This window comes from Syzygium oleosum, unplaced genomic scaffold (genome assembly GCF_021117445.2).
Source record: "Syzygium oleosum isolate NSW1041296 unplaced genomic scaffold, Sole_v2.1 Sole_v2.05, whole genome shotgun sequence".
Taxonomy (NCBI): domain Eukaryota; kingdom Viridiplantae; phylum Streptophyta; class Magnoliopsida; order Myrtales; family Myrtaceae; genus Syzygium; species Syzygium oleosum.
In genome coordinates this window covers 13,500,385-13,630,350 of record NW_026607489.1, presented here as the reverse complement: position 1 = coordinate 13,630,350, position 129,966 = coordinate 13,500,385, and the positions used below count along the sequence as shown (strand labels likewise).

At 42.3% G+C, this 129,966-nt stretch overlaps 12 protein-coding genes, 1 long non-coding RNA gene and 1 pseudogene across 22 annotated transcripts; 9 read left to right on the top strand and 5 right to left on the bottom strand.

The window, feature by feature from the left end:
- Positions 1-10,321: 10,321 nt before the first annotated feature.
- On the top strand, positions 10,322-12,259 carry LOC115667039 (gibberellin 2-beta-dioxygenase 1-like). Its single transcript, XM_030588673.2, has 3 exons — positions 10,322-10,814; positions 10,925-11,273; positions 11,773-12,259. The coding sequence occupies exons 1-3, from the start codon at positions 10,450-10,452 to the stop codon at positions 12,019-12,021; spliced, it is 963 nt and encodes a 320-aa protein (XP_030444533.1). The 5' UTR covers positions 10,322-10,449; the 3' UTR covers positions 12,022-12,259.
- Positions 12,260-15,648: 3,389 nt separating this feature from the next.
- Positions 15,649-19,493, top strand: LOC115668530 (uncharacterized). Its single transcript, XM_030589977.2, has 8 exons — positions 15,649-15,983; positions 16,351-16,500; positions 16,594-16,728; positions 16,879-16,944; positions 17,236-17,289; positions 17,418-17,531; positions 18,504-18,588; positions 18,969-19,493. The coding sequence occupies exons 1-8, from the start codon at positions 15,786-15,788 to the stop codon at positions 19,181-19,183; spliced, it is 1,017 nt and encodes a 338-aa protein (XP_030445837.1). The 5' UTR covers positions 15,649-15,785; the 3' UTR covers positions 19,184-19,493.
- Positions 19,494-20,044: 551 nt separating this feature from the next.
- LOC115668500 (interactor of constitutive active ROPs 4-like) lies at positions 20,045-24,030 on the bottom strand (annotated as a pseudogene).
- Positions 24,031-28,286: 4,256 nt separating this feature from the next.
- On the bottom strand, positions 28,287-33,433 carry LOC115668491 (E3 ubiquitin-protein ligase DA2L-like). Its single transcript, XM_030589936.2, has 9 exons — positions 32,938-33,433; positions 32,203-32,770; positions 31,851-31,902; positions 31,726-31,771; positions 31,520-31,601; positions 31,285-31,429; positions 31,095-31,197; positions 30,198-30,264; positions 28,287-29,113 (listed from the first exon to the last, which is right to left on the bottom strand). The coding sequence occupies exons 2-9, from the start codon at positions 32,392-32,394 to the stop codon at positions 28,523-28,525; spliced, it is 1,278 nt and encodes a 425-aa protein (XP_030445796.1). The 5' UTR covers positions 32,395-32,770; positions 32,938-33,433; the 3' UTR covers positions 28,287-28,522.
- A 10,833-nt stretch (positions 33,434-44,266) lies between these two features.
- On the top strand, positions 44,267-45,955 carry LOC115663331 (agamous-like MADS-box protein AGL62). The gene has a single exon (XM_030585341.2). The coding sequence runs from the start codon at positions 45,111-45,113 to the stop codon at positions 45,792-45,794; it is 684 nt and encodes a 227-aa protein (XP_030441201.1). The 5' UTR covers positions 44,267-45,110; the 3' UTR covers positions 45,795-45,955.
- A 475-nt stretch (positions 45,956-46,430) lies between these two features.
- LOC115663332 (polyadenylate-binding protein-interacting protein 9-like) lies at positions 46,431-52,204 on the bottom strand. 2 transcript variants are annotated; one of them, XM_030585342.2, is made up of 10 exons: positions 51,395-52,204; positions 50,292-50,402; positions 50,139-50,183; positions 49,083-49,155; positions 48,870-48,982; positions 48,583-48,642; positions 48,353-48,400; positions 48,172-48,240; positions 46,842-46,903; positions 46,431-46,753 (listed from the first exon to the last, which is right to left on the bottom strand). In XM_030585342.2, exons 1-10 carry the CDS (start codon positions 51,689-51,691, stop codon positions 46,696-46,698), a joined length of 936 nt encoding a protein of 311 aa, XP_030441202.1. In that variant the 5' UTR covers positions 51,692-52,204; the 3' UTR covers positions 46,431-46,695. The 2 variants fall into 2 exon arrangements, with proteins under 2 accessions (XP_030441202.1, XP_030441203.1); XM_030585343.2 differs by lacking the exons at positions 46,431-46,753; positions 46,842-46,903 and adding an exon at positions 46,956-46,992.
- Positions 52,205-76,401: 24,197 nt separating this feature from the next.
- Positions 76,402-78,811, top strand: LOC115661466 (9-cis-epoxycarotenoid dioxygenase NCED1, chloroplastic-like). Its single transcript, XM_030583743.2, has one exon. It carries the CDS (start codon positions 76,563-76,565, stop codon positions 78,408-78,410), a length of 1,848 nt encoding a protein of 615 aa, XP_030439603.1. The 5' UTR covers positions 76,402-76,562; the 3' UTR covers positions 78,411-78,811.
- Positions 78,812-89,352: 10,541 nt separating this feature from the next.
- On the top strand, positions 89,353-90,983 carry LOC115661465 (uncharacterized). Its single transcript, XR_004003091.2, has 2 exons — positions 89,353-89,712; positions 90,581-90,983. It is a non-coding gene; the product is annotated as an uncharacterized LOC115661465 (long non-coding RNA).
- Positions 90,984-92,268: 1,285 nt separating this feature from the next.
- LOC115661463 (probable sugar phosphate/phosphate translocator At3g14410) lies at positions 92,269-96,833 on the top strand. 3 transcript variants are annotated; one of them, XR_008816612.1, is made up of 9 exons: positions 92,269-92,532; positions 93,176-93,283; positions 93,394-93,428; positions 94,102-94,214; positions 94,368-94,629; positions 94,736-95,004; positions 95,467-95,639; positions 95,949-96,075; positions 96,466-96,833. XR_008816612.1 is itself a non-coding variant. In XM_030583740.2 (8 exons), the coding sequence occupies exons 1-7, from the start codon at positions 92,434-92,436 to the stop codon at positions 95,610-95,612; spliced, it is 1,017 nt and encodes a 338-aa protein (XP_030439600.1). In that variant the 5' UTR covers positions 92,269-92,433; the 3' UTR covers positions 95,613-95,639; positions 96,466-96,833. The 3 variants fall into 3 exon arrangements, 2 of the variants coding, with proteins under 2 accessions (XP_030439600.1, XP_056167534.1); XM_030583740.2 differs by lacking the exon at positions 95,949-96,075 and having other exon boundaries at positions 95,482-95,639; XM_056311559.1 differs by lacking the exon at positions 95,949-96,075.
- Positions 96,834-97,196: 363 nt separating this feature from the next.
- Positions 97,197-98,496, top strand: LOC115661464 (probable glutathione S-transferase). The gene is made up of 2 exons (XM_056311560.1): positions 97,197-97,836; positions 97,935-98,496. Exons 1-2 carry the CDS (start codon positions 97,522-97,524, stop codon positions 98,277-98,279), a joined length of 660 nt encoding a protein of 219 aa, XP_056167535.1. The 5' UTR covers positions 97,197-97,521; the 3' UTR covers positions 98,280-98,496.
- Positions 98,497-101,603: 3,107 nt separating this feature from the next.
- Positions 101,604-105,938, top strand: LOC115661461 (leucine-rich repeat receptor-like serine/threonine-protein kinase At1g17230). Its single transcript, XM_030583737.2, has 2 exons — positions 101,604-104,784; positions 105,394-105,938. Exons 1-2 carry the CDS (start codon positions 101,853-101,855, stop codon positions 105,780-105,782), a joined length of 3,321 nt encoding a protein of 1,106 aa, XP_030439597.1. The 5' UTR covers positions 101,604-101,852; the 3' UTR covers positions 105,783-105,938.
- Positions 105,939-106,586: 648 nt separating this feature from the next.
- On the bottom strand, positions 106,587-108,397 carry LOC115661462 (serine/threonine-protein kinase WAG1-like). Its single transcript, XM_030583739.2, has one exon. The coding sequence runs from the start codon at positions 108,321-108,323 to the stop codon at positions 106,809-106,811; it is 1,515 nt and encodes a 504-aa protein (XP_030439599.1). The 5' UTR covers positions 108,324-108,397; the 3' UTR covers positions 106,587-106,808.
- An 11,095-nt stretch (positions 108,398-119,492) lies between these two features.
- On the top strand, positions 119,493-123,899 carry LOC115661468 (endoplasmic reticulum oxidoreductin-1-like). Its single transcript, XM_056311860.1, has 10 exons — positions 119,493-119,776; positions 120,199-120,333; positions 120,926-121,184; positions 121,572-121,682; positions 121,905-122,023; positions 122,422-122,526; positions 122,630-122,832; positions 123,070-123,193; positions 123,277-123,470; positions 123,572-123,899. Exons 1-10 carry the CDS (start codon positions 119,594-119,596, stop codon positions 123,579-123,581), a joined length of 1,443 nt encoding a protein of 480 aa, XP_056167835.1. The 5' UTR covers positions 119,493-119,593; the 3' UTR covers positions 123,582-123,899.
- Positions 123,900-124,028: 129 nt separating this feature from the next.
- Positions 124,029-129,339, bottom strand: LOC115661467 (kinesin-like protein KIN-14Q). Of its 7 annotated transcripts, none has more exons than XM_056311858.1 (16): positions 129,055-129,339; positions 128,866-128,943; positions 128,667-128,726; positions 128,148-128,554; positions 127,841-128,051; positions 127,684-127,760; positions 127,494-127,608; positions 127,322-127,420; positions 127,054-127,230; positions 126,675-126,960; positions 126,304-126,465; positions 125,978-126,193; positions 125,848-125,885; positions 125,499-125,662; positions 125,240-125,365; positions 124,029-125,092 (listed from the first exon to the last, which is right to left on the bottom strand). In XM_056311858.1, the coding sequence occupies exons 1-16, from the start codon at positions 129,134-129,136 to the stop codon at positions 124,265-124,267; spliced, it is 3,126 nt and encodes a 1,041-aa protein (XP_056167833.1). In that variant the 5' UTR covers positions 129,137-129,339; the 3' UTR covers positions 124,029-124,264. The 7 variants fall into 7 exon arrangements, with proteins under 7 accessions (XP_056167833.1, XP_030439604.1, XP_056167830.1 ...); XM_030583744.2 differs by having other exon boundaries at positions 128,667-128,741; positions 129,055-129,338; XM_056311855.1 differs by having other exon boundaries at positions 128,667-128,741; positions 128,866-129,339.
- Between the last annotated feature and the right edge of the window lie 627 nt (positions 129,340-129,966).

Below are 129,966 nucleotides of genomic sequence, written 5' to 3'. Positions count from 1 at the left end.
AAATCTAGAAGCAATTTCTGGATTACCCTTTTCTCTTTCAGATTCCATGCAGAGACTGATCAGCTATTCCCGTACACACACACATGGTGTCACAACGTCACTTGCTCTACTTTATTGGTCCAGTGAAGAGGTAAAAGCTGCCGACGCAGTGATCTGCATTTGGATAAGGCCAATCTTTGAAGTTTTCCCCATTTGACTGTATGCTTAACCATGTGCTGTTTCTTTTTTCGTTTTCTGGATAGGAAACCATCTCACTCCCTCTCTACCCCATGCATGTATCTTAACTCAAGGGAGAAGTCGTGGCCAAAAGAATTTACATAGAGAACTCAACAACTCATTCTTAAGAGGGTGAAGAGTCACTATCAGAGTTGTTTTCTCTTCGATTTCAAACAGAGGACTATAGAAACCATTCGCTAACATCTTGGGGATGAAGGTTCGGTACAAAGCGTCGTATTCATGCACTTGCAAAGTTATCAATAAGTGTCGCGAATGAACGACCAAGATCTCTCTTTACATGATCCAACCGCGGATAACCTGAAGGGCCCATAACGTATTCATCATCAACATTTGGCTGTATGTCTTTTAAATTTCACGGTGAGGGTGCTCTCTAGATCTGCAACACCTTACAATAATTGTCTCGGTGAAGACGATGGACGACTTCTTTGACTAGAGAAGGACATAAACGGACGTTCTTCGTTCCTGCCGCATCTTCCTTTTCATGCATTTCGGATCCGTTCGAAAGGAATAAAGTCAACAAAGCACCGGCTTGTCATATAGTTTATTCTATCAGAAGGGGGGAATCGCGGCATTATGAGATGAGACAGCAAGAGAATATGAAACTAGTCAAAAAGCTGCAACATGTTGGGGGGAGACAATCTTATGGAATATTAGGACGGCAGCCTCAAAAGAATTCACTTAAATTGATTTGTCATTTAACTTCAAGAAGCATTAAAACAAAGGGTTTCTTGAACATTATAGGTCCAATAATTGAAGAAGTTGGCCACCTATCTTTGGTGCTCTATTCTTGGACGAGATGAAAGAAAGTATCACGGGTGGCCACTTAATCGACTGACGGCCAATCACGTTTCAATGCCAATAGCAATAACCAGTCCTTAAAACATTCTCTCGAGTCTTTCAAAATCACATACGCAGACAGCCGACCCCATCTACGTACACGACGAATGTTCGTCAAATCGAAATCGATTTGGGGCATTGATCTTTTGCACCTCGATAGATTTCAAAAGCTCTCGGTTACAAACGTGGAAAGCCACTTTCTAGCAAAAAAAAAAACGTGGAAAGCCACGGATGAAAAAGGAGAGTGAAAGGACACATGGGGGACATCAGTCTAAGTGTGTTGTTGGATAAGGATAGTGAAGAGAGAGTTCATCCCGAGGAGATAAACTATGAAAAGATTGTTGGGCAGAGGCTTTGTCTTCGAAAAAGGAGGAGGACCCTCCAAAAACGTGCTCACGCGGCCATTTTGACAATCGCCTTTTCTTTTTTCAATCCTCCTTTGAACCCGAAAAACAAAGGAAAGGAAACGGAAAATGAGTCTGTCATTATCGTCTATCAGCGTTGGCTTTGACTGACCGACGCAACGACAAGACAACCAGGATGTCTGATTCTTCTTGTGTTCACATCTCTCCTCCTCACGTTCCCCATTGGAACATTCACGCTTCATCGACAAATTACTGTGACGTGGCCTCGAATTGTCCTCGGATAATGGGCGTAATTGTTACATTACTTCGAATTGGCACTGTTATTAGCGCGACATCCGAATTCGACATTACAAAGATAAACATCGTTCTGACATGTCGCGTCGTATCAAATTTCTAAAGTCAACTCTTCATGATCATCATCGTGTTACAAATTGTGAAGAATTGTATCTACGACTAGTGTTGTGCTTGGACATGTCCGCCATTGAATCTTTTGAAAACCTAATGTTGGAGAACTTTGAGAAAAATAAGGGATTATCGAAGATTTCAGCCTTTTAGCCCTAGCTCAACCTCACGGTAGGTTCTCTTCTAATGATGAACTCGTGTTGGGTTTCATGTGATCTTACAAGTCAATAATGCCGGACTGACTAAAATATACTCTTCTAGGGCACATTAGCCACCCTATGTATAAACGTAAGTCTCTTACACACTATTTACTACAGTCCCTTTCACTTGGGCAGGTTTCGAAGTGTCGGAACTTGCCCACCTACGAAGAACGAGGGGATCTCCATGCCGAGGACCTAGAGACATGTGATCAAAAAGGAGAGATGGAGGACCTGCTTTTTCTATCTTTAGCACCAAAATTCATCTCGAAAGTAATTGTTAATAGGGTTGTCGCATTCCAAATTTCTTATCCAATAGATACCCTTTTCTATTTTTTTATCTTGGGAGGGGGACAAACATCGGATATTATATCACAAAACCCTATTCTTCTCGTCAAACCACGTCCCCCCCCCCCCCCCCCCTACAGCACTTCTCGGTCTCAATAATGATTCTTTTGCTCAAGCACCAGAACAACGTGGCACCAAGATGTGACCCGTTTGATCTCCGCAAACGAGAACCCAATCTCTTATTGGAGAGAGCGACATCGTCGGGACCTTCAGTTCAATCCGGATCACATAATTGCAGCGAGCAGGAATCTTTTCGTCTCTCGGCAACAGAACTGTGGTGGCAGGGAGGGGGGTATCTCGTTACGTTGCAGTCTTATATTGATATTTAAGTGATGGGTGCGATGCTCCGGCCTCCATTATTGTGGGTTCCCTTAGCTTTTCTTCGACGAGACAGTCAGCAGATCATTGGTCGACCCTACCTAAGTAGCTTGCATCGATCTCCTCCAATCCTTGCCTCGGGCAGAATGCAGAGTCATCATGTGATGTGAGTTCATCGCGACGTATCCGTGGCCATTGTTTGTTGGCAAGTGAAGGTAGAAAGGGTACGAACAGAACTCGAGCCCGGATTAAGAAAATGGAAAAGGAGAGGATACGTACGCGCCGATTGGAACGTCGTTACGACATCATTGAGCATGCAAGATATGGTACGATTGATAATAAGGTCAACTTGGCTTAGCTCGATTGTCACCCATCCACTTTGAATGGGGGAGGTTGGGGGTTAGACCCCTACATCTAGGAAAGGAGGGGGGCGGTTCGGCCGGAGAATCTAGCATAAACAAAATTCATGGTACGTTTAAGCATTTTGAAATCCTATCAAACGTGTTGCCCGCACCCAAAAATGTAAAAGATGAAGTTTTTCCGGCTTGATTGGCCATTCGTTTCGTCTTGTTCTTTCGATAAAGTAAAGCTTTATTTTCGATATTGTACTTTCCCGCTATCTTAATTGAAAGGAATTCCTCCAATCATATGTCTAATTAGTAGGTTACAAACGATGAATTCCGCTCACATGCAAACTAAGTAAGTATAAATGGGGTCTATTTCTAAAACCAGTCAATTAAAAGATTGACTAGAGGGAGTTTTCTCTATTTAGCATTTTCAAAAGAGGGTAAAGCTTCTCTCGACTCTCATGTCCTATCAAACGTGTTGCCCACACCAAAAAATGGTAAAAGATGAAGTTTCTCTGGCTCGGTTGGACATTTGTTTCGTCTTGTTCTTTCAGTAAGATAAAGCTTTGTTTTCGAAATTGTACTTTTCCTGCTTCCCTAATTGAAGGAAATTTCCCCCAATCACGTCTCTAACTAGTATGTTACAAGCAATGAAGTCCGCTCACATGCAAACTAAGTATAAGTATGGTCTAATTCTAAAATCCCCTCAATCGAAAGATAGATTAGAGGGAGTTTTCTTTATTTAGAGATGGAAACAAACACGGCTCTCGTTTTCGGGGGCCGTATTCACGTTAGGCCCCCGCAAGTTTTCCCGGAAACGGTCAACCCTGTCAATCAAACGCACAGATCAAAGAACTATGCAATGCGCAATCATTTCTCGCATGCAGAGAAAGATGCGAAGCTAAGGGGATATCTATGGATCGAGCATTGCAAAGTCTTGTAGATACGAAAATCTCCGGACATCACGCGCCAACTTTCGTGGCGTGCGTGCGTGAGAGAGTAGGGGGGATAAAGAGGAGAGGGGAAGTGTAAACCATGGTACTTTCGTGCACTCGTAACGAAAAACATGGTTCAATTCAAAGTACTATGGCGACGGTACCATGCACCAAAAGGTTTTGCCTTTTGAGTTTTACGTACTATTGCGAAGTCTCCAACCCCACAAGAAAAAGATGGATCGAGCAATGATTTTCTCGGCTGTTCTCCTGTTTTCCCTTGAGGAAATTCTGCAGCTCTGATGATTGTTGCTGAGAAACTATGGTGCGTTTCTTCGGAGAAATATCTGCTCGAGCATGTGGTAAGGCGACGCCATTGAAAAAGCAGCGATTCCCTTTGAAAATTTGGTCCCTGGAAAGCCATCTGTGTTTCGCATTACATCTAGCTGAGGAGTTCATGATCCTCCCCGAAACAAGTCCCCATCAACTGTTTTGAGCAAAAAGTAGGGATCATTAACAACCTCGGACATTGCTCAATCGTGCATATCCTCAAAGCAACCTCTTATGGACGTCTTCGTGGTTTACATTGTGGCTTGGAGATCTGATTTTTATCTTCTACTTTATTTCCAAATTCCGGCGGTTATGATGGTTTCACTGTAATTTAATGGGAAAGAAGTACTAGGGGGCGCCTTAGAAGAACATAAACATTATCACATAAAATCATACATGTTTATATTTATTTTCCAAATATCAAATAATGTTTAATAACTTTACAAAAATGCCAATAAATGACATTTCGCATACCAAGTGTGCTCGTTTCAAGGAAAACTCCATGATAAAGAAAAATACTTTCGGGGCCAATGATTCAACCGTGCATATTTTCTTTGAACTTAAATGGTTTTTCGTTGCCTGATCATTTCTAGCAAACCATATGCACGGAATTTCGAAAATTAATGCGCGAAAAAAGCTCTTTCATCCAAATAAATGAATTTTTAAGCTCTGTTTGTTTCACGAAAAATAAACGATCTGAAAAAAAAAAAGAATTTCCCTAAAAATATGATCACCCGTATCATTTAAAATAATCAATCAATGAAAATTTTTGCACTATCAATAACAATTTATGTCTTTTGAAATATATACCATGAAAAACCCCAAACCGGTACACGTGTGACAAATTTATCCCGAATTAATTTTTTGACCACCAAAAAACCTTAAACCGGTACACTTGTGACAAATTTACCCCAAACTAATTTGTTGACTACAAAAAACTTCAAACTGGTGCACTTGTGATAAATTTACCATCATAAAAAAATTGTATTAATATCACGAAAAATCACAAATCGGCAAATCCGTGACAAACGGAGGGATAAAATCCCAAAACGGTACACCTGTCCATCCAATTCAGCAATTTGATGGTAAGATTTAACAGGAACTAACGGAGGAGGGTAAATTTGTCACGGATGTACCAGTCTGAAAATTAATTTTGGGATAAATTTGATACGGATTGTAAAGGGATTCTTCGTGATATTAAAACTTTAAATTATTAAAAAAATTTTTAAATAAAATAATCATGGAGGCGGAGGAACAATGATCAATGCGCGGGGGGAAGACATAATAGAGGAGAGCAACAGGCAGGGCAGAGGCTTTGCGTGAGAGGATGTGCTCGCGCACTCGCCTCCTCCTCCTCCTCCTCCTACGACCCCTAAAAAGGAAGGGAAGAAGGGGGGTGTGGGGGGCCTGGCCTCACCTCATCTCTGTCTCCTCACCCTTTGTTCACGCGCAAATCTTAAAATCGACTGCGGAGAGATCGACATCCATCGATGGATGTCGATCTCTCCGAGGCTTTTGAAAATCGTGTAAACCCCCGTCATCCGTCCCATCCCAATCCCAATCCCAATCGCATCAGTCAAACCCCCGCCCTTTCCCCCTCCCTTCGCAATTTTTCGTACGTTTTGGAATTAATAAATGCTTTTCTCATGCACCGTCCCCCATTCAAAAAATAAATATATAAAAAAAACAAGGGGTGGCCCCTCGCTCGCTCTTCGTATTTAAAATCGCCAATTCGCTTGACTTTTGGAGAAAGAAAAACCGCTTCGTTCGAACCGGATCATCGAGGATGGCTACGTGCGTAGGCCTCGGAAATTAAGGAATCGCACGCTATTCCTCCACCGCAGAAATTTGATCTTTTCTTTTATTTCCCCGGGTTGGAACGAAAAGGACATTTATTTATTATATACTCGCGTTCGAACTTTGCGTAGACATTTCCTATCGTTCGCGTATCTCGACGTCGCGGAAATTCGTGACGCCGTGCATCACGTGGGGGGGAGAAAAAGATTGGGGCATTTCACCAACCCAGTCGCACGAGTCGCGGTTCGTTGCCCCTCATCACCACCTCATGATTACGGCGTGCCGGTATATCTAATCGGATACGTCAAAGCGTAAGTAATTTCATGTTCCGGGCATATGCGCCGTGGACCTTTTACCTCCCCCTCTCGTCAAGCGTTTCGTGTTAAATGAAATCCAAACCGCAAATGGGTACGGAATTTGCGAACGTCCCAAACAGGGACGTACATGCCTACGGGAAACGAAAAGCGAATCGGTCGCGCGGTGTTTTTATGGGGTGATTTCTTTGCCTTTACGATTATGAAGTTTTTGTATCCAAAAGGATGACGGCACGAACAGCCCATGAATTTTAGCTTAATATATAATATGATCCATGAACTTTTAATTTGTTCAATATAGTCAATGAACTTTAGTTTAATGTTGAATGTAGTTCCTGAACTTTTACTTTGTTCAATGTGGTCCCTAAAATTTGTATACATGTTTATCGTAGTTCGTGCCTAAACTATATGAAAATGTTGGATGTAGGGACTAAATTGAATATGTACTAAAAGTTCACGAATAAAATTGAATAGATTAAAAGTTCATGGACCATATTGCACATTGAGTTAAAGTTTATAGACTATATTGAATAAATTGAAATTTCAAAAACTACGTTGTAGGGATTGTCTGTGTCATTCATATTGTCATGCCACGAGATTGCGCGCTGGTCCCACTCGATGGGATCACCATCATTTGTGTTAAGATGAATATGTAGTAGCGGTGACCACACGAATAATGGCGAAATCATTTTCCTACCATCGAGGAGATGGGATGGGGGGGGAGGTCTTGGGGAGGAAAAGGAGAGGGACGCGACACGAGACTCGTTCGGAGCCATTGGCTTCCAGCAGGAGTGATGATAGGGGAAGGCAGCGATGGAGACTCGAGGGAAGAGGAGGAGAGGGCGAAAAGCTGTAGCTCTTCGCCTGGCCCCTACCTTTGTCCATGGAATGCAGCCATTTGCCCCCCCTCCCTTACGTACAACCCCCCCAAATATATATCTAATTTCTGTAAGTATTGATGGAATTATGTGATCTTACCACGTGTAGGTGTAGCGCGCTCGACGCTCTGCTAATGCATATTTCGCTTGGTCCTCCTCTCGCGCGATCATTACATTGAAATAGTCTCGTCATGACTTTGAAATGGATTGAGCGAATCTCTGTCTTTTGATTTAAAATGATTTCGACCATAACTTTAAAATACATATGAAGTGGTTTTCCGGGAAATATTACTTTGCCGCGAGTTTTAGCGTATTGGCACTTCGCTTACGTAGTTACACGCTCGGTATCGTTGAAAGAGTCGAATCCACCGGTTGGGAGTTGTTCGGACAATAATAACCACTAATTGAGTTAAATCATATGTTGGCAATCGCATGTGTTGACTAATCTTAAAGGCGTTTGACAATATCTAAACATAGTGCGTCAGTTGTCTACATGATACTTTTGTTAAATCTCCATGCCCAGATCTGAAGGGCCTACTGCGGCCGGGTTTACACAAGGAAACAAAACAACTATCACGCGACTAAAGATGAATCTAGTACGAAACCACTTGTCCTAGTCAAATAACTTCACGATCTTTTCCCTCCTCTGTCTTGAAAAATTGAAATAACCATGCTAGCGATTTTCGATCTAAATTGATCGGATGGGCTACAGTGAAAAATCCTCAGAAGTTTTAATGAAAGTTTATGGTTATGTTGGAATCGGTACGATAGGATTAAGATTTTTTGGACAACTTTCTCAATATAGGCGTTATTTGAGAGTGAGTTGATGGATCGAAGCAAGCAAATTCTATTTTTCTAGGAATGCCTGAAAATTAAGATCGAGAGAGAAATAAGCTAGACGAGCAACAACAGATCGATCCCAATGATGGTCTGAGGTTCGCCTCATCTGATCGAACGATATAACGGGCCGTGTCTACACGTGCCGTGATGGCGAAATCGCTTAAAAAGAGCGTTTACTGTGGAGCAAGAGCCGCAGTGCATCCGGAGCATCAGAATGATGCAAACATCACGTGAGACTTACCGGATTTAATGGCTCGAACCAAGCGAGCTCAAATGTACCTAAGTTAATAGATGATTATTTTTCTCTTACGGATTTTGATAGCGAGCGCTTTTGGAACACTCGTCGAGCATACCAACACGAGGAATGTCTCGATTCTGAAAGATCGTGATTACACATAATACCGAGCAAAGCCCCGCATCGAGAGATGGTTAACTTCTGCCTGCGGAGTATTAGGTAATGAGATTCTTTTCTTATTATAACGACCGACGCGGGGAGGCCACGTCATGGGAAGAGAGGGGGGGCCCCCCCCTCCCCAGAGGAAGATGATGTGGACGGAGGGGGAGGTGACAGCGCGTGCGGGGATATGAGCCCCCGACATCATCAGCAGCAAAAAGCATCTCCGATCCTGAACGAACGACGGAAGATGGATTGGGTGGGATGGGGGCGTGGTGGTGGTGGTGGTGGTGGTGGACGCACCCACCATGCGCCTGCTCCTCACTGCTACGCCCACCCACCATACATCACTGCTGCTCTGCATCTGCATCTATCCGGTTCATGCATTTCTCTGCCCTTTCCCTTAGCAAGGGAAAGCGTAGTTCAATAAATGATACAAGCTTTAGACGACGATGGAAGAGGGGATTCGATCGATCGGTAGGGACAACGGGGCCGTGTCGGCTCGGGAAAATTGCGGGGTCGGGAGGGATCGGAATGGACGGGTCCGTGCATGCCGAGCTAGAGTTCGCTTTCCTCGGGCTCCATGTCACGTGTGCTCTCTTTTTGGTAGCTCGCGTAGCTGCGCTGGGTGGACATCATGGGCGCGGGGGGGTACTTCTTGTGGACGCCACAGCATTTAGTAGGAGGAGATCGTTGCTTCTTCCTTTGTTCCGCCACCACCCGATGGGGGAATTTCGGGGATGTGACGCCTTCCTTTTTGACGGAACGAGCCGTGTGCGTAGCCCATCATCATCATCATCATCATCATCATCCATTTCGTCTTAGCGAAGGGAATTAGGAGGTAGAATAAGATCCCTCCAAATGATTAAATTTACGACCCGAAGGGAAAGTCTTTGACCGGGCTTTTGCTTTGCTTCGTGCTCCTCCTTTCCTTTCTCTCCCTTGAGGTCGGCTTGTGCTTAGCTTTGGTAATGCAGCAGTCAAACCAATCATATCCCTTGAGGTCGGCTTGTGCTTAAGCAAAAGCCTCCTTTTCTTTTGCTTCTTCCTTTTTTTTTTTTTTACATGTGTGCATTTGAAATTACCCACGTGGCTCGATATACACGGGTCTCCATTCATCTGCGGGCTCGAGCTTTTGGGGTCGAACTTTATGATAATGTGAACGATGCTGGATCGTCGAATTCGGTATTTCCCGATCCACTCATTCGAAGGGTCGCTGGCGGTCCGACGGGTCTAATTTCACGAACCGGATTCTGATGGGTCCGGCATTACGCTGTTCTGTCAAAGAATGGGTGGTTAACTGTCAATGCATCGAGCGGACACGTGTCCGGAGTAACCGCCGCTCTGACTTTTGGCCCCTTCCCCCTTTTTTCCCCTCCCTTACTTATGGTGTTGAAATTTGACTTTGAATCTCTCGACCAGTGCTAAAAAATTGCGAGGGACCAAATCCAATTAGATTTTCAAAGCTTCACTTTTCGAATCTCTAGACCTACTAGACAAGGAATCGTTGCGTGCACCGGCTGTCCTAATACATAGCACCCGCTAATATCCACTAATTTATTCTTTTTTCTTCACCATCTTGTTGACACGAGACTCAGAAGCTTCTTCAAATTTTTTTCTTTTTAATGTTTCATCAATTATTCTTCTAAGTTTAGCACTGACGTGGAGCAGACCCTCTTTTTCAGCAGAGCGACTGCACAACGCTCAAGAAGAAAACTTTGAAACGAACTCTCGCACTCCCATCCGCTATAAATAACCCCCGAGCGGGACTCAGAAGACAGAAACCAATACTCTTTCCATCATCAAACAACTCTCTCTCTCTCTCTGTTGATTCTCTCGCTACTCCATCACTTCTCGTTGCCGCTTCAGAAACAAAGAAGCACAGCGCACAGCACACAGCACACGGAACTACAATGAACAGCAAGCCCAACAGCAGCACATTATGTCCTCACCAAATCCCTGTCGTGGACCTCTCGAAGCCGGACTCCAAGAACCTCATCATCAAGGCCTGCGAAGAGTTCGGCTTCTTCAAGGTCATCAACCATGGCGTCCCGTTGGATTTCATCTCCAGGTTGGAAGAAGAAGCCGTCAAGTTCTTCTCCTTGCCTGTTCCCGAGAAGGAAAGGGCGGGCCCCCCTGACCCTTTCGGCTATGGCAACAAGAAGATTGGCCAGAACGGCGATGTGGGTTGGGTCGAATACCTCCTCCTAACGACCAATCCCAACTTCAACTACCACCAGCTCCCGCCGGTTTTTAACGAAAACCCAGAAAGATTTCGGTATAAATTCCCAATACATGCAATCTGGAACTTTGATGTGCTTGTTCATGAGAGTCGAAATTTTATGATGACGAGGACTAAAACTTATTTGAAATCTCCTCATTTTGCAGCTCTGCTTTGGGTGATTACATATCGGCGACGAGGGACATGGCGTGTGAGGTTCTCAAGTTGATGGCCGACGGATTGAGGATTCAACAAAGGAATATTTTCAGCAAACTTTTGATGGATGAACAGAGCGACTCTGTTTTCAGGCTCAACCACTATCCTCCATGCCCAGAGCTTCAGGCTTATGATGATAGGAACATGATTGGATTCGGTGAACACACTGACCCACAAATCATATCTGTTCTCAGATCGAACAACACGTCCGGACTCGAAATATCCATGAAAGACGGGACTTGGGTTTCTGTTCCACCAGACCAAAATTCATTCTTCATCAATGTTGGTGACTCCTTACAGGTACACCCCTTGAACAATCATTTTTCTAATGAGTTGAAAGGACAATTCATTGAAAAAGAATAGAAAGTTAAAAAAAGAAAAGAAAAGGAGGAGAGCAAAGATTCCTTTCCATAACAATATGTTAACTCACTGTTCCCTTGAAAATATGTGTATCAGAGGATGTGTCGCCGTTAAAGTCATCTCTACATTGTCAAGGTTTCTGTTACATCTCCCGACAGTCCTCAATGAAGAAAGCAACACTAGCCCGAAAAATGATCGCCAATTATTTGCGGTCGCTTTTGCATGAAATACAATCTGTACTTTGAGTCTAGTATGAAGATCGTCACAACTCAGAGAGACCTTTTTGACAGTTTTTACAACGATGGGAAAAAAAGAGATTCAAAACAGCTTTCCATGTCGGCTTGTCGTGCTCCATCACCTCTCCCTCTGTTCACGAAGAGACCTTTGACCTGTCAATGTAAACACTGACGCGAGGTGGGGTGGGGCTTTTGGTTTGCAGGTGATGACTAACGGGCGATTCAGAAGCGTGAGACACAGGGTCCTGGCGAACAGCTCGAAGTCCAGGGTGTCGATGATATACTTCGGAGGACCACCTCTGAGCGAGAAGATAGCGCCATTGCCGTGCCTCATGAAGGGCAAAGAGAGCTTGTACAAGGAGTTTACATGGTTCGAGTACAAGAAGTCTGCTTTCGCCACGAGGTTGGCTGACAACAGGCTCGAGCATTTTCAGAGAGTAGCCGCTTCTTGATGTCCGCTGGGGAGTGCCAGATGTCAGCCAAAAAATGGGTTGTAGGAGCGTAACTTTTTATCTTCATTCTGTTCCCCTTTGTCTCTCTGTATTCTTGTTTTTGTTTTTTGCTTTACTTTTCTTGTTCAAACGATGTAAATTACTCTTCTTGTCAAATATCACAAGTAGTCTCCGTGGTCTGCCACTACCTGTAGTAGCTGTAATGTGTATTTTTCAATGAAGTCACAGTCAAAAGTCACCTCTCAAACAAACGTGGAAATTGAGAAAAAGGTTTTTTTTTTTTTGGGGAGGGGGGAGGCCAAGAATGAAAAAATTTCGTTCATTCGTTCTGCTTTAGCCATGAACATTCCATTAAAAGTGTGTTTTCTCTCGTTAAATTAATCATCAGATGATACCTATTCTTGATATTATGCACATTTGAGGAAGAAACAAGTTAAAGCCAAAGAGAATATGTCACGAGATGTTTGAAGTTTATATATCTGTACTTCGAGGACCACTTGACATTTTTCTTCTCATTCCACCGCCGGCTCAACTACCATTACCGCCGGCGCCAAAGCTGCAGGCTGTCCATCGTCCCCAATTAAACTCCTAGATTATCATTACCATTTCTATTAGATTGATAAATCTCTTTCGTCACGAGTTGGTCGGAATAATGGAAAAAACATATCCTTTCGACACCCTTTTTTCTGAAAATGTCTACGGGGAACGAAAGGGCTGCCGTCCGGTATTTTTTTAATCATAGAAAGCCTCCTCACTCGAGACACACACGCGACATCGCGACTCGAAACGAGGGAAACGAGAAAAATCATTTCAGACAACGTGCGGGGGTGCGGTGTCCCTCCGATTTTCAATTCGGTTCGACGATTCACGATTCGTTCCAAAGGACAGACAAAAGGGATTTGCATTAACATGTCTGAGGCACCATCCTCCACATTTCTTTATTACAATATATAATATCATCATCATCATCATCATCCGGGAAAACAGTGCCTTTGGTCGCTGGTCCAGTCAAAAACCTAGGACCTCAAAAATGACAATAAAAACAGAGCATTGCGTTTCGGATGATGAAGGGGGGGGTCTCGGAGGGGCACACAGTTGGGAGGGAGGGAGGGAGAGAAAAACCATTATTAAAATCTTGTGGGCTCTTCTATTGTCTGAAAGGGGACCACTCCCTCCTCCATCTCTCTCTCTCTCTCGACGAAATGGTCAGCGTCAGGCCCGATGAGGATCCATGTCAAAAGGAGAGGGACTTCACATTCTTGGACGCCTTTTCTCCCAGTTCCGCCCACCTCAGACTTGCAGAAACTTCCTTGCTCCATGTACTGTCGCAGTCGTTCGATGGCTCTTCTCTCTCGTCTCTCTTCGCCCACAGATGCAAGCCTCGAAATCTGGTCAAATTGGAAAAGGACCATCCCGATGTAACTCCCCTTTGATTACAACGATAGAAGCGCGATTGACCGTCGCCTTTGAACGATGGCAACCACGTCACTTAAGCCGCTATGGAGGAATCGATGGGCGGTTTTATCTGCAATTTGCTTAGATGATGATGGTGATGCGTGGTTGGTATTTTGACTTGGAAGATTTGTAGAGTATCTGGCCATCCAAGACTAAGACCCCGCTGGCCTCTCGACCTTCATCGAGCTCTCGTAAATATGATTGAGACACGTGTAACACGGTTGTCAACAAATATGAAAAACTTTCACGTGGCACAAAAGAATCAAAGTCGGACCATAGAATAGCACATCTACAGCTCCTTCTATATAGGTTTTTTGCAGGACAAACATTAAAGGCGTAGCAGCTGGTCCACTCCAAATGATGCAAGTGAGGGTCCGTTTAATTCGACTTTACAAATAGATCTTGAAAAAATGCGAATTGCATTTGATAAAAAATCATTTGTAAAGCTATTTTGACTTAAGTAATATTTGATAAATTTTTTTTTTTTGCAAAGGGCTTTTGGGTTTAATTTTTCGTTTTTCTTATTAAAAATAATTAAATCCTTCACCGGAGCACCGACAAGCTAGATCTGTTGCTGCGACCTTGCCGGCCCCTCTCTGGCTACCCTTATGCAACAAAAGATGAACACTAATAACGAAGGGCCAAATCGGAAAATTATAGAATTGATGAGGATAGTTTTAGAAGAAAAAGACTCGTTTCATCGTCCGGCCAAAAGTTGAAAGCCCAATGTTGGTAGGGGCCGAACCAAACGCACCCCTTAGTCTTATATCTAGTACGAATTCTAAACTTCTAGTTTTGTCTTTTTGGGTCGACGAACTCTACACTTTCGGTTAGAGTTGACACATAGCTATCCCTCACGAGAGTGTTTGTTATCTCTTCACTGGGAGATGAATCTACGAACGACATGTGTGCGTGTGGGGGGATCTTCTCCTCCTCCTCCTCCTCCTCCTTTCTCGTCACATGTCTGTCTGACCAAATTGCAGAGGGCGACGTTTCTGTATCGAAGACTGATCCCAAAGTCACATGTTCCGTCCGACCAATCTCGCTGGACATTCTGGAGTGGGATCTTTCCTTCCAAGGCCCTTCTCTCCACTTTGATTCCCTCCAGAGATTGCTTCTGACACCGAAAGTCTCTCTTCTAACTGAAAATAAGATTTGCAGATGTTGGACCCAAATTATTACATTGCTCAAAAGTTCATCTGCGTAGGCAACAATGTAGAATAAGAGTAGTAGACATGGTAAATGAAACAGAAAGTATTGATCAGCAGTTAAAGAAAAAATAAAAAGGGGGGAAAAATTCGACCTCATATAAAGAAAGAACTAGACCACAGTGAATATCCACAAACAATCATATTTTTCCATGCATTGCATATTACGGTGTCAATCCTACCCGCCACAAAACAATTTCATTTTCATCCGGAGTTACGTGGAATTGAAATGACCAGATTAACCGAGTTCCCTTCTACGCAAACCGTGAACACAGAAAGACAGTTAAAAGAAACAGACCACGGGTTATAAATTTTGAAGAACAGTGACGCAACGCTGGTACAAACGCATCATGCCTAAGCAAGTAAGCCCCTATTATTACCCAGAATCTATTCAAACCACACATAAACATCTGTGCCTATGCGAGCTTAGCTAGGTCTGTCAGCTCGGAGAAAGCAATTTACATGACTCGTACACTACGCGACCGTGATGACATGGCACGTAACAGATTAACCATCATTGCCCGCGTTGACACGTGCCGTGAATTCCATCCTACCTAGCCTTCATGTGTGCACGCATTCCACGTTCGATCAGTCGGTGACCCGTGATACATATATCCATCCCATGAAATACCTCCTCTGCTTCCGATCGTCCAATTTTTACCAAGTTTAGTTGTTGAACTTCTGGGCCCGGATAGGCAACCGGAACAGCCTTCCAGATGCCTGGTGGGGCCTCGTGGATTTTCGGATCGCGAGGCCCATGATTATAAAAAAAAAAAGTGGCCAATAATTATTTCCTCCTAAATTCCAAGACATAAAAATCCATGAAAACCGGTTTATTATCTCCCCCCTAAATTGAATTTAAGAGGCCCAAGCCCAATACAAAGCCCATATCCATGTTTCCGGGTCGGGTCAGCTCCAATTCTGAAAAGGAAACCTTCTTTCTTCTTCTTCTATGACTTTCCCCTTTCTGCAAAACCCTCGACGACATCAGAAATCGTTTGGAGAGGGAGACGGGGAGACGGGGAGACATCGATCTCGTCCCAGCGCTCGTCGTCTTGGTTTGGAGCTTGAGAGAGGAGGAGGAGGAAGGAGGAGAAGAAGATGGGAGAGCGGAAGGTGCTGAACAAGTATTACCCGCCGGATTTCGACCCTTCGAAGCTGCCCAGGGCTCGGCGGCCCAAGAACCAGCAGATCAAGGTCCGGATGATGCTTCCGATGAGCATCCGGTGCAACACCTGCGGGAATTACATCTACAAGGGGACCAAGTTCAATTCCCGGAAGGAGGACGTGATCGGCGAGGTCAGTGCAACTTCGATCCTGTTTTTCCCTTTTGTCGAAGTCTGTGAAGTTTTTTTGGGGGGGTTTTGTATCTGTGGAGTCGGCTTTGTTCTTTAAGAAATTCGAAAAAGAATTTGCCTGATTCGAGTCGTAATCAATATGGTATTGCCAGAGTTATTAACTAGAAGGCGAGACGCGAAGAATCGGAGAATTACGGATGGATGTACAGAAAGAGCTTAATTGTGTGAACCGAAAACTCGACATTGCTATCGCAAGAATTACAAACCCTTATGGGCAACCTAATATTCTTGCAGAATTTATAGCTGGACAGTTAACGAATAGAGTTTTATTTGGCAAAGCAATAAAGGGTGTTCTTTCGATTTCGCAGACGTATTTGGGGATCCAGATATTCAGGTTTTACTTCAAATGCACCAAGTGCTCTGCTGAGCTCGCGATGAAGACGGATCCGCAGAATTCGGATTACATCGTGGAGTCAGGTGCGACAAGGAATTTTGAGCCCTGGCGTGAGCAGGATGAGGTAAAAGATTGTGCCTTTTGGGTTTCTTAAGAGTTTGTTGGACTCTGGAAAGAATTGAACGTGACTTGTGCATTTTCATTTGGGTTTGGGTAGGTGTTGGACAATGAGAAAAGGAAGAGAGAGGCTGAAGAGATGGGCGATGCCATGAAGTCCTTGGAGAATAGGACGTTGGATTCTAAGAGAGAGATGGATATTCTTGCTGCGCTCGATGAGATGAAATCCATGAGGGTAAGTCCTTTCAACTTTGTACAATCCATGAAGATCTAGCCAATTGATTTATCACCAAATTAGCGGATAACAGAATTGATTTCCTGTCTTGTGTTGCTTAGAAAATTTTGAGTTGTTGTGATACTAACTGGAGAGTAAATGTTTTTTCAGTCTCGACATGCGACTGTGAGCGTAGATGCAATGCTAGAGGCCTTACAACGTACATCTGCTGCAAAGGTATGAGTTGTTTTCCATCGGCTTTAATCGAGCCTTCTTCTTGTGGAATATTGTGACGAAGTGTCAAAGGTCCTTTTATGTGCTCTTGCATCAAGGATTTAGGGCACTTTTACTGCTTAGAATTCACATCATCATTGTTGACCTGTTTGTACTTGTTGCATCTACTTCTGGGTTGCATTCATGGTTGTGTCTATGACTTCATTGTCAGAACTTTTACTCCATGAGCTCGAACTTGAAGAGTTTTCTCCATTTTGTGGTTGAATTTCAATCCTGACTTTGTTGGTTTGACAGGAAAAGAAATTGGAGGAAGAGGATGAAGCGCTTATTAAATCGATAGTATTCCATGTTAGTATTAAACCTCCCTTCTGGTTTTGATTTCTGAGGATTTTACCTCTATTTTCTTCTCTCTGCATTTCACTGGACTATTTTTCATTGATTTTTTTATTTGTTGCTTCCCTGAAACTTTCTTGTAGACATCCAAAGATTATGTCCGTAGGATCGAAGATGAAGATTCTGAGGATGAGGATGAGGAAGATCTATCTCCACCTTCTGCTGGTAATGACGAATCAGTGAACAGTACTCTCAAGGTCAGTAATGCTCTAATTGTCAGTATATTTGCTTCCTTGTCGGTTGCGTGGGAATATGTTGAGAACACTCTTGGTTATTGAATCAGTGAGTTATGCATAAGTTCTAGCTGAACTTTTGTTTGCTTAATAATGTGCTCACGTATTGGTTTATAAGGTGTATGTGTTACTTCAATATACGAATAATCCCTGGATAGATAAAAAAGTTTGAGCTCTTTTGAAGATTCTCTATTGTAGATGCTCTGATTTTTGTGATCATCAATCCCTGATATGGTATGGATTGAGTTTCGCTTGTCCTACTTTACATGCATTCGATGTATATGCATTAGGAATGTGATCTGCATAGGATGATTTTCTTTGCTTAATCCATGTCACCTTATGTGCTTAATCTGTGTCATGTGTATCGTCACACATTTGCATGTTCTTGAAGAATCAGTAACTTCGAAGAATAAGGAGTTATGAAAAATTACTTGAGAACTTTCAGGACCTAATGAGGGATACACCAAGAGATTTTATTAAAGTTCTTATATCATAATCCGTGGATAATCAGTCGTTAAGCATAAAACGAGTCTGTTAACTGCCAGTACGTGTTTCGACCAAAAAAAAATTGCCAGTACGTGCATATATTTCCAGCTCTTGATGAAGGGCTTGATTTACTGGTTTGCTGTATACACTGTCAATAAAACTGATAGTACCTCGATTCTGAAAAAGCGGACATGCTTTATGGTTTAGATTGTCTTCCATGTGCTTTCATGAAGCTTCTCAAAAGATTTACTAATCTTTTTTAAACCTCCCCTCTACCTAAGAACACATATTACCAAGTTGTTTCTATTTTTTTCTGTGATCTATTGGGGTTAATTGTTTTTAGTTTTTTGGATTTGAGGTGTATAAGTTGTTGATTTAATCTGGAAATGTCTTTTGTTGTTGGGGCCTAGAGAAAAGCTTTCTTATATGCTTGTTTGATTTGAAATGCAGAAGAAAAAGTTGTCTGAGGAATTTCCGGACAAGCCAACAGATTTCTTGACAAAAGCTACTTCAAGTGACATCTCAAATGACAAAGGTATGTCACGTTTTCCGAACATGTTTTCTTCAGTTACATTAACTCTTCTTGGTTGGGATTTATGGTATTATCTTCTCTCTGAATGATGGATATTTTGAATAGATAGGTTCGGCACTTTCCTTTTCCTGCAATTGCTTTGGATTTTATTAAAGTTCTGACTCCTTTCGTGCATGTAAACTTGACTATTAGAGAGTAGCTTTCGCCATGTGATGGTGGAAGTTTCTGCGAGTTTTCTAGTCACCTCTTTCCATCATGCTGGTGGTTTTTCTGTTTTCCGTTAGAAATGGATATTTCTTGGTTGTTACATGAGGATCTATAGTGTTTGCTAAGCAAATAAGTATCTCATTGTTCACTGACTCATTTGTTTGTAATGTTATCAGGAAATTTTGTTGGTTCGAGAGACCAGAGCGAGAGAAAACTGCTTGTCAATTCTTCTGTGCGGATTGCTGTAGTAAAGAAAGCTGCTCCAACCTCCAGAATTAGTGCTTCAGCAAAAATCGAAGAGACTAAAAAAGAAGCGGATAAGAATGGTGGTCTAAGCATTGGACTACAATCATTGTGTCAAAGCTATGGAAGTAGCGACGATGACGATTGAATTTTGGGTTTAGGTGCAAATGATATGATTCATTTTCTCTCTGTATTAGTAGAAAGCTTTTTCAGCTCGCTGGTAATTTTATGATTTAAGGGAATATAAATGTGAAGTCTATGCACGACAACGATTTTCCCATTAAAATTTTCTTCTGGGTGCATACTTTCCTTACGGTTTTGCAATCTACATTGGGCTTTTTGTTCTCAACACCGGACTGATATAATAGTCAGATTCATGACCTGTTTTTGACCAACACCAGCCAGAGAGTTGAATAGGGCTCCTAATTAAATTTAACACTTTGTTTTTCGCTGGGTAATTGTTTCCCTCTTGAACGAGCCAGTTTGGTATCCACTGCACGGCCATTAAACTACGATAATTTAGAAACATACTGGCCTCAAGTAATTGCCCACCATTTCTTTGGGTGATGATCGCTGGGTTCCCGTTAAATAACTGTATGTAAGTGTGATTTGCCGCCCTAGTCGGTGGTTTATCACGAGAGATTGGTTTCTTAGAATCAAACTCACAGAATGTCAGAATGGCATTACATTATGAGTATCCCTGGTTCAGGATTCTGTCAAACAGGAGCTTGTGCACTGAGGATTGGAAAATATCAAAACATGGGATTTGTAGTTTTCATCTGGAATCAGTTGCTCATGTTGATAGCCAAGATATCTAAGTCTTATTGTTCCACTTTCTCAAATATACTCCGGATGAAAATTGCATACATTCTTCCCCCACATTCTATGTACTCTAGAGTCTCGGTTCACCTTCTCGAGTCAGCAGGAATCTGAACTTGCAGATAATGATATCTGCCAGCGGATCAAAGCTTGACCTTAGAAACAGAACAAACGATCAAGACAGATATCAGAACTCTCAAACAAATTGAGCAGTGCCATAGTGGTTTAGGTTTGGTTTCGATACCAGAGATATACATGCACAAAGTATGTCACTGAAGAGAACAATAAGCACTAGCACTTCGAAACCCAAAAGACTGACAGGCACCAATTTTCCTCGTTTTCAACCATTAATGACACCAAAACCAAATAAGGCTAATGGAGTACAGAGATGATGCATCACTTCTGGCCCTTCTTCTTCCACAAATCTCCGAACATTCTGATCCCAGAGTTCTTCTGCTTTCCACCTCCAAAGCCGTCGTCCAGATGTTATCAATATTCCCTGGTGACCCCCATAAAACCAGCATAACCTGCACGAGACACCTCAAGAATGCCTCCGAAATGCTTATCCATCGAACCTCATCTTCCTGCAATCCTCCCATTCATTTCAACACTACTGGCAAGAACAGTGGCTGCCGCATCTGCTGCTTTCCTCCACTGCTCAGTCTGCACCCTCAGCTTCTTCATCTCCGCTTCTAGTTCTTCTTTAGCTCCTTCCACAGCTTCTAATTTCTCCTTTAATTGAATGTTGTTTTCTTTGCTCGCTTTAAGTTCCTCTTCTAGCTGGCTCAGCTTTGTGGCCATTTCTTCTTCTTTGCTCTGAGCAGAAGATATTGTCATTGTTGCCTCGTCTAGTTGCTTTTTCAGGTTTTCGGTTTGTTGGCCGACTACTTCAATTTCCCTCTCCTTTTCTAGTAACTTTCCTTTAAGAAAATTTATCTCATCCTCCTTCTCAGCCAACTCAAGAAGGTGCGAGGGGTTTCTCTGGCTCCACAAATGCAGGTGGCTCTGCTGGTAAGTCAATTGCTGTTGTTTCCTTCTCTATCTCATCGTTCAGTTGGCTGACCTCTATTTAAGGCCCAAAAGCAACCTCCTTGAATGGTACTTCAAAAACACCAGTCTCCTGCTGGTTGTCATCAGGAACATCATTCAAAGGGTTGCTCTTTGTTTTGTTTGATTCTTGAGCTTCTTTTGCATGACGCTTTTCAGGGATGTCGACCGAGTCTGCTACAAACTTTTTCTTGGTTTTCTTTTCAAGCTTCTCTCAAGCTACTTTCTTTGCAGCCTCAGCTGAGGCCAATTGCTCTTTAAGATGCTTCAGCTCTTCTTGAGCTTGGCTGAGCTGAGATTCCGGATCCGCAATGCGAGTTCCAAGTTTCTTTTAATTAACAAAATCGGATTGTACACCTTGTGGAACGGCGATCTCCTAGCTTAGGGCTTCGGTTAGGGATGGGGCCATGGTGCAAGTTATCAGAATCAGAGCTTGAAGTTCTGAGCTGAAGTGAGCCTCTAGGAGACTGCCTCTGAGGCACTTCTGACCCCCTGCTGTCATGATAAAAAGCATGAGTATCTTGTGAAACAGTTGAACAATCTCATGTTATCATTTGAGTAAGCAGAAGCTGAAACACACGAAACAGACTTCCTATCAATTCAAGTTAGCAGATTGCTGAAGACTAAGCTGCATCACATTTATAACCATATGGTGGAGTGACTGGGAGAGAATGTACTCTTTCGTTTTCATTCTATGGAAATTGCCATACAATCCTTTGTCTCAATCAAATCAGTGTTAACTTTCATTTAGGAACATATTATGTGCATCTCTCTCACATTAAATCTGTTAAGCCGCGTTTAAATACCAATGAACTACCGAATTATGACCAAACAAAACTGCACAAATATATACTAACAGAGATTTTGATTGCATGTGAAAATGGATATTGTAGTTGACTTGGAGCGTGTAGGCTTCGCTTTAAAGAAGTAAAACTCCTTACCGTCTAAGACTATTGGAAAAAGTATTTTGAAGTAACAAAAACTTATGAAAAATCATAGAAATGTAAACATCAATATTTTTATATTTTGAAAGTTTTCAATTGTTCCGCATTATATAAAAGCTAAATTGTGAAAGCTGCAAAAAAGGGGGGAAAAAGGTAAGAGTGGAAAGTAAGAATTTAAACAAACAAGCTTTGGAATTTATGGACATAATCAACATAACTATGTGCCTATAGTGACCGTGTGGATGAAAAGGGAACAGAGTGTGGAGCATTTTGCAGCTGCCATGTGGATCAAGCTATTATCAAGTGAATCAAGTATTATTTACATGCTCATTTTAATATAGGTGCCATCATGACAAATAATATAAAATCTCGTAAATTATGCTAAGGTATCTGCATAAAGATATAACATTTGCTGACTTACCTCGGTCTTGGCATTTCTTCTACTTAAGAAACTTTGGGCAAGGATTAGAAAAATGATCGGTCAACAAGAAACACTTGACCTGTAAAACAATGATGGAATCAGCAGGAAGTCACGTGTAGAGCCATGGTCGTAATAGGCAGTTGAAATCCAACAGAAAAGATGTCAACAGAAGGCAATATGTAGAGGAAAACAAAATCTGCACTTGCTATCGACAATATTAGCATCACAGGACAGGACTGCAGGACAGATGGCAAGCCATCTCATCCGAAAACCAAAGCAGAAAAGTGTTGGTCATGTCCAATCCATCGAACTTCTCTTACCTGCTACTTGGTTTAATTCTCAAAAAGGAGAAAACAAAACAACAATACAGATAGCAATGCAGAAAATATTTTGCTCAATGCAAAAGTCAAAGACTTTCCCCAAACACAGAGAGGAATTGGACCTTCAAGCTAACGCCTGCTCCTAAAATCGAAACGCATTCTGGCCGAAAAACTTCACTGCAGAGCCTAGCAAGTTTCCCCACTCTCTGCTGAATGAAACCATCTCATGAGCTGACTCAGCTGAGATAAAGCCGGATGGATAGCAATTTGCTGGGGGTACCAAGAGTAGAGACTCTTTATCTTTCGTCCAAATCGTAAAAAAGATCTAGGTGATTGACTGAAGAAGGCCTTTTGATTCCTGCATTGATTTTCTAGGAGATGATGCATAGGCCTTTATGGGAAGGTGTAAAAGGCATTCACTCGTTTTGCCTCTTTCTCTTAACATATCATCGGCTTTTACAATCACCAAAGCAATTACCACCCTTTTTTGTCCAGAAGTTGACCCAACTTTCCAAGAAAAAGGCAGGCAAATGAATGATGTAGCAAAGCATCGCCATGATAAAAAGAAACTCTTTATGTGCAAAAAGTGATTCAGACGCCCCACCACTCGCGTTTCGCTAGCGAGAGAAAATTTCCACAGGCAGTCCCTTTTGAACTTTGGGGTTGATTCAGTGGATGTCTTCAAAGGACCAAATAGCCTTGACAACCACCTAAGCTAGATCTAAAACTCACAAAGCTTAATACAAAAACGGGTATTTGATCAAATCAAGTGATCCATGCTTAGAACCCCAGAAAAAATACCCAAAAAGAATAAAAGAAAAACTTTCGCATGCACTTCCCTCACCGTAAATGCAAACTCTTCCAGCAGAGCGGACTGGGCTCAGTCAATGCATGCATGGGTTTAGAGTGGAAAACAGCATATTCTCAGTGTGACCCCAAAAGGCAGCATTTTTTTAAGAATGACCATGATCTCAGAAGATGATACCAAGCGCACCAACAGATCAAGCTGGACACAGCACAACCCGTAAGAAAGAAAAGAACGAGGCTGATAAAACGAACAGCAAAGGAAAAGATGTTACCTTTGCTGTGCAAAGAAGCGAGATCTCTGGGGGCGAAAGAAAAGGGCCTTCCTTTATGGTATCAGACCAGCGAAATCTAAAAGGACACCATGATAATGGCTACTTCTCCGACAAATGCAGCCTAGAAAAAATTAGGAACGAGAGAGAGAGAGAGAGAGAGAGAGAGAGTTTAGGCTGCAAAATATAGCGTCAGGTGTTGCTTATAAAGTGACAGTTACATTCGAAGCCCAAGGCTAGGCGGTAAAGAATTGCTCTAGCAAGCACAGAGCTTACTGTTAGAGCTACAAAGAAGCTCTTTTTGAAGTTTTGAATTAAAGCTGTAGTGAGAGGAGAGAGACAGTGTGTGTGTGTGTCTGTGGTGTGAAGCTGTTAAAAAAAAAAATACATGGAAGAGAGATTTTTTTTCCCCTTTGGAGGAGAGGACAAGAGGGTAATTGCAAAGAAAGGTCTAATAATAAATAGACATCCCGAAATGAATCTTGAAAATCCCACCTTGTCCCTTTTGACACCTTTTACTCTTGTCCCCGCTGCTCTTTTTCAAAGTTCAAACCTTCGCTTTCTTTGCACCATATTATATTTCTCTTTGACACTTTCTACTCTTTGTTTGAAAAGGCAGAACGTGGGCGGTTACTGTTCGTTCGCGCCCACACTCGTAATCCCACAAAACAAAACAAAAAACAAGGTAATAGAAAACTTAAAAAAGAAAACTTTCTTTGTTCTTTGTGGCAGGAGACAGACATGTACCCCTGTCTAATTGAGATTCTTGCACTATTTCGATCCATGGCGAGTTCGATGACTGCGCGAAAGAACAGTGTGATGAACATACATTTGAAAAGAGAAGAAGAAGTTGACACTGTTCGGTCTCAATTGAAGGAGAGATTCCCGTTGAGTGTAAACAACGAAACAAGCCCAATTCTCAAGTACTGTATATGGCCAAGCGAAAACCAACACAAAGTACTATACTTCATCACCAAGCAAAGAAGATATCAAAAACTGTGGCTGCTCAGGCCCACAGCAGAAGAAACAAGGAGAAAATTACAAGGGCAGTTCAAATTGCAACTGGTAGACAGATTTCAGACTGTGGGAGGCTGATGGATGCTTGGTCACATTGAACATGGTGATGTGTGGGTGAATGGGGGGCAGTTACCACGGTTCCATCCGCAAAGGGCTAAAACAAGAACGGTAGCTGAACCAGATAATCGATTTTAAGTTGAATCGTGATGATGCTTCTTTTCCCATTCTCGATACTGTTAACCGGGGCATTGAGTATGTATTATTGAATGCAGCGAGGTTTGTCCATAGTGTGAGCCTTGAGGCAGGCTCAAAAGTGATCATATGTTTGACTCAACTGTTCAACTGTTGTCCTGGAAGTACAAGCAACCGCAAAGATTCCAAAACAAGTCGTATCCTTTCATAGATTATAGTAATCAAGGAAGGTTTATATGGACCACAGGGTGCGGTTCTTGGCTCTGTTTTGCTAATAATTGGTGATAATGCACATGCTTACGCATTATTGTCTTGTACCTTTTTTTTGGTTCCCCTCCCTTTTTTATAATGGTCTGCCGAGCGTTGACAAGAGTTTTGATTTCCTGTGGAAGATGGTGGTTGTGGGGCTCTGCTGAGCAGCAGATTGTCTTTTGGAAATGGACCCTTTCAAATTTACTCCATCATCGGACACATTTCTGTGATGGAGCCTGGCGCTTAATGTACGTTCAAATTCCCTTCTGAAACCAAAAAAAAAAAATTGGAGATGATGGACATTGAGCCCCATCACGCGTTCGGAATATTGTCCAAGCCTATTGTACGGCGGCCAATTCAGTTCTAAATATTTTAATTGTGTTAATTTAGTCCGAAACTTATTATACGACTGCCAATTCAGTCATACACCTTTCGATCAAGCTAATTTAATCCTAAACATTTTGACGACTTGTCAATTTAGTCATAAACCTTTAAACGAATTACCAATGGAGTTTTCCAGCTAATTTTGGCCAAAAATTGCGGACGTGGCCACCTAATTAGCATCGATCATCCTACGTGGTGGCGCAAGTGTGTTGACATGGACTATTTTTATTTATTTTTAAAATTTTCTTTTCTTTTCTTTTTTCTTCAACGTGGGCGAGGGCCATGAAGCCCGCGCTAGCTGTGGTGAGGGTTGCGGCCCTTGCCAAATCTAGGTGAGGGCTCGCAAGCCCTCGCTATGGTCGATGAGGGCTTCGCGGCCGGGGCGGCAAATTGAAGAAAAAAAAAGGAAAAGAAATAATAAAAACAAATTGAAAAGTTTTTTAAAAAATTATTTATGTCAGCGTCAGCCGTGCCACGTAGAACAGCTAGGGTTGATTGGATTGTCACGTCGGCAATTTTCGGCCAAAATTAGCCAGAAAGACTACATTTACAATTTGTTAAAATGTTTAGAACCAACTTTGCAAAATCTCAAAAGGTTTAGGAATAAATTAGCACGATTGGAAGGTTTATGACCGAATTGACAAATTGTCAAATGCTTAGGACTAAATTGGTACAATTAAATAGTTTAGAACTAAATTGACTGCCATATAATAGGTTGAAGACTTTTTTGGACAGTTTTCCCATCACGAGCCCTTTTATATGATATTAGGTTGGTGTTTGAACCGAAGAAGATCTTTCCTGGTTGAAGCGTAGATATAAATGTAACCTCACCGGTGCTCGTTAAGTATCAAAAAACCAAGTGTCGATATGAATTCTCCACGAGAGTCTCGCATAAACGTGCCCGGGTTTAATTCGGCGCGATTACCCTCACATACAAAAAATTAATCGGATCGAGAGAAAAATTACTCGGTCCAATCACTAGCGACTAATGATTTTCATCGGTTTCTTGCAGTCGCAGACTAGAGAGGGATTAAGAACATCAAGAGCCTTTTATCATGCAGATGTACTGTGTTCTTGGGAAGATTGTGGTCACGAGGGTTCTTCTTGCTCGTCACATGAATGCGGTGCTGGTCAATTTAATGGCGTGCGGTGGTGAAAGGAGGAGGGTCACAGCGGTCTCAGATTTTCTCAGATTAGGATCATGCCATATGAGAGTTCAAAATCAATGCTTTTGAAAGAGAGAGAGAGAGAGGTGAACATTCAATTCAAGTATTATTGAGAGGCTCTTCCAACCACTACACCGCTGAAGCTCATAACTGTGTTCCCCTCCCCACACTCAATAATGAGTACGCAATGTCCCACGGCAGACCGAAGCAGTTGATTGGGTTCATGATCCGATGGCAACCTTTCAAACCCTGCCATTACTCTCCCCCGTATCTTTTGATACCCATCCATCATGTGACAAGAGCCTCTTTCCTCCCCGTTTTTGTAAAACCATCCACATGCATCGTCTTAACTTCGGTCTTCTATGTCCATTCGAGCTGCGAACGTTGCTCTCGTCCAGGTCATTCCTTCCTTTTTCTGCAGGTCTCTCGCGGGAGCGTCTCTTTCCGCAATCTCAAGAGGTGGTGGACTAGCTTAATGGAAATGACTAGAACGAGTAATCATGCCAAATCAAAAGGGTTGATCGAGTTAGACAATGACTAAGATGTTGCTTTGGATAAGTGACAATCATAAAAGCTCGATTTCTAGTCGATCCTAGTCCATCCAGACCAGATCGCAATGAATGACTGTCTTCCATCTTTCCATTTTCACCGATGAGGATGTTCTCTGCAAATCATAAAGCCAAAGCCGCTCTACGGCTGACCAAAAGGGCCCGAGCTCCATGCTTCTTGCCCACCTAATTGAATGCCAGTCTATCCTAGCCTTTTCGACTCTTTAAGAGAAGTTATTTTTTTCACTTTCAATCTACTCCTCGAAGGAACAAAGAAAGATGCTAAGGTGTATCATTTTTGAGTTTTTTTATTTCCCTTTCAATCTACTTCTCAAAGGAACAAAGAAAGATGCTAAGTTGTATCGTTTTTGGGCTTGGGTTCTTGCCGACCAAGTTTTTTGCCGAACAAGACAGCGGCTTGATGTTGCTACCTTTCCCCTTCCTATCATTCGAACCCTAGAAATGTTGGTTTCCGATTAAAATGCCATAGAGGTAACTGCTTCATGCTTCTTGCTCACCATGTTGAATGCAAGTCTCTCCTCACCTTTTGGGCTCAACATTGAATTTAAAGTCCATTCTTTCGAGAATAAGAGGAATGGGACCACGCCATTTGCAATTTGTGGCGAAATGTTGGGACTCAAAAAACAAAGCGGCCCAAATCTGCCAATCCTACGGGCAGATTTGCATTACGGTGCTCTCCACAGATCTTGGCATATCATAATATGAGCTCTGATTTGTAACCATAGTGCTAACGGATAACATGCAGCAAGAAAGGATGGTTTATGCCATGGTGGAATTTGCATGTCATGATACTTTCAGTGACATCTTCATATCACTGATAAGACACCAAAAGCGATTCAACCCCGTCGGCACAGGATCACGAGGATTATATCTACCGTGTTCATATTGGGATATCTGATATAGCTATATATATATATATATATATATATATATATATATATATTTTTTTTTTTTTGGTCGAAATCTGATATAGCTATTTAAGAGTGCCACTGGACTGCCTTCTCTTAGAGCTGCTATTAGGACTTAACAATGGAGGAAACTCGATTATTACAACCATCACCGTCAAGCTTTCATTTAACTAGAATAATCGGTTCCCCTTTTACATCTGTATACTGAGAATGGAAGAGATGAGAAATCAATACCTTTCAACTTCAGCAAGTAGTAAGCATCTCCCTGTGGCCTCCTCATCAGAGAGACTCGGCTGAAAAATAGCCATGACCAGCATCGCCTGTCCAAGAAACATCAACTACCAACAACCAATCTAATCTAAAATAAAAGAACTACTGCCATGTAACACCAGGTCCACTGGTTACGGCCCGAGCCTCGGCCAGAGAAACTGCCATTGCAAGCATCATTTGCTCCTCGAAACTCTCTGGAACGATGGGAGCGGGAAGACTTTGAAAGCCCGCATCAACTTCATTCGGTTGTGGTAAAGCAGAAATCCCACCCGCGTCTTCTGGTGAATCAGAACTTGCATAGCTGGTTCCCGCTTCAGCAACTTCAGAGCCACGGTCCATGTTCCATTCACCATCATCCCTTGCCATGGGAATCCCTCCCCCATGCGGAAGTTCCGTTCCACCCTCTGGGGCAGCATAACTGCCCGAATCTTGTACCGCAGTTTGGTAAAACGGACCACAATTTGGAAGCACATTGTATGTTGACATAGTAGTGTTGTGGCTAAAGGAGGATTCTCCACTCATCTGTTGCCGCTCAGCAAGGGCAGCTATTGCACAGGCAAGTCCACCAGATGGAGATGATGCTGAGCTCGCCGCCAATGGAGCAGTGGCTTGGGAAACATAGTGATCTTCTGAGACATACTGTTCAGAAGGAGCAGCGTCACTTTGAGCAAGGCCTTTATGCTTGCCATTCTCCTGTTTTTACCGTCAGCAGAATAACGTATCAGCTGGAATAATTCGATTACTCTAGGCACCATGATGCCGCGAACGATAAAAGACAATGGTTTGCAGATTTCAAGGTGCTTAGACATCACTAAAATCACCAGTCGGTTAAAAGACACACCAGATTTACAGCAATTATATCATGCTAAAAAGCAGATCATAAGTCACATTATTTATTTCCAGCCACTATAGTGAAATTTTATGTTAAATTGTGTACTCTGAACAATCAAGTCATCAAAAACAACCATAAGAAAAGTCAATATTACAAATTGACAATACCCATGGATAATTTCTACATATGGTATCACACTGTTATTGACATAGTGTAGCGCGCTAATAAAAGGCCCATGCAATGCGAGCTCCATGCACTTTCCATGAAAATATAGGCTCCACATGATTTGTGCAACATCAAAGGTCCTCTCTACTTCAGCATCGACAAACTAGGACTCTCAAGAGAGAAACTATAGCTTTCACGTGCATTCTAGTATCTTATTTGATAACAAAATCAAACACAATAGTTATCCAAAGATTAGAAACCATGAAGTGAAGCAACTGCAAGTGAATATAGGTTCCGCATTCCCATCATGGATCCAAACACTTTTCAGATGTTATCATCTTGCAAAACGATAATATCCATGCTCAACAAACACCAGTAGTTGTGCAACAAAATTACTCAAATTGCTCCAATGCCTTCCCAGACCACAGAACAATAAATGGTAGAACTGACAACTACAGCACAATAAAATTTATTCTTCAAGGACACTGACCAGACAGTACTAGGAGATGGCGAGAATTTTCTGTATAACCACATTAAGAATATCACCACAGAGCGCAGATTATCAAGAGAGCAACCGCATTTGGGAACCTCATAAAGCATAAATATAAAGAAAGTGAAGCATCTCAATCTTAATAACTACTTTTAGAAATACACATTTCCCAGTGTTGGCATTCCATGTCCAAAAAGCCAAACCAGAAAAATTTCATTCCCATTTTAGCTTAATTTCCATGGCTAACTACAGAATCACAATATCAACAGTTCATTGCTATAAAAGTTCACCTGAATGGAAAGCCAGATTGCTTCCATGACCATTATGTCCTCGAGATCCAGATCAAATTCATCATCCCTGCAAATGACCCAGTGAGATACAGATTTGACTGCCAAAATGACGATATGCAAAATAAAGGGATTTTTTAGAGTAAGATCCTTAAAAACATGTACTTCCTATATGCCACATTTTCTAACGACGCAAATGCATGCCAACCAGTCAGAGCCCACCACTTAAGTTTGACTTTCACAACAAGGCATCTCAAGACAGACAAAAGTGTCGTGGAGAACTGCCTATCATTGAATGAAAGGGCATTAATTGTTCTTCAATGACAACCAACTCATATCTTCACACCCAAAAGGAAAAAGAACTGGGGTTGCTGTCAGCAATAGGGTTGTACTCATTTTAACTGAGAACTATGAATAATTTTTTTTTTCTTTTGAGGTCACGTGCCCGAATGAAATAAAAATATGATAGTCGCAATTCTCAGCCTTGGTATTTTCCAAGAGATATAGTCTAATGATCACGTCCTTGTAGGTTTCATCGAGATCAGATACAGATCCACAATAACAGCCGAGAAGCCCACTTCAGGCTCCGGAGATTTGTTTTTTCCTCATATCTCTTCCTTTCTTTATATTGATATACTTTCTTTTCTTCGTTTCTTTGGGATGGGTGAAACAGGGGCATAGATTCATGTACTTGTAAGAGATGCCATTATAGATGGAATAAATTAACAGCTATCATCAATTTAAGTATCAACTTCCAGGGAGGATAACAATGCCGAGGCCCTTCATACTAAGATCCATAGCAATTTGCCCAATAAGGTTAACTAATTACAGAAACCGTCTTATGTCGTTTTCAACAAGAGATTCTTGGCGTGCCTCGAAATAACATCAGGAAATACTTACCTGTTTGTCCTTAGGTGGGTAGGTTGTCTACTTATCGAAGTAGAACAAGACTGATCAGCAGAAACAATTTCTTCTTCATCTACAGGAGATCTCCTAGATGAAACTGCAAACAAAAATGGACATTTAGCAACACTCTCAGAAGTAAATGCAAGACATGAAAATAAGAGTTCAAATTCCAATGAAAATGTACCTCCAACTGAGCCATGATCAACCTCAACAGGTCCCATAGTTCTGCTTGACGAACTTAAATCTTGTCTCTTCAGCATCCGCTCTTCCTCATCCTGGAGTTCCTTTTGTCGCATCCTGATCTTTGCTTCTATTACACGTTGTTCTTCCTACATAAAGAATGCAATTATTCATTATCTCTAGAACAGTCCCACATTTACGGCGAGAAATGCATTCAAACCACAAGAAGCGTATCTTACGACTTGCTCAATGCCCTTTTCCTCCTTTGTTTTCACACCCCGATATTCCACTGCATAATTCGAGGTTTTGCAAAATGGGCACCTTACATCATTAAGAAGAACAATTGGGAGAAGATGGAAAGAGAATTGAAAAGGTATGTATTGACAGATTCATAGACTATCAGCCAAATAATATTGCTGGTGAGATGGTTAAGATTGAAGGATACGGTGTAGGGCGAGTGGAATTGGGAACCTTCATTTGCAGAAAACACTCTGGTACACAGAAGAGGAATCGCGTCACTATCAGCTGACAATAATTCGATGCAAAATGCAACAGTTACCAGACATTAACCTGTACAAATGCCTTTTGTGCAACATCTGGATCGGTTAAGGCTAGGGTAGTACTGCAAAAAACAGAACAATGGGGAATGCAGAATTAGTGTCTGCCAACAGGTCTCGGGAGTACAAACAATTATCTCCAAAATAGCATTTGCCTCATCACTCAAAGGATCAACACGAAATTAAGGCAAGACAAAGAAAGGCTGACAGATAGAATGTCTTCTCACTTCACACCAAGCTTAGCTTCTTTCCTCTATCTAGAGGACCCCCGAACTAAAAAGTGCATGGAGGTCAAGTAAACGTAGGGGAAAAGAAACTAAAATTCACCCGACAGAAGTGCATCAGGAGAATGGGAGAAGACTAACCAAGAAGCAAATTGGGCATTCTTCGAGTTCGCATGTGCTTTCTTCGTCGCCCGGATAGCATGGGGCAAGCTTGGATTCAAGAATGAGTTTCTTGAGCCTCTTAATGTCGACATCTTTATGATGGTACAGCCCTTGAGGCCTTGTATATTTCTCATCCACTACCTGTCTCCTCCTTCCCAGTTTATTACCCATGCAATACCGTATGGACGACCTCTTCGCTTCTAGCAGGGGAAGGCGGTAAATCTCCTTCCCTCTTTTACGTCCCTCGGCCAAATTCTCAATCCAAAATCAACCCGCGAGCATAAAAGACAACACCGACCAACAAGAACCCCACCCGCAAGGAATTCTACATACCCGCCACCGTCCTCACTTATCAGCTCTTTCTCGAGGAGACAACACGCGCGGGGACATATCCACGCATCGAAACTGCCTAGACACCAACACCGTTATCAAAACGCACAGGCTCGCAACAACGCAAAAACCCTAACTACCGACGGATTTCGCGTGGCGGAGCTCTGGTTTCAGCCCGGCCGGGGACATTCTGCCGCAGGAGAATGTTACAGCAGCCCTGAAACGGAAGTACAGGCTAAATATGACAAGAGACGGAAAACAACCCACAAACGCAAAAAAAGAAGAACAAAAAAAAAGGGGGGGGGGGGGGAGAAGACCCCCAAAATCCAGACGAACGACGGTAAAGAAACCCTAAATTCTTCGGCCAAAGAGCAGCCCGCTCACCGCGAAACCACCAAATTCCAGCACAACCGGGGACGACAGGCTCCGCCGCAGCCCGGAGAACATTCCCACCGCCCGAAGGAACGCCCGAAACCGAGAACGCGAGGAGAATTCGACCCCCCGGGGGACGAGAATCGAGCCCCGGAGCACGGGGGAGCGAGCGGAATTGGGATCGGCGCAGCCGCAGCCGCCCTGAAGAGGGGAAGGACGCGCCGGAGCAAATTCCGCCGGAGAAGCAAGAAACGCGCGCGCGCGCGCCCCCGGCGAGTCCCCCTCGGAGAACGGGCGGTCCCGGGGAATTGGCGGAGGGCGGGAGACGACGGAGAAGGAAGAGAGAGAGAGAGTCGAGATCGATCGAGAGAGAAAGAGAGAGAGAGAGAGGAGGAGGAGGTTTGGTGGCTTTTGCTTCAGCGAGGAAGGGAGCACAGAGACGCCACCGCACACAATCGGGGACTTCCTCCTCCTCTTCTTCCAGGCACCATTAGAGAGAGAGAGAGAGAGAGAAGAGGGTAAAGGGACCGTTCCGGGTTTCCAATTACGTGAAGTTTCTAATAGATTAAGGTTACTAAATATTCTCTGATTAAGGCAAAAAAAATATAAAGGTTACTATATATTTCGAAGCGGAACATAAAACGAATCGACCATATTCTCGTCCCGTTTAGCTTTGCTTTCCCATTTTGGGATTCATCTCGGCGTTCGATTAATGTGTCTCCCAAAAATTAAGGATTAGATATGAGATTTTTATGTCGAGAACGATAGATATATGGAAATCTGTACTCAAAATTTATGTCGTTTAATCGCGTACGTGAATAACTTCTCGAGATTAAAGTTTGAGCATTTTTAGCGGCTTCGAAACCCGATCACCTTCGTATCTACAAGATAGGCAGGATCCCATAATGGGTAATTGTTGGATTGATTGCAAAAGTGAGGTTGACAGAATTGATAAAGGATGTGATTTAAATCCGTTATATCCACAGAATTTAGAATTGTAATCTCGGTTCTTTTCTTGCCTTTTATATTTCAGTTGCGCGTTTGCTTTTTTCATAAACTTCGAAAGTTTTCTAACTTGTCTCAATATATATATTTCGACCATATATATATATATATGCTTGTCGTGTTGTTTGGTTTCGTTTAGTTTAGTTTCTTCTTTCGGCTGAGTGCGATCTCTTTCCACACGTTAAAAGAAAGGGAAGGGAAAAGAAAAAAAAAAGAAAAAGAAGAAAAAGAAAAGACACGTAAGAGAAGATGAGAGAGGGAAGCAAGGCACGAACGAACAGAGCGGTAGAGTAGCAGACGAGGAAAGAATCATCATTTATCTCCCCCAGCAAAAGTCTTCTCCCACCAGCCACGCGCTCCTCCGCCAGCGTGCCACCCACGCGCTTTTTCTCTATCCAAATCCCCCCAATTTGGCTTCTCTTCTCCCCCCAATTAACCAAAAAGTATGGGGGCGTGAGATTCTTGCATAACTTGTCATGTTAGGAGAGAGCGACACAGACCACTCGAATCGAGAATCGACCGAACCGGATTTTGAATTAGCCTGTTTTTGGTGATTTTTAGGAGTGTTCGATCCGATTTCCAGTTAAGAGGAGAAGCAGACCGATTATTTATTTATTTATTTATTTATCATGCATCCTCTCTTCTTTTCCTATTCGTCTCTCACAAGTCAAGTCACACCTCCTCTGCTCTTTTCCTCTCCTCTCTCACGCACGCCCCCTTTCACAATCCTAATCACTTGGACCCTAATCTCCTTTCAGCCTCGCTCGTCAGTTAATTGCCTCTCGCCCCTTAGACCTCGCTCGACGCTCAGGCCTCTCTTGCTTGTCCCTCTCGTTCGACTCTCAGACCATTTAGTTGACGGAAGACGACTTGGAAGAGTTCTTGCAACCAAAGTTCGACTCTCAGACCATTTAGTTGACGGAAGACGACTTGGAAGAGTTCTTGCAACAAAAGCAGCGCTTCAAAAACCCTCTCGTACTAGTAGGCAAGTCTCGTCCTCCGCCTCATTTCTTGCGAATAGCTTGTTTATCCTTTAATTTTTGCACTGTAGTCAACTTTAAAGTACATGAATTGTAAAGAGCTTGCCGATTTGGGAACATTTTTCTCTTCTTGAAATTGATTAGGGAGTTAGAGGGACTAAATCGAGGCTTAATTGGGGGGGTGATATTGCAATCCCAATAAACGGTTCCATTGGACCCGGCGGTCCGATCTTCGGTTCCAGAAACTAGAAATTGGTCCATCTAGTTCGATTTTATGGTTTCTGGGTGGGACTGAACCGTAAACCGATCACCTTTATATCGTATGTAATTAGCCTTTATACACGCTTTACGCACGTATTTACGGCTGTTTTCTCGCCATTCTCGTAATAAGCCTAGAGATTACAGAAACTAATTAGTACGGCTTGAACCCGTGTGTAAAATGGTAATCACGTCGTGCCCATTTGAAACTCTCAAAGATTGTTGAACTTATGTAGAAAAAAAAAAAAAAGAAAGAAGGAAGGAAAGAAACTTGAAAAAAAAAAATGACGTTGTAAGAAGACTTTTATCGGGTTTACAGTCCACATAAAAATAGCTTGCATGTTGATCTTGGACGATTGACACTGGTAGAATCCAGTCATAAAATCAACTTCAAACTCACATTTTGCTCCTCAAACGGTGAGATGTGTAGAGTTTAGTTTACTCTAGCGATGGACCCAACCATCTTTTATGGCCAAAAAACACAAAAGCACAATCGCTTCAATCATCTCTTATGGCAAAATTGGCATAGGAAAGCGAGACAAAACACTCTTGTGGCTCAAAACCTTGACAAAGACTATAAAGGTGGGTTTTGATCGAGACCATGTCGACATGTAGCCACGTGATTGAAGATCTTGTGGAGGATATAAAAGGGGCAATTTACATTGTGGGCCAAGGCTTCTCCGTTTTCTCTCCTTCGCCACTTGATTTTATGGCGTAGTTGAAGGTGATGGAAAAAAGATCATCGCTTTTAAGATACATTTGTTTCGAGAGAACTGAGTGATTTAAAATGTATTTTTGAAAAAATAATTATTCATATCGTTTAAAAAAATTAATCAACAAAAAATATTTTCATCATCGATAATAATCTATGCTTAATTATTTTCGTGGATGATGAAAAAATTTTTCATATATTTATTTTTCCAAATGATATGAGCGATCATTTTTTAGAAAAATATTTTTCAAATCATTCATTTTCTGTGGGACGAACACACCCTTAATTTCTATAAAAAAGTACTTCCCATATATTAAAAATTTTGTTCTAATCAATGTTAATATAAAAATTAATAAAGTGGACAAGGAAGAATATCGATTGCAAAAAAATTATTAATTATCTACCTTAAAAAATCCCGAAAGAAATGAGATAGATCGGTGCATTCTCAATTACTGTACACTATATGATGAGTTTGTAAATGCTTCACTGAATGAGATTCCATTAAGTATATGAATTTTGACTTAGTCACATATGACGAAACCTCTTATAAAGTTAACGAGATAGATGCACATTACAAATAATAGACTCGCGGCGAAACATTCTCATCGGTAGTAATTGCTAGCAAAGCCGGCATTACTCAATTGTTTACTTAAGTTGAATGATGTGGTCGGACGAAATTTTCTTTTTTATCGGCACAGGGACAGGGAAGGGCAACCACCGAAATCGCCTCTAGGGACGTTATCACAAGAGTTCTGCACTTTTCCCGTAGAAAGATGCTCGATATAACCTATAGTTATTCGGTCTACGCACAGTTATTCAGAATTAGCAAAGACGCCCTGATCGGTCAATCGATTCGAGATTCGCTCGCGACGTGGCTGGAAGCATTCGGAATTTTTGGTCTGGGCGGGAATCGAGCGGGGGACGAGAGGACGCGCGCGCGTGGGCGTCACGCTCGACGGGGGGTGAAGGAGCGGGGCCCGGGGGCGAGTCGATTCCAAAAAGCGAGGGACAACCGGGGGGCCCCACCGAACGGGACTGGCTTCGGCTCGACAACATCCAGGCCGTTAAATCTGTTGACCAAGATCTCGATCACACGACTCCTGTTCCCCCCCCCCGCGGCCCCCCCCCCCCCCCTATTTTTTTAATCAATTTCTCCCCTTAATCCCGTGTCAGCCACAGTTACAATAAATATATAATCTTTAAAAAAAAAATGGTCAATTCCCATTTTGTCCCGACCCGAGGTAGGACAATCCAACCTGATCTCAGCAGAATGATTAGCAAAAGCGACGTCGTCGTACGAAGCCGCCGATCGGTTGACCCCAATCGGTTGGGTTGGGTTGGGTTGGGCCAACCGAGGAGTTCGGTGGCGCCGTGGCTCGTTTTACAAGCCTAGCCGCAAACCGAGTGAGTATTCCAAAAGTTGGTAGCTGCTGTTCCATATTATCTTGTCGAAAGCCCAACCGAAAAAGGGACATGCACGAACGAATTAGTTGATAAACAAATGAAAAGGGCGCAAAGTACGAGTTTAGCGTATCATTAATTCAGATTCCCCGCGATTTCGTAATTTAAATCGGACGTCGCCGGTCCGGCGGCCCTCGTCCCGCGCGGCATTGTACCCGTGTTCCGGGATCGAGAGAGACCGGGTGTGGCCGGATCCGAAGGTCGGGCCGTGCCTAATAATAAATCCGGAGCGACCCGTGACAGGAGGTTCGCGTGAAGATATCCGGGAGAGGCCGTCGGGCGACTCACCGGTGCCGTTAATCACCTCCGATGTGATGCGAGCAAATCGGTATAAGTAGCATCTCTTTTCCGAAAATCCTTTCCTCTCCTCTTTTTGGGATTTTTTTCGGGGGTCCTTGCCGGTGCGGGAAAAAGAAGAAGGTAATTTGGACATTCACCGTCGGGCGATCAACGTGCGAATTAATGAATTCGGCTATAAGGCTTCGTTCGTTTTTGCAGAAAAGGAACGATTTGGAAAACATTTTCCAAAAAAATGACCGCTTATATTGCTTAAAAAAAAAATAAACGAACGGAACATATTTTTATCGTCCACGAAATATTTAGACATAAATCATTGTCGATAACGAAAGCATTTTTCCATCGATCAATTATTTCAAGTGATATAAGTTATCGTTTTTACATAAATTATTTATTTTTCGCGGAATAAACGAAACCGTAAATTTATTTCGAGCAAACAAATCTTCGGTCCAACGGCGAATGCGTAAAAGAAATTGTTCGACGGGATGATTGGGCCCACGCGCAGAAGCAGGTGCAGACCCTTCTTTTGCAGTGCTTGTTGGTCTGGGACCAGCATTTGCTCCAAACAGCAGATCGCACCAAGTCTCGATTTCTCGCCCTTTTGATTCGACTAGACTCGAGCTAAAGATCCTCGTAGAAGCGACTCGGGGATCGCAATACCTATAGGGTCCTTCGGAATACAAGAATGGTACGGCATACACGGACTAACAAAGGCTAGAACCTCGGATCCGTATGAGATGCTCAAACTTTGTTTCGCGCCGAGAGTTCATATTCTCTGCTACCGCGCGGGGCAGAAAAACATGTCCGATGTTTTTCTGCGTGGATGATGATGCAATAGTTAGGACGCAATCAATCGCAGCGCATCATGCAACGAGCTGAAATCTGTTTTCTTTGAAGATCCAGCAATATATGTGGTTCTCACGAATTGTTGCCAATTCAGTTTCTTTAAACAACTTTAGACAATTCAAAGAATCCAAACATCAAGTATAGTAAAGTGTAAACATGGCGAATTCACTCGATTCTCGCATTCACTCAGATTAATAGTTCCAGGGGCATGAAAACAACTATTGCAAATGATATGTATATATATCTGTATAAAACTGCCTCAAAAAATTGATAACAGCACACTTTAAAGAATACATGTGTGCGTATTGGCACGCGCGAATAGAATAATGTCCAAGATACAAATACTGGCTTGTGAAATGGATCTACAAATTTGTACAACAGAACAATAGTTGGGTTGGGTGCTAAAACACCCACTTAAGGTTTGCTGCATCGTTCTGTACATCAATTTTATAAACTGATATTCATATACCTCGAACATTAGCCCAATGAATAAAACAATATCTCGAGAAATAGATAAACCGTGGTACACAAAAGTCGAATCAATTACTCCACAGATCGTTGAACTCACCCACGGGCGGCATCTCCTTGAGCATCCTGTCCAGGTCGTACTTGAAGGACAGATTCCTCGACATGCCACCGCAATCCCCCACGCCCGATTGAGCTCCTCCCGTCCCCGCCGTGCAGTTCTGGGCGTCTGGCGAACCGGGCACTTTCGAATCTTTCCCGGTCAACTGCTGCACAACCGACTTGAAGCTCTTGGGGTCGGTCTGGACGTACTGCGTGTTGATGATCACAACCTTTATTCCCTCCTTGCCTTTCTGCTCTGTCATGGGATTTTCGCTTCCGTCGCTAAAGATGATTGTTTTCAAGATGCTGTCAGCCCAAAAGACGAGTGTCTGTACAAAGATAAAAGAAAGAATTGGTACTGAAGCAATCCAACGGCGGTGAGCTCCTATATATAGTCGAAGATAGAGAGATAGAGAAGATTAGATCAGACGATGCATGAAAGTTCGTACGGACAGCGGGTATTGACGGTTGATTGGACGTTGCTTGTGATTGACCGTAATCGACCACGTAACGAGTACAGAGATTCAAGCAGTCTAAAACGACCAAGTTGACATTGTTATTTGTTCTCTGTAACATGTGTTTGGTTCGGTCAAAGTCAAAGCACGCAGCTTCGAGGGTTTTGATTTGTCCTCCACCCTCCTGAACCAGACACGAAATTACAGGTTTTTCAAGATTTCTGGACAACCTACGACATGTCCACGTTCCTTTCGGGTTCGGTTACGTCGTTCCAAAAGGGGGTTTTCTAGGATCAACCGCCGTACATCACAAGCCCTTGCGCCGCAAGCGAGCTGTATTTGTCTCTGTTGTGTGTGCGTGTGTGGATTGAGGAGCTACTCCGCGATTTGGGGAAAAAGTCAATGCAAGTCGTTCTTTTCAAAGGGTCATCATTCTCCCATGTTTTATAAATTGATTTTACTTGATGATTGGTCCGGTACGGCGGTACAAATCTAGAAAGATGGTGAAAAAACCTTGATTTCTTTTTTTTTTTTGGTCAGAAAACCTTGATTTCTCAGACGCATCAAGTTGAGATGTGGGGAAGTTACTGAGAAAGTGAGCTGCTCTGGCCTGATGTGGATAGCTTTTAGGAACAATGGCACGTGCTTTTGATTTTAAAGCAACTACGAAGTTGGTTTTGAATGTCATTTCCATGATATCGCTTTTTATTCGTCATGCACCGATAAGACGAATCGATCAAATGTTTGTATGGACCACGTAATATTTTAGGAAAATTTGAAATAGGATTTGAAGTACCTTTATTTTCTCGAAGGATGATCCAAAATGAATTTTATTTGAAATAAAAACTTGAAGTGGTCATGACAGTCTCAGATAAGGTCTGACATTATCGGCCGGCCAATTTTCCGACTGGTCAAAGACATTTTCGTCCAAAGATAAATTATTTAATCAGTTAAAGGCATTTTCGTCCAAAGATAAATTTTTAAAAATTTTCCTTTGGATTCTTTCCTGCTCATTTTCTTCTTCGTCTAGCATGATGAACAGGGAAGAGCCACATATTCGCCGTGTTCATATTCTACTTCGTCGAAGGATTCCAAAGGCACAGTGTTGCACAATGCGAAGGCCATGAGGCAGAGTGAGCTCGGAGAGAGTGTTTCCCGATAAGGTCGTGCGGAGGTACCCAACCATCCGGCAAAGCAGGACGCGAGGCAGCGTGACCTCTAGATGATGAGCTCAAGTGCAGGGAGAGAGAGAACCCACGATTCCAAATTAAGGCGTAGCGATGCATGATCTAGTAAAGCGATTGCGAATCTAACCAGAAGCCGAGGACGTGGTGCGTTTCATTGCTTATGGTCCACTATGGCTAGATCTTCTCCATGGCTTCGAATTGTAGTATGACCCTCCCACCAACGGGTGTCGGGCTCGCCGTGCCTCCTGAAAGCTCACGTCCAGCTTGAAAGTTGGTCATGGTGGCGCATTCTCAACTCCCAACAACCAACCTAGTCTACCTTGGATTGCAGTTCAACGTTGTGAAAACAACGCGGAATAAGATCTGAGGTTATTCAAGGCAAGTTTGGCGATTCCGTTGAGTGCCGCCGTGCGTGAGAGTGTCACCAAGTATGGTGAAGCGGGTCGCTGACAGAAGACACGAAAACGAAGACAACGAATGGCAGACGCACATGTTGGCCCCTTTTTTGATCAATCAAACTGATTCGTCCAATTTCCACACGAATCCTTTGCTGCAATACTAATTTCTCAACTCCGATTACGAGGAGCGACGACCGGAGGCAGCATGTTGTCCTCATCAGCGTGTGCTCATCGGGCAGCATCGGCCACGCCATGGCCTGGCCTTCGCCGCCAGGTACTACTGCATCCTTGCCACCGGCCGGTCCCTCTCCTCCATGGTCAAGTCTTCGGCACCAGTTATTGCTGCGTCCTTGAGTTGGCTGTTCTTGCGTGCGACTTTGGCCACTATGGCCACCGCTTTTCCCTGTTATCTTGTTAGAGGAAGAAGAAGATTAACAGTGAAGAAGAGAGAAAAATTAAAAAATATATTGTCTTTGGACAACAAAGTTTTTGATTGGCCGGCGAAGCGAGGTCCTTATTTGAAACCCTCAAGGCCATTACAAGTTCTTATTTAAAATAATGGGCCTAATTCCAAAAAAAGCCCTCAACTTTACACTTTGTCCCAATTATATCTTGAACTTTTTTTTATCTCAAGAAAAACCTCAAACTTTTATCCGAGTCCCAAATCTGCCCTCCCGTTATAAATCCGTCCAATTAACGTCAGAAAAAAAAAAAAAAGAGAACCGGCAGCCGCGGCGGTGGCCAAGGCTTCGCCGGTGGCCGCCGCCGAGAAGGAGCGACGGCCCTCGCCTGGGCCTTCCCGAAGGCCGGCGAGCCTCGCCGGCCCCGGGCGAGTCGCCGCGAGGGCGTGCGGCCCCGTCCGGGGAGGGCGCGACCCTCGCCCCGAGATCGGGGCTACACGCCTCGCGGCGATTCACTCGGGCCGGCGAGGGTCGCCGCCCTCGCCTAGGCCTTCCGGGCCGGCGACCCTCGCGACCCAGGCGAGTCGCCGCGAGGCGTGCGGCCCGATCGTGGGGAGGGCGCGACTCTGCCCCGGATCGAGGGCGCACGCCCTTGCGGTGACTCGCCAAGTCGTCGGCTCTCGCCCGGGCCTTCCGGGCCGGCGACCCTGCGAGCCGGGCGAGTCGCCGGCGAGGGCATGCGGCCCTCGATCCGGGGAGGGTGCGACCCTCGCCACAGATCGGGGGTTGCACGCCCTCGCCGACGACTCGCCCGGGGCCGGCGAGGGCCGCTGCTCCTTCCCGGCGGCTGTGGCGGCGGCCACCGGCGAAGGCTTGGCCACCGCCGCAGCTGCCGGTTCTCTCTCTCTCTTTTTTTTTTTTTTGACGTTAATTGGACGGATTTATAACGGGAGGGCAGATTTGGGATTCGGATAAAAGTTTGAGGTTTTTCTTGAGACAAAAAAGTTCGGGATATAATTGGGACAAAGTGTAAAGTTGAGGGTTTTTTTTGGAATTAGGCCAAAATAATGTTTACTTTAAACTATTTTTTGAGAAAATCAGGACACTTCATATCCTTATTTGACATTTTCCCTAATATATTTTTCCCTATTGACAATGATTCATTTGATGTAGTGGTCGATAATACGCTGGTGCATTACCTGATATCACACCTTTAAATTTTACATGATTTTTTTTTTTTACCATGAAAAATTTGAAAGTTGGACTAGGCCAACCGATTCAACAAGGGTATCAGTTTTTGAAATGGTTTTTTTTATGACGGCTGGTTAATCCGTTTCGATTTGTTTTTATGGATCCGGTTTGATACAACTTTAAAATAGCATAGTGAATCCACATGTTGAGCCCATTAACAAGTCTTATTAGATTTAGCTTCACTTAAAAGTTCAAATCGCGTAGTTATATACGGGCTAATTAAATATTATTATCAATTATTTACTTCAGCTCAAATATTCAATGTGACATTTTTTTTTCTCAATACCTTTTTTGGGCCCAAAAAATCTGTGTGTACGAACAAGCAAATAGTACGGCGCCCAACAAGACGAGATGAGCAAAGAAAAGGGAATTCTCACCACACACATGCATACATGCGTATTTTTTTGGCAGGGAATTTTGAAATTTCAAGAAAACGGTGACGTACAATATCCATGCTTTTCTGAGGGTGCATTTAATAACTTGTCAAATAACGATTGATTTTATTCTTTTATTCTCGAGAATAAAAAAAGAATAGAAATTCGTTTGGTAAATTTTTTGTTCCCGGGTACAAATTTATTTCCAGAATTAGTTTTGGAACAGAATAAAAAAAAAGTTGCTTCTTCGTTCTGGAAACAAGAATAAAAAATGGAAAATAAATTTTTTTTTCTTCTTCTTGGTTGTTCTTCTTCATTTTTCCTAGCTTGTGGCCGGCGAGGGCGAGGGTGAGAGCGGCCCTCGCCCAAGCCATGAGCCGCCCTCGCCGGCCCTAGCCTGCCCTAGCCTGTGGCCAGTCGCTGGCACTGGCGACCTGGCCATGCGCCAAGGAAGGGGAAGAAGAAAAAAAAAAGGAAAAAAAAAGATAGAAAGAAATATTAAAAAATTCAAAATATTATTAATAAAAAGAAAATTTGTGCAATTACCAAACACATTTCTGTTCTTTTTCTATTCCAGGAATTGAAATTTTGGGCAGCTACCAAACGCCTTCAAATACTTAGAAATTGTTTCCTGGAATAGAATAAAAAAAATCATTTCTGAGCAGAAATTATTTTCGGGAACATAATGGTTACCAAACGCACCCGAAGAGATCTTCTGAATTAAGGAAAGTCGTATCTGGGGTTAGCAAAGTCAAAATTGAGAATGCGAAAGGAAATCTCTAATGAAAAAGATTACCAAATTGGCTCTTTCCCAGAAGGAAAGAGAACTGGGACGACAATTCCGCTTGTAATTCGAGTTTGAGAAGGGAGCAGAGTCAAAATATGCAGCGCCGAACGCACAGAAGACAAAAGACTGCTTATGCATTCTCATAAAAATGGTGCACGGCAATTAGAATAAGGATTTTGTCAATGCCTGCGTGCTTACTAAACAATCGATTAAAGAAATTCTATGGGTCGCTTTCGTGTTATGCACCGTTCCCGTTTTGAAAATTGAATTATTCCAAATAAAATACGCTTGCTCAACAAGTACTCCCGAAATGCACGTCAATAGTTTTCTTAATACAATAAAGAGAACATTGTTTATAGAGTACAGAGAAGCCAATTGATCTCTGGATAGTTTCTCTTAGGTTTTCTTTTCAAGCCCTTACCTCTGATTTTGTAGTAGATATCTTGCTCTTGCAGATCATTTCATCAAACCCTATGCCAATGTATAAAGGAAAATGTTTTGCAAAGAATTCGTGGGCACGGTGGTCGAAAGAAGAGGTTGCCGGAGAGGAAGTACTCTCTTGAACTCGAAGTGATTGAGTTGCTCAATGATCGCTGTAACGACTAGATTTAGATTTCTGCGAGAGACTCATGGACATCCCCCTTCTCTCTCTCTCTGAGCAATGGATGGATTGAGCAGATCTGTCCCATCCTCTCGAGCGACCATCGAGACAGTGGACGAGGTGGTCGTCGTGGAATCGCAACCACCGTGGGTGGTCGCGACCATTGCAGAGGTGGTTTGTAGAGGCGTGACCAAATTTTTATATGCCATTGAATTCTGATTACTAGTAGACATTGGAAGCTTAGGTGATTAGGGGGCAAAAGCGAGCAGATTCCTCTTCAGACAAGATTATAGAATCACTACTTGGCCAACCGGAAGTGGATAAACAATCCGCTGAATATCCAAAAGGTGATCAAGAATGCAATATTCATATTCCATAGATTTCCATGTGAGACACGATCCAAAGAGGTGGGTTTGACCCGAAATTGGCAACATATTAATCTGTGAGTGCAGCTGATAATTCCATATCTTTGGCCAACGACTCATATTGGCCATTCGACCAAATCAAGTCAAAGCCAATGTACCCGGATAAATAAGATCACAAGCCCCTTCTGAACCTAGTATTGTGTAGCTTCTCCCTTTGGATTGATCACTTGAAGGTTAAAGATGGCTTCAAGAAACAACTCCAAGAAGGCGACAAAGGGCCGACAAAAGATTGAAATCAAGAAGAGGGAGAACGTCGACGACCGCCGCGTCACCTTCACCAAACGCCGCACGGGTTTGTTCGAAAAGGGCGCTGAGCTCTGTATTCTGTGCGGGGCGCAAGTAGTCATAATAACATTTTCGGAGGGCAAGAAGGCCTTTTGCTTCGGGCATCCGGAAGTCGACAGAATCCTCGAAGGCTACCTTGATGGAGCTGCCGGTGTGGATCCCACTGGCAGCGGTGACAGTGGCGGTCGAGGAAGAGAAGGAGAAGGTGGTAGCGGCAGCGGCGACAATGCCTACTTGCAGAGTACGCACGAGTCGAAACAGCGTTATTTGGAAGCGATGAAGCAGCTAGAGAAAGAGAAGGCGGATCTAAAGCAGATGCAAGGAAGTGGAAGAGCTGAGAATGGAGGGTTTTGGTGGGAGGAGCCAATCGAACATTTGGAGTTAGAAGAGCTTGAGTATTTCCACAAGTCCTTGGAGAAGCTTACCGGGAGCGTATTGACGAAGCTTGATCCAGCACAAAGCCAAGACTCTGCACTTGTGTTGCAACACGATGCGGCGACGGGCGACAGATGGTTCGCGCAAGATCCATCTAGTTCTTGGCCCTTGCCCTTAGGGAACAATTCTAGGGGACAATTCTAATGTAAACTATGACAGCATCATCTTTGCTCATCATAGCGCAGACGTAGCCTTTAACGCCCCCCACTCCAGATACCAAATCTTAAAGGTATACCATAGACAAGCCCCCATCTACCTATGATTTTCTATTACTAGATCGAATTTCAACATCGGTGAATTGATTATCTAGTGTGTCCTGACCTATGCATGAAAAAATATCACCCAAGACGTGACAAATCTTTTCACATGTGGCATTGCAACTTATCAGTGCCCCAACATGATCCTAGTGTTGTTTTCTCGTGTGGGAACATGAAAGTGGTCTAATGCATACTGATTCTCATGCAGGCTCACATTAAGTTACCGACAGAGCCTGCAAAAGCAACCACCCTTCTTGAGAACAAAAGAGAACGTATCCTAAAGGCTGCGAAACTAGAACTCATAATAAAAACCAGCCAGAGCGTGCCGTGATCTCAAGTTCCAGAACACCCCCTTTTTCTCGATTGTCTCGGCAGCAAACTCTCCTATCAGTTCTCACTCGTGCTGTGACATTATACTAACAACTAGTGACAGCTCAATATGGCAACTTCAAGGGCTCCTGCACAAGGACGAGTCTTTGCTAAAGCATGGGCAAGGATTTGCTTCGTGTCACCACTGATGCAGTTGAAACGAAATCATCATACGATAGTGATTAATGATTAAATAGGTTAAAGAACCTCAAAGATTGAGATCGGTCCTCCAAAAAGTGAAACTGAGAGGGGGTCAAGGCATTTTCGGTCACAGAAAATGTTGCAGCTGCGACAGATCAAGATGAGAATAATGAAAAAGAGGAAAATTCAAAGTTCAACAACCTCTTTGTCCCAACAAAGTTCCTCTCAACTGTTCAGTAGCCAAATTTGACGCAGACTCCTCAAAGCTCCACTCAATATCAACTCATTGGTGGGCGAGTAACCCGCGGCCTCACTGGTGTCTTTGAAGGACTTACCCTACAATTGAAGATATTATATGAAAAAAAAAGCTTAGTCATGGTCTTAAAAGGTAAAAATTTGCAATTGCTCGTAGTTAAAGATCCACCTGATGGGCTGAGATCCCAAGACCATTCCACTGCAATTTAAAGCAACAATGGCACTTTCAGCCTGCCCACAGAAACAACTTCGAATCACTTCTCTTTTTTGTTTTGGGGAAATCATCAGAATAAGGTCAAAGCAAGAGCATGCTCTCTCATCTGCATGAATAGATGCACCAAATTCATACAGTAAAGAACTAAGCACGAACGAGTCCAAAGCACAGGATCAACTAGTTTACATTTATGACCTGATCCAAAGAAAATAGCAATGCATTTTACATTTATGACTAGGAAGATTTATTTAAGAAAGACAACATAGTAAGGTATCCTTGTATTGTGTTATGAAGCCAGTGCCAAAAGGAAATTCCAGGCACATGCAAAAGCACGCCACTATGCAAAGTGCGTCAATCCGTTTGCTGTAATGTCTTATGCAGATTTAAAGCCAAACAAGAAAAAGAGATAATTTGATTTAATGTGCAGGGATAATTACATGCAGGCATGTAATATAGCAACAATAGATAATCACAGAGAAATAATCACAGATCTCTTCTCCTCGTACCATTTCACTGTGATTATTTAATCTTCTATGTTCCATCTATCTTTTTCCTCAAACGCAAAAACGAAATTCAGTTCAGTTGGCAAGCAAAAACTTATTTACATTCGACCTGGCCCTCAGGATTTACTGAAACTCTGAAACATGTGTACTTTTTGAACTTCCAGTTTGTTCTTTCTTTCCTTTTCTTCTATCGGTCCTTCAGAATTAGTTTCTAAAGGGAAAGGACCTTGTGTATGAAAAAGGTTTCTATTTTCACTAGTTTGGAGATGCAGAAAGCTTCCAGCTTATAAGGCTGCTCCCAACAAACAAGGCAGAAAATGAAGAGAGGAAATTCAATCCTGATATGAGCTCCATGCATTTGATTTCATTCGATTTATTGTTCTTCACAAGGCACTTAACATAACAAAAGAGAGAATACTTTTATGCTTTGAATCAATTTTGACCATTCATAATCAAGGCCAGGTTGCACATGTCTATTTGGCATGCTCAAAATTTTATCTCTAGCAAGAAAAATGTGAGGACGACATAGATGAAATACGCTCAGAAAACACTAAAAACAAAATTCATGGACACGCCGAGTTACATTTAGTGCATATAAAAGGACATCCCTTCTTTGGGAATAAATTACCAACACTGTAGTTCTTGCTTTAAGGGACCATCAGATTCAGACTATGTCTCTAGATTTTGCAAGGCAAGAATCTAGGGAACATAATCAGGTACAAATACATCAATAAAATGATGATGTCCCACTCTGCAATCTCAGGAAGCAAAAACAGACTTACCCTAGCAAATTCAACAAAAGCAATGCGAGTAGAGTGCACATGGTCCCCTAGAAGCCTCAAGCGAGTGACCTACAGAGAAATTAGTTTTTGGATAGTCTACGGAAAATGATAGTCCAACATAGATTGCGTGTGCATGAGAGAGAGAGAGAGAGAGAGAGAGAGAGAGTTGGCCTGGCCTGACCTCACCACAGGCTACTTCGAAGAAATTTTTGACTTCAGCTTGAGAAACCTGCGGTAGAAAAATGGAACATAAACCAAACATATCAAGCTGGCGCAAGCAAGAACACTGCGATATGGTCAATCAGTAAGCAAGTTAGCCATCAGATGAGGACATGTAGCATATGGCAAGGACCTTGGGAAAGAAACAGCAAACTCGGAAATTTAACTGAAAGGACGAAATTTACTTTTTACCTTTTTATCAATATTTGTGCAATAAACTGTCCTTGTACACATTTCTCGTTCATCCTCTGACTGCGTTAAAACAAAAGTTTGTATGAAAGAGCCCAATAGGTAAGTACTTCGAAAGTTCTTTAAGCATCTACGGTACGTGTGGATATTAAGCACAAACATGCATGATCCAGAGTCCTTCTTTAGCATCATATGGCCATGTACTAGAACAGAGTGTAAAAGGAGGCAAAAAGTAGTGGAACATTGTGCCACGACCATAACACTTAAAGGGCAGCATTCGCTTTTCATACCCTTGGGAGATAATTTGGATTTACAGGAAGTATAGCTGTCTTTGATGGTAAAACCCTCACTGGATAGTATCCTAACATTGTCCCACCGAGGTTCAAAGCTGCTCTTGCATCATCTGTCAACACATTCCAAGGAACGATGGTACATGAGCATCCCAATACTTTCATGCCCACATAAATATGAGGTTAATTAGCCAGCCAAAATGGAAATCTTACATTCATCCGCAAATTCAACAAAGGCAAATCGAAGAACTGAATGTGGATCGCCACAAATTCGGCAATCAAGAACCTTCAAAGAAAAAATAGAGAAATCCAGTTAATATGCTGCAATGACATCTTTGTGCTGCGTTTGGAAACGGTGGAACTGATGGAAAGGAAATGAGAAGGGAAAGTAATTTTTCTCTGTTTGGAAGCCCAGTTGAAACCCCCCCTTATCTTAGTCATCCCGATTTCAGGATGAAAGTGAAGAGAAATGCACACTGAATGGAGTACCAAAATCCCGCACATGATGCATAAATTATCACTTATGGCCATGAACCGTCAGCCCCATTCTCAAGTAATGATATCTGAAAATGGGAGTGGCCCAGAAAAAGTGAAAATCTGGAACCTGAAGATGATTTTTTCTTCTACTGTTAGTTGGACCATATCTTTTATTTTGGCAAGAATTAAAGTGCATCTGTGACATAGTTTTTACATTCCACCTTTAAAGGGGAGAAGTGTCATTTACTATCCTCTCAATTATTCTTTTCCAAACAAACAAAAGTTGAATTCATCACAATTTCTTCACCTCCACTGTGTACCCTTCCAAACAAACAGGAGGAAAATTACTATCTCCATCTCTTCTTTCTTCACCTCCTACAAATTCTTCCAAATGCAGGTTACTATCTCATCTTGGGCAGTACTAGACCGAGACAATCTGTTTGAGAATGGGCTCCTGGGATGGATGACAGGGAACAGAACACGGCAAAAAGTGCAGTTTGGGAAGCAATGGCAGAACGGTTCAGTCAATCATAGAACAAAAAGTAAAGCGCAAGGCAGCATAAAACTACTTGTGACTTTTTGCAGGTATAAAGCTTCAGTTCAACCAAGCCTCAGGGTGATGCAAACCGATTTTTAACATCAGGAACCGATAATTAAGAGACATTAACGCTTTCCTACATTACACCAATCCCTTTTGAAGGAACCACAACCTGTTTAAAACTGATAAAGCAGCGTATCAAGTAAATGTATCAGAATATTAATACAATGCATAATGCTACTCAGTGAACTTACTTGTCCGCAATTACTAAATAGGGTAGCCAGCTGCTCTTCAGTGACCTAATTCAAAGTGAATTTTTCATATTAAGGATCAAGTTAAGTTGGACTAAAACTCTACACACGATATGAAGGACACATTTGCATCAAGGGTATAGTGGTGTCTCTCACATGCTGATCGATGTCAGAAACGTATACCGTCCGTCTGACACTATCTTCCCTTTGAGCTCTAAAAGACCGTCCATTGAACCTTCTTCTGCCTTGGTTGAAGCTATTTCTTCTCTGAAGTTAATAAAGAGGGGGCACAGCTCAGAATGAAGTCTCTATGAAATAAAGACAAAGAGCACGTGACAGGCATAAATAGTCTAAATCTGCACAATAACAGAGAACATGCTCCTTTACATCATCATCTTCCACGGGATGCGCAAAACAAAGAGTGTATATTAACTTCAGAGACCAAATATACAAAATTCAGAACCCAAAGAATGTTGCAGGCGCTCGAAGCAGAAAAACATATATGAACGACAGTTAAACCAATAATTATGCATGCAGAGATTGACAATTACAGAGAATTCAATTCATACACCACGACCATGAGTTTCTAGACGACAATGTCCTTAATTGACCAGCAAACTGCAGAAATGACTGCTACATTCTCATGCTCAACATATCAAAAGGGCTCAAATAATCAATATGAAGAATAACCTCCAAATTTGTCGGCACAAATAACGGGGACCAAAACTCGACTTGAAAAAAACCGCGAATTTCTGGACGAAAGAATGGTTATCAGACCACACAGAGAAGCTATTATTATACAGACCAGATCACAAACATGTGACAGTCGGGGTTGATCAATGGCAAGTAATTAGAACAAACAATCCAGGATCATATGCGAAGTCTGCGGTGTTGTCGTTGACCTTGCCACCAAGCATTTACGTTTAGAGGATACATCTTAATTTCCAGTGGGATTGTCTCCCAAATCACTGTAAATCTTCCAACACGAATTCATTGAATAAGCAATCGCTATATATAGTATAATCGAAACCAAATTCCCAATATCCAGCTGGACGCATCAAGCTGACAACATTCACGCCAAAGATCAAAATGAAACACTGGGAGACTCATTTTCCAGCTGCTCAAACCCAGTCGTTCAATCAAAAAGAAAAAAACCCAGTCCAAATAATGTACATCCAACATGAACTGAAACTCCTAGCAAACCAAAACAATCCAATACCAATAGAGAATTTGCAAGATCAGACCGAAAAGATCAATACCCTCCTATTATTCGCCAAGTTGTTCTCGGAGATATTCTTCTCGGCAGCTGGGAAATCGCTGATCAGGAAGCTGCCATTCTGCTGGAAATGAAGGTGCGGCTGCTGCTGCTGATGCTGATGATCAAGAGCTTGGGAGTAATACGAAGGGATAAACTCCTTAGCCAAAGGGTTCAACTTTGTGAACATATCGACCAAATTCTGCATGGTGAATTCCGATTCCGGCTTCGAATTCGGTTTCGAATCCAACCTCTTATTAGCAACCGCTGCTTCATTGGAAATCTCAGCAACCGCAGCCATAGAATCAGACCCACAAAAAACCCACGAGCGCTCTCTTGATCTTCCTTCCTCCTCCCCTCCTTTTTTTTTTCTTTAACGAACCAATAAAGGGAAAAACTTGGACAATGTACGAGGAGATTACAAGAACAACCGGCCTTTTCTTTTTTTCCTTATCTTCTCGCAAAAGCTCGGAATTTGAGCAATCGGTAATGTTAATGATACTGGGTCGGAATTATATCCAGAAAAGGAATGAAATTCAAGTGCCCATTTAAAGAAACGAAGCCGGGGATGGGAAAGATGGGAAACCCAGAAATGCCGAGCGAGAGAAAAACAGAAAGCTGAGCTGAGGAGGGAGCAGTGAAGTGTATTCGTGTGTGCGTGTTCGTGTGCCTGTGACTCTGCGCGCAGTGTGCGAGAAATAGGGTTTTGGGTGGATGATCAAGAGAGAGAGAGAAGCGTTGAAGAAGAACAGGTGGGCTTCGGCTTTGGCTTTTTTCTCTACCCTTCTTTTCTCTGGTTTCGTTGCACAGAGAGTGAGAGAGAGAGAGTATTGAAGTGAGTGAGGGGACGTTAAAAATGGCAAAAACAGAGTCTAACGTAAGATGACTTAAGCATCGGCTTTTGTTACTTTCTGCGAAATTTTGATAATGTCGCCCTCGTAACTGCAATTCCCGGGGGAGTTTGTTGGGATTTTCTCTCTCCTCTCCCCCTTTCTTTTCTCCTTTTCCCTTTTATAATTTCATTTTCATTTTCCCTATTTTATTCTCAACTCATTATTATTATTATTATTATTATTTTTTTGGGTGGGGGGGTGTTTTTCCCCCCCTTCTAATTGCAATTAGTCTCCCGAGGTTAAGTTATGGTTCTGTTCAGTCGGTAGAGTTCGTGCACGTGATGTTAGATCATGAAAAGTGAAAAAAAATTAAATCTCGTCGTATATAAATGAAACTTTTTTGGTCGGAAAAATAACGTGATGAAGAAGACTCGAAATCAGATACGGGACCCTTTACTCCAAAAGTTTCATTAAGCTATTAAAGTATAGGGTGGAATGCATTTTCATTGAATATGTCTTAATGCTTTCTTACCGAATGTGGATTCTCACTATATGCCGACATAAGGATGAATTTCTTAAGCATGGATCTCATCATGCGCTATCGGAAGGTATGGCGGAACGCATAAATGGAACGAAAGGAAAGTATGAGTAATTAAACTCTCGACTTCTAGTTTTTATAATCGACTGAGAGTTAATGGTTGCATCGGTTACTATTTGAGCATCAACCGGAAATATGTTTAATTTATTTTGGAATACTTTATATGCACAGATATCATTTTATGAGATTCACCATTGACTAGATTGTCATGTATTATAAAACTAGATGGAGGTCCCTTACGAAGAGCTAATATGCTTGATGAATTATCGAGAACGTAGTTCGAGAAAATTTTGACAAATTATGTGAATAATCTACAAATTAGTAACTTTCATTATTTATTCTCTAAAACGAACTATAGTCGTTAGATGATATATGGAACGTTATACTATAAAAGCTACATATGGAGAATGTATGTCTCAGTGTAAACTTTTCTACTTATAGGCTTCATTGGGCCTTAAAGATGGTTGGAAATAAAATTTCAAAAGGAAAATAAAGAAAAAAAAAGCGATTTCAAATATTGAATTAAACTAGAAAACGAAACTATTAAAAGATTTATATAACTGCTTTAATGTAGTAAACACATATAGAAATTAAATAAGGATGTTGAAATTAAGAAAAAAATGAACTATGACATTTAGTCCCCGGTCTTCTGATGATGCCATTAACTTGAATTAAATTACCCCTTAAAAAGTTACAAATACATACAGTTTGTATATACTATACGAAAATCTTATGCGACAATCTAAGAAATTTCTTTTATCTGTTGTCAAATGATTGAGAGATGGTTAGATGCACTCCCTCCATATATATATATATGTAATATGGGCTTATAGACTTATAAATTTGGAAAATATAAAGCGGAGCTGTATCATAAAAGACAATAAACTTTTTAATGCCAATTGAAATTTAATCAACACTTGGATTTAATAAGAGGAAAATAAAAATAAAACCAACAAGTGATAATTGAGAGCGTTTCGAATTAAGGGGAGTATTGCGGAAAATGAATGACTTGGAAAATATTAAAAAAAATGAGCGGTTTTATCACTTGAAATACATAACTAATAAAATATATTTTCATAATCGACAACAATTTATGTCTAAACTTTTTCGGAGACGATGAAAATATTTTTCAGTCATTCAATTTTGTAAGCGATTTAGAAAACTGTTGTTCAAATCGATCATTTTTAGCTAAACAAACGAAGCCTAAATGTTATACGTGGATCACTCGGGTATGCTCAAAGATATATCCTCCTCACATTATCAGTTTTCTTAATGAATTATACGAAACCACCAGATTACACACAATATAAGAAATAAATGCATTGCAAGCTTGGATCATGTTTACTTCTCTTTTCACCTTTCTGGGTTGGGAAGGAAGGCTATGGTGCACACAGGCACGCAGTTGCAGAGAGACTAGGGTTTGGTGTGTCGAGGAGTGAGGACCATTTGGCCACGTAACTCTAGCCATATTTAAAAGCATGATTTGATCACTTAATCAGATTACTGGACCACAAATCCCTCGTCAGGCACCTAAACTAATCAACCATGCGCTTTCTTCTGAATCGAAAGAAAAATCACGGGCCCTGAAGTCGCCAAATCAGTAGTTTTCTCGACCCGAATAAAGAAATACCGAAAATATCAGGGTTTCTTTTTTCACGGGATGGATGATCTATATAACCCGACGAACCCAGAAAGAGAAAAAACAGAAAGAAGAAGGGGGAGGAGGAGGAGGAGGAGGAGGAGAGAATTCAAGAATTCATGAATGTTAGTGCAAACATGGATGATCTATAATCCGATGATGCCTAAACAATGAATAGGCTCAAATTGCATTGAAAGCGGTTTAGTGGCAGCATGCATGATGGAAAGTTCCTTTTAGGTCTGACATTAACCCGTGTCTTCCTTTGCCTTTCTTGAGGCTATTATGCTGGGTGTGCTTTCCTTTGCTCATGTCGCTCCGGTGAACCCAACCCAACCATGCAGCAGATGTGGAACCCAACTGGACCATTTTCGGGACTTTCTTTTGAGGGCGGTTTTTTGTCGTTTGTTAATGTTGTCGCACACGCCTGAGAATATATTCTCTATCTTTAAAGCGTGCGAACATACGACAGAACATCTCGCTCCCCCTCGTTTCGACGGATGGATGAAATCCTTTACAACTTTAGAAAGGAATCCATCTATCTTGTGAAATAAAAAGGAGGAGAGATGCCGTGTCTCGACCGTTTTTAACAATCGCGATAGTTGACCTTTTCTTCTTTCTTTTTCTTTGTATTTTCTCCTTCTATCCGTCCTTGCTTTTATCCGAATCCTGTATAAATCAGGTGGAAGACCCGCCTTCGGTGTATGCAGTGCACCATCGATTCGTTTCCCAATTTCTTTGAACTTTTCGGGGAAATGATTTAGCTAGCAACCTCGAAAGCCCATGCATCCAAAGACCGGGAAAAGTACCGAAAAAATTTTGAACCTATTATATTGGCATCAACTCAGTCCCAAACTTTTCCGATTAGACCAATTTACTCCTAAACATTTTTTTCGCATTGGTACCGATTCAATTTATCAGGCCAATTTAGGCTGTCAACAGGGCCGACCACGAGTCGACTGCAAGGGACAACAGAGCCGACCATGAGCGACGATGGAGGGAAGCTTCCATGGCTCAAGAGATCTCTCCAGGCAGATTTTTTGTTTTGTTTTACTTTTTATTCCACATCAACAGACACAATTGTGTCAATTCAGTCCCAAGCCTCCCAATCTTCCCTTTTTTTTTTGCTAATTTAGTCTTAAACATTTTGTATTTGTGCTAATTCAGTCCATTCAGCCAATTTTGGCCGGCCGACGCTCACATGAACATCGTTTATGACTGAATTGATGCAATTGCAATAAGTTTAAGACTTTTTTGGTAGTTTTTTCCCTTAGCAGCTGATGTGGTAGTAACAAACCACAGAATATTTTCTTCTTTTGACTTACCGAGAAAAGAATGCTTAAATTTTGTTCTACTCTTTGTTAATACACATTAATTTCTCTTTAAGAGTAACCTTGAAAAGTCTTTAAAGCTGCATTTGGTAGTCTATATTTGAATCCAAATAGGATTATCCTATCTGGTGTATGTGGACGTCCTTCGGATTAGACAAACCTAGATAGGTCCAGATAAAACGCCGGATAAAAAATATAGGGGAAGGGGTGGAATAAACCCGGATTGGATAAGAAATTTTTTTAGGGAAAAAAAAACTTAACTAAAGGAGAAGGTATCGTAGGCATCTATATCAAATGGATCCAATTGATCTTTCCGGAAGTTTTCTCATAGGCATCTGCATAATTGGGTCTTTGAGATGCCCTCTAGTCGTTCTAAAGAAACTTCTCTTTGCTCGTTTTCTATTGTTGAACTAATCGAAGCAATGCTTGCACCACCTCAATGTTGGTGGTCTTTGTTTTCGATCTTGGCCATTGTGGAGGCGGTGGCCACAATTCCTAGATTTAGGGTTTTTCCTTAGCTTCTAATTAATTTAATTGAATATTTTATTTAATTTATAATCTTATCCTGCAGTGTACAAAATACTTGATAGGATTAGATATGTCAACCTTCATTATCTTTGAGGGATTTGATATCCCACTTTATCATATCCTATCCCAATCATTATTCCGACGGCCAAACGCAGCCATACGATATAACGACAAATTGCCAGCCAAGGAAGACCTTAATTAAGAACATATCTTCTGTGCTTTGGCCATTTAATCAATCGCATAATCATTCAATTTTTCTTGATGAAACCTTTTAGAACAAGGCAAAGCCACCAGCATGTTTCTCCCCAAACATGCTGCTTTTGGAATCCAAATTGATGGGAAGATCATCATGACTTCCATCTCAACGCGCAAGATTGGCTAAGTCTCGAGCTTAATCTTCTCCCGCAACAAATTCCACAATCATGATTTCTCAGAAGCAAATGCCCGGAGGTCCAGCTTCGGGTCAGATGTCTTTTCCCAGTCAAATTGACATTTTACTACATCAATATCGATCGGTGAAATCTGGCCCCCGTCCATTTTCCTTGTTGCTATATTCGCGGGGTTCTAGAAATGCTTTACCAGGCCCGAGTTGAATACATAGACCGTGCACATCCCTTGATCTAATAGTTAAGTTATATCAGTTAACTAGGGACCGACAAAAGTACCGAAAAAAATCTCAAATCCATTGCATTGATACCAATTTAGTCATTACCCTTTCAAATAGACCAATTTAATCTTAAACTTTTTCACATTGATACTAGTTTAGTCCATCCGGCCAATTTAAGCCGAAATCGCTGACGTGGACGCCGACTATCCTATGTCATACGGCCGGCGCTGACGTGAATTTTTTTATTAATATTTTAGTAATTTTTTGAATTTTTTAAAAAAAATTCCTTTTCTTTCCCCTTTTTTTTTTTCTTCTTCTTTGGCATGTGGCCGGATCTAGCAAGGGCTCGACCCTGGCGGCCTGGGTGAGGGTCGCCCTAGCAGCTTTTCGCAAGGGCCGCCCTACGTTGAATATGGTGATTCGCGCATTGCGCGGAGTCGATAGGCTCGATAAATATAATCCAGGACATTGCCCGACAAAAAAGTTTCGACGAATCACATAAGTACGGCGGTGTAAGGATAGGACAGGAGTCATTATATCCGACCACAAGCTCATGTTATCAACACCCATTGCAATTATGCTATTTTGATCTCAGAACACTGATTGCGCTCCGGTTACCACGCTTCTAAGGGCGCGAATGACAACATTTCTCTTTCCCCGATGAGTTTCTGAGCAAAAAGTAGCGTTTGATAACGATGCAAAATTTATGTTCCCGGAATAGAAATTCGTTTGATAACGACGCAAAATTTTTATTCATGCTAGTCAGTGAGCAGTGGCGGCAGACGGCCGGTGAGTAGCGATGGCGATGGCGGATGGCTAGCGAGCGGTGGTGGCAATGGGCGACGGCGGATGGCTGGCAAGCGGTAGGCGAGCGGCAGCAGATGGCCGGCAAAAGCGGGTGGTAGCGGACGGCCGGCCGGCCAGCGAATGGTCAGCGAGTGGTGGTGGTGACTCGCGACGGCGGATGGCCGGCAAGCGGCGGGCGAGCGGCAGCAGACGGCCGGCAAAAGCGGGTGGCGATGGACGGCTGGCCAGCGAAAGGCGGTGGCGATGGACGGCTGGCCAGCGAAAGGCGGTGGCGACGGACGGTCGGCTAGCGGTGGCGGCGACGGGTGATGGCGGATGGCCGGCGAGCAGCGGCGGTATGGGGCCGGTGAGCGGCTGTAGGGGCGGTGGACGGCCGGCTAGTAGCAGACGGCCGGCGAAAGGCGACAGCGGTAGACGGCCAGCCGGCAATTGGCGGCGGCAGGTGGCAAAGGTGAACAATAAAAGAGAGTTGTTATTGCTGTTTTTGTCTCAGAAATAGAAAAGTAAAAAATTTTAACTTCTTATTTCTGTTCCAAATCTATTTCTGGGTCAAAATTTGTCTCAGAAATAAAAAAATGAAATTATATTATCAAACGGATTTATGTTCCAAACTTGTTTCTAAGAACAAAAAAAATAGAAAAAACAGGGAAACAAAATGGTTATCATTCGTGCCGTAAGCATTGAAATTCCGAGGAATCGGTCGCGCACCTTTTTTTTTTCTCGTCGGCGATAAAACAAATAATCTCAATCTGGTCATTGCATCTTCGTCAAATGCCAGTTAATTTCCAAAGATGCGTTCGGTTGTCGACATCCATCTCGTGCTCTTTCTTTTTTAAACATCTTTTTGGCTTTCCAATTTTCTATTCCCGACATTGCAACTCCACGTGAAACTCACCGGTCGCTAGAATATATGCCAAAAACCAGGTGTCTACTGCTATTAACATTTATAAAGCGTTGGTGATGCCAACTACCGGTTAACGATATATATATATATTATTCAAGTGAAGATTGCGGAGAGTTGGGCTCGAGGAATTGGGCCCCCCCATGGGCTGCTCGGGCTTCCTTTTCGATCGGGCCCAATTTGTGGCAGGAAGAACCTTGCCTTGAATTCGATGGTCGCGATAAAAAGAGTAAAGGATAAATTGTCCAAAAACTCCTAAACCTATTACGCTTCTGACAATTCAATCATAGACTTTTCAATTTTGCCAGTTGAGTCTTAAACACTTTCGTGTTTTGCTAATTTTGGCCGGAAAAATCGCTGACTTGAACGATGGGCATCCTATGTGACATGACAGGCGCTGACATGGACAATTATAATAATATTTTAACATTTTTTTTTCGAATTTCCCACTTTTCTCCTCTTTTGCTTCTTTTCCTTTTTCCTTTTTCTCTTCTTTCCTTTTTCTTCTTTCTTTTTCCCTTTTCCCCTCCGTTGGCCACCGTCGAGCATCCTCAAAGGCCGGCGGAGGTCACCGACCTCGAGCGAGGGATGCCTAGGCCCGGGCTGGTGAGGGTTGCCCTAGCCCAAGGCCAACAAACTCTGCCAGCCATCTATGAGGCTCAAAGGTGACCGGCAAAGGGGAAAAGGGAAAAAAAGAAGAGAAAAAAAAAAGAAAAAAGGAAAAAACGAAAAGAAGAAAAGAAGGAAAAGAGAAGAAAAAAAAAAGGAAAAAAAATATTATTAGAAATTATCCATCATAGCGTCGGCCATGCCACGTAGGACGACCAGCATTCATGTTAGTGATTTTTGGCCAAAATTAACCACATGGACTTAATTGGCAAAATATGAAAAGGTTTAAGATTCAATAGGAAAAATCGAAAATTTTAATACTGCATTGATAAAAGTGTAATAGGTTTAGAATTTTTTGGACAATTACGGCAAACTATCAAAACAAAAAGTAGCAATTTGATTGGTGGAACGTCCAAGAGATCCCATTCGATCGTTTGAGAGGACCTTTAGCTTGGGACTTGAGGATTCAGCCCATTAAGCCCATTATGCTCGGTCGGGCCCAAAACAATTAGAATACAGCTATGGTCGATGGGCTTGAGCTGGTGACTCTTCTATGGGGCTTGACCCTTCCGGTTCGGAATCTTGGATTCGTAGGTACTACCTTTTGATATCGAGAACATAACGTATAATCCTAGCTTTCACATTTTAGGGGTGCGTTTGTTTCGGGGAAAGTGTTTTTCGGGAATCCGTTTTCCGAACTTTCACCTGTTTGGTTCACTGAAAATGATTAGTCAACCGAAAATACTTTCCGGTCAAGGAAAACACATTTTAGGGGTGCGTTTGTTTCGGGGAAAGTATTTTTCGGGAATCCGTTTTCCGAACTTTCGCCTGTTTGGTTCACTGAAAATGATTAGTCAACCGAAAATACTTTCCGGTCAAGGAAAACATTCATGTATAAAATTAGGAAAGTGAATTTCCTAATCTAAGAAAGCGAAAACACTTTCCGGAATTGTTTACCTTTACTTTTTTAATATTTTATTCTTTTCTTTCTTTTCTTTTTTTCTTTTTTTTTTCTTTTTATTTTTAAAAATTCAAAAAAAAAAATTTGCCTGAGATAAAATCATGGGATTGAAATCATTTTCCAAACATTTTCCGAATGAGATCCAAACATTAGAAAATGTTTTCGATCACATATCACCAAACAAAGGAAAGCTAACTATTTTCTTGCAAAATGATTTTCCGGAAAACATTTTCCAAAAACGTTACATTTTCCAAACAAACGAAAGTCGAAAGGCTCGTGCGATGGAAACACCGGGGAGGCCAAATCATGTTGGGGGATAGAACTCATTGGGCACAAAAAGAAGTCGGACTCAACTTTTTTCGTGTCCTATAAGACGGGAGACATTCCTTTCAGATATGGTTATCTTCAATTTCTCTTTGGAAAAATCTCCCTACTAAAGTCATAAAGTTAGCCACGTGATGATGACCCCACGGTGGGTCTCCGTACATTTTTAGCTCGTCGTGATTCAAATAGAAGGAACTCCAAGGATAAAAGAAAAAACCGGTTTTAATGAAATAATTTATACATAATTAGAGTTGTTGTTGGTGCACGTTTTCCTATTTAGTGGTCAAATACCTAATGCATAATTAAGGCCACAAATCATCACCAACACGACAAGTTATCAATGTTACATCCGTCCAAATCAGACTCAAAATCACGTCGGAAGATACATCTTATTTGGGCTTATAATGAAGTAATGAACTTCGACTAACCCATTTCTCCAGTCCAATAAGACACGATATAGAAAAGGGTTTTGTCTCTTTTCGGTCTCATCGCAGTAGTATCACCCGAAAAAGGGATGTAGCTAAGCTACAAAAGGATAACTCCATCGATGGTGGCGGTGGGTCTTCCATGCAATTTCAACAAATTTACATATGATGTAGTCATATCACGAAAGTTTGATACTCACTTGGTCGGTCCAAAGATGCTCCTACGATGCCTCTCTTGTCGGTTGGTTTACACATGCAGTCATGTGGATCCGTCCCCAGTCTCTGACCAAAGGGATTGGCCGGTCTACTACAAGAAACTTTCATGTAAAAGCAAATACTAATTTCAGACGAAACTACTTCGTAGTGCTCAAAGAACCCCCCATGCAGATGGAGTCGAAAAATTCAAATTAAGAGGTTGGCGATTAATATGCGGCCGCCTCTAGTGATTTGGACAATGCACGACCAATATAGAGTTGCGATACAGATGCTTGAATAAGCATTTCGACACGTAAACAGCAATTCTTCTTGATTTGTTAGCACTCCATGTCGCATATTACCAGAACAAGAACCTCAAGACGTGCAAATTGCCTAATCATATGTTACTTCGGTATCGTGGCTAATAAAGCCTTGGAATAGGGGGCGTTGTCAATGGTACTCTCAAAGCAATCCTAACTCTAAGGGCGCGAATGAAAACATTTCTCTTTCCCGGCCCTATTTTGAGTTAGAAATAGAAAATTCTATTTCTCTTTCCCGGTCGAGTTTCTGAGCAAAAAGTAGCGTTTGATAACGACACGAAATTTCAATTCTCGGAATAGAAATTCATTTAATAACGATCCAAAATTTATAGTCCTAGTGGCTGGTGAGCGGCGGCAGACAACGACGAACGGCCGGCAGGTGGCGAGTAGTGGCAAATGGCTGGCGGGTGGCGAGAGTGGAAGGGCCGGCGGGTTGCGACGGATGGGCCGGCGAGGGCTGGCGACGGACGGCCGGTGAGCGGTGGTGGTGGAGGTGGCGGGCGACTGGCGAGTGGCGGCGGCGGATAGGCCGGGGAGTGGCAGCGGTGGACGGTCGGTGGGCTGCGGCGGCGAACGGCCGGGGGGCGACGGGCGGCCGCCAGCGGCGAGTAGGCGGCGATGGGCGGCAAGGGTGAGCAATAAAAAAGAGTTGTTATTTTTATTTCTGTTTCAGAAATAGAAAAGATGAAAATTTTAACTTTTCATTTTTGTTTCAAATCTATTTCTAGGTCAAAATTTGTCCCAGAAATAAAAAAAATGAAATTATTTTACCAAACGGATTTCTGTTCCAAACTTGTTCCGGAAAACAAAAAAAATAGAAAAATAGGGAAACAAAATGGTTATCATTCGCGCCCTAAAAGTTTCCATGTTTGAAATTTATGTAGGAGGACATCAAATGCCATCTTAAAGAAGGCGATAATAATTGAGGGGAAAGTATCGAAAAAGTTTTAAATCTATTGCATTGGTACCAATTCAGTTTTAAAATTTTAAATTGGATCAATTTCGTTCTAAAACTTTTCATATTGGTACCAATTTAGTCTATCTGACCGATTTAGGCCAGAATCGCTAACGTGGATGCCAGCCGTCTTACATGGCTAGAACGGCGCTAATGTGGATAGTTTAAAATAATATTTTATTTTTTATTGTTTCTTTTCTTTTTTTCTTCCTTCATTTTGGCCGCTGAGGGCTGCCTTGCCCAAAGTTGGATGCACCCAAAAGGCCCTGGGCGAGGCCGTCCGAGGCTTGTTGGCCCTCGTCGGCTTATATAAAGGGAAAAAAGACAAAAATATATATATTATTTAAAATGTTCACGTCAGCGTCGGTCGTGCCACATAAAACGATAAGTATTCAAGTTAGCAATTTCTAGTCTAAATTGGCCGGATGGACTGAATTGGTACCAATGTGTGAAGAATATGATTACATTGGTCCAATTGAATGATTTATAACTAAATTGGTGCCAATGCAATATGTTAAAGTTTTTTTTTGGTATTTTTCTGTAAAAAAACCGTAATCGATAAGATTAGACGAGAGCTCAAAAACTCTAAAAGCTCAAGCTTCCTATAGAGCAATGGGATCTATATTTTCATGCTTTGTTCATCATCTAGACGCATCGATAAAGCTACTCGAATCTACAAGAGAGACTACTAAAAGAGAAAAAGAATAAACATAAAATGAGAGGCGCACACGCATGAAGACAATAACAGGCTCTCCTTTTGGTATAACCCTCTGTCTCTATCATCTGTGGAAGAAGGAGAAGAAGAAGAAGAAGAAGAAAGAAGAAGAACCAAAATGGGTCCCGGAAAATATCTGCACGCGACGAATTAGGCCCCCCCCCCTCGAAACGGGTCGTCCCCCAGATATTTTTTCCCTTCCTTTTTCCACGAGGTGGGTTTCCAAGCAATTTCCAGCAATCCAAATCCAATTCCAACCGAAAGACGGAATTTTGACACGGTCAAGAGGTAGGTACGAGGCCAAATAATTCAAGGCAAGAGAAAAAGAAAACCCTAGAGGCTCGCACGTAAGTCCACTTCCATGTTCGAGCGCAGTTCTCATGCGTAAGGATAGAGAAAGCCTCCAAAAAGGAGGAGAAGAAAAGAAAAGAAGAAAAGGAAGGAAAATGGCTTAGTGCGGTCGGTTTGTGGAAAACGCAAAAAGATGGGTGAGAGAGACCTTTCGCTTCGATTTCACCTCTTGACAGCGACCTGAGCGAGACGGAAGAGTCGGTCGCTCCTTCATCTTCCCTTCTCCTCCTTCGCTTTCCCGGGGGGGGGGGGGGGTCAAAGTCAAACCCACCCCCGGGGCTACGTGTCGAGATCTCCGTGGTCGGCGGGGTGGGGCCCGCGGACGCGCTTTCAGGTGTCGCATTATGTCGGGGGTGGGTGGTGGGGGGGAGGGGAGGGGCATCGAAATGCCCACGTGTCTCGGGGCGACGGGGTCAGCGCTTGGCGGCAGTTCTTGACCGTTGCACTGTTTGTGGGGGGGCGCGGGGCCGATTTTCTTTTTATTTATTTAAATAGGAACCAACCCCCCTTCGCTTTAGTAATTGCGACGGCCACTTGGTTTTGCTTTTAGCAGGCCAAAAAACAAAAATTAAAATTTGCTTTGAAGGAAAAACGCTCGTCGGATGGGACGCATCCCGAATCTAACCTTAAAAATCTCAAATGGCGAAAAAAGGCGGGCGCTTCAAATCAAATCTCGGTGCAGTTATTCCTCGGAATTGACTGAACTTTACGGATACACGCCCCAGTTGGCTATTGGGGCGGGGGAAAAATTCAAAAAAAGTCTCTCGGGGGAGAGGGAGCCGTCCATTTGCCGGAACTTTCCAAAGTTGTCCTTCTCCGTCACGTGATTAAATCATTTGCAAAATAAAAAAATCTCAAACTGGTATGTTCCCGAACTGATACACCCGCGATAAATTTACCCTCCACTGATTTCCGTTAAATTGCTAAGTTAGATGGCGCGTGACAATTGACGGGTATGCTAGTTTAGGGTTTTACCCCTCTGTTTATCACAGATCTATCAGTTTGTGGCTTTTCGTGGTATTAATCTTATTTAACGGAAGGTAAATTTGTTACGAGTGTACCGGTTTGAGGTTTTTTGGTGGTCAAAAAATTACTTACGGATAAATTTATCACAAAGTATACCAATTTGTGATTTTTCTTGATATTAATCCTAAAGAGTATGATAAAATGGTACCATGAATCGTAAGACGCCATAACGTATCCGAATTTACAATTCGATTTATGTTGCGTTTATTTCACGAAAAGCTTGATATTCAGATAACATTTGCAAAAAATAATCGTCTGTATTACTTTAAAAAATAAACGAATGAAAAATATTTTCATCGCTCACGAAAATAATTACTGTTGATAATGAAAATATTTTCTGTTGATCAATTTTTGTAAGTGAAATAACCAGTCATTTTTTGGAGAATATTTTTCAAATATCGAGTTTTTTCCGCAAAACGGACCCACCCTTAAACATTTTATCGACCGAAAAGTTGGTAACTTGTCACGTTTCATTGGTGTGACCGTATTAATTCCTCTTTTTATTTTGCTTTAAAGAAAAACTCCTCGGATGGGACGCATCCCAAATCTAACCTTAAAAATCTCAAATGGGAAAAAGCAGGTGCTTCCAATTTTTTTCTAAAAATTCCTCCGAATCGATTGACTTTCGGATACGCCTAATTGGCTAGGGGCGGGGGAAAAGAGGTGAAAGTCTTTTGGGAGAGGGAGTCGTCCATTAGCTGGAACTTTCCAAATTTTCGTTCTTCATCACGTGATTATATCACTTATAACTTAGGCCCCATTTATTTTGCGAAAAAATGACAGAAATTGATCGCTTGTGTCAATCGAAATAATTAAGCAATGATAAATATTTTTATCATTGACAATAATTTATGCTTGAATAATTTTATGGAGGATGAAGATATTTCATTTATCATTTTTGTAAATGACTCGGATGATCATTTTTTAAATTAACCATTTTCCATAAAACAAACACACCCTAAAGAAGAGATATCTAATTTTGGATTTCGCGCGACAACCTGCATTGTATTGTAATAAAGAGTATGGTAAAATGGTACCTTTAATCACTCGATGAGTTTGTAGGACGCTCTAACGTATTTGAATTTGCAATTTGAATTAAACATTTTATCAATGGAAAGAGTCGGTAACTTATCATATTTCATTGGTGCGATTTTATCCGCTCCATGGGTTCTCTCGATGACTTCTTGAAACGACTTCACTAGTTATCGAGTAGAGTCTTCTTCTTAATATCCCGATTAGGGTTTTTTTTTTTTGGGTCCAATCCCAATTAGGGGTTAGCGGAGTTCCAAAATCATCTGAAAATTGTATGTGCTGGAGAAACTATGAACTGTTAATAGCTCTCATCTTTTTATTTTTTGGACCATATAGTCCATAGCTCTCATCTTTAGAGAAGCTTTGACCAGTCCACTCTTGCTCAAAGAATAATTACATACCTTGGCCAAAAGAATTAATACTAAACAAACCCGATGGATCAGCAAAGATAAGGCAACAGTATAAATGTAGCACGAATCCAACCAAACAATGTCGGTTAGAAAAAGATAGGCAAAGTCATCACACGTAGTTAGGTAAGGAAAGACTGGATTTTCTTTATGAATTTCTTACGCAACATCTTATGTCATCTCCCCCAACACGATAGTATCAGCTTCTACATACACATTAATCAGCCATGCCGATTTCCATGGCTCCAATAATAAAGATAAAGTTTACCGACCTTTTCATAACAGGTTTATATACGGATCTTCTTAAGTAGAATACGCCCCGAATCGTTTTGTATATCGAGTACAAACTAGGGGGACTCGGGCAGGTATCGCCGATGGCCCGAACAACTGTACAAATGCTGGATTTATACTGTATAATCACTAATAGTATGCAAAGGCGGGATCCAAAAAGTAGCGACGATCTGTCTCATTTACCGCTCATCCGGTGAATTCGAGTTGACCCTACTCGTGTTCCCGTCACTTCAGAGAAACAACACGCAAAATGCAAAGGAGGGAAGAAGATATTTTCTCCTTTTCCTTTCCCCTTTTCTATCATCATTTAATTTAAAATTTTTCCGTTGATGAATAATCCCGACGACGACGTGAAAAAGGTGTGTGAAATGAACTAGTCATAGGTGGCAATAATGCCACTGGAAGGGAAAGGGAAGTCTTCAGATGCAATGACTCAGCCGAGTCACCACCATCAATAATTTTATAAAGGAGAGGAGAAGATAAAGTTGGCGAGCAGCATTCTTTCTTTGGCGGGGTTTGTCGGGATGGGACTAAGGCCAAGGCGCTAAGGGGGACATGTAGAGGAAGCACTTTGGCTATCTGTACGAGCAGGTGCCAGGTGTCTGTCTTCCTCTCTTGATTGGATTGGAATCAATGGGATATTCTAGACAAATTTGGATTCAGCACGAGAACCTGGTTTAGTAAAATGGTGAAAATGGCGGAACCCTTGTCTGGATAATGATGTCCTCGGTACCATTTTGCAAGGTACATGCGGGTCACCTTCGAGATGGAGCCAACTTATGCACAAGGCGTCACAGTAAAGCTCAATAAGAGAGGCATCGTCGAGCCATTCCAATTCGAAAGAGGAACGGGAGATTTTCAGCATTATATATATTCGACAATGGAGGTCGAATAATTGAACACCTCGACAATGGAGGTTGGCCCCCAGGACGTGGCTCAGCCACATTCCATGGGTGCAGTGCAAGAAAAAGTTTGGAAAAAAACAAAGGTTGGTGCTCCACGATCGTTGGCATCATTGATATGCACCCGCTGTTCACACCTTGTCATGTAATGTCGATCAAGATGGGTGGAAAAAAAACCAGCTAGATGATCCTTTACATGATTCGTGTCCATGCGCACCTGCCCTTTTCGAAAAATTACTGTTCGAATAACTTAGTGATTTCTCACTCGAAACTCCAAGCGAGGCCTTGACCCATCCTTGCGACTTGCAATAAGTAATTTTAGCACCGTTCAGTTCTCGATTTGATATTGATGAAATCTGCAACTTGATTGTGTGAAGATGTATGTAATCGGGGTCTTTCCCAAGCTCCGTTTCATTGTCCGTCCAAGCCAATCGTCGCGTGAGGATTTTATATGAAAACTCATGAATGCTCGGCTTGAAACGGGTCGAGAGGTTTCGATACGGTTTCTCTGATCGGTAGATGCCCATTAAGGACACGCAAATGATATGGCTTTTTTTTGCGGTTTATCTTGTTCTGTTTTCTTCTTTCGGAGAGAAGATGCGCGCCAATAATGTGCGAAATTGCTCGACCACGTTGAGTGAGCGAGGGTGGGGTCGTAGTGACTCGTGAAGATGGGGGGGAAGAGTCAGCACGGAGACCCGAAAGACGCGGGTCAAAAAGCGGGTGGGCCCGCCCGACAGAAAGCCGGCAGGAACATGACAAGGTTTCGGTTCAAAGCCCATTTGGCTTTGGGGAATGGACGACTCTAACACATCTCAAATCTAATCTTGCCCCCATCTTTAACTCCACAAATCTCCAACGCATTACGTTTACGTGGATGAACTCGATTCCATCGGATTGAGAATGTTTACACAGCTCCTATCACACCTGCCGGATCGGGGATTTTCAGATTTTCGAAGCTTGCAATCGAGTTCTTTCCATGAAATTATATCTACAATTTCCTATGCGTTGCTTATGATTGCTTAAGTAGCATCCTTTAATTACAATTTTTAACGCAATTTTTAGTACTTAATCGTGTTTTCCAGCAACGTTTGTGGACTATTGATTGAACCGATTAAAAAAGTTTAGTGCTTGATTGCACATTGAGGTAACAGGTTTACGGCTCGATCCGAAAGATTGAGATGTTTATGATTTGATTTGATTTCATATAAAAAGTATATTGAGTTGTGGTGCAATTTTCCATGTCATGACCCGAAGGTTTTGCCAAATTCAAACTTCTAGCCTAGGAATTTTTTTGAGTTTTAGAATCAAAACCCACTTCTCATACGACCTTTTCCCTGGAATTGTTTCTTTGATTGTATATGCGAAAGTGGGGAAAGTACCAAAAAAGTTCCAAACATATTGCATTGGTATCGATTTAGGGCGCGTTTGGCAACCGGCCAAACAGTAACTATTTCTATTCTTTTGTTCCCAGAATCAGTTTTGGAACAGAAATCCGTTTGGTAAATTTTTTGTTCCCGGACACAAATTTGCAAAAATTTGTTCCTAGAATCAGAAATGGAAAAGAAATTTTTTTTTTCTTCTTCTTCCTAGCCTGTGGCCGGTCGCCGGCGCCGGCGACCTAGCCATGACCAAGGAAGGGGAAGAAGAAGAAGAAAAAAAAGAAAGAAATATTAAAAAATTCAAAATATTATTAATAAAAAAGATTGTATAGTTACCAAACGCATTTCTGTTCTTTTTCTATTCCAAGAATAGAAATTTTGTGCAGTTACCAAACACCTTTAAATGCTTAGAAATTGTTCCCGGACACGAAATCAAAAGAATTTTTTTTTGAACAGAAATTGTTTTCGAAAATAGAATGGTTGCCAAACGCACCCTTAGTCTTAAACCTTTCATTTGGACTAATCCAATCATAAACCTTTTGTATTTGTACCAATTAAGTCCATTCCGCCATTCTTTGTCGAAAATCGCTCACGTGGACGCCAGCCGTCTTCCATGGCAAGATCAACACTGACACAGACAATTTTTAATAATTTTTTAAAAGTTTAATTTTTTAATTCTCAAAATGAAAGGAAAAAAGAAAGAAAAAACAAAAAATAATATAATAACAAAAAACAAAAGAAAAACAAAAAGTTATAAACAAAATCAAAAAAATTATTAAAACATTGTTAAAAAATGACCATGTCATCACTGGCCAGCGTCCATATCAATGGTTTATGGCTAAAATTGGTTGGATTGACTTAATTAGCATAAATATAAAATGTTTAGGTCTAAATAAATCCATTTTATGACCAAGAAAAAAATTGATCCATTTGAAAAAGTTTTTGATTGAATTGGTACCAATGCATTAGGCCTCTTTGAGTACTTTCCCCATGCGAAAGTTCCTGAAAGTACGAGTGCCTCCAAAAATAATTACCCAACGACCATCATTAGAATTTATAGATTTGGATCCCAGATTAAGGGGATTCAAATCACGATTGACGATCCTTCTAGCCTCTATCGCCCCTTAAAATAATAAGAAAAAAAGATATTAAAATAATCGAGATGCTTGCTTCCTTTTTTTTTTGGGAGATGTAGTTTTTCTTTTCAAATCGCGTTTATAGCTATGTGTATTGACACATTATTACATATTATTCACGCGGCATTGTAAATGCCATAAATGGTTAGCTACAACAACTAAGTGCATATGAACGGATATATGAGTACGAATGAAAAATTGTCTCATAACTCGTTGATTTAAGTTTATGAACGGAGAATCCCGACAAATACAACAAGAAATTGGACGGAAGCAAAAAGGTTGAGCGCGAAATCGTCCAAATTTCCCATAAAATCACAAGTGGGAGGGGCAGACAAAAACAAAATTGGTGGAGAACCAAGTGGCCTATGATGCCACGTGACACCTGGCCACCTTCATGAGGCTCCACGTAAGCTTGTCCGATTTGTACGCGACGCATTGTCCACATCGGTTGGGACACACATGACAAAAAGTCGGCTCTCCATATTCTCCCTATCAACAACAATCATTGAGCTTTCACATTTTTCATGAATTACACGACACTTGGGGGGGCGGGGGGGCGGGGCGATCGACAGCATACGATGTTCTCCACAAGGCTCGGCCAATAGAATCCACGCATTGTCCTCACGGAAGGTCTAATCGGCAGTCAAGCGTGCTTTTTACCTTCTCCTCGTTGAACCCTCTTTGATTTTTCGGTTCAACGAGGCAATGGGTCAGATTTCTACGGCTGATCAATCAAGAAATCCCACATGTCGCCGCTCTTTGGTCGGCGAGGTTCGTCCTTTCTTAGTTGGGACTAGGCTAGGGGTCAACAATTTGACAAAATTTAAACTCATCGGGATCGGACTGAGTTCAACTCGTCACCGTGCCCTTTTGTGATATGACATTGTTCCCCGCAAATCAAAGCGATGTGGAAAATGTCATGTCGAGTTTGGAGTCAAATGAGTCTATACGGTGGCGTACAAAAACAAAGATATGCTACATATAGTGTACAATGAATTACTTATCACACCCAATTTTACCCACCGTATTGTGAACAAGCCCCCTATTTTTCTCCTATATTCTCTCTCAATCCAAAGTGCAATGCATATGGAATCTCTCTCTCTCTCTCTCCCCAAGATACCACAAAAAAAAACGATTCCTAGGCTAATTTATTTAAAGAAACCATGTGTTTATACACCGTCGACATACAATTCATGCCCGATCTAACATTAACTTTACCAATCCGTAACATGTTCACAACCATTCTCGCAATTCGAGGGTGGAAGCTCTTATCCCGAGATTCATGTCTCAACTCAAAATGCATTCATCTTAATGTTGTACATTGCTCGTGCTTGATTTCTAATTTGTTGGGTGCATGTACATGTCAAACAAAACACCAAGTGCATCGACTCGAAGCCCTCACCCAATGTTTTCTTGGAGCTTGTAGCCTTTCTTCCTTGCATGGAGGCATCAACCGCCTCGAAAAGCATCATCGCATTAAACTAAACTCAATTAAATCAATGTAGTTCCCCGAGGAGAACCTAGTGCAGGTTCGTTGGACTCGACAGTTGGCAGTTTTTTCAGGTGGGAGTCGGTTGGCCTCGGATTCCAATATTTTCACATGACATATAATAATTTTCTGTACAACATTGATTGTTAATGCCTCGCTCTCCATTTGACCTGTGATGGACTCGAACTGTCCATATGTGGCCTATCTAACATAAATGCTAAAAGATATTTAAAGAGCAGAATCGGCAACTTGCATGTAGAGACAATGAAACCGAGGAAAAGGGCATATGCAGTCATATGGGACCATCTCCCCCATATGATGTTTCAATGTTCTTGCTAAGAGCTCTTCTTTTGTCTTGCTGCAACAGAGCTTTTAATGCCTGCATTATAAAATTGAATTAGTCAAAGATTGGCCTTTTTATTGATTTTGTGCCGATCGTTTGGTCGTCTGCTGCACATGTCCATGATTGCTCGTAATCATTCGAGACTCGAATATCAATGAACGAAGAGCGAGTATTTTTCAAACAAAGGTTTTGGTCACAGAATAATGACTTGAATATATGAGCATCTGATTAGGAGACCCGTGACGTTGTATTGATAATGTTAAGTAACTTGATAAGACTACTACCGAGATAATCGACCTAGTGGGATAAAACTCGAGGGTCATTATCTTCCACTCTATTGTGGGATCGCGAGTTAAAAATTCGCAGCAGGTCTCTAAAGCTCATGAACTGACACCGTTGAATTGAAGGGTGTCTTATCCTGCTAAAGTTTATGTGATGTATTGGTTTGCTAGTCCCAGAGAGTGATCCCCATGGAAATATATGACTATGACTCGATGCTCAACAATGGCCGTAGGATTCTTATATCAACATTCATGGTTTGCTAAAGTTGGTCGTTCGCATGTCGAGAGATGCTCGATTTAATTTGTCAAGTCGAGCGGTCCTTTGTCGGAGGCAAGGCACAGACATATTCTGCAATACATTTCATGGAGAGAAACCAAGATAAGAATAAAACTGGAGAAAATACATAGTGAGATAAGGAAGAACTTGAGTGCGTATGGTCCATGCATGCATGTGCTACCATGTGTGCACACGTGACGAGCCGGTAACCATTGCAAACTCTGAACTTTTTAAGCAATTCAAGCATGCATGGAGATGAGACGATGCTCAAGCTCTCTCATTATGTGCTCTTTCTTACTTGTCTGATCTCATAGATTTCATTCATCATCAATGCATGTGGAATTTATGTGAACGTAGACTTAGTTTAGACGATAAAATTAGGGTTTGCATAACTTTTGACAGTCTTGCTTGGACAGACGTTCAACATATTGTCCCCCATAATCTGCACATCGTACCGTGATCTACCATTATCAGATAATGATAAGATTAGGTTGGCGTTTCTTGTACATGTTCATGCATTTGTGCCCGCTTTTAATTAGCTTAAAGTCCCCTGAGAAAGTGCATTTCATGTGCGTACGATGGAAAGCAGGAGGCCAAGATTAGCAAAGAACTATCCAGGTTCAGCTTATCGTGAGATTAAAATTTGATTCATGTCCTCGTGATTTGTCCTCGCCTGTTGCTCGTCAAAGCAACATTGATTAGGATACGAAATCAATCAGCGTCGAAGGACACTTTCCGAGGATCATAGACGGTGGGGGATGTATGGAACCATCATGGTTACTATGACGCCATCTATTGTCTGTTATCACCTTGTTAATGGATTCATGACTCGTTACCATGTTTCCTAACCTAGATTTGAAATCAGTCACAACTTAATCAATGACAGTACATCTTCCATCTCCCACACATAGTTTTCAAAATCACAAATCATGGTTCCAAAAACGTCGAAATTGACTAGTATGACCCGTCGTGGGATCGACACCGTTGGAGGTGCGTATTGAGGATCTCAACTAACACGATCGTGCATGCACTATTGGCCCGTGAACTTCTAGCAATGCCTCCATTGTCTATACGAGTTACTCCATGCCGTTCCTTTTGTATAGTCTACGCAATCTTTCTATCCATGCGTATCGCTCAAGATGTCGCGGATTGCATTTCCTCATTGAACCCCTTTTTAATTACTCCTTTAACAAGAACATAACTTAAGCTGGTGACTCATTCAGTCTACTCAGCATTATTCCGTTGTTTTGCCACCGAAAAGCAGATTTACTAGTTCGGTATAATGACATAAGTCTAAGACTTATAAAGTCGATTTACCGTGGGGGGGGGGGGGGGGGGGATTCGTTGTCGCGAGAGGAAGCAACAATAAAAGAAACGAAGCATTACCTAGGATAATGCTCAGCTTTTGCGATGACAGAGATCCCACCTGACTAAACAAATCTCATTCCCTTAATAAAAAACCTTGTTGTGTGCCACGAGCATAAGGAACACGATGACAATATTATATGAACGTCAGCTGACAAAAAGTATCGAAAGATAGAGGAAGCTAACAAAAAGGAAAGGAAAGAATAAGAATTCTCATTATAATTGTCTTAATTAAAAGGGGGAGATGGGGCGCATAACACAAAAAATTAATTCTATGATTACCCTCATGATAGGAGTTAATAATTTTTTTTAATCCGCGACCGAATTACGATTAAAAATAATCGGGGATAGCTTACAAGTGCGTCCTTGTCACTAAACGGACACGTATGGAACTTAGGAATGTTATATTTGTTTTGTCACGGCATTTGTCATCTAGATCATTACAACCTAGTTTTTCTTATACCAACGGTCTATGATATGGGAATAATCTATAGGACCCTTATAGGGGTTTGGAGTCAGCCATGACATTAGGGAGAATAATCCCACTTCTTTCTTTTCTCGTAGTTTATTCATCGTATGGTAGAGAACGTGGAGGAAGAGATATGGTTGTTATCCCATGATTGGGAAATCGAAAGCAAATTCCACGAGATCGCAAAGTCGATAGGAAGAGAGAAGAAGATTGAAGAAGGAGGAATCTCTCTACCTGCTAATTTCGACTGAAGACGAAGACTAGATATATATATTTAAATGGTTTCGAGAAATAATGGTGGGAGAAAAGTCGATGGTTGCAAGGGGCAAGTTCTAGGTGCGAGGGCGAATTAGATTTGAGTTCGTGATGGGGGGAGGACACTTTTGCATCAATCCCCCGTTGATGATGGCACCTAACTATAGTGCTTTTTATCTGTCTCTCCTTTTAAGGGAAGGGGACCATCTAATGTTTGAGAGGGATTTGGTAGGCATCATTGGGGAAGGAGTTGAGATTTGCTCGAATTAGGGGAATAAATTTAACCCGATTTACCTAGAGATGATGCTGGTTGAACGGGTGGTTGGAGGAGTAAAGCATAGAGTTAATTACGAACGGCACGATTCCATTCATCTCTCCCTTGTATCGCGGTGAGTTAATTACAAAGGCATATCACTCACTGTTAAGCGTTGAAGTCTGTAATAATTGCCTGCAGTACGGCTCGGAAGTTGCGTCTGAATCTTGCGATTCAGGCATTTCGGGTGTCTTTAAAAATCCGAAACACTTGACATTTTCAAGATACACGAATGTTAACAGGTGCATTCATGTTCAATTTATTCGTAATTTTGGAGGGCTGGGAGTTTGGTTAGCAAACTCCTCCTCCACAGCACTCGCATATGCCCCACTCGGCTCGATTCCCAAGTGATGGTACGCACCTACCATACTCAATAATTTCACGGAACTGTAGCCAAAATCTCGATTGTTTTGTGTGAGGAACGATTTGATGAAGAGATATCTCGTAAGATCCGGTCTTAGAATGGAAATAATCCCAGACAAGAAAGTAAGGATACATAATCGGTACCCATCTCATATGATGATGGATCCAACACAATCTAATCAAAAGGGGGAAAGAAAACAAAAGAAAAAAGACGCTGACCAATTTAATCAGATGATATTGTTGCACACATCATGCTATTATTCAGCCGAAGGAAAGGGAAAAAGAAAAAAAACGAATAATAATATCGGTGGATCTCCATATATTTCAGTCCCCGAAGGAAGGTGATGCGTGATGCACGGCAAAATCTGAGTACGGTAAACGAAAACCGGAGGAAAATAATTAATAAAATAGAACCCGAAATTCTCAGAGTAGAAGAGGAATAAAAGATTGACCTTGCTATCAGCGTGGAGCATTAGTTTATTGGGGGGGGGGGGGGGTCCCTAATTGATATTTCTAGAAAGATTGCGTCTTTCTAACTATTATTTCTCTCTTTTTTGGGGGGGCGAAAGTGAGAAGAATAGGAAAGGGGTGGTGAGGTGACCAATGGGGGAATGACCATTGCATGCGAGAAAGCTAAGGTAAAGCGTGTGGGGGCATGATTGATGATGCGGACCTGAGATTTCGGGGCGGGGGAGGGGGGTGGGGAGGGGAGGAAAGTTAGGGTCACCGGCAAGGGGTTGCCACGTGTACGGGGGTCGGTTGTCACGGTCGCGACTCCCCCCCCCCAATTTCGTTTTCGGAGAGGGAGAAATTGGGGAGGACGCGCATGATGAGCCAATGGCAACGACGTTCATCTCGCCAACATCCACTCCTAAACCCCCCCTCCCCCCACGCATAATGGGCCAATCAGCAACAGTCGTCCCCTCCCTTTTTATTTCTATTCTAAAAATAAATCCTGCCGTGTATAAGGTGGGGTCGAGTGGACGGAGTTCGCGTGGACACGACCCGTTGCAGATACCGTATCATACGAGTCTTACGGGAGATCTGATAGAACAGAATCGACGGATCAAGATTGCGCGATGCGCCCCTCGAATTTCTTGCCACAAGATCGACGTGTGCGAAAATGAGTGTTGCACAGGGAAATGCGGCAAGAAACCGAAGCTTTGTGGAATCCGAGTTCAGATAAGTTACTTTGGAACCATCGATCGGATTCATTTAGGGTCCTGTTTGGTTGATTAACAAAGTGTATTAGAGGGGTAAGGGTGTAAGTATAACTGGGGTCGTGTCATGGAGCGGAGCACAGCCATGTTCTGGGGCACTTCCAAGAAGGTAAAGAAAAGTGGAAATCGGAAGAAGAAAGAGAGAAACACGTACGCACACTTATTGAGCCTTCCTCTCTCTCTCAAATCTAAACACGTGGTGGTCTGCTGCTCGGCTTGAAGTGGACCTGCATGGGCCTCCTCCTCGCCCTATATATATAGCGCAACCTTCCCGTCCCTCTTTCACCCACAACAACTGCCCGACAATCTTTATCTTCCTCCCCCTTCTCTCTTCTGCTTCCGCTCACTCACTCACTCGCAGTCTCACACGCCCAACTTCAACTTCGCAAGCCAGGCACAGACAACATAAAAAACCCACCTTCAAAATCCTCGATACAGACCGGGAAGAGAACAGCACACGAAACCCACAAAAGCCTTCTTGCCCTTCTCTGCTGTAGCCCCCCTCACCACAATAGAGATTTCCCCATGGTATCATCAAGTATGGCCGCTGCTTCTTCGGCTTCTGCTGCTGCCGCCGCTGCTGCTTTCAAGTCCAGTTTTCTCTCGTCTTCTTCGCAGCAGTCCTCTCCATCATTTCTTCTGGACTTGGGCTCTCTCAGGCCCAGGGATAAGCCCAACAGCAGCATCGCCTGCTCTCTCCACACCCCTTCCATTCTCCATCTCCCCGAGCAGAAAGCTCCCTCCCAGCCTCCCATTCCCTCTCCCGTCACCAAGCCCACAAAGCAGAACTCCGGCTCCAATTCGTCGTCCTCGTCGCCTCAAGATTGGAACTTTATACAGAGAGCTGCTTCGCTTGCATTAGATGCTGTGGAGTCCGCCTTAGTCTCGCACGAGCGCACCCACCCGCTGCCCAAAACCGCCGACCCGAGAGTCCAGATTTCGGGCAACTTCGCTCCGGTGCCCGAGCAGCCGGTCGCCCGCTCCCTGCCGGTGATCGGCAAGATCCCGGAATGCATCCAGGGGGTGTACGTCCGGAACGGCGCCAACCCGCTCCACGAGCCGGTCGCCGGCCACCACTTCTTCGACGGCGACGGCATGATCCACGCCGTCCGGTTCTCCGCCGGCGGCTCCGTGAGCTACGCCTGCCGGTTCACCGAGACGCACCGCCTGATCCAGGAGCGGGGCCTCGGCCGCCCCATCTTCCCCAAGGCCATCGGCGAGCTCCACGGCCACTCCGGCATCGCGCGGCTCATGCTCTTCTACGCCCGCAGCCTCTGCGGCCTCGTCGACCACGGGAATGGCATGGGCGTCGCGAACGCCGGCCTCGTCTACTTCGACGGCCACCTCCTCGCGATGTCCGAGGACGACCTCCCCTACCACGTGCGCGCCACGCGCTCCGGCGACCTCGAGACCGTCGGCCGCTACGACTTCGCCGGCCAGCTCGACTCCCCCATGATCGCCCACCCGAAGATCGACCCGGCTTCCGGCGAGATGTTCGCCCTCAGCTACGACGTCGTCCGGAAGCCCTACCTCAAGTACTTCCGATTCTCCAAGGACGGCGAGAAGTCCCCCGACGTCGAGATCCCCCTCGCTGAGCCGACCATGATGCACGATTTCGCCATCACCGAGCGCTTTGTCGTGATTCCGGACCAGCAGGTGGTGTTCAAGCTGCCGGAGATGATCCGCGGCGGCTCCCCGGTGATCTACGACAAGGACAAGGTGTCGCGGTTCGGAGTCCTCGACAAGAATGCGAGCGACGCGTCCGGAATCAAGTGGATAGAAGTGCCCGATTGCTTCTGCTTCCATCTCTGGAACGCTTGGGAGGAGAAGGAGACCGACGAGATCGTGGTGATCGGCTCGTGCATGACTCCGCCGGACTCCATTTTTAACGAGTCCGAAGAGAGCCTGCAGAGCGTGTTATCCGAAATGAGGCTGAACATCAAGACAGGCAAGTCCACGAGGCGCCGCATCATCGCCGAGTCGGAGCAAATCAATCTGGAGGCCGGGATGGTGAACCGGAACCAGCTCGGGAGGAAGACCAAGTACGCGTACTTGGCGCTGGCCGAGCCGTGGCCTAAGGTTTCCGGGTTCGCGAAGGTCGACCTGTCGACAGGCAAGGTGAGGAAGTACATGTATGGAGAGGAAAGATACGGCGGCGAGCCGATGTTCGTGCCCAGAGGTCCGGAATCAGAGAGGGAGGATGATGGGTATGTGCTGGCCTTTGTACACGATGAGAAGGAGTGGAGATCGGAGCTGCAGATTGTGAATGCGGTGACTCTGGAATTGGAAGCCACCGTCAAGCTCCCATCAAGAGTCCCTTACGGATTCCATGGGACCTTCATAAGTTCCAAGGACTTGGAGAGGCAGGCTTAGCTTAAGTGGGGTTGACTCTGTGTAGAGGTTGAACTAGTTACAGTGATGATGATCCAGTATATAGTTTCTTAAGCGTTCAGGAGCGGGTGACCAAACGAGGAGATTTACCAGAGGGATGTCTGCAGATAAGTCCCCGGAATTTCCTCGTCTACAAGATCAGACTCAGAGTAACATCACTTTTTGTGGGTGTTGTTCAAGTTTCAATTTTTTTTACGTGGCCTTTTTGTTTGTATTGTAGAGTAGGAGGTTTTGAGGGACCAGCTTGTAGCTTTTGGATGTAGCTAGGAATATGGAGCTCAGCTGGTTACTTCTTATTCTCCTACTTCTTGATGTGTATAAGATAAGAAAGTCATGTGATTGTTGCCATATTAAGTAAAGATATAAGTATAGTGATATTTGTATCTTCTGCCTTTACTTCTTTCAATCACTCTCTCTCTCTCTCTCTGAGCACTCTGCTCTCTATGGCTTCACCCAATGGGACATCTCTTATTTCACTTGTGAAGGGAAGATTCAGAGTGGCAGCTGACACTAATGGTAGTCTATTCATGGGGATGGGTGACGGTTGGTCTATTTTCATTAGGAGCATCGTGTGATGGATTAATGAGGAATGGATGCTTTCGGGGGTCACCAAGTTGCTTGTGGATCTAATATTTATCTATCGAGAGGACACAGTGGATCACACTCTTTTAAAGCCCTCACGTTAATGCAATGATGAAGTGCCCTCGCCACCAGTTACGTCTCTGCTCTTAAAGTTGCTGAGGGTGGCAACGCCTGATTGGTGGCTTTCCTAAATCTTTTAATTCCATCATCTGCCCAATGGTGATGCGCAAAATCATAGTACTATCCACCACGAATAGACAAATCCAAACACTTTCGTAGCAGAAGCAATTGAGTGCGGCTTTTGAAAAATGGGTGCAAAAGCTTGATTTGACTCAATAACTGTCTGATTTCATCTTTGCAGATGACAACAAATAAGTCAACTCTTTCAAAGCTTGGGGTTTTGCGTCGTATGGACTGTAGATGATATCAAATCTAAATAAAGGGAAAACCCAGGAAAAAGAGGGAGATTTCTCCAAGCAGATTGGGTTATTCATCCATAATGATGTTCCCATCTTCAAGTTTTTTGCTTTCGATTTTTCCCCCTCAAGGAATAAGAACTTAGTGAAGTGGACATTCATTCCTTGAAAATAGGAAATGGTTTGGACTTTCCTCAGAATATTTTAATGCTTAATGTTGGCAGATAGTGGGCAAAAGGGCATTGATATGATGATAGCACCTTGAAATTAATTCTTGTGTATGATCTGTTGTGAAAAAGAGAAGAAATATCCACTTGGTGCAACCAATCAACTCGTGCAAATTGCAAGGATCAATTATTGAGAAACTATCCTCCAATGCCCATGTGCCCTAGTGCTATGAGAGAGACACGGAGAGTGAGTCTCCTGCTGATTACCTCAAGTAAGAACACTCTCAACGTCTGACCTTCATAAGCACAAGGCGCAATATCTGCAAGTCTCAACTTTTATGAATATCTCCTCTCGAGTTGACATTCTGTTTCAGCATGCAAGAACGAGTTGGATATTTCATTAGTATGCAGAGCAGGCTTAGTCACTGGCCCAGTTTTGCATTCATAATGAGAAAATTGCTTATCATGATCAGTCAGGTTGATATCAGTGATAATGGCAGACCCTGGTCTCTGGATCATCTTCTAACAATTCCTATTCCTTTTCTGTCATGCTAACCAAAAGCCTCCTGTATGAAAAATCGACCTTTTTTGAGTAGACAGAGCTCAAAATCTTTCCCTGAGATCAGAAGACAGCAGATGATTGTTTAGCAATTCAACCACAATAATGAGAGACTTCAACAGATGCAGCCATTCAACTTGACACAAAATGGTGTGCCAAGTTACTCGGCATTAGAAAATGGGCCGAATAGTTTAAAATTCCTTCCAATAATAATCGAAGCATCGTATTCATAATATATTTAGAAAGACGTACAAAATGGGTGCAAGGGGAAATAACAACTAAATGTTGAGACGCTTATCCGCACAGACGCACCATGGATGAAAGTCTTCCAAGTTGATATGCAGGATGACGATGGAAATCGTGGACTAATGAGATTAGTTTCAACTTGTCAAGTTGCTATACTGACCTGCTCATGAGCTGGTTGATTATTACCCCTATATGATGATCACTCGGATTACAACATTATCGAATAGCTTATCAGCCGTTTCAAGAGTTGCTTTGGGTGGAAATTCATCTGCTCCATTTGACGCAAGAAAGTCCGCCTAAGCATGATAAAACTTCCGAAGGAAAGCGAGAAAGTGATCTCATCAAACCGTCTTTTAATTTTGGTCTAGAGACTCCAGATAATAGGGGTGAAAAAACATACTAGTTCTTCGAAATAGTGTGAAAAATAAGAATATCAAATCAGCAGCTCTAATCAGGAAATATTTATCTCATCTGGTAAAACATCCAGGAGAAAGAAACTTCACTTTCATTTATCACTTGTTTGAGCACAAATTTATCTCTTGTAGGGAGAAAGCCAAGAATCTAATAATTCTATTATTTGAGCCGCAAAATGAATGAGGTCCATAAGATTTCCAAACTCCATGCCCTCATCAAAGAAAGCTATGAGGCGGCTAATACTGATTGAGAGTAACAGACAAAAAGAATTAATAACAAGAAAGAGATGAAGTGGTGACGATTGAAATTTGAAGGTTAGCTCACTGGCCAATCTTAGGTTCTCTCTGTCCATTTGCCTTAACAATGCCCGCGAATGAAGTCACTGCAGCTTGTACCTAGTACTCTCAGTCTATTTCTACTTGAATTGAAGTCATGACAAAGTGAAAATGAAACGAAAGAGACGTGAACGGAACTATCTGCTTCTTCTCATTTGGGCGACCCTTGTTCGCTCTAGTTAGTCGTTCGAGCTCTACGATTGAAGAACTACTAGAGGAAAGTGAAATTATACACAATTTCCTGGTAGATGACATGGCATGATACGTCTATTATGATCTGTCCTTCCTAGCACTCTGCGTACAGGTCCTCGTAGAGCCCTAATGGAGGTGATGGTTATTGGTGACTGCCAGCCTAAGCTAAATCTCAGTAAGGGAAAATTCTCCATTTTGCAAAATGAAGCAAAGGTTCAGCTATTAGTTTTGCACCATAAGCCCGTGCAGACAATCATGTGAGCTTTTATGAGGTCTCAACGTGTGACTCATGCTAACAAATGGGAAACCTCAGCCTATAGCTCATTTGAATTTCGCAATCACTCCATCAACTAGAGATTGCAAACCCATGGGATACTTTGGTCGTACTCGTTCACTTACCATTGTGCCATAACTGTTCCTTAATGCTGATGTAGTGGAGGGATTTGGTATGGACTGACAATGCCCATTTTGTATTCAGACACTAAAAACGACAAATGCTTTGTCCATTATGTGCAGGAGGAGGTGAGCCACAGCCTTGCATGTTCTTTCCATGACCATGAGGAATATCCCTTGCGCAAGCAGACTAAAACATTGGTATTTTCCAGCACACTGACAGTGGTGGGTACTTGAAAAAAGTCGCTTTCTTCATTCGGGAAAGCTTCAGAACCAATAAGGTCCTACATTAACCTGTCCAAACTTTCTGTTCTGTGATGCATCGACTTCAATAGATTTTGAATTGTAAGTGTCTTTCGTTGCGTATTAAATACACCAGTGTAGTTGAGGTATCTTGCAGATTCGTGAGCTCCTCTAGGAACAGAACCACCAGGTCACCAGGAGAAACTGAAGCTGTGGATAAAAATCGGACCGCTCCTGAAATTCGTGGGCCTTTTGCTTTTCCAGGAGCGACAGTTCCATTACTAGTTAAATTATATACAATCCTGGATGTGGCAGCTAAGTTTATCTGCTTCCCTGAAAGTTACAATCTTTTATGTAAATTTTCAATCTAAAAAAGGAAATGTGATTCACCTTCCCTCTTATGATGAAACCCCACTTTAAAATTTAGACCCTTTACATATTTACTTGCTGCAAAAGTCTCAGCAGGTTCTAGAAGCCACCATGAATACGACACTAAGAAATTGGATGTTCAATGCTGAAAGAAGGAAAACTAGTAGTGAAAATACTATAGGAAGGTATACAAAGTCGTAATCTTGAACAAAATTAGGTGCTCTTTGACAGACCCCTAGATATTCGAGTGCTGCTGAATAAGTACAACAATCGTATTCTCGAAGAAACAAAAGGATGGATTAACCAAATACCTTTTCAAGGACGCTACCAAAGAAAAGATACTAAAGCTCAATATCTCACAGCCACAATCACAGCAGGCTCCAATACTGGTCCCCGCAATTCCTCATTCTTATCTCTTTCCATGTCTTAAAACCTTCCGATACTCGTATATCGTGGAGCCAATCATGGGACTTGCTGCTCAAGGACAAATAAGCTGCTTTCTGTGGGAATATTGGGAAAGCCATGAGCTTCCATAGCCTCCACAGATGAAAAATTAACAGGACAAACTGCTATTGGATACGTGCCGAGGGCAGAATCAGCGGTCCATTTGATAAACGTTTTCACGATATGGACTATGGAGCATCGCTGAGGGAATTTCACAAGTCCCTTTCCCATGGGTAGCACAATGTGTCATGCATCCATTGATCGGACCCGTCCATGTCTCGCCCTCTACTTCATCAGTGACATCACGACGATGCTCCCCGCCAAAACTGGAGCAATTAAAGACTACGCATAGCCATTATCTTGCTCTACTTGCTCTCCGTACTAAACATGCACAGTACAGCTTTGAATCAATATATGAGGACACATGACGCTGAAAGAAATGGATCTATGCAAAGTATACGACAGGTACCACGTGCGCATGCCTCCATAGTGGTGCAATGCAAGGACAGTGAGGCAGCTTCCTAGCATTAAATGAGGTGATAGAAGAAACCAACACACCAGCATTAGAACCCGAGAGAAGAAACGGCGGGGGATTGGCTATTAACAATCCTCTCATGCCAACCCAAAGAAAAAGTGAACAAAAGAAATCTCAAGCTTTAGCTGATACATCCGGAAAAAAGCATCTAAGGTTGCATTTGGTCGTCCAGATAAAAATCGGGATAGGATATGTTTTATCCTATCTTGTGTTTGGTAGTTGCTCAGGACGGGATAACGTCAGATATAGAAGGTATATAGATCGGATTAAAAAATCCTAGGAGGAGATGGGATAGACCCGAATAGGATTTTTCTTGTCCAGTTAATTTTTAGAAAACCCACCCTACACTCTCCTTTTCCTTCTCCTTCGACTCCTCTCACATTAATGTTTCACGAAAATACTTCACGGAAGCAACAAGAGTCAAAGTGTCTTCTTCTTCGTAGCTTTAATCAGACGAATTCAAGCTCCATCTCCAGTGACGAGCCACAGGCGATTTTGCTTTCTCGCAAGGTTTCGTGTGTGTCTCTCTGATGCAAAATCTATTAGTGGTGCGTTTTTGGACCGGTTGGACAGACAGAAGTCCAAACGGAAGGCGAAACGGTGATACGACTAGAACCGGTGAACCCGGTTGACGACATCGAATCGGGCTCAAATTCGGTCGTTTGAAGCGAAACGGCGTTCTGAACAAAACTCACTGCCTTTGGCTGTGATTAACGATGGATTTTAGCGATTCGAGATCGTTTACATGGGTTTTTCTATTATTTTAATATTTTTATGGGTTTTAATTTTAAAGGCAGTTTTGTAATTTTGTAATTTTATGTTTTATAATCCTAGTAGGGTTTGGTTTAGGAATATATAAGCTTGTTTTAGGGTTCTTTTTGAAGGACAGAACATTATCATTAATATTGAATTTCGAGATTTCTTTCTCTAAACAAGGTTTTGCTTGAATTATTCGCTAAACGCTGCGTCAGGGGTGGTATCAGAGCCTATGGCAACTGGCGGTGGTCTTTGTGACGATGATCAGGAGACTAGAGCTCCAACCCTTGGGGACGACGCGCTGCAACGTTTGGAGCAGTGTTTAATGGAACGCCTGGATCAACGAATCAATCAAAGTCTTCGTCGTTTCGAAGAACGATTTGACGAGTTAACAGATCGATTCGAAGGTCTCGGCGTTGATGTGAACCGGAATCGGCGAAACGGCAGAAGACCGGGTGTAGATCTTGCTCGCGGTGATCCTGTTGATAGGCCTGTTCCTGTCCGCAGGCTGAATAACCCTCTATTTTCAGAGAGTTCGGAAGAAGAAGAAAACGATTATTTTGATGAGGAACGTGCTGATTATGACGGCAGACATCGTCATAGACAATTTCAAAGAGGATATGATAGGAGAGATGGAAGACGACGTTACGACGATCGTGAAGGGAACGACTTTAAATTGAAAGTCGATATTCCTTATTTTAATGGAAGTTTGGGCATAGAAGAATTTTTGGATTGGATTGCTGATATAGATAAATTTTTCGATTATATGGAGACCCCTGGTGAGAAAAGGGTGCAATTAGTAGCCTGTAGATTAAAGGGGGGTGTGTCTGCATGGTGGGAGAGATTGCAGAATAAGAGGGAGCGAGAAGGGAAAGATAGAGTTCGAACTTAGACTAGGATGAGGAGGCTGCTGAAACAGGAGTTCCTTCCACCCGAATATGAACAAATTAGCAGTACCAACGTTGCCAGCAGGGCAATCGGACTGTACATGAGTATACGGCCGAATTTATGAGATTGGCGGAGCGGAATAATCTAGCGGAGACGGAGGGACAGCAGGTGGCCAGATATCTCGATGGTTTGAAACCCTTCATTCGAGATAAAATTGGGGTGCAGTTTCTGCGAAATTTAACTGAAGCGAAGAATATGGCGATGAAGGTAGAATTGATGCAGTAAGACAAGGGAAAAAGAGCATACGAAAATTATCGAGATTTCAATTCGAGCAGTTTGATAGAGAAGAGTGGCTTCAAAACCGCAACAACCTAGGGCGAAATCAAGAAGATAAGGCATTAGAAAAGCGTCCTATGAACGAGCCGAGGTATAAGGGGACTCAAGCACAGAAAACTGCGAACCCTAACCCTTATGCTAAACCAGCTGCGATAAAGTGTTACAGGTGTAATCAACCTAGACACCGATCTAATGAATGCCCTCAGAGAAAAACCGTAAACGTGGCAGCGAGAGATGAGGAAGAAGAAGGGTATTGCTGTGAGCTAGATGGTGAAGAAGATGATTTTGAAGATGAAAAAGGGGAAGTAAATTGTGTGGTGCACAGGATGATGTTGGCCCCAAAATAGGAAGATGATTCGCAGCGCCATCAGTTATTCCGAACTAGGTGCACTATTCTGGACAAAATATTTACTGTGGTTATTGATAGTGGAAGCATGGAGAATATCATTGGGAAAGAGGCAGTGAAGAAGCTGGGAATGCCCGTGGAAAACCATCCAAATCCCTATACGTTAAGGTGGATTAAATCTGGAGCGGAAAGCATTCAGGTGATTGAACGATGTAAAATTCCATTCTCCATTGGAAAATATCATGATGAACTGTATTGTGATGTGGTAGACATGGATGTATGTCACGTGTTGTTTGGGAGGCCGTGGCAATTTGATGTAGATGTGCAGCATTCGGGAAGGAGCAATCAGTATAACCTCGTGAAGGATGGAGTGAAGTACATGTTGCTGCCACTAAAGAATAAAGGAAAACAAGCTGCTGAAAATAATTTCCTTACCCTTACAAGGAAATTTGAAGCTGAGATTAAGGAGACCCGATAGATTCACGCGTTAATAGTGAAACAGGCATTCGAGCCAGAGGCTCAATTACAAGTGGAGGAGCAGCCCGAATCAATTAAGCCTTTATTGAAGGAGTTTAGTGAGCTAATGCCTGTAGAGATCTCAGATGGGTTGCCGCCTATGCGCGATATTCAGCACCATATAGACTTAATTCCTGGTGCTAGTCTGCCTAATTTACCACGCTACAGGATGAGTCCTCAAGAGAGCGAGATTCTAAAAGAGAAGGTGGAGGAGTTGTTACGAAAGGGACACATTCAGAATAGCATGAGCCCATGTGCTGTTCCGGCCTTGTTAACTCCTAAAAAAGATGGGAGTTGGCGGATGTGTGTAGATAGCAGGGCCATTAATAAAATAATCGTGAGTTACAAGTTTCCAATTCCGAGATTGGATGACATGCTGGATAGGTTGCACGGTGCTAAGTGGTTCTCGAAGCTGGATTTGAAGAATGGGTACCATCAGATTCGGATTCAGCCTGGAGATGAGTGGAAAACAGCTTTCAAGACAAAGGAGAGGTTGTACGAATGGTTGGTAATGCCTTTCGGACTTTCCAATGCTCTAAGCACTTTCTTGAGACTTATGAATCAGGTTTTGAAATCTTTTATTGGCAAATTCATTGTAGTTTATTTTGATGATATCCTGATTTATAGTAAGACTGAGGATGATCATCTAATGCACTTAAGGGAGGTGTTGACAGCTTTGCAGATTAATAAGTTGTATGTTAATCTTAAGAAGTGCAGTTTTTTAACTAATAAGCTGTTATTCTTGGGGTTTATTATTACTGCTGAAGGAATAGAGGTCGATGAGGCGAAGGTAAGAGCAATCAGGGAGTTGCCGACTCCTAAAACAGTTTCTGACGTTAGGAGTTTTCATGGGTTGGCTACTTTCTATCGGCGATTTATTAAGAATTTCAGTACTATCGCAGCCCCGATTACTGAATGTATGAAGAAAGGAAAATTTCTATGGGGAGAGGAAGTAGAGAATAGTTTTGCTATTCTGAAGGAAAAGTTATGTACTGCACCTGTTCTTGCCTTACCTGATTTTGATAAACTGTTTGAAGTGGACTGTGATGCCAGTGGAGTTGGTATAGGAGCTGTTTTGTCTTAAGAGCGTAGACCAATTTGCTATTTCAGTGAGAAGCTTAGCGAGGTGAGACAGAAGTGGAGCACTTATGACAAAGAATTCTATTCTGTCGTAAGGGCTTTGAAGACCTTGGAGCATTTATCTTATTGGGAAAGAATTTGTCATTTATTCTGATCATGAAGCTTTGAAGTATCTAAATAGTCAGAAGAGGATTATCAAACATATGCATGCGCGATGGTGTCAATTTTTGCAAAAATTTCCTTTAAGATTACAGCACAAGTCAGGTGTGCATAATGTCGTAGCAGATGCATTGAGTAGGAGAGCTGGCTTGTTGATTACATTAAGACAAGACATCTTGGGGTTTGAGCAGTTGAAAGACTGTTATGCAGATGCTGATGACTTTGGGCAAATTTGGAAGTCATGTGCTGCTGGTCAACCTGTGCAAGAGTTTTATGTGCAGGATGGCTATTTGATGCGTAGCAACCAGCTTTGCCTTCCTCGAACATCATTACGAGAGAAGGTAATTCGTGATTTGCATGATGGAGGATTAGCTGCACACCTGGGTCGTGATAAAACTATTGCTGCAGTTCGGGAGCGATTTTACTAGCCCCAGTTGCGTAGAGATATTAGCAAGTACGTACAAAAGTGTTATGTTTGCCAGACTGCTAAGGGGAAGTCTAAGAATACAGGTCTGTATATGCCATTACCTGTTCCTGACAATATATGGGAAGATCTTTCCATGGATTTTGTGCTTGGTTTGCCACGAACACAAAGAGGTGTGGATTCTGTTTTTGTTGTAGCTGATAGATTTTCCAAGATGGCGCACTTCATTCCTTGTAGAAAGACTTCTGATGCAGTAAGTGCGGCCAGGTTATTCTTTAAAGAGGTGGTTCGTTGGCATGGTGTTCCTAAGTCTATTACCTTTGATAGGGACAACAAATTTCTAGGGCATTTTTGGCGGACTTTATGGAAACTGTTTGATTCATCTTTGAATTTCAGTAGCACTGCTCACCCGCAGACTGATGGACAAACAAAGGTGGTTAATAGAACTTTGGGAAACTTGATTCGAAGCATTTGTGGAGATAAGCCGAAGCAGTGGGATGTTGCTTTATCACAGGCAGAGTTTGCTTATAATAATGCAGTTCATAGTTCTATTGGCAGGTTGCATTTTTCCGTTGTTTATACAAAGGCGCCTCAGCATACTCTGGATTTAGTACGGTTGCCTAAGCAAGCGGATAAGAGTGTAGCGGCAGATCATATGGCTAAACAGATTGTGGAAGTGCATCATGAAGTCCAACAGAAGCTAGAGGAAGCTAATCAGAAGGATAAAGCTGCAGCAGATAAGCACAGGCAGAAGCAGGTGTTTGTGGTAGGTGATCAGGTCATGGTTTTTCTTCATAAAGAGCGATTACCAGTTGGATCTTATAGCAAATTGCAGCAAAAGAAGTATGGGCCTTACACTGTCAGCAAGAATATCAACGATAATGCTTATGTTATAGACCTTCCACATAGTATGGGCATATCTAACACTTTCAATGCTGCTGATTTATCTCCGTTTCATGAGTCCGCAGAGCCGTTATATCCAGATCCTGATTTTAACTCGAGGACGAGTTCTTTTCAAGTGGAGGAGAATGATGTAAAATCTATTAGTGGTGCGTTTCTGGACCGGTTGGACAGGCAGAAGTCCAAACGGAAGGCGAAACGGTGATGCGACTAGAACCGGCGAACCCGGTTGACGATATCGGATCGGGCTCAAATTCGGTCTTTTGAAGCGACACGGTGTTCTGAACAAAACTCACCACCTTTGGCTGTGACTAAAGATGGATTTTAGCGATTCGGGATCGTTTACATGAGTTTTTCTATTATTTTAATATTTTTATGGGTTTTAATTTTAAGGGCAGTTTTGTAATTTTGATATTTTATGTTTTATAATCCTAGTAGGGTTTGGTTTAGGGATATATAAGCTTGTTTTAGGGTTTTTTTTTAAGGACAGAACATTATTATTAATATTGAATTTCGAGATTTCTTTCTCTAAGCAAGGTTTTGCTTGAATTATTCGCTGAACGCTGCGTCACTCTCTCTCCCTCTCTCTGTGCATCGATATTCGCACTCTTTACAAGGTTCATGAGTTCCTTCCTCGGTTTATATTAGCTTTCATAGGTGCAATCATTTGTGGGTATGGCTCTATTTCTCTCTTTCTTGTCTCATTTTTTTTGGCTTGCGAATTCTCGTTTAGGGTGGAGTCTCTCTATTCGGTTCTCGATGAATCGAAACATGCCATCGTTTTTCTTGAGGTTGCCCTGTCAATTGCGAAACCAGATTCCCTATCCTAACACGTCTCCTCTCTCTTATAACCTCATTCTCACTCTCTATCTCTCAGACTCTCCTCTCCTGTCGCTTGCTTAGCACAGTTGAGCTCTTGAGTTGCACCTCACCGATTTTGAGTTGCCGCCGCGCCTCGCTCGCTAATTTGCCTTTGGAACCGAGGTGGGTGTCGTTCCCGCCGCATTATAGCTCGTGGAATATGTTTTTTATTGTACATGTCATGTCCTCTGCACAGTTTTAAGAGGCCTTTGCTAATATTGATTATGTAAATCGGGTTTTACATGACAGAGAAATCATGCTTCTTTAAATGCTAGATTTCTCGGTGCTAGTTTACTTGTGCTTGCTATGTTCATGCTCAACTTTCTATGCTTTTCCTGTGGGAAAGTTGAGTCTCCTACTTGTCTTTAAAATATTCTTTTTACATTTGTGGAGTAATCGAAAGGACAAGAACAAGCTGCCAAATTACAAGAGGGAATCTGCTTCCCTCTTACGCCTGACTTTAGTTCATGCTTTTCTTCTTTCTTCCTTTCTTTTTTTGTTTTTGGCTTGTTAAGAGGACTCATCAGTTTTCCTTGTCTAGCCATGATTGAAAAGGATACTTCATCTTCATAAGATGGCTAATAGAAAATCAACTTTTAATTGTCATTATCTGTCATTGATTTGTATTATGTATTGTGATGTTATTTTCTCTGAGTAAACCCTCTACTTGAAGTTGAAGGTCTCTCTATGTTTTGCTAAGTAGTCAAAGGCAGGGTTAGGTTTGTTCACAACTTCATGAGAGTTGGATTGCATATTATCCATGGACGGGCGCTGCAGGCTCTCTCTTCGTTTTTAGTTCCTAATTCATCCTTAAATCTCTCTGCTCTCAATATGTCTATATTGTATTTGCCTTTTCCATTTGGTATGGCAGAATTCTTTTGGCTGATAGCTTGTAGAAATTTGACTTAAATTTGTTGGATTCATGCTCATATCTGTTGTCCATATTCATTCATTGTTCAAACAACAATCACCAAGGCTTGTCTATATTTAGGAATGGAAGGTAACGATTTCAGTCAACTCAAGGAAGGGGAACAAAGAAGACCGATGTGTATGGACAATAGATAAAGAAAATGCGTTTCTAAATGATCTTGAAGAACTAGTTGCACGAGGAACAGCTTCTCCAAGATGATAGACGGGAAAGACTAATGATTTGTTTTTTGAATGTGCTATGTCTTGTGAAGTTTGGAGCTTGGTTTATAGCTTTTGTGGTATTCGGTGAGTTAGGTAGAGTAGGAGCGATGGGTTGTAGTACATTTGTAAGAGTTGGAAAGGGAAAGTTATCCCTAATTTTTTTACTATAAGTAATTGGTGTGTTGCCTTTGTTGCTTTTATGAAAATGAACAACGTCGAACAATGTTCTTTTCGCTATTTCTTGGAATCATATGTTTTCTGAATGTGCTATTCTTGTGAAGTCAGGAGCATTGTTCATAGTTGTTGTGGTATTTGAAGAAGTAAGCAAGGTTTCTATTTCTTAAAATCATATGTTTTCTGAACAATGTTCTTTTTGCAATCTAGCATTTTCCAGTAGTGCAGTTTTTGTCATTTTTGGCAAAGAATAGTTTTTTAATAATGTTAAATCACACAAAGATATTTTTATGATTATAAGATTCGATATTATTTTATGGGCACTACATAGGGGCATATATGTCATTTACATTGATATCCGGTTTCCACTAAACAATGGATAGGATAAGATATAAAAATATCCGACTTTAAGTCTATAGTCCATCAAACAATAGATAGGATATGACAAAATTTTAGGATTTCTTATCCTATCCTATCAAGTCCTATTCTGATTAGAAATCCGGACGACCAATCGCAGTCTAAAAGTATTTGGAATGACACTGAGTTACTAGAGACAGAGAGCAGATCAATGGTATTGACCAAAATGCTCGTGTCACATAGGAACAAGATGAAACTCATGTCCTGGAAAGTGTAGTTCCATCTAATAGAGAGGTCAAATATTCCCACGGGAACAAAAACTAGAAATAGAAAGGGAAAATGACACAAATGATCCATGAACTTTGGCCTAATGTGTGATTTGATCTTAAACTTTTAATTTGTTCAATGTGGTCCTTGAACTTTAGTCCAATGTACAATATGGTCCATCAACTTTTAATACGTTCAATGTAGTCCCTGAACTTTTGGTATATGTTCAAATTAGCCCCTAGACTATATGAAAATATTCAATATTGTCCATGATATTGAATTGATGAAAGGACTACATTGAGTATTTTCATATAATTTAAGGACTACATTGAACATGTACTAAAAGTCTAGAGATCACAATGAACAAATTAAAAGTTGAAGGACCACATTAAACAAATTAAAAGTTAAGACACGTTAGGCCAAAATTCAGAGATCATTTGTATCATTATCCCAAATAGAAAAGAGAGAGATAGAGAAGCAGGGGACCAACAATACCAGCAAATTATCTCGCTGTATGTTTTCAGGAATTTTCGCTGAAATGCACAACAAACTTAGACCCGCTCGTGGGCTTGGGCCTGACTGCCGACGGGCCCACCCAAAAAGCCCATAATCCGGGTGGACTGGCCTCAGAGGTTGGACAGCGAGACTTGGGCTTAAGCACCGGCCTTGGGCCCTGGTCCACCGGCCCGGCCCTGCCGGGGTTGCTCTTTGCTTTTCCAGAGCTCGACGTTTGACTTCCTGGCACGCAGTAAAGAGAACTTGCAGTGCACTGAACTCGAAGCGCCATTAAACGCGAAGAAGAAGAAGGAAGGGCTCGTTCCCGCTGCATGAACGGGAGCTCGCGGCTGCGTCGGGCGTCAATCTCGCCGATCCATTGAACGGTCCGGTCCTGCGCTCCGCGATTGCTCGCCGCAAATGGCGGATCGGAGATCGTTTCTCAGCGAGGGAGCGGTGACCTACGCCTACCTCCTCCTCTACATCGCCCTCTCCAGCGGCCAGATCTTCTTCAACAAGGTCGGTTTTCTCGCCCCTGATTCGTTCGCCGGCGCGACCGCGCCGCCGCTCAATGACGCCGCATTTTGCGTTTCCCTTGTGGATTCTAGTGATTTTGGATAGCGAGAGCTGCGGTCGCGTGTCGATGGCGCTCGATTGGAGTCCATCGCGCTTGCTCCGTGCGATTTTGAGCGGCTAGTTGGTTTCGGAGTTGCTAAGCTGGACTGGCATAGTTCTATAGGTTAGATGCGATCCAGATTTTGGAGGAGACGAGGTTGAACGGAGCAAAATGGGTCGGACATTAGCTATAATGTCTGCCTTGCTCGAAATTTTAGATTTAGTTCATATCATGATTGTAATGGACAATTAGCTTGTGGAATTTGGAATGAGGATCCGTGTTGAGCCAGCTTTGTTAATTCACTTTTGTATGCAGACAGATGCTTGCTTCATGAATGAATATGGTCACACCACACTGTAATGGTGCTCTCGCTGAAGTTGCAATTTAAAGCTCGATATGCAGTGCTAACTAGAGCATGGTCTCAAATATATGTATAAATTCCGAACTGATGTCCACCTATGTTGTAAAATGCGGTGCTAACTAGAACATGGTCTCAAATATATGTATAAATTCCGAACTGATGTCCACCTATGCTGTAAAATGCAGTGGGTTCTGTCATCAAAGGAGATCAACTTCCCATATCCTCTTGGGTTGACTCTACTTCACATGGTCTTCTCCTCTGTCCTGTGTTTTCTGCTTACAAAAGTTTTCAAGGTACTTAGTATTAGGATCTATTACAGTCCTATAATCCTGTGATGGTCTTTCGCTGCAAATTTCAGCTTGTTAAACCTAATTGTGGATCATGATTATTGATTTGATTGCAGATAATGAAGGTGGAAGAAGGGATGACGCTAGAAATGTAAGTACTGAGATAGGTTTGGTTCCAAGGGGAAAAAATAGAGAAACTTTTTGTTATTATTCTCCTATTGTAATGCAATTCTTTATGGCTAAATGCTAGAGTTTTGATATTATTTTCTTGGAATGTTACTGGCAGTTATTTCCGAGAGTTTAATTTTAATGCATCGTGTCACTTTGTGAGAGATTAAATCAGCCCCTTCATTGAGTTATTTAAACAAACAAAATGGTAGACTGAAGGACAAACTTTGTGGGGGTTGGGTTTCAAATTTAATATTTGCTGCTAACCAGTCGTTATTGATAAAGCTAATTGTGGTTTCATCAAGTAAAATGCCTTTAGCTGCATTAATAGGACCACATTGGCATGCTGAAGAGATCTTTGGTGTTATATCATCGCCCATTCTTTCTCACAGTCAGTGCCATCACTTGCCTGTGGATAAAAGAGGTCTGCAAGGAACAAATTTGAACTAATCTTTTATTAGAAAACATACAAGTACAAGTGGTAATGTCTGCATATCAACTAAAATACAGACCCTATAAAGTTAAAATTGGCTTTTTTTTGGCTGGAGCCTGCTGTTCGAAAGTTCTGAGTATTATTTACCAAGAGTAATCTATTTTCCTAGTAGTGTACTTGCAAGTATCATTGCCTTATATGTTATAGTTCTCTTCATCTCCAGATATACTACCTCAGTGATCCCGATTGGTGCAATGTTCGCAATGACCCTTTGGCTGGGGAACACTGCCTACCTTTACATTTCTGTTGCATTTGCACAGATGTTGAAGGCGATCAGTACGTTCTTTCTATTCTTCTTTAAAAGTTCTTGTAAAACTTTGTGTTCACGTATTTAGTGAAGTTCAGATAGTTGTACCATGGCAGTCCATTGCTTCTTTCAGTAGATAAGTGATATCGTCCTGAAATGCTATTGCCAAATAATTTGTGCAGTGCCAGTAGCTGTTTTCATTCTTGGAGTGGCAGCAGGACTTGAAGTGATGAGCTGCAGAATGCTTTTGATTATGTCAGTGATAAGTTTTGGAGTCTTAGTTGCATCTTATGGGGAAATAAACATAAGCTGGATTGGTGTTGTTTACCAGATGGGTGGTGTCGTTGGGGAAGCTTTGAGACTTATTTTCATGGAGATTCTGGTAAAGAGGAAAGGACTCAAGTTAAATCCCATATCTCTTATGTATTATGTGAGCCCCTGCAGGTATGTTCCCTTCTGAAACTTAATTGTCAATTTGTTTGGAAAGGAACTGTTTAGAATTAACTATGGAAACTTCTGATCATGCCATGGGATGATCTCCTCTGTGCAGTGCGATTTGCCTATTTATCCCTTGGATCTTTCTAGAGAAGCCCAAGATGGATGCTCGTGGAACATGGGACTTTCATGCCCTTATTTTGACACTCAACTCTCTATGTACCTTTGCACTCAATTTGTCAGTTTTCCTGGTGATAACTCATACAAGTGCTCTGACCATACGTGTTGCGGGCGTTGTCAAAGATTGGGTGGTGGTGTTACTGTCTGCCCTTCTCTTTGCCGATACAAAGCTCACATTGATAAATCTTTTCGGTTATGGCATTGGTAAGTATCTCAACACATTTCTTCTTCAGTTTTCTATACAGTGATCTGATCTCTCTTTAAGGTTTAATGTTTGCCTCTATTTCCCAAGGCTTTCTTCTCATGAATCTTCCATACTATATCTGATCTTATTGTTACATCTTGTGATGTTGCTAGCAAAATTGTCATGCTTGAGGATTATACACACATCTAAAATGTTACCGAATGCTCTGTGAACAGTATCTTGGATTTAATGGGACTCATTTTAAATTGTTTATGCTTAATAGACAGATTTTTGTGTCTCTAGATAGTTGTCATAATTTTCCTAAAAAATCTCCATCTCATTTTTTCTTCTATGATTTTACTAATTTGAGAATCTAGGTCCATAAGGATCTTGCAAGCAATGGCTAGATAACTATGCCAGTAGCAAACTCAAGGAACTTCATTGAATTTTTTGGGTGCTAGTTCTCTTAGTAGTACTTACAGAAATTAAAATTGCAGCCATTGCTGGTGTAGCAGCATATAACAACCATAAGTTAAAGAAAGAAGCTTCTCGAGGCAGCTCCGATGACAAGCAACGTACTGAATCTATGCAATTGACATCGTCATCATCATTGGCTTCTGAGAAGTAGAAACAAACAATTCAGAGGACACCCCAGGTATAGCTTCTGCATGCTCTAATGTCCTTTAAGATCTCCCATATCTATTTTCTTGATTTTTTTTTTTGCTTCTAGAATTGTTTACTCTTCCATTCCTTTCATTGCTTCTTAACATCTTACAATCCTGCAATTGGTCAGTCACGTTCAATATCTCACTCAGGATCTTGAATGGCCCTGTTCCTGATTGGTAAAACTCATTTTCAACTTCCGTGCTATCTGTTTGATTCAGCATTACACGTAAATCCAGATGGTTTGTCATTCATCTGATTTTTCAAGAACGCCCAATTAAAAGTTTTTTGCCTGTGACAGATTCCTTGGGATTAAGATTGAAGTTCTCTACAAAAATGAGTTGGACATTAGTTTTCTTTTCAAGATAAAATAGGAGGAAAAAGAAGAGTCTTCACAAACTTGATGTTGGCAAGTTCCAAGATTCGTGGTATATTTCCTATTCTTAAATTTACCGACTCATATCCTCTTAGTGTTTTTTATTTAGTAAACTGCCAACTTGAGGAATATATGATATATATATATATATAAAAGAACATTATTAGCTCCTTTCTTTTGCATGGAAATTTGCTATACTTCCCCGTCCTATCAATCCTGTACTTTTCCTATCATGCTAAACGATCTCGTGGTCGGTTTGCTTGGAAGTATATTAATCGCAAGTCCAAGATAAGCGTCTATCTTCTGGTTATATGTTGTGTTTGTTGCGCAAACCATTTTGTAGTTTAGCTGCCTGCTTGAGAAGATCCATCTGCAGTGTGTTTTGTTCATTTACAAAAATAAGTGAATTAGAGTTTTGGCATAATGCGTTTTAATGTTGCAGGTTCAGAGCTGCTTCTAGAGAATTCTTTTTGTTATAGTGGAGCAGAACCGACCCGTGAAGCGGAGAAAATGATCCCTAGAGGCATGGCGAGCCCACCAACTGTATCATCGCATGAAGAAAATTATACTGATTCTTTTTTCACTGTTTTTAAAATGTTTCATATGTCACACCATGATTTGTTTGTAGATTGAAACTGCGGAGGAAATGGTCCGTAAATCATGAAAGATTTGTGAGGTCTCACCGTATGCAATTTAATGTCCAGAACACTTGATAGGATGATAACATGATGTATGTAGATGCCGCAGTTGCAACTGAATTAAGTTAATATGCATAATTAGTGATGTGAAAACCAGAGAATGGTTTCTGAATACCAGTGACTTTTCACCAAGGGCAGAAGGATAAATGAAAACAGAACTCTCAGGTGTGGTATGATCGCTATATACTGTTATTATTCAGACACAGATAGAATGTTATATCATGGATAATATCATAGACAGAGCAAGTTGCATTTATGAGAGTCTGCTTTTTCTGTGGAGTTGATTGTGGGAATCGACCTTCTAATTGTGATAGAATCAGACAATCGATGATAATCCCGCAGTTCAAATTCTCGTGTAAGACCTCACCGGAACTGGACAGTGTGTTGTTTTCATTTTGGCACGTCTCTGAAGTCCAAGAATGACGACAACTGTGGGTGTAGGGTCCAATTTTGCGGAAAGACTAAGCGAAATTTTATATCATATCTCTTGATCCTCCATCAACCTTTCAAGAAGGAGATAGAACACTCTAGATGAGGAAAAGGCAATGGGATCAAGGCATCTGCTTCTCTCTGGAAAATCCTGGAGCTTCTTGGCTTAAAGGCACTTTGAAAAAAATGCAGTAACTAGTCTAAACCGACTTATATGAAACCATCTATAAATATACTCAATCCAATTCAGGCGTCTCCCTCAAATCCGTTGCCTGTGACAAGGCCAGAGAGCTCGTATAAGAAGCAACGTCTGCATCATATTTAGCTGCGTTACTTTGCAGTTACCATCAACTTCTCTGTTGAAGAAATAAATGGCTGAAGAGGTGGTTCTTTTGGATTTCTGGCCCAGCCCTTTTGGGATGAGGGTGAGAATTGCCCTGGCGGAGAAAGGGATCGCCTATGAGTACAAGGAGGAGGATCTGAGGAACAAGAGCCCTTTGCTCCTGGAGATGAACCCCGTCCACAAGAAAATCCCGGTCCTCATCCACAACGGGAAGCCGGTCTGCGAGTCTCTCATCGAGGTTCAGTACATCGACGAGGTGTGGCACGACAAGTCGCCGTTGATGCCGTCCGATCCTTACGAGAGAGCTCAAGCCCGGTTCTGGGCCGACTTCGTCGACAAGAAGGTGAGTGTTTCTCTTGTCGAGACACGACACTAAGCATGTTGTCGATGCAGGAGCTTTTGACCACGTTAAAAAGACGGCTGTGTCATCTTGAAATGCAGATATATGACCTTGGACGAAAGATATGGTCCACAAAGGGAGAGGAGCAAGAGGCAGCGAAGAAGGAGTTCGTGGAGAGCCTCAAGCTTTTGGAAGGAGAGCTTGGGGACAAGCCCTTCTTCGGAGGGGAGGTCTTTGGGTTCGTGGACGTGGCTCTCGTCCCGTACTACAGCTGGTTCCATGCGTACGAGACCTGCGGGGATTTCAGCATCGAGGCCGAGTGCCCCAAGCTCGTGGCGTGGGCCAAGAGGTGCATGCTCCGGGAGAGCGTGTCCAGGTCGCTTCCCGACCCTCAGAAGGTTCACGGGTTCGTGCTAGAGCTCAAGAAGAGGTTTGGGGTCGAGTGAAAGCTGAAGTTCTCAGGTTGGATTAGATGTGGGTGTCGTTTTCATCTCCTGCTTGCTGTAAGGAATGATACGAATAAAGCTTGTGATTAGGAAGCTAATAACACGTTCTTGGCCTAATGATGTATGATTATAGAGTTGCGGAACACAGCTCCACACCATCTGTAATTCTTCTAATAGAGTTTAAGTATCACATCGACAAATAATATGATTTTTCTTAGCTAGCTATGAGCAAGTACGCTTGACATATATATACGTTAGCTCGGATTCAATCTCATAATAAATGATGTTGGGCATCAATTTTGACCGTTACCTTTAGGGCCTATTCACCCTATTCACCATGATGAATACACCAAAACGATATATAATGCTTTGATGGCCGAAGGAGTTGGTTAATGACCAAAGGCTGAATTGATCAAAGCACCCATGGAACATATATGTAAGACCCTCCGTCGAAACATTTCAATTATTTTTTCGCTAGAAATACTCCGAAAATTCAGCACAACGATGCATCTGATCTGATGATGGTAAGCCTTTCTTTGCATGTTCCTGTCAAGCCCTATTCCCTCTTGTTCGAGTAAAAGGGAAATGCTATGTGGGGAACTTTTAATGACGGCTTGAATTTGGTACGAAGATTAGTCTATGTCGTACGCAAAATTACGGTGTAGATTATCGTATACTTAGCATCGCTCAAACGATTATGGAAATCGAAAATGATATTGTCCCACCAATTTTCTATGCAGCGCGTAGCCCCTATTGGATTGATGGCCTAATGGCAAAAGCCCATTTGTCTCCTTGACAGAAGTCTAGGAACTTCTAGTGGCTTATAGATGTTGACACCTACGAGATTTTACATGTATATGGAATATTTCGCCTCTATTATGGATGTTGACTCCACTAAATTTTTGAAACTGCAAACTTGACCCCATTGGAGGATGAAAAGACCAGAAGCCATCAGAGGAGAAAGCATAAAATTATTGACTTCACTGACAAAATGTTCAAAGCTCCGTCCCTCCTTCAGGCCTCATTTCTGCAGGGATAATTACCAAAAAAAAGTTTTAAGCCTGGTGTACCGACGTCAATTTAGTTTTAAACTTTTTAATTTTATCAATTTTATTTTAAATTTTTTGATGATTTGTCAATGTAGCCCTTCTTATCAATTTTGATCGAAAATTTCTAACGTGGACGCTAACCGTCCTACGTGGCACCGCACATAAGAAAATTTTTAAATTTTTTTTGTATGTTTTTCTTTTTTTTCCATTTTTTTTCTTTTTTCTTATTTCCCTTCACTGGTCTGTGACCTCGCTGGTGGCCAAAAAAGCGTCTCAAGATGCCCTTGTCCAGTGCCGGCTAGATCCGCTGGCAACCCTCACCCGCCCACAATGAAAAAAATAATGAAAAGAAGGTTTTTAAAATTTTTAAAAAATTGTTCACGTCAGCACCAGTTATGCCACGTAGAACGATCACATCCACGTCAGCGATTTCCAGTTAAAATTGGCTGGAAGGATTATATTAGTAAATCGTTGAAAGGTTTAAAACCAGTTTAGCCAAATTAAAAAGGTTTAATATTAAATTGACATCCGTATAACAAGTTTATAATTATATTTTTTTGTAGATTTCCCCATATTTGTACGTGCATACAGATTGCAAGGTGAAGAGAAGGCCTTTTATGAGTTAGATCCGCAGATTGTCATTCAATAAAATTGAGATATTTCATAATTAAAATCGAAAGATTTACTTACTTTGTTGATAGGAAATAAGACGGGATCGAGTTTTACTATAACTCTAGGGCTTTGCCCTCATTTCTTACCCAAGAAAAAAAAAATTCGAGAGTTAAATAAAGATCTATGTTTCCTCTTAAGGGTACACCACAACCATCAAAACACAAGCGCCAACGTTGTAACTTGGTATTTCGCGAAAATATACGGCGCGTAGTCACTTCCTTCTAAATACCTAGACGAGGAACAAAGAGGTATTTTCAGGTATTGAGTATAGTCAACTTATGATGATACGTTAGAAACTGTAGAATACCAATCTTATGAATCGATGTCCTCTCGTTACTCTTTTCAGGAAATCGACATGCGAGGGGCTCATCGCCATCGACAGTGGCCGAGTGCGACCCTCGTCGAAAGTTCTCCTCCCGCCCCAGCACAATGCAATTTTCTCGAAGAGTCATGAGTGAACCTCACATGGTTGGGTTGCTTTTGGCCATCCGAGTTTCTCCGGTTCTTTCCTTTTTCATGGAACCCCGAAACGCATCTCTCCATCTATGGCGTGGAGAACTCGTCAGGTTATGAAGATTTTGTTGCTATGCATGGCTGAGCTCGGCCACTAGATTTACATGCCTTCTGCAGAAAGATCTTGAAGAAATTTGAAATTTGTTCGTGTTCGTTGTTGATCTGGAAGAGGCGAGGTTGGCACTAGGAGCCCAGGAAAGATTCCTGATCACTCCACCGAGCAGAAACGAAGCGGTCGTTCGGATAATCATCACCTTCTTGACTTGCCCACCCCGAAAAAGAAGGAAGAAAAATGAAAGAGAGAGAAAAACGGATACGGAGAGTTATGGAACAGACCCAACTTGGCAGGCCCAGCAAAAATGGCGGAGATTTGTGTATCTTCGAAATCGGTATGAACCGTCCCAATCCATCCTCACCGTTTAAAGCAAAAGAAGACCCATCAATAATTCGTGCCAAAAATCACGCCTTTTCGGTCATTTCATTCGAGGGCACAGTGCTGTAGCTCGTGCGAGCTGCACAAACACCACGTTAGTGAGTGAGTGGGTGTTGCAGAATTTGTTGAAGGCGACGAAGACGAAGCTAGTACCCATTTTTAGTGAACAGAGAGAGAGAGAGAGAGAGAGAGAGGAGCATCACTGTGTTGTAAAGTGAAGCGTTGACGCGTTACACAGCTGAGAGATCGTGACTTTCATGGTGTTTGTCCACTTGCTTGCCTTCATCAATCAATCAATACCCTTCTCTTTCCCTTCTCTTTTTTTCCCATTCTCATGTAATCCACTCTCTCTCTCTCTCTCTCTGTCTCTCTCTCTCTGTGAAGGGTTAGGTGTGTGTCCCTGTCTCTCTCTCTTCCTCATCGTTGCCTTTATTGATGGCCTCACGGGGTTTATTTATCTTCTCTGTTTTCTAGGACTTCTTGCCTCAATTCAAGTGTTGTCCCCAATGGCAATCCTCATCACTGCTTTCAGTGATCCCATACTTCTCTGTCCGTGACTGTTTGCTTGTTTGCTTTGCGTGCCTAGTTGATGCTTCTCTTTCTCATTTACTGTATCTTTCATGAAATTACTTTCCCTTGTTCCACTGAACTCTGTTTGCCTGAACTCTGTTTGCCTTGAATCCCAAATTGACGGCTAGGCTTTAACCTGTCTCCATTTGGTTCATTATTTCTTATCAATTGAATCATCAAAAACCCAATGTCACTGTGCTTTGGATCATACATGCCTTTCTCAACTTGCTTCCTCCTATCACATGAACAAGAAATGGGATTTCCCAACCTCTGATCGTGCACCCGGGTCCTAGAATATTTTTTGCAGACATTTTTTGCATTTTTGTCTCGTTAGGAATGTCGAGGCGAGGGAGTTCCGTTGTCCAAAAGGAGATACTTCATTGGGCGCTCACACTTCCATTCTATGTCCTAGTTGTGACTTGTCTGAATGAAGAGGGCAGTACGCTTTTGGAGTTCAAGAACTCGCTCATCCACCCCAATGACAACCTTCAAAACTGGAATTCCTCGGATTTGGACCCCTGCAACTGGACAGGAATAGCATGTTCAGTTGATTCCAAGGTAATATCTGTCAATCTTTATTCCCTTAGCTTGTCCGGTTTTTTCTCTCCAATCCTCTGTGGCTTACCTGAATTGGTCGAGCTGAATGTGTCCAAGAACCTGTTTTCTGGCCCCATTCCTCGAGAACTTGCCCGATGTGGTAAATTAGAAATCCTAGACCTTTGCACAAATAAGTTTCATGGAGAATTACCTGTTCCGCTCTTCAACATTACTGCTCTCAGAAAGCTCTCCCTTTGCGAGAACTATCTATATGGCAACATACCGTTGGAAATTGGGAGACTCAGCGTGCTCGAAGAGCTCAAACTTTATGGCAACAACTTGACTGGCCCGATACCCCCAACGATTGGCAATCTGAAAAGCCTCGGGATCATTAGGGCAGGTTCAAATTCTCTTTCGGGTGTGATACCTTCGGAAATTGGTGAGTGCGAGAGTTTGCAGGTTCTGGGGTTGGCACAGAATAGGCTCCAGGGTCCTCTCCCTAGAGAGCTTTATAAACTTCAGAATCTGAACTCTCTAATTCTTAACCAAAACTTTTTATCTGGCGAGATTCCTCCTGAAATTGGAAATCTTAGCAATCTTGAGTTGCTTGCATTGTATAAGAATTCTTTGAGTGGAGCTATTCCCAAGGAATTTGGAAAGCTAACCCGTCTAAAGAGGTTGTACCTCTACACCAACGAGTTGAATGGAACAATTCCACGAGAGCTAGGGGATTGCGTAAGCACTGTTGAAATTGATCTCTCTGAAAACCAGTTAAGCGGAATCATTCCAAAAGAGCTGGGTCGAATCCCCAACCTCCGCTTGCTTCATCTCTTCGAGAACCTGCTTCAGGGAAGCATTCCTAATGAGCTGGGGCAACTCAGACTTTTGGAAAGCCTAGACCTGTCGATAAATAACTTGACGGGCACAATTCCTGTAGAACTTCAGAACCTCACTTATCTAGTTGACTTCCAACTTTTCGACAATCAGCTACATGGAACTATACCTCCTCTTCTTGGTCTGAATAGTAATCTTTCCATTCTCGACCTGTCAGCAAATAAGCTCGTCGGAAGGATACCTGCGCATCTCTGCCAGTACCAAAGTTTGATGTTCCTTAGCATCGGGTCCAACCATTTATCTGGGAATATCCCTCACAGTTTGAAAGTTTGCAAGTCTCTCGCTCGGTTGATGCTAGGGGACAATCAGCTCACTGGAAGCCTCCCTGTGGAACTCCAGAAGCTTCAAAACCTTTCTGCTCTCGAACTCCAGCAAAACCGGTTTTCAGGGTTAATTCCTCCAGGGTTCAGGAACTTCCCCAAGTTAGAGAGGCTCCTTTTATCAGATAACCACCTTGTGGGTTTGATACCTCCTGAACTTGGAGGTTTGGTGCAGCTTGTGGCATTCAATGTCTCTTCCAACAGACTCTCAGGAAGTATTCCTCTTGAACTTGGGAACTGCACTAGGCTACAGAGGCTTGATCTCAGCCGAAACAGGTTTGGCGGTTCTCTGCCGGAAGAACTCGGGAAGCTTGTCAATCTGGAACTGCTCAAGTTATCTGATAACAGATTGACAGGTCAAATACCTAGTACCTTGGGAAATCTAAGACGGCTTACAGAGTTACAGATGGGGGGGAACTTATTTTCAGGTGGGATTCCTCTTGAGTTTGGTTGTCTTACGGCTCTCCAGATCGCCCTGAATGTCAGCCATAACAATCTAGCCAGGAGAATCCCTGAACAGTTGGGGAAATTGCAGATGCTGGAGTCTCTTTACTTGAATGATAATCAACTTGTTGGCGAAATCCCCAATTCGATCGGGGAGCTTCTCAGCCTTTTGGTCTGTAACCTCTCTAATAATAAGTTGGTAGGAGTGGTACCAGACACTCCTGTGTTTCGTAGAATGAATTCCACGAATTTTGCTGGTAACAATGGATTACGCATGTCAGATTCCAGCTGTTGCCAACCATCAATAGCACCTTCTCCGACACCAAGATCAAACTGGATGAAACAAGGTTCATCCAAGGAGAAAATCGTTAGCATTATCTCGCTGATAGTAGGTTTTACAACTCTGATCGTTGTAGTCAGCATTTGTCGGGCCTTCAAGCACACAGTGCCCGAATTTGTTTCTCTTGAAGATAAAACAAAGCTTGACTCGTTGAATCATTATTACTTTCCAAGAGTCGGGTTTACATATCAGGACCTCCTCGAAGCCACAGAAAATTTTTCAGAGAGTGCAGTTATAGGAAGAGGAGCCTGTGGTACAGTGTACAAGGCTGTAATGCCTGATGGCAAGGTCATAGCTGTGAAGAGACTAAGGTCGCATGGAGAGGGAGCCAGTGATGATGGCAGCTTCACTGCCGAGATTTCAACCCTTGGAAAGATTAGGCATCGGAACATCGTGAAACTCTATGGCTTCTGCTACAGTCAAGGCTCTAATCTTCTCTTATACGAGTACATGGCAAATGGGAGCTTAGGAGAACGGCTTCATTCCAATGAACAGGTGCACTTGCTTGAATGGAATGACCGTTATAAAATTGCTTTAGGAGCGGCGGAGGGCCTGTGCTACCTCCACTATGATTGCAAACCTCAAATCATCCACCGTGACATCAAATCCAACAACATCTTACTCGATGAATTGCTCGAGGCTCATGTTGGGGATTTTGGCTTGGCGAAGTTGATCGACTCCTACTCAAAGTCCATGTCTGCTGTTGCAGGTTCATACGGCTACATTGCCCCAGGTAAGAACGAAGTGCCCTGGAACTCTGTGAACAGTGGTTGTATGTCTGATTTCTAATTCAATCTTCTTCAGTTATTTGCTTATTTATCTGTGGGAGAAGTGCTCTCTTCCCCTGCTGATACCGCTGTATTAACAGTAACCAATCATGTTTTCCTATCACCCTCCATGCTCGAAATATTTTTTAATGAACTTTAAGCACTTGTTAGTTCATTTACTAATTCCTTTTGCTTGCTTGATTTATAATTGGTTTATCTCCTGAGAGATGGCGTTATGGATTTTCCTCTGGAAGCATTCTCTGATTACTATATGAAAGCAATTTCTAGAACGAACGGTTCGATGTGTTGATGTTCGTTAAATCTGATGCATAATCACTAATTTGAGGTCGAGAATGGTGATAAAAAAATAAGTTATATATCTAACTCATTCTATTGTATCTAACTGGTTAATTGCTTGCATATTTTCCTCAAAATATGATAGTACTGTGGAAAAGCAAGATTTTATAGTTGAAGTGGTGTTCTCTTGTTGGTCACATGTTCCATGATAATGTTTGAACCGATTTTATGTTTTGCTCCACCAAATTTAGCTAATTGCTCGGGTTTTTTCCCTCCAGAATATGCATATACAATGAAAGTTACAGAAAAATGCGACATATATAGTTTTGGGGTAGTTCTCTTGGAGCTCATTACCGGGAAAACCCCTGTTCAGCCCCTCGAGCAGGGAGGGGACCTAGTTTCCTGGGTGAGGAGTTCAGTCCGTGATGCAGTGCCAACACCCGAAATATTCGACAAGCGGCTAGACTTGACCGACAAGAGCACCGTCGATGAGATGTCTCTATTCCTCAAAATCGCATTGTTCTGCACGAGCACTTCCCCGCTCAATCGGCCAACTATGAAGGAGGTGATCATGATGATGATCGATTCCAGGGAGTTGCTGAGCGATTCTGCAGCGTCTCCAACATCAGAAACCCCTTTAGAAGAAGAAGCCTCTTCCAAAAGTTAGCACCTTTTCAAACCATTCTAGTTATTCATGTTATTTTCTGCAACATAAGCCACTTCATATGGTTCCTATCTAAGAGCCAAATGCCAAGCATTATAACTTGTTATCGTTTCATGCCCGAATCAACCACAAATGGGCACAGAATTACTTTCAGAGGCATCATAGAAAAAGTGCAATTCCGTTTGCGTGTGCAATTCTGACTTTGCAGGGTCGCTCATAATTTGTTCGAATGCTGGTTTGTAGTGTGACTACAAAGTATTGTCTCCTGGTCTCTATAGGATCACTGAAGGCAAAGTGATAAGTCTTCTCTCCCACCAACTTGTGCTCTGGCCATACACAACGTTTCGCAACCATCTTGTTTGACTCTTTACTAGATAAATAATATAATCAGTCATTAGGCATTCGACATCGAAACACGGTCTCCCTCCTCGAAATCTGCAACATCAGATATCCATTTTTCCTGCTACAACTCCACATCTACATCAACAAGACAAACCGGCTTTGGCTTATAGTTCTACCAGCATTGCATATTCTGGTCTTCCGCTTGATGCTTTTGGAAAGAGCATGACTAAGCATGAAAAGTATCCAAACTTGGAACTGTAAAGAACCGTATATCCAGACGACTTCTTTTAAGTTCTTACCCCGAGAAAATGGTCATTACTGCTTTATCTGTGCAAATCGAAATCATCGATGAAGATCCATTGGTCCAGATCTGGATTAAGAACCAATAGAAAGGCGGAACACTGGCTTGATTTCCAGATTTCTGAATAATAATAATGCAACCGCGATTGATTATAGATGGGCTAATTTAAACAAATCACAAACTCAAACCCCTTCATTTTGTAACCTTGATTCATATACAAACCATACAATCTGTCTGTCCATATGTGTACATAGCAAAATACATCCACCGAAACTTGGAGAAGTTTGGTTGCCATCACTACCCGATTTACAAATCCTGAGCTCGCAAAGCAAAATAAAAAAGAGTGTGGAAAACTCTCAGAAAACAAGGAACCCACAAAGGTTTAGTTACATTTCAGGAGACCTGTTATTCTTAACGTAGTATTGATAGTAATTGCTGTTGCTCCTGTTTGGGTTTCTCGAGCAATAGTACTTCGACGTAGATCTTTTACTGCTTCTCATGAAGCACTCGAGCCCTTTCCACCACCAACGCCTCCTCTTGTGACTTGGCGCGACGCTCGCGACAAGGCTCGTGTGCGGCCTCGACTTCCTCACGAGCCCCTGGACCTCCGGTGGCCGATAAGTCCTGATCAACGGCCAGTTGATTCCGTCGAAGAACGGGTGGCGCTTAATGTCGGTCGCGCCCCGGGCGCAACCTGGCCGCCTCCGCGGGTCCTTCACTAACAACTTCTCTATCAAGTCCCGCGCCTCGGCCATCCCGGCTTCCTCTCGCTCCTCCGCCACTTGGAACCTGACCTGCTTGCTCGAGGCTATGTTGCGCAGGGTGCTCTCCTTGCTCCCGCCCTTGAACGGCGTCGTCCCGTGCAACAGCTCGTATAGCAAGATCCCGAAGGCCCACCAGTCGACGCCGTTGCCGTGCCCGTTCCCGGAGACCAGCTCGGGGGCGAGGTACTCGTGGGTCCCGACGCAGCACCTCGAGTAGGCCGCGGTGGGCTCCGCCACGAACTCCGCCACCACCTCCCTCAACCCTTCTCCTCCACGCTTGACCGAGCCGTAATGGCAGGAAGAGGAGGAGAAGAGCCTCCGGCTCCTCCTCGCCGTCCTCGGCGACGTGGGCCCCGCTCGGGTGTTGAGAGTGGGGACCACGTCGGCCTTGAAGCACAAATCGAAGTCGGACAGCATGATGTGGCCATCCTCACGTAAGAGGATGTTCTCAGGCTTCAGGTCTCTGTACACGATCCCGAGGGCGTGCAGGTACTCGAGGGCAACGAGGGCTTCGGCGGCGAAGAACCTGACCGCCTGGACCGGTAGGCGGTTGCCGGGCTGCTTGCGGAGGAGGGAGTGGAGGTCGCCGCCGGGGCAGTAGTCGATGAGGAGGCAGGTGTAGTGGGAGACGTTGATGTGGGCGTAGAGCGTGGGCAAGAAAGGGTGGTCCAGCGCGGAGAGGATCTCCGCCTCCATCTGGACGTGCGAGAGCTTCTTGCTGGTCAAGAAGTCGCGGTCCACGACCTTGAGGGCGAAGCTGGCGGAGTCGCAGTCGCGGAGGCGGCAGAGGTAGACGCGGCCGAGGTTGCCGGTGCCGAGGTGCCGGAGCAGCTTGAGGTGGCGGAGGTGGAGGCGGCCGTCGGATGACAGCGTGGTGGCGGCCTTGATGGCGGACCAGTTGGGGTCGGACCGGCGGTGGGGACGGTGGTGGAGGGAGGCGGCGACGGAGGAGGAGGAGGAGGAGTCGGCGGCGACGGCGGCGGAGGAGGTGGAGAGGCGGTCGTTGAAGCTGAGGGTGAGGCTGCTGCGAGCGCTGGAGCAGGCGAAGGTGCGGTCGGTGGTGGCGGTGGAGGCGAGGCTGGTGAAGCTGAGGTCGAGGTCGGTTTCCGACGACGGGAAAAGCTTGTCGTCGTCCATGTCTGGGCCGTGGATCGAGCCTTTGCAAGGGAAACAGACAGAGAGAGAGAGAGACAGACGAAGCTCGGCGTCTTTCTTGCGATTCTGAAGTTATGGCTGGCTTCGTTGGTTTACTTATATAAGAGAAAGAGAGAGAGTAAGAGAGAGGTCATTGACATTATATTAATCAAATAATTTTTTTGTGGTTTTTGCTGAGATTCAATGGAAAATCCTCACTTTTATCGGCTTAATTAGCAAAATGTGTCCCGTAAATGTCACTCTACTACTGTTGAATAAGCTGCATATCTGCGCATGTATATTCTCATTCGAGTAAAAATTGGTATACGTATTTCGATATGAATTATCAATTATATCGTACCCGTATTATCGGGTGTACTCCCATAATAATATATGGACGGGTGGTTTCCTAGCGGAAGATCTTGATGCTATCACGGCTTTTACCGAATCACAGCAAAGGAGATTGATTACGAAAGACGAGCTTTAAAGGTTCCGTCATGTTTTCGTTAGTCGAATGTGTGACGGACTTCGAAATGTCGCCTTGGGATCATGGGGACTAGCCAAAGCGTAGTCCCGATTGCACAATCATGTGTCGAGGCAATGCATTTTGCAGTTTGCTTGTAAAATTCGAACGTACGGTGAATGAATTGAAGACCGGTTTGTACAAGAAATGGTTGATATCCCGTGACAAATTTATCACAAATTAATTTTTTAACCATAAAAAATCTCAAACTGGTACACATATAACAATTTTACCACAAATCAATATATTTGTGACAAATTTATCCTCCATTATTTTTTATTAAATTGGATTAAATTAATATACACGTGTCTGACCAAAAATATATATATACACATGACAAATATAGGGTAAAATCCCAAATTAAAACATTCGTCAATTGTCACATATCATTCAAATCAGCAATTTAACTGTCGGTAAATTTGTAGCGGGTGTTTGGGATTTTTTTTTTTTATATTAACCCTAAAAGAAATCTTCGTGGGAAAATGACCCGGGGGGGGGGGGGGGGTGAGATTCAATGCTCGTGTACGATCTGAGAAACGTGATTGGTGGGGCCCCGCTTAGTTCGTTGTCAGTCAGGTCGAGGAGATTAATGAGGGTCTGTCTGGTTGATCCAACTGTAGTCTGGGACGAAAACAAAGAAATTGTTAGGTTGACCTGACTGGGATCGGGCTTTTCTTTTTTCCCCTTTTTGCCCTGCATTAGAATTATTAATTAATTATAAATAGAGATGGGTTGTTTTTTTTTTTTTTTTTTTTCCAAAAGGAATGCAAGGGATGGACCCGAATTAAATTATTTTTGGGGAACGAGGAAATTGGGAGGAGGTGGCGGGTAGGTTCGGAGAAGTGAAGGAGGCCGCTGCCAAAATTTTCAATTTAAGCCGCGTCGGTACATTATTACATCGGGAGCTGTAAATTGAAATAACATTAATTAAAAATAGCATTATTTAAGCACAAACTTTTTTTGAAATGACATTAATTTAAAAAAAAATTAATTGAATTATTTTACGCTTTTTTAAGTCTTGAGAAAGGGAAATCTCCGAGAGGCAATGGCTAGTCGACCGCCCGACACTGGCACTTACCGAGCTATGACTTTCATACAACGTAGTCGTTAAGTTTTTATTTTTGTCTTTGTTTTTTGGTCGAAGCGTAGTTGTTAAGTTGCTGCGCTGAAAATGACATCATAGCTCATCCCAGTTGTAAACAGGTTGTAGCGTGGGCTTGTGTGTTTTAGGGGCAAATGCATGTTTAAAATTAGTTTTATATTAAGTGACGTGGCGGGTTCTCATCGATTATTAAAATCAACCCGCCCATTTAAATGTTCACTTGAATTATTTATGCTCAGTTTGTTTAGTCGAAAATCAATGATTTAGAAAGGATTTTCTTCATTTTGATCATTTATATCTCTTAGAAAAGAGGTAACCGAAAAAATTCTCATTATCCACCAAAATGTTTACACGTAAGCTGTTGTTAATTAGTGGTAGGAAAATATTTTTGTTAGCAATAAGAGTTATTAAAGTTGGGAAAATATTTTTCGGATTATTGATTTTTCACGAAAGAACTAGAACCTTAGCGCGTGAGCTTTACATACACATTCTAACACCTAGCTAGCATTACTTTCATGCTTTTTGGGAGGCATGCGAGATTTGTCAAAGGCTTCAGCATTAAGAACATGTAAAAGCGCGATCGCACGTTCATCCGACGTTCCCAAGTACAAATGCTCTAGATAAGTCGCGACCTGTCGCGCGATCTTTCCATGTTATGACATAGCAAAGTCCTCCGTTTCACATATCTTCTTTTATAAAGGCGCGCGCCTAGAGACCCGACTAAACCGGAGGCCTCCACCGGAATCCCGAGCGCATACACTAACGATCGCAGGGAAAGCTAGCAAAGCAAGCTAGCTAGACAGAGCATCCTATGCTGTAGCTCCCTCCTTGGTGCTTGATTATTCACCACGTTCAATGACGGCTCAGATCATGTCTAGCTGCAAAGCCAAATGGTCCTCCTCATCCTCAGTAGTCCTCACCCCCCGCGGAAGGAACTCCACTCCTTCTGTATTGACTGATCTGATGAGAATCAGTGAATAATTCGACTCATTTACTACTCTGCGATCCATTCAACAGTCCCGAAAAACGACTCCGTATCAAAGAAATTGCAGGCCCCCAGTGCAAGCATATCTTTCTGGGGACTCATTGAATTGATCGCTTCGAGGGCAGATGGAGCTATTAAGGGGCTCTTTGGCAATCTGCCAAACAGTATCCGATTATATTATTTTATTTCTCGAAATAAAAAAATAATAGAAATTTATTTGGTAAATTTTTTATTTCTGGGCACAAATTTATTTTCAGAATCAGTTTTGAAACTGAATCAAGAATAAAAAAAGTTGATTAATGATTCTGGGAACAATAATTAAAAATGGAAAAGAATTTTTTTCTTCTTTTTCTTCTTAATTGGTCTTCTTCATTTTTCCTGCCCTGTGGTCGGTCGCCGACCACCGGTAACCAGCCAGGGGCCAGGGTCGACAAGGGTCCAACCCTCGCCAGCCCTGGCCATGGGCCAAGGAAGGGGAAGAGAAAAAAAGAAATAAATATTAACAAATTCAAAATATCATTAAAATATTATTAATAAAAAGAAATTTTGTGCAGTTACCAAACGTATTTCTATTCTTTTTCTATTCCAAGAATATAAATTTTGGGCAGTTACCAAACGCCTTCAAATGCTTAGAAATTGTTTCCATGAATCAAATAAAAAAAATCATTTCCGAGCAGAAATTATTTCCGGGAACAGAATGGTTACCAAACGTATCTAAATTCCCGTGTCCACCCCAATTTATTGCGGCCTTCGGTCCAAGAAAACAAACTCCACAGGGAAAAGAAAAGCACAAGTGTTATAATTTTCGTATGACGCTCATTTGAGGTCGTAGCTATTTTTTTCCAATCACACGAGTGCGACAATCTATGTATAATACTCACTTTAAGTGCCATAACTTCTTTTTCAATTACTTGAGTGCCATATAACTTTTGAGTCGATCATTAGTGCTCTGCCACATCGGATTTTTGGCACTTGGGCGAATGTTTTTAAAATGTTATGGTACTCGGGTGATCGATTGAAAGTTATGGCACCGTAAACGTCTTTTAGAAGTCACATCACTCAAGTAATCGAAAAAAAAAGAGAGAATTATCCAAAAAGTCCTAAATCTAATGCAATTGTGTCACTTCATTTTTAGGTTTAAGATTTAAAAAAAAAAGTTATGATACTCAAGTGAGCGATCGTATGAAAGTTGTGGCACTTGCGATATTTTTATCCCAACATCGCATGAAGTAATGTGATCACAGCACTCTGTATCATACTTCAACTGAGGACGACGTGCCCTAATTTACTACTTCTGCCTTGGACTATCGAAGTAAAGAAAGCTTCCGTTTGCTTGATGATGAGGTTAATCGAAGACTTTGGTGACCTTCAAAAGTCAAGCCCAACTAATCTATACGTTGAAACTCCATGGAGGCCGAGGGTTGGCACAAGAACCATTATTATATACGAGCCTTGTATCTTCATCTTCTCTGCGCATTCATTGGTATTGGAACCGAAAGTTGCCGGAGCCTACGTCGGGAATGATAGAGCCGACTTTACTGTTTCTTTTATTCTTTTGACAACGCAAGTCGTGTTATGCAAAATACCTTTCAAATATATATAGCCGACTTGCATGCACCGAATTAGGTTGGCCCCTTGATAAAGCCAAACCATCCGTATCGGATAGAATTTGCAACGAATTTTGCTTGGCTGTGGCATGGCCATAGCTTTATGAGAAGTTGCACGGAACATGAATCAACAGAGACTCCAACTTTAGTGAGGCATAACGGCAAATTGTTTCGCCACTCAATTTATCCATCGAGTTTCCCATATTTCATTATTATTATTAAGTACCATTTGTCAGCATACTTTATGTTTGAATGATTCGATTTTCAAGGTATCGATTGTGCACGCTACGGGGATAATCGACGTTTTGGAAATTGAAAAAGTTTCTTTTAGTTGGTCATTCAGCAAGTATCCATGACTCACTCCTTAACAAAATTCTTGGTGAAATTTAGTGGAACCTTCTCAAGTAAATCTTAATGTTATGAAGAAGAAATCTTCTTGGATATTAATATGTTATTATTGCTCCGCAGGGCAAGGGAAGGAGAATAAAGAAATGGGGTGAGGTAGAACCATGTGATGGGCCAATGCGAGCATCTGCCCGGCTCTTAGTTCAGGGACCCACGTGAAAGGGAGGGTGATGCTGTCTGCCACGTGGTTGGCATCGGGCCTACATTGTCGCTCCCCGTCGAATTTTTTTAAAAATTGCATTTTATTTTATGAGGGATCTTATGTGAATTCTGATCGACAAGGCCGGAAAAATAGACTTTTTTTTTTTGAAATCCCCATAAAATAATGTCGCGAGGAGCTATTTAAATAGTAAAATTTATATCTTCAACTGTTAGATAGAGAAGTGATGGGATGGTGGCTTCACCTTCCTAGCTAATTGAGCAGTTGCCAATAATGCAAGCCCTCCCGAAATTATTGATCTGTCTCTTCCTCGTGATAATAGAGAGATGGGAGAGGATCGACTTCCTTAAAGGCACGGTCTCCCGTTCTGTCTTTCTTTTCTTTTTAATTTTTTTTTCCTCTACGTTGAATGAGTACGCAAGTCCTCCCATCCTCCCTTATCGGGTAAAATCAGGAAAATGAAATGTGATGTCTAATATCATCACCCGAGTCACGGATCAAAAGCATATTTTGATCTTACTGTACGTCGTACCTATGAAACACATTCAATAAACAACGAGCATGTAAGATTTGATGGGACAATTGCCAATTATTCTAAAAGCTTAAGCTGTAAGATAAATATGTAGTTTAACATTTAATTATTATAATATTTCTCCCTCACTCTTAGTCTGGCCTTTTTACCTATTACTAAGTGTGGACATATTTAATTAGAGAGGTAATTAGGGCCTGAAAAGATTTGAACTCGGGATTTTCAATTCTGATATCATGTGAGATTTGGTGAGACTACTACCAACTGTTCTAAAGGCTTAAACTGTTAAATGAAGGTGTGGTTTAATATTTAATTATTCTAACAGAGTCAAATGTTTGGCACCATGTTTTGACAATCCGGAACGCGAGGGGTAACAGGTTGTTAAGTAAACAAAAGAGTGCGTTTGTAGTAGAATTGATGGCACCTGGAATGCACAATGATTAAAAAAAACAAAAAATGGGTTTAGATGTACGCTAATGATGAGCTGTGTGACAAAAGATCGAGTTTATTAGGTAGAGGGGAGGATGAGTACAGAGATGTTAATCAAACCTACTTAGATTACCAATTAGGCGAGCATTAGGCTTGGCATGTACGTTAAAGTTTGAATTTCTAGGTTCCTCGCGAATCATCACGACTCCTTCAAGGCCAAAAGGGAGAGCAGGACAAGAACAAAAGACAAGGAAGGCTTTGAGTTTCACGGCCCAATGTGGACAGTAGAACCTTCCAAAAAGGTTTCACACACTGTCGCCCCAGATTTCTGACTTGCGCCTAAACAAATTGCGAAAAACGAAATTCACTTTGAACGACGTGATTCGACCGCGATGCGTTTTGGAAAAGGGCGAGTGACCGACAATAATTGGTACGATAAAAAGATGGTTTGAAAGATCATCAACTGACGTTTGTATAGTTGCCTAGTCGTGCCTTAATTTTTAATGCAATCGCATGCAGTTTCCAGTCGCCTGTGCTTCTCAGAAAGCCCATCACCACGTGTTGATATGTTGCGAAAGGCCGTTTGAATTTTCTTTCTGACATTCGTCCCTGCTTCCCCGATGGTCACTCCCCCCACCTGGTACTTTCGTCCATCATGTGTTGATCATAAGTAATGTTGGATCGCATCTCTGGAAAACAAGTATAAAAGTGAAAATTAATTGTTATAAGGTGTTAATCATTCGATGAGAATTGCTCATCCACTTTTGAAGTGATCCCTTGGAGGGAATTATGTCGTAAAATTATGAAAACTAAGACAAATGTACTGTCCAGTCAAGAAGATGAATTTTAGTCACTAAATTCAAATGACAATCGATAACCTAATGCTATGTGATAGCTTAATGAGAGAAAAGTTGGTGAACCCCTCTAATTTAAGTTGGTAACATCTAAAAAGAGTTGGTCAATGTGAGGGGTTGCTAACTAAGGGCCAATTTGGTAAAACTGATATTTTTAAGTGCTGAAAATATAATCACAATGTTGTTTGGTGATAATTAAAAACAAATAGGTGAATATTACTAATCTCTTACCAGACATAGAATAAGCATAATGGTAGGTTTCATCAATGTATTTAGTACGATTCTCATTACTATAAAGTCACATGGAAAAAAAAGTCCCCGTTTATATTTTTATCAATATTTTTTTGACACTTACCAACACTTATCAAAATTTAGAACAAAAAATTGTATTTTTGTAGAATTCAACAATAGAATTTTGCCGACAACGAGGAAGGAACCGCTGAAGACATTCATCCTAATGCAGTCGACAGTAAGGTATGGGCTACAAAGTTGTTAGGTACAAAAGTTGATGATGATCCTATATTTACAATTTTCGATATCGAAATATAAAAACTAAATCACATGATGCAAGCTTTGACAATTCATTTGAGTTAATTCGTTTATAAACTACGTGCATGATTGCACTTTAGAGCACAGACCTGTGGCAACAGCACGTGACAGCAGCGATGGACATGGCACCATGTTTGTTCTTATGACTTCCCCATGTGTAGTGTTTGTTTTTGTTAATTTTCATGAGCATGAGCCTCCCCTTCCATAGCTGAGGCCCGCAATCAAGTCATATAACATGTAAAGTTTGATTTAGGGCTCGTTCTCCAATGGATAAATGATGGCAATTCGCCTAATAATAAGGCATTCAATGAACACTAACCCAAAAGGGGGCTCTACCCATGTCTCCGAACTCCGAAATCGATCTATGGTACGAGCCATCGAGCAATGTGATGTGGCTAATTGATAGTGAAGGAGAAGAACGATATCGCAGATTGCTCTATCCTACCAGACTATGCTTGAACGAAGCATCGTGAAATTAAGGGTTCTCTCTTTCCATGCGGCGTCGTGATCGGTGCCCTGACAATCTCAACCGCGATGTATTAGATCACGAATTCAATGGACAATTGCATGTGGGGATCGACGAGGGGGATGATTGGAGTGTCATAAGGAGACAACAAATGGAGATTAAGGATCCTGTCCAACGTGGGGGGCATCATCTGAAGCTTTTCAAAGAGTAGCAATGTCGTGAATGTGTACATATGTACAATGCATGCACCGGAAAAAGAAGCTAGGCTCAAGACATCCTCCGGTTTCTAGTCTCAGCTTCTTCCGGATGCAATGTATCCATCCACAAATCGACTGCATCAAATGAACTTGGGGGCCTTGAACCCTAATCATTGGGGATTCAATTAATAAACATAAGTTTTATGTTGGTGCCCCCAAGCCTTCCTCTCACCTCTCCACATTGCCACATGCATCGATCCGCTCCAAATGTTTTATTATCATTAGAAAGTACTCCTAATCATTAACTTAGATCCCATGCCAACAAAAAAAAAAATGAACCCTTCTATTTCAACCTAATGAGAGACAATATCTTATATAGTACATAAGTCAAGTCGATCATAACGCGGAACATGTGTGGGGTGCATGTCTTATTAACCGACGAGGTTCGACGTGAATGTTACCGTTACCGAAACGTGATTTGTTCGGTGTGCAAGAACGCATTTGGGAAGAGAGATATAGAGAGATAGAGCATGGACCAGGTATAGTGAGCATTGGGGATTATAAAGATGGAATCAAGAGATGCCAAGTTAGGAACGCCTGAATAAAAAGGGAATAAATCGGGTAATAATGTAGCAGATGATACAGTTGGCTGAAGCTTCTGTTTGGATCGTTCATGCGATGCATAAGTCAAAATCGACAAGCAAATTATAAGTGGAGAGAGAGATGCTGATTGATGGTGGCGTCTTCGTTAGGCTCCCGAATGAAGAGGGGTTAGAACGAGTCCAAGCCAACAGCACACAACCTACACACCATGCAATGGAAGCAGACGCCCACAACTTCCACAACTTGATTTGCATAGTTATTTCAGTTATCATTCATCTGTCTCTTGCTCTCTCTCTCTCTCTCTTTCTCTAACCACTCTTTTTAGGTAATGAAGTCAGAGGATGGAGGAGAGATAAATCATATCCTCGTGATCTGAATAGAAGCCAAGAAACTTGGGCCGGTGATCCCGGAATAAGTATACTTTCAGGTGAAGTCCATTACACGGAGTGCAAATTTTTGTAAGATTGATCTACACAGTTTTTATGCTAAGTAACATGGTAGACCGTAAGCGGGCATTTAGACATATTGGGTCACATCAACACCCAACATTGCCCTTGCCCGTCATCTAAAGTTTCACGATTCTCGCATACGCATCGCATGTATTCAATATAAAGTGCAATCCTCATAGTGTAGTTTGATAGCTTGAACTTTACAGGTAGCCGTGGAAATAATAGATAACGACACCTATCAGACGATAAGAATATTTTGCAATTTCATCTTTGCATTAGCCCCAAAGATCCGGAAAGAGAACATGACCTAACTAAACATAAGTTTAATGAGTTGCTTCATAGTTTGTTGGATTGCTTGGAGTCGTTGAACTCATGAGTACATGCTTCGTGTTCTGGGCCATGCAAAACTCAAATTGCTCAGTTCAACGTGAATCGCTCCGGGCATGGCGACCCTCCCATGGCTCCGTTCGGAAGAATATGCCTCTGGTTCTCCAGTTTCCAAGTCCTTTCCTGCCTCTCGTGTCTCTAAAAACAGCCAGAGAATCAGTGTCTGGACAAGGTCATCCATGTGATTGGCGTGTTACAAACCTGTTTGCTTTTGTTGACCACAGAAAAAGAGAAGATGCGCTCTCCTCGGTTGCAAGTAGGCCCATCTTCAAATGGGCTTTCGCCTTTTGCCGGTGACATGTGGACATGGCCCATCACCTTTGCACTTGGAAAATTGCCCCCTCCTCAAGCTTTTTTACCTACTCTCCTAGCATATTTTCCACTTCCAAAACAAAAAAAAACCAAAAAAAAGAAGGAGAAGAAAAATCGTGAAATCAATGATGGGATCCTTGCGATGATTTGATCGTGACTGTGAGTGGCCGGTCAGATGAAAGCAATCTAGTTGACATAACTGAAACATTAGCGCGAATTCTTGATTTTCTTGATCTGAGCGAGTAGGAGTAAGCGATTCCAGGTTTCGTATAAGTTCCACCTGAAACTTGAAACCTACTCGTGGGAACAGATTCCTCATTTTTTGGAATCTGGAACCTATCATGCATATCTTGGAACTTGGAACCTACTCTGTCACAAGTTCTAAGGTCAGTTTTAGGATTTACCTAGGTTCCATCTGCATTATTAATTGAACGATTGTAATGAATTATCACCTTTAATGACTACTATTTGTTACTACAATCCACTGACAACAATTTATATTTAGACACACGAAAAATATAAAATATTAACCAAATAAAAGTCTAAATCATAAATGGAAGTGGTTCAAGATAATACACTATTCATCGGACGTTATAAAATACCGCAGGACTGTGCAAAGAACACAAAAACTTGTTTCGGATTCCAGATTCCACCTACCTAGAACCTAAAACTTACACGTCGTAATAGGTTTCCTAATTCTTAGAACCTAACCTATCTTACATATTTTGAAATCTGAAATCGAATGTTTCTACTAGTTCAATTATCAAGTTTTAGGTTTTACCCTAGCACACATGCTCTCTCCTATGAGCGAGGCATCCAGCTCTAGACCCCAATAATATCGTGCCATTACTAGGTCTTTAGAAAATTTACCGATGCGGCAATAGTGAAAAGGAGAATGCTTAGCTAACTGCATCGTTAGCACCGTTGGTAGGTAGAGCAACGGTGCAATCTGCACCCTGTAGTTTCCTTGGGAAATCAATTCCGTAAATAATAAAATGTTGATAAAAGTAAGTTTAAAGGGAAAAAAATGTAGATAAATGGCCAAAATTCTGATAATAAAATTTTCGTAATATGCTCGGAATGCAAGAGAGAGCTCGATGCGGCGGGCCGAGTCTAATTAATCCGAACCGAAAGGGACCGTCCTCGTTGACCAGAAAAGAGAGCCCGAAGTGACGTCGGCCCAGGTCAACGCAACGACGTCGCACGAAGTTGCGGAGGACTACGGAGAAGAAGCTGCGCGCGCGCGTCTCAATCACTCGCGCTCCCATTGGTCCCGGCACGTCACCGAAATTATAGAACTCGCTCCCGCGTTGACCTTCCCGCGTGGCACGTGCTACACTGAAATTGTCAATCCGTCGATTTTTTAATTATTTTTTTTAATTTTGTCGGTTATTCAATTCGACGATTAAATTATCTTTTCCGTTACCCTACTCGCGGCACGTCGCTACACGCCTCCGCAACCCGCCACGTGTCGCGCGCTTTTTCGAACCCATGTCGCAACCTTACATGCATCGTTCAGACCACGTCGACAGGCTTGGCTCTTGCTCTCAGTCCCGATCAATATCGTTACGGATGCAATTAATTGAATTTTTTGGGCCGTTTTTTTTTTATTATTATTAAATTTTCCATATTCCGGCCTCCTTCCACCGAAAGAGGCGCAGCGTTTCTCGGAGGGGGCGGGGCGATTCTTCCTGCAGGGCGGCGAGGGATACCGAGATGGCGAAGGCGGCGGAGGTCGGAGCGGAGAAGGCCGATCGCGCGAAGGGGAGCGGGCGGAGATGGAGCTCGTGCGCGGTGCTCGCTCCGCTGGTCTCGGTGCTGATCGCCGCCGCGGTGTCTTCCAGGAATTCCGCCAGCATCGTCGCCCTCCTCACCGATCGCTCCTGTCGCTGCCCGCAGGTGCGCCGTTCTCGTCTTTCGCTTTCCGGTCGTTCGGTCGGTTCGCTCGCGCGCGCGCTCGTTTGCTCTTGCGTGGACCGATCTTTACTCGCCGTTTGAGTACGGGACTTCCCGTCGCGCCGGTAGGAGTAGGCGGAGCGCGGTGGTGGCTGGAGGTGAAAAGATCCTGCGGTTACGTGAATCGCGATCGTTTTTTTTTTTCTTTTTTTTTCGTTTCACTGTCTTCCGATGCTCCTGTGCCGGTTTTGAATCGTGCGTTTCCGTTGGTGTTGCTGTATTCGAGTTTGAGTCGTGATTCGATTGGGACTGTGACTGTGTCGCGAGCTAGACAGGGAAGGATTGGCTTGGATTGGAGGTGAACCGATTGTCCGTTCTGTGCGATTTGTTGCTTAACTTTTTGTGCTTCGTTGTTGCGCATGCAGGAAGTGCAGCAGAAGTATACTGGCGTTGTTGAGGACTGTTGCTGCGAGTATGAGACGGTGGATAGTCTAAATGGAGAGGTTTTGCATCCTCTGCTACGGGAGCTTGTTAGAACTCCTTTTTTCAGATACTTTAAGGTCTGTGAAGTCTCTTGTCTCTGCAGCTATAAGAGGCGTTACATCACAATCACATGTTGTTGATACTTCCTTTCTCGCTGTTTAATGTGTTTATTTACTGAAACCAGTAATTTGATCACGCCAGTGTGCTAGAGGAATCAATTGGGTGAAAAATATTTTGTTGAAGTACAAGATAAACTTTGTAAAGATGACCTATTAAAAAAAAAACATGTTTCTCTAATGATGGTAGCAAGGGAAAAAGATCTTTGATCAATGAGTATTGATGTGGAAAAAGGAAAATGGAAAAGAAAATATTACTTGGTAACCCATATAAGAGCGGATGTCGTTTCAAAGCAGTAACCAATTTTTCTAACCTACATGTGTTCATCCTTGCATATGAATACAATCATATTGGACTTGTACTACTTATATGTACTTTTAGGTGCATGGTTTGCTTGCAGTTCAACTGACCACAATGTGCCAGCTTGAAGTGAACTCGGCCTGTGGCCCATATATGCTTCCTATACTTCCTGCATAAGGTTAATGGAATATATATGTTTTGTGAGTTTGTTCCCTTGTTGGACCTCATGTTATGTGCTCTTTCATATGTTAGGTGAAACTTTGGTGTGACTGCCCTTTCTGGCCTGATGATGGTATGTGCCGCTTGCGAGATTGCAGTGTTTGTGAATGCCCAGAAAATGAATTTCCTGAGCCTTTTCGGAACTCCTTGAAGCACAATCTCCCATCTGACAATTTACAGTGTCAAGAGGGAAAGCCACAAGCCATTGTTGACCGCACATTGGATAGTAGAACTTTTAGAGGATGGATCGAAGCAGATAACCCCTGGACTAGTGATGATGAAACAGATAATAGTAAGTGACAGTTTGTTTTGAGTGCACAGATAATAGTAAATGACTATTTTTTTCAAATGCACACTGTTTAATCTTGGGCATCAGTTGCTTGAAGTTATCATTTGCCTTTCTTGCTCCCCAGTGGTCTAGATTTTATATTTTTATTTCCTTTGGGGGACGGCAAGTATCTGCATACTTACACACAAGCCTAGCAACATGAACGTAGAATTTGCTTTGGCCGTTCCAAGTCTTTCTAGGATGCATCAAAATTTGTTTATTGGATGTGCCGAGGCTTCTAAATTTTAATCCCAGCTTCTCTATATGATATTTTCCTCAAAATCAAAGTTACCTTCATCTGCAAAGTTTGTTCAAAAGTGGATGGCGATATTGAAAAATTTTCATTTTCAGGTGAGATGACATATGTTAACCTTCTCCTAAACCCAGAGCGTTACACCGGCTATACAGGTCCATCAGCTAGAAGGATATGGGATGCAATTTACTCAGAGAATTGTCCAAAGTGTGAGTTCCTTGCTGATAGCACATTGCCCATTCATCTTGTCCTCTTTCCATCATCATTTTGGAAATGTTTTAGAAAGGCAATTTCCTTAGCTTCTGAAAACATCATGGTGATTTTGCATCTTTGTGGACCAATACCATTGTTATTGTGACAGTCATCTGATGTTTCCTTGCTCATTTGAATCATGTCTGCGGTAATTATGAGATTCAATGGTTTATTGACAGATACTTCAGGAGAGGTTTGTCAGGAAAAAAAGGTGTTATACAAATTGATCTCTGGTCTTCACTCCTCGATATCAATCCACATAGCTGCTGATTACCTCCTAGATGAAGCTGCAAATATGGTTGGCATTTCATGACGTCCCTGCTACTTTGTTCTCTCTATTAGTAAATTTCTCTTCCTAAGTGTTTCATTCACACAACCAGGACCGTTTCTTTGAAAATTTGTTTTGTTTTGCATCTTATGCATTCATGATCCTCTAAAGGCATTCAATAGTAATATTAGGCTGTAAAAAGCCAGCAAGCTTTCATGTTCTGGCTAATTCTTTGTGTTAGTTGAAAATGGAAACCCACATCTTTAGCAACAATAAGCTGGATTTATGGCCCTTCTTATTGGACATCTTCCAGAAGCATATGTATGTATCATATGATCATATTGGTTCTTTGATGGAAAATGTTTTGCAATGTTTATGGATTGTTTGCTGCTCAAAGCCTTAGCTGACATCTCTATCTGCTATTTCAGTGGGGTGAAAATCTGGATGTGATGTATGATCGTGTTGTGCGGTATCCTGATCGTGTTGGAAACTTGTATTTCACATTCCTTTTTGTTCTTCGTGCTGTGACTAAGGTGAGTGATGAATAGTAATCCGCATGGCCTTCTTCCTTTTCAATCCTTTGTCATTTAGCTAAGACCTGTCTTTTGTGTAACCTATATTTAATTTGTGTCTTAGGCAGCTAATTTTCTGGAGGTGGCAGAGTATGATACTGGTAATCCTGCCAAGGATGCCAGCACGTTAGTTTTAATGAAACAGTTGCTTTATAATCCCAAACTACAAGCTGCTTGTCCTCTTCCGTTTGACGAGGCTAAGCTGTGGAAGGGTAAAAGTGAACCTCAATTGAGGCAGACACTTCAGAGGCAGTTCAGAAATATTAGGTTAGTTTCAACTTTTTAAAGCTGACAGAACGTTGCAAGTTTGAGAACGAGGGTTGGTTGCCTAGTCAATAGATGGTACTGTTCCCGTGGCATTAGGCCTTGCATAGCCTCTCACCATGCCTTTCCCGCCTTATTACTAGCCCCACGAACCTCATCTACCCGCCCCTTCCTTGAAAAGGAAAAAAGAACTTCTTTTTCTCTCCATAGTAAACACTCCGTCACATGACCTTACTGCAGTGCGTTGATGGATTGTGTGGGCTGTGAGAAGTGTCGACTGTGGGGAAAGCTTCAGGTTCTTGGCCTTGGAACTGCATTAAAGATCCTCTTCTCGGTTGACAGTCAAAACCAACCGGATACATCAGTAGGTTTCTCCACGCCCCTTAATTTTCTCAAATTAATGATTCCCACTTGCTCATATCTTCATGACCAACTCTATTTTTGTAGGTGCAATTGCAAAGAAATGAAGTGATAGCTCTTGTAAATCTGCTCAATCGGCTCTCCGAATCTGTCCAATTTGTCCATGAAAGGGGGATGTTGTCAGAGAAGCTTGGGAAAGTGCAGCATTCTGATCCAGCTGCACATGACATGACCAAATGGCATGGATTATGGAAATTAATTCCGAGGGGCTGGTACTCCATGTGATTTTCGACACAATTATCATCATCTAATTTTGCTTGCCATTTTGTTTATGTTGAGGATTGCTAAACTAATTTTCTGTTGCTTGGCAGGTTTTTGCAAGATTCTCTTGATCTTTCTCGTCCAGCATTGGACAGTGTCTAGTGTCGATTGATATTGACCATCTTGTTGTCCAAACCCCCCTTCCGATTCAAATACAAGCAGGAGAATTCAAGAGCAAAAACTGAGACACAGAGAAAATATAGGACGATCACTAGGATAGCGAAAGCTGATGTAGCAATGTACAGTCTCTTTGACGGCCCATTACTGCGAGAGCTGAGCGATTGAGTAGATTTTCTGTTTGAAATAAAATGCAAGATCGAAAGCCAATTTTCAAGTGTAGCCTCATTGATTTTTCAGATTTTGCCGCTGAATTTAAATGGCTATTGATCCTCACTTTGTGGCTGGTGTACTGTCATCTAAACTAAGACTTAGGAACCCGGCATCAAGATGATTACATGAATCAAAAGCCTCAATCAAATATGTTCATGGAGACACAACGCACGCTAACACTACTGTCATACGCCAAATCTTGTTCACCAAATCTCCGTGTAAGGTTGCTGTAGCATCTAGAAACTCATGTACAGCAATGCGACAGAGAATCATAAACAATTTGCCTGACATGGTGGCTCTGTACATAAAGAAAGCTATCAGCCAGTGCAAGAACATGGATGATAAAGCACCAACCAGAAAATGAGAAATAAAAGAAAACGAAAGACTTGAACAAAAGCCAAGCTCAAGCTCGATAGTCTCTGTTTTAAATGATATTTCTTCCCGCCGTGCCGATGTTCCATCCTCTCTCCTTCTCTCTATGACTCTGTTTATTCTGGATGTCCTTGGTTCTAGCTGTTCTGTTACTTCCCAAGAACATTCTCGAGCCGATCCTCCCTCTGTTACCAATAGAAACTCTAACCTTCTCCATTCCGACATTGACTCCAACTTTTCTCATCGGCGACTTCATATGCATTTTCTTTTGAAGGCTCCTTCGCAACGCGCTGCTTAATTTCTTACCCCCGCTTCGGATTCCTTTTGGACTGTGGCAGGGGATCTTCTCTGGCAAACAGTTCATCTCGGATCCGTCCTCGCATTCATTCCTTTCAGGCAGACATTCCTCTAAAGGCAATAATGGAGCTGGGCAAGGGGTTGTTGAACTCGGTGCCGAGGGCAATGGAATCAAAGAATTTCGCCTTGGAGCTGGGGCCACGGGGACTTGCCGTGCTGTCGTGCAGATAGAGAATCTTCCTGTCCTCTTTGGAAGCAATGGTTGTCCAAGTACGAGAGGAATGTTCTCTTTTTCCATGGAATCATTGTACTTGGCATGACCATCTGAAGCAGGGAGAACTAATGCGGGCTCGTAGCTGTTATCATCCGCAAGGGGTTGACTGAGATTCGTTTGGTCTTTGCTTATTGTGAAACTCGTGGTTTCCTTGATGCTCCCCAGTTGGCGACTGGCGAGCGGTGGCCTCGTCTGCAAGTTTTGTTCCTCCTTCTGCTTCAGATACTGCTGCTGCTCTGCTATTTTTGTGTCTACGTGCTGTCTAGCTAGTTTTCTCTCTACGAGAAGCTGAGACTCAAGTTCCTTTATCTGCAAAGTAGAAGTATCAAAATGATCGGAAACTTGAGAACTTTGTTCACAAAATTTTCACGCAACAGTTATCAAGAAGAAAACATGCATAATGTTGTGAGCAGACAAGCTTATCTTGGACAAGTAGGCAATAGTGCAGTTTTATACCTTTTCCTGCAGATTCTTGTTTTTAAGGTCTCTTTCTTTAATTTTTGCATCCTGACAATATATTGTTTCCTCCATCTTTTTAATTTGCAAATCCTTGCTCTTCATATCATGCTTTGTTTTCTCAACCTGGCATTTGAATTGCATCAGTAAATTCAAGTCAGTGACATGACAAACACATGCATAACCATATGGACCACATCCCCCTGCAAAAAGAGAGGACTTTGTATATTAAACTTGTAAGTCAGGACATCTGTGTTACCATTTGCTTGTACTTGACAAATTCAGCAGCATCAAGTTGCTTCTTCGCTGGACCTAACTCGACGCCTTTAACTCTACTGGCAAAGTTTAGTGAGCATATAGTCTCGCTCAAGTCATTTTCATTAGGACTGATCTGCACAAACATGAGTGCCTTCGAATCTCCTCCTGACAAACAGAAAGTTCTCACGTTACTCAGTTTCTATTGTTGAAACTCGCGGTTCTTAATTGTATTTGCAATAGGGTAACTTTACATTGAGCACACAAAAGCAAGCTCTATCACAACTACTGGCCCTGCTACTGCCAAATAATTTTAAATTTGTTAATGCCAACTTTTCATGTAAAATAGGTACCTAGAGAGTCTTGAAGCAAGTGGGTGAGTTTGGAGTTCCTTCACAAATAAATGGGAGAAAAAAGTTAGGACAAAATCAGGTACAAATGGCATGCCGGACTCGAAAAGATTAAAACAGGTATTTCTGTAACCTGAAAGGAACATGTGGGCTTTTTGTAGCAAGAGCAGATATGACATCACCAAGTGCAGACAGAGATCTATTGATATTTTGAGCTTCCTTGAGCCGTTCTCCCTGAACTTCTGTCTTTGCTATCCGCTCACTTCCAGCTAAGTCCACCAACCACAGCTTGCTTCTTGTGCATTCTCCAGTTAATAAGTTTTCCCCTTTGACCATCACGCAATGTATGCTAGATAAAAGAACCACGATTTGGAGTGAGCATGATTACACCACGTATCCATAAATGTATAATCAGCATATGCTTATTGAGGAGATGAACAAATAGGAGAAAGAACAGACCAGTGAGATCGACTGCTGTGCTCATTAGCATTTGTTGAGCCAACAGCTCTAGCATTGCTTCCTGTCTGTAGAACTTGCCAAACCTCATGCATGTTGCTTACATGTGCTTCAACCAGTCCAGGTACATGATGCATTCCATCACACACTTGTCTTATCTCAAGCCTAGCCAAGAAAGGTAGCTACTTTAATTAAGAGATCCCAAGTATTATTCTCTCAAGTTTTGTCACAATGAAGGACAATTAAATGAATGAATGTCTGATTACACAAAGACTAAGGAACAGTTTACAATCAACGTAGAATTTAAATGAGAATTTGCATTTTTACAGAAAATCTTAAGGTTAATACGATAAATATCTTATTAATGTGCATACCTCTTTGCAGGGACTCCTGGCTGATTTCCAGGGACAAGCAAATCTCGTATCTGTTCATTGTAGACTTCCAAAACACTAACAGAAATGTCATATTGAAAAAGTTGTTGTCTCTCCCTGATTATGTGAAACAGCTCCTCTAGAGTCCTATAATTGACTCCACGAGCTGTCTCGGTTCCCTCCATTGTGTAAGTTTTTCCGGTTCCAGTCTGACCATAAGCAAATATACAAACATTGTACCCATCTAGGACTGATGTGGCAAATGGAGCTGTATCTTCGAAAACATCCGCTACATGACAAATGCAGAAGACATAATAAACAATTGCCAAATTCTAATATAAATTTTTAGGAATATTCCCTTTGTTTTCAGATATTTTATTACCTTGATCCGCTTGGGGACCAAAGACAGCATCGAACTTGAAGTTCCTTCTAAAAGCACCATTTGACTTAATAGTTAGTTCGCCTTCATTTGAAGATTCAAAGTCAACTGCCACTGAAGCTCCCGCGTCAATTTCTTCAACATTAAGAGGCCTACACCGACAGAACACCCTTATGTTTCCTGAAAGTAAGAAAAGCCAAGGTGTAAATTGAGGTGACTCTCTGGGCTTCCTTTTGATCTCAATAGTTGTTGGGATAAAGTAGTAACTAACCTTTCAACTCCAAAACCTTATTGTAAAGTTCTTTTCGTTGTTTAGACCCTTCAACTAACTTTATCATGAGATCCTCATGTGATTTAGTCTGTTGATCAACTGCCAAAAAACAAGATGTTGAAGAAGATGACGGCAATACAAGCATAGCTGGAGAGAGTAGAAGGGAATTCACTTGTGGACTGAATGGTGCAGCCAACAACTTTCATTTCTTCAAGGAACATTTCTTCAAGGCACTTTCTGTACGTTGAAGCCTCCTCAGAAAGTGAAATTTGCTCCATTTTCAAAATCTGCCAAATTGACTTTCTCAATATGATAAAACCATAGTTTTGCTACCCAAAATCACATCTCAAATAATTGGATACCTTCAATTTTCTAGTCAAGTCTCTAAGTGAAGAGAAACACTTGCTCTTCTCTTTCACTTGTCCCTCTATGGCAAAAGCTGCATTTAAAAGTCCATGAAAAACTCAAGTAGTTTTCTCGAAATTACAACAATCACAGATAAAATGAAATTTTCCCTACCCAAGGACCCAACATGCATTGACTTGCGCATGAGCTCATTTTGAAGCTCCTGTAGAGATTTCCAGGCCTCCTGGCATTCTTTGCTTTTCAGTTGATTCTCTCTTTTAAGCTCTTCCATTGCCTTCCTTGTCTCCATTAGTTCCTTTTTTTGACTTTTGTAGCTCCTCACTAACTCCTGGAGCTCTCCTTCAAATTCGCAACCGCCATCGTCCTCAACGAATTTAATTAAGAAATTTCCAGTCAGTACCTAGTTTGTCAGTCTGGTCATTTATATAGCTGAACGGATAAAATTCACAAGAGGCAATACCTCAGGTAAGTCAGGTCTTGCCGCTCCATCAGTTTCAGTGCCAATCGCGGTCACACTATGGGAGCCCGAATTGGTTTGTACCGCAGGAAGGGGGCCAATCATCTCAAGGTCCTCACTCATTGGCGGTGGAGGAAGCTCGAAGGAGCTTTCAGGAGACGAAACTTGACTAAAAGTTTGACACACTGTCGAAAACCTCACAACTGGAGTTCTGCTATTTACTTTGGTTTCAGATTCTGGAATGCAGTTTTCCAGTGAAAGCTCAATAGAATGCTCCAGATTCTGTGAGCAGTTGTTCTTATCCAAGAACACAGGAGAATCTCCAAATCCGCTGCTGCTGGGAATATCCGGCGAACCGGCACAGATGACCAGATCAGGTGAGGTCAACGAAAACCCCAACATCGAAGAACCTGCACCAACCCATAAATTAGATCGACTGCACTACGATCCCATACAAAATAGTCAGCTTAACCATTCATTGCAGAAATATGCAAGAGTTACTCCTCTTCCTTTCTTAGTCACCTGCACCATGAGCAGCCGGCTTGCCAAATTTTTCTACACAGCTTGTTTCGACGCTTCGATCTTGCCAACCCACATCTATATCAAGCAAACATTTAAGCACTCAAAAGGGAGGGAAAGATAACTATCAAACTTTGAGCGGATGGCCACATTCGAAACACCCACTTGTAAAAATGTAGATGAAACTCTAGGAAAAATATACCGTCATTAGAATCGCAACGCGAATCAAGACCCGCCATTTCGGAAACGCGGTAGCTGGCGGAGGATGAATTCGAAATGCCTAGCCCATTAACAAGCGGATCCCGTGAATCGCAGGAGCGGAGCAAGAATGCAAAGTGTTCCGAAGATCGAGAAGATGGAAATTTAGTTTCGGGGGTTGTTGAAAACTCACTGTGAGAGGAGACGGAATGCTGTTGCTGCTGGCAAGAAACGTCGGTGAGCAAAAGCGGGTCACCCCATTGATGGTCTTCCATCGGATCAAAGAAAAAGCAAAAAGGAGCGGAGAACCGTTTGAAAATGATGAGCAATCAAAAGGGTGTTCAAGAAACGAAGCTGCTTTTTGGATGGATCTCTTCTTTACTCGAGAGATGGATGATGATGGAGATCAGGAAGAAGGGTAGGAGGCAAGATCTTCCCATTCGGGAAGGCGTTGATCGCGTCACGCGCAAACGATAAAGGGAAGTAGGGGTCGTGATTGACCGTTGGGGAATTTTTTTTTTTGAAATTTGAAAGTCCCGAAGCGGGTCCAATGATCGGGTGGGCCCCCCCTCCTCCCGTCCTCTTTGGCCACGCGGAGGGATTGTCCACGTGGCTAGAATCTGACCGTCCGACGCTGCTGAACGAAACGAAACCTTCTCTCGCCAGTTCTTCTTTGATGCTGCTAGCCAATTTGTTTTGCCAAATAACAGCAGCCTTTTCTTACTTGGTAATTTAGTATTTCTAGTTTATAATTTTCACTCGTTTATAAGTTTCGAGTAGAGTAACATCTACGTGTGTTATTTGGTATGTCAATATTTATAAGCACGATGAGAAAATTAAAGAGCCGCAAAAAAATGAGCAAAATAAAACTCGAATGAAATGGGTGTAAGGAGAAATAACATTTCCTCTTTTCATTTGTTCCTTCTTCCTTGTGTATCTCGAATTCACTGTCATTCAAATAGGGATGGCAATTCATATATTCGTTTCTACCGTTTAATTTAATCATCAAAACTATTTCATAATGACTACAAAATGTTTTATCGTTTAAGAATCAGTAAAAACATATCACTCATGTCAATTTCAAAACAAAAATCAATGTTCCAGA

Bases quoted from the DNA above. Each gene is read 5' to 3' on its own strand.
- LOC115667039 (XM_030588673.2), top strand. From the start codon at position 10,450: ATGAACAGCAAGCCCAACAGCAGCACATTATGTCCTCACCAAATCCCT. The intron at 10,815-10,924 runs GTATAAATTCCC...CTCATTTTGCAG, and splicing joins GAAAACCCAGAAAGATTTCG to CTCTGCTTTGGGTGATTACA. The intron at 11,274-11,772 runs GTACACCCCTTG...TTTGGTTTGCAG, and splicing joins ATGTTGGTGACTCCTTACAG to GTGATGACTAACGGGCGATT.
- LOC115668530 (XM_030589977.2), top strand. From the start codon at position 15,786: ATGGGAGAGCGGAAGGTGCTGAACAAGTATTACCCGCCGGATTTCGAC. The intron at 16,501-16,593 runs GTAAAAGATTGT...GGGTTTGGGTAG, and splicing joins CCTGGCGTGAGCAGGATGAG to GTGTTGGACAATGAGAAAAG. The intron at 16,945-17,235 runs GTATGAGTTGTT...TTGGTTTGACAG, and splicing joins AACGTACATCTGCTGCAAAG to GAAAAGAAATTGGAGGAAGA.
- LOC115668491 (XM_030589936.2), bottom strand. From the start codon at position 32,394: ATGGGTAATAAACTGGGAAGGAGGAGACAGGTAGTGGATGAGAAATAT. The intron at 31,772-31,850 runs GTTAATGTCTGG...TCTGTGTACCAG, and splicing joins CACAAAAGGCATTTGTACAG to AGTGTTTTCTGCAAATGAAG. The intron at 31,430-31,519 runs GTAAGATACGCT...TTCTTTATGTAG, and splicing joins AAAAGGGCATTGAGCAAGTC to GAAGAACAACGTGTAATAGA.
- LOC115663331 (XM_030585341.2), top strand. From the start codon at position 45,111: ATGGCTTCAAGAAACAACTCCAAGAAGGCGACAAAGGGCCGACAAAAG.
- LOC115663332 (XM_030585342.2), bottom strand. From the start codon at position 51,691: ATGGCTGCGGTTGCTGAGATTTCCAATGAAGCAGCGGTTGCTAATAAG. The intron at 50,403-51,394 runs GTATTGATCTTT...TATTAACTTCAG, and splicing joins ACTTGGCGAATAATAGGAGG to AGAAGAAATAGCTTCAACCA. The intron at 48,643-48,869 runs GTATGAAAAGCG...GTTTTAACGCAG, and splicing joins ATCCAAATTATCTCCCAAGG to TCAGAGGATGAACGAGAAAT.
- LOC115661466 (XM_030583743.2), top strand. From the start codon at position 76,563: ATGGTATCATCAAGTATGGCCGCTGCTTCTTCGGCTTCTGCTGCTGCC.
- LOC115661463 (XM_056311559.1), top strand. From the start codon at position 92,434: ATGGCGGATCGGAGATCGTTTCTCAGCGAGGGAGCGGTGACCTACGCC. The intron at 93,284-93,393 runs GTACTTAGTATT...ATTTGATTGCAG, and splicing joins TGCTTACAAAAGTTTTCAAG to ATAATGAAGGTGGAAGAAGG. The intron at 95,005-95,466 runs GTAAGTATCTCA...TAGTACTTACAG, and splicing joins TCTTTTCGGTTATGGCATTG to AAATTAAAATTGCAGCCATT.
- LOC115661464 (XM_056311560.1), top strand. From the start codon at position 97,522: ATGGCTGAAGAGGTGGTTCTTTTGGATTTCTGGCCCAGCCCTTTTGGG. The intron at 97,837-97,934 runs GTGAGTGTTTCT...CTTGAAATGCAG, and splicing joins CCGACTTCGTCGACAAGAAG to ATATATGACCTTGGACGAAA.
- LOC115661461 (XM_030583737.2), top strand. From the start codon at position 101,853: ATGTCGAGGCGAGGGAGTTCCGTTGTCCAAAAGGAGATACTTCATTGG. The intron at 104,785-105,393 runs GTAAGAACGAAG...TTTTCCCTCCAG, and splicing joins ATACGGCTACATTGCCCCAG to AATATGCATATACAATGAAA.
- LOC115661462 (XM_030583739.2), bottom strand. From the start codon at position 108,323: ATGGACGACGACAAGCTTTTCCCGTCGTCGGAAACCGACCTCGACCTC.
- LOC115661468 (XM_056311860.1), top strand. From the start codon at position 119,594: ATGGCGAAGGCGGCGGAGGTCGGAGCGGAGAAGGCCGATCGCGCGAAG. The intron at 119,777-120,198 runs GTGCGCCGTTCT...TTGCGCATGCAG, and splicing joins GCTCCTGTCGCTGCCCGCAG to GAAGTGCAGCAGAAGTATAC. The intron at 123,194-123,276 runs GTAGGTTTCTCC...CTATTTTTGTAG, and splicing joins AAAACCAACCGGATACATCA to GTGCAATTGCAAAGAAATGA.
- LOC115661467 (XM_056311855.1), bottom strand. From the start codon at position 129,136: ATGGAAGACCATCAATGGGGTGACCCGCTTTTGCTCACCGACGTTTCT. The intron at 125,886-125,977 runs GTTACAGAAATA...TTATTTGTGAAG, and splicing joins AGCCCACATGTTCCTTTCAG to GAACTCCAAACTCACCCACT. The intron at 125,366-125,498 runs GTAACACAGATG...TTCAAATGCCAG, and splicing joins TTGTCAAGTACAAGCAAATG to GTTGAGAAAACAAAGCATGA.